At 39.2% G+C, this 110,777-nt stretch overlaps 4 protein-coding genes across 11 annotated transcripts; 1 reads left to right on the forward strand and 3 right to left on the reverse strand.

Moving 5' to 3' along the window:
* Nucleotides 1–12,960: 12,960 nt before the first annotated feature.
* Nucleotides 12,961–71,139, forward strand: frem2b (FRAS1 related extracellular matrix 2b). 3 transcript variants are annotated; one of them, XM_062419727.1, is made up of 24 exons: nucleotides 12,961–17,971; nucleotides 18,983–19,072; nucleotides 39,438–39,584; nucleotides 43,361–43,591; nucleotides 47,295–47,420; nucleotides 48,122–48,373; nucleotides 60,601–60,750; nucleotides 61,636–61,845; nucleotides 61,946–62,143; nucleotides 62,247–62,411; nucleotides 62,750–62,932; nucleotides 63,024–63,154; nucleotides 63,288–63,443; nucleotides 63,683–63,986; nucleotides 64,179–64,310; nucleotides 64,538–64,869; nucleotides 67,250–67,446; nucleotides 67,565–67,674; nucleotides 68,023–68,150; nucleotides 68,248–68,382; nucleotides 68,653–68,779; nucleotides 69,256–69,443; nucleotides 69,539–69,685; nucleotides 70,453–71,139. In XM_062419727.1, exons 1-24 carry the CDS (start codon nucleotides 12,961–12,963, stop codon nucleotides 70,957–70,959), a joined length of 9,357 nt encoding a protein of 3,118 aa, XP_062275711.1. In that variant the 3' UTR covers nucleotides 70,960–71,139. The 3 variants fall into 3 exon arrangements, with proteins under 3 accessions (XP_062275711.1, XP_062275710.1, XP_062275712.1); XM_062419726.1 differs by having other exon boundaries at nucleotides 67,250–67,442; nucleotides 67,570–67,689; nucleotides 68,020–68,150; XM_062419728.1 differs by having other exon boundaries at nucleotides 67,250–67,442; nucleotides 67,570–67,674.
* A 2,074-nt stretch (nucleotides 71,140–73,213) lies between these two features.
* Nucleotides 73,214–89,989, reverse strand: LOC133980887 (tripartite motif-containing protein 3-like). Of its 2 annotated transcripts, none has more exons than XM_062419743.1 (13): nucleotides 89,854–89,989; nucleotides 80,409–80,590; nucleotides 79,400–79,640; nucleotides 79,056–79,207; nucleotides 78,761–78,941; nucleotides 77,911–78,640; nucleotides 77,496–77,599; nucleotides 77,226–77,393; nucleotides 76,964–77,132; nucleotides 76,330–76,389; nucleotides 75,998–76,068; nucleotides 75,423–75,563; nucleotides 73,214–75,321 (listed from the first exon to the last, which is right to left on the reverse strand). In XM_062419743.1, the coding sequence occupies exons 2-13, from the start codon at nucleotides 80,552–80,554 to the stop codon at nucleotides 75,169–75,171; spliced, it is 2,316 nt and encodes a 771-aa protein (XP_062275727.1). In that variant the 5' UTR covers nucleotides 80,555–80,590; nucleotides 89,854–89,989; the 3' UTR covers nucleotides 73,214–75,168. The 2 variants fall into 2 exon arrangements, with proteins under 2 accessions (XP_062275727.1, XP_062275728.1); XM_062419744.1 differs by lacking the exon at nucleotides 89,854–89,989 and adding an exon at nucleotides 82,644–82,729.
* Nucleotides 89,990–91,067: 1,078 nt separating this feature from the next.
* LOC133981003 (FH2 domain-containing protein 1-like) lies at nucleotides 91,068–98,231 on the reverse strand. Its single transcript, XM_062419888.1, has 12 exons — nucleotides 97,905–98,231; nucleotides 96,954–97,015; nucleotides 96,218–96,320; nucleotides 95,974–96,059; nucleotides 95,787–95,887; nucleotides 95,606–95,676; nucleotides 95,408–95,515; nucleotides 95,229–95,299; nucleotides 95,017–95,134; nucleotides 94,759–94,923; nucleotides 93,792–94,680; nucleotides 91,068–91,189 (listed from the first exon to the last, which is right to left on the reverse strand). Exons 1-12 carry the CDS (start codon nucleotides 98,229–98,231, stop codon nucleotides 91,068–91,070), a joined length of 2,223 nt encoding a protein of 740 aa, XP_062275872.1.
* A 2,627-nt stretch (nucleotides 98,232–100,858) lies between these two features.
* On the reverse strand, nucleotides 100,859–107,016 carry LOC133980896 (arfaptin-2-like). 5 transcript variants are annotated; one of them, XM_062419757.1, is made up of 10 exons: nucleotides 106,671–107,016; nucleotides 106,277–106,385; nucleotides 105,224–105,332; nucleotides 104,715–104,777; nucleotides 104,119–104,205; nucleotides 103,870–103,973; nucleotides 103,449–103,670; nucleotides 103,205–103,362; nucleotides 102,937–103,111; nucleotides 100,859–102,319 (listed from the first exon to the last, which is right to left on the reverse strand). In XM_062419757.1, the coding sequence occupies exons 2-10, from the start codon at nucleotides 106,373–106,375 to the stop codon at nucleotides 102,164–102,166; spliced, it is 1,173 nt and encodes a 390-aa protein (XP_062275741.1). In that variant the 5' UTR covers nucleotides 106,376–106,385; nucleotides 106,671–107,016; the 3' UTR covers nucleotides 100,859–102,163. The 5 variants fall into 5 exon arrangements, with proteins under 5 accessions (XP_062275741.1, XP_062275739.1, XP_062275740.1 ...); XM_062419755.1 differs by having other exon boundaries at nucleotides 104,050–104,205; XM_062419756.1 differs by lacking the exon at nucleotides 106,671–107,016 and adding an exon at nucleotides 106,619–106,649 and having other exon boundaries at nucleotides 104,050–104,205; nucleotides 106,277–106,405.
* Between the last annotated feature and the right edge of the window lie 3,761 nt (nucleotides 107,017–110,777).

Genomic DNA, 110,777 nt, shown 5'->3' on the forward strand with positions numbered 1-110,777 from the left:
ATTTTCCCATGAAAAACCCTGCCTGGAGCTTTGAAAATATGAAATAACTGTAACATGTTTTTCTATTGAACTCTGAGTGAAATTTGCTGCAGTAGGGAAATGTAAGATGTGAGATGTATGATGTTAACAGTCTTTAGCTGGCTAGTGTGAGCATGCAAAGTTGCTAAGAGACCTCTAACTCTCTCTAAATCTCTTTCTTCCAGATCCATAAGAAATGGCAATACACAACTGTACTGTATGTTAATGTTTTCCCCCTTGAGATATGAGGAGAGAAAAGTTTATCCATCATGCTGAACACATTTTTCATCTTTTTATTTTTGCTGTCTTGTTGTGAACTTATTGGAAGAGAACTTTTGCAAGGGTAAAATAAACATCTTAACTCAAGTATTTGAGGTTTTAGTTTTAGTCCTAGGCATAGTCAAGTATATATATACATACATTTAGTATTTAGTATATATATATACTAAATAAGATAAGACTATTTCGAAAATGATAGTGTTTAAAATTCTGATTGTAATTGCTCAATTTCAACAGTTGCCTTCATTGTAAGAATAATGTTTTCAAGCCTACTGAATGTCAACAAGTTCAACACCAATGAATCATGAATTCACATCCAGTATTTCCTTATTTCTTTGTTATCATTGTAACTGAAATGTGTGTGCTTTTGGCAGATTCTGTACTTAGGTGTAAGGACATAGTATATGATACAATTCATTATATTGTCCGTGAATCAACAGAATCAGCAAATACAGGTCATTGTTATCATCACTGTAGCTATCTTATCGTATCTCACTCATTGCAAGACATCTGCAAGACAATCTGGTGTTTTATATAATCATACCAGCAATTTATTGTCCAGCAGTACAGTGAGAAAAAATATTATGACCAAATAATATTTTATTGTATTTATGTATGTATTGTGAAAAATTTTACATTAAAAGCTGGTCATGGGTTATGATGGTTTAATAGTTGGGGTGGTTGTTTTAATACATCATGCTTTGCACAACAAAACTACTTTAATCCTACCAAAAACAAAGTAAGAAACAACCATCATAATAAAATCATAATAACATTAATGTTAATCTCAAAACATTATTAGTTATGGAATTATGCCAAAAAACAAATTATTATTTTAGGATTAGTGTTAACTCTTTCCCAGTACACCCGTGGGAAGAGCAGTATTTAGGGTTGTCAACAGAGCACATGAGGAAATCAGTGTCTGCTGTCTCCTTCAAAATGACTGACAGAGTGCCCCTACCCCTCCGATAGTGTGTGACAGTTTAAATTAGGACCCATGACAAACATGAACTCAATAAAGAGTTTCATCTATTAAAACTGTAGAGGTGCCTCGGGGTTCTTTTGACCGGGGTCCCCCGGGACCGCAATACATTGGTATTCTTAAAAAGCACTATTTAAAACAGAAATGTAGAACAACACTATGAAGTCATTAGGAACACACTGATTGATTACATGAATCATTGTTAATAAGATGAGCAGGGCTTGACAGGGGAGAAGCTCCACATCTCTGGTCCAAAGCCACAAAGAAAAAAAGGAAATCAATGGATGGTGGAAGAGGTGACAAGGGCAGAACAGGAGCTCTATAAAGTCAAGGCAGTGGCAAAGGGACGTCAGGGATGTTGGACCACATGAGAGATCACTTTAAATAGATCAGTAAGCTGGGCTGAACTGTGAAAGATCCCACAAGCCAGACTCAGTTTCCTGCATAGGGCAACGTATGACACTCCCATACCCAAGAGACCCCCATCAGTGGTTTGGCAGGGAGGAGAGCTGCCCCCTTTGCAACACCACTAATGCAAGCCTACAACATATGCTGTCTGGCACAAGGGCACTATCGATGGTGGCACGATCAGATCCCAAGGAAGCTGTCTTAAGTTCTGGAAATCTCCAGGCAAGCTGCAAGAAACAACCAGTTCAACACCAAGAAAAACCCTAATCCAGTTTGTCAAGCCTGGAGAGAGCAGAGAAGACTCCAGCTCAAAGAGCCATCCTAGATGCCTGTATCCAGGACAAGATTGGCAAATGATGGTCGATATCGGTAAGCAGCTGCACTTCCCCCCTGAGATCACCAACACACCTCTCTGTCCGGACATAGTGTTCTTGTCTGCTGCTGTATAGACTGCTCTACTCATTGAGCTAACTATCCCATGGGAGGAGAGAATTCAGGCTGCCCATAAGCGCAAGAGGGCAAAATACTCTGAACTGGCTGCTGAGTGCAGGGAGGCAGGCTGGGCTACGACCATCTATCCCATGGAAGTAGGCTGTCTGGGCTTCGTCAGCGCGTCAATACTATAGCTGCTTTGGGATGTAGGTGTAGCGGGGCAAAGCTCCGGAGAGCCACAAAAGCACTCGCGTAGGAAGCAGAGAAGGGCAGCCTTTGGCTATGGCTGAGGTGTAAGACACTGCTCCACCGCCAGGAGATGTTCTGGAGTTAAAGGAGCAAAACATCAACGAAAAGGTGGTCTCCAGCTGATGACCCTGCAGCTGACCCCATGGTACCATTGGAGGCATGTCAGGCAGAAATGTCTAGCAGGTAACAACATCCACCTGTCCAATCTAAAATATTGAAAAATTGACAACTCATTCATTCCATTTTGTGAACTAAAATTTCACTTTTTGTGCAACCTGGCATAAGAGGGGTGTATTCTGCCGAACTGAAAGACAAAATGAAAAACAAGAGTGGAAATCAAACCAAAATCCACGGATTAGAGAAGGGAACTGGTTGACTGCTGCAAAGGCTAAATGAAATCACATTTAATCATCTGTTTTTGTAGCCTAAAATAATGTTTAGTTAGATGAAAAGGTGTTTTTGGCAGGAAAAGTAACGTGGTTAGCAATCAGACTCAGTGTGACCTTCTACTCGCCATGTAATGGGTTTATGCAAGACTTTATTTGCTGTATTGAAATGACATCTCCAGCTACATAGGTGGATAATATGATGGTATTTCATAAAATGAATGCATTTAAATATAAAAACCTTGAGTGTCAGGCAGACAGATCAGGTGAGCTCAATCTCCATATAATGATCTAACTCTATCCTTTAGGCCATTGCAAGGACAGGCTATGGAGAGAAGCCTGCCCCAAAGAGTTGACACAACTATCCAAGGTTGAACTGTATGATGCAGATGTCTTTCAGGGACATATGCAAAGTATTTCACTGCCACAAGATACCATGCAACTGACTGAACACTCCTGTGTAAATCCTTCGTAAATGTTCATGAGAGCTAAGCTATGACAGTCCCTCTTAATTTTTAACTTTACTAAAGACTCAGTTTGTCTTTCTTTATAAGCTACAGGCCTCCTGTCATGGAAGTATTTTATTTTTTTTGTAGCAGATTGTTAAATAAATGTCACAGTTCTTTCAAGATTGATTTAAATGTGACTTAAAACAAAATAAAGGAAAAATCAGGGAAACCTTTACAGCCACAATGAATATGACCATTGACTAAAGGTTGGACTCCACAATAATGGACTTCTGAAGAGGATAGATCAGGTTGCAGTTGCACCACAAACATGAAAAAAACATCTTGACATTAATAATACATAAAAGCTTCCTGCTTCAAATGGGTGAAGCATTTGTTTTTTATGTCAATTACAGCCAGTTTTAGAAAGCTAAACTGGCTGCATGGAAAATTATCTTTTGTCTTCCGAGTTTTTTTTTTCCTTCAAATGATTTATTCAATTTGTCTACTAATTTTGTACAGTTTTGTTGTATTTAACTGATAAAGATCATGGACAACAGAGGAATGCATATCTATAGCACATTGAACCTATCTGTTTTTTGGGAGCAACAGAAGTAGCTAATAAGAATATAGACAACATGGATTACCTCATTCATTGATGGCAGTGATTTGAGAGTAAATGATCTCTGTGTTTCATGTGTGTTTGTCATACCAAATTGTAGATTTTCTTTCAAAGACTATGAAGCCATAACCTAAAAACACAATATTCTACATGAAATCACACTAAAGCAATACATGAATCATCTAAATTGGCAAAAGAAGAAGAAGAAGAAGAAGAAGAAGAAGAAGAAGAAGAAGAAGAAGAAGAAGAAGAAGAAGAAGAAGAAGAAGAAGAAGAAGAAGAAGAAAAAGAAGAAGAAGAAAAAGAAAAAGAAGAAGGAGGAGGCTCATTTGGCAGCTTCTGATTCAGGCCTATTAAAGACTGAAATGATCAATAGGTTCACAGTGTTTTATGGGATCTGTTAAAATGTGAGCAAATGCTATATTTTTCCTTTTTGTACCTTGATGCTTTTCAATAGTAGAGAGCACAGCACAGCAGAGCAGCTGCTGTACAGTACTGTGCCCCGAGAAGCATTCAATAGAGAGTGTCTTTTCTATTTATTCCAACTGAATATGAATGCCCCGATGGCCACCTCTCAAATATTACCTGTTATTTTTTTTTAGAGGAAAAAGGTTGAAATTCCTCTCATAGCATTGGCCAGTCAATTTAACTGAAGGTCACACTGTATGATCTGCTGTATTACTGTATTTCTGTGCTGGTTGTTGATAGACAGGATTTACACCAGACAGTATGTGACCTGCTCTAATGCATTTCTTTTTCCCAATCCACTCTGCTGTAATACAACTGTAATACAGGTTTATCCATTATTTCTGCACCCTGTGTAGGCTACCTTTGTGTCAAAGCACAATTTGTTTTTGGCTGGTGATGAAGCTCCCGCCACCCAGAGACCTGGCTGGAAAGTCCACACTGGAAACCATCTTAGAGGCACAGACCATGAATCAGATGCTATGCTCATCAAAATAGACAACTCAGGAATGGAGCCATATTATCACGTCAAAAGTGACTGACAGTTTTATCAGACAGACCTACTCTAGACAGCCACTAAACCTAAACTAATCATATTTTCTTAGTCTTAAATCTGTTATAATATAGCAGTAAAACAGGCCTATAGATTTAGGCAATACTGATTTCCTATCCATAGGTAACAAGTTAATTTACTGTACCTGAAATTTACAGGCTCAAAACAATCTGATTGACTAACTGAATAATGACTGATTGAATAATATCACTGTATTTGACTCAGTGTATTACCACTAGAGGGCAGAGAGAGCTCTACCTCTCTGCCAAAATCTTGATGAGTCTCTCGCCTACAGCCTTTTTTTGGACTCTCTGTCTGTCTTGCAGCAGCTCCATATTTGGAACTTGGAAAAGTTTGGAAAAACATTCCTTGAGAAAGTCCCTGATCTGTGAATTAAAGGGAGGTTGTTTGATCGGAAGATAAACTTCCTACAAAGATGTTGTGGGGGGTTAGAAAATCTGGGCCAAATATTTGTTAATGATGTGTGCTATTGCCATAAAAGTCCTCTGACCCAGTTTCTGGCATGTTGATTACTGCTTTCACTTTTCTTAAGTATGCAATGACTCTCACTTTCTTATGCCAGCACATGGGGTATATGTCTTTAATCTGGGAATAATAAATGATATAAACTACAAAATATACTTACAGTAAAAAATATCTGGTAAATTTTAGATCAGGCTTCTAGTTTACCAACTACCAGCAGTAGAGGTTTGCAGCATCACAATTTATTTTGTTATATGTTGTATTACTAAGCGGTTCTGACATGATGATAAATAATAATTCTGTCAAGTGAGATAAAATTTGTTTTCCTTAATAAGAATCATTATAGTTTCAAATCCTTCATCTTTGCATTTATACATGTACACATTTACATTCCAACATTAGGTTGCAAAATGCTTCATGCTTCTTCAGCTTTCTTCAATTAAATTCATTTACGTGGGGTCATAACAAATACGGTACCTTGCATACATTTAAGAGATACATGAATTTTAATTGTAAAATCATTGCATTTTCAAAACTTACCATCATGCATTATATATGGCTGATTTGGTTTGACTTCACAGGAGGTTGTCAGTCTTTGCTGTGGATGTCAGTGAAGAACTCATTTGGCATTGCAGTCCAGTTCTCCGTCAATTAGATGTAGTATGTGTCGGCCAGGTTTCGACCCCGCTTCTAAAAATGAACACTGATGCAATAGTCAGGCTTGCAGCAGAAATTCAAAGTCATTAGATAAGGTCTTGAACTAATTAGGCCTGCCAGTCTTTCAGTAGTGATACAACTCAGCTACAATATAGCTAGACTGACAAGTTGAACCAAACTGAAGAGACCTGAAAATTATATCTGACATTACTTTTCCCACTGCAAGCAGGGCATTAATAACTTTTCACTGCAAATGTGATACACTAATTCCAAGAGGACTCAAGATATCAGTTTTGCATTAGCTTAATAAAGCATATTAATAAAGTTGAACAGACATTAGATTAAAAACACCTAATTTTACACAGTAATTGCCTTCATGTATTGTTTATACACCATTAATCAGTTTCTAAACGTTCATTAGCTCTTGTTGTTCTAATGTAATAAATGTATAATGAAAAACACTGGTGTATACAACTCACTTATTGAATAATGTGATCCACATGTAATCCATCCAATGTGAGCCATCTCCTGGCAGTGGCTGTAAAGTATATGGTACATGAAATGCATAGCTGTTACAATTTATAGGGCACTGTACATAAAAAACATGTTTGAATAACTCTAATAATAATACCTCTGCTTTTTAAAAAATTTTTTTTTATCTATGTTTGCTACCTGTAGGGGGGTGATGAAGCATGGAGGTTATAGACTTTGTTTATGTCTGTCTATGGGGGTATTTAGTGAACTCAATAATTTCAGCAACACCCCATCACCTGACAAAAATGAGCAAGTGTTTGTCAGTTTGTGTGCTGGTGCTTATTAGAGCTGTCAGTGGGGAAGATGTGTGTGTTGTACTGGTTGTGTATGTCTGTTTTGTGTAGAGTGCTGTAGGGGTTAGGGGGTTAAACATCATCCTTAAGTCTCATAGCTAAAACTCACATCTATCATGAAGCATGAAAAAGCACCTTGTTACAACAGTTAACTCTACCAAATGACAGCTGACTTTGGCGACTTAGGGCTAATGGAAAGATTAAGTCAATTAAAGCTTGGCAGGGGAACTTGGAAATATTTGAGACATTCCCCAGAATATTGGAACAATAGGCACCCATACAGATGCTGTCACTCTGTGGTAGTAAATGTCATTATGTCAGGATAAATCCAACAAAATAGGTTTGGTGTTTTTTTTAATAAGAAATAAATCTTGAGAATAAAATAACAGTGATAACACAGATATACAGTCAAAGAGAAAGCATTATTGTCCCCACATGTGCAGTGTGTGCAACTTTTTCATGAGCATCTAGTAAATGCATTCTCTTTCATCTACAGTAGACTGTATTGTTGCTGACATAGTCTGCAACTTTAGATCAAACAGAGTAGAAAGATATAGAGAATACATCCAGTACAGTACAAAGTGGTAACTCAAAAGGGTTGAGGAGGCCAAAATGCAGTAAACTAAGAGAGGAATGGCAAAAATGTACAGCCACAACATACAAGACAACAATCCTTTACTTTAATGGAATAATTTGAGTATCAAATAACTCAATGATTATTATTGAACAATTTGTGTTTGCTATTGCAGCTACTTCAATCAAAAAAATCTAATAAAATCAAAAAACAAAATAATTTTCATCATGTGCAGAGTATCACATGCTTCAAACATTGTACTTTTGTTTTCTAATAATAACATCTGAGATCTCATAGTCAAATTGTTCTGCTGCTGATGTGACAACATCCAGATATCACACAGTGACTCCCACCAGGTGAATTCTCATTTCTCTTTCTTTTTGCACAGTATAAATGAGTTCATCCCGCAGGGTGGGCATACATGTTAAGTGCCTCTCAGCTTTAAAACTCATCAGGAGAAGGAAGGCCTGCGGGGTATCTCACAGCAATCCGATTAAATGATGTAACCTTTGGCCTGCGGGCGACCACAAGTCCACAGGAAGCCAAAGAATTTGAGTCGTAATAACATATAAAAGCCTAAAGTCAAAGACACAGTTTTCAGTTATGGATGAATGTTTAAATGTCTTCTGGTTGGCATTTATTTGTGTTCTTTAGTGCCACCACATCATTCAGGTTAGTTAGAATGTGATGAAAGCAGTTTTGACAATGCCCGTTTGCACATACAATTGCTTTAATGCTGTTAGAGGCTTTTGGGCACAGCATTACATTTCATGCTTCATTAGAATCTCTCTGTAACATGGTGTACTTACAAGGGTGAAACAACATCAAGTAATTAATTGCTGGCACAGACAGAAACTTTGATTTGGTACCAGCACAGTGTGATTGCAGTACTCGATGAACTGAAAACAATACATTTACTGGCATTAATTTAAATAGTTTCTTAGCTTTTTGTAATTTTTAAACACTTAGGAAACGATCATCTGTTCTGGACAACACACCAACATTTTTACTAATATCAAAACTAACAAAACATACTGAACTAAGCATTTTAAATAATTTTAAAATAACATGTCGACCTTAGATTCCAGATTTCACGCCAGTTCATGTGTACTATGTATTGTTATTTTACCAAAGATTATCAAATGTGCCAAAGAAACATGAAAGTAACATGATGAAATGTGAAGGAAGGAATCAATTCTCAGTTTGAATATATTGGACTTAATTTAGACAGAAAAGGTTTGCAAGGTGATCTGATTTAATCACGTTACAGCTATCTTTGTAAAAGGAAGGTAAACAATGAATCAGCAACTCAGATATACTGTATTATATTATAGTGTATTTTGTATGTTTACTATTATCATCCCGATTTGCCTCAATGACATATACCTCCCATATTTTAAGGTTTAAGTCTTGTGAAAATTCGTTAACCTCCCGTCCCAGATAATCTACCAGTACTGTTATTAAATTAATAACATACACTTATATCTAAAGCCTCTTGAAACAATACTTTCCTCATGCAGTATTTTCACTGTTAGGAAGTCAGTAAAAATCGACATTTATCACTAGATTATCACTATACTATGAGTGCATGTGTAGTATAAATTATAGTCCCACTTTGGACGAAGACACACATTATGAAAGCTGTTTCTATTATTTTGTCTTTCTGAATTTTTGATTCTGGTTCACTCCTGAACAAGCTTCATACTCTGCGAAGGAAACAGTTTTTGAGGGTATAAAAAACAGAATTATATTCACCAGTCCCCGATGAATATAATACTGCTTAAATGTCAGTTCATGTGCGCCCATGTCTCCTCACTCTTCTTCTCTTGTATAAATTATCTTTGGATTTCATCTATTTTTGTCTCCTCTGTTTTCCTCAAAACACTTTGCCTTGAATCTATTTGTTAAAAGCAAGCCGTAAATAAACCTAACTTTTTTTGTTTGCAAAGCAGTACATTTGCTCTGGTGATATGTTATAGTCTTATGAACACCTGGGGAATTTGAGAAATAAAGAATATGATTAAATTTGACTGGTTTTCGCTGCCTTTTTTGGTCTGTAGTTTCCCCAGAGTAACATAAGCTGGGGAAGATGGATTTGGCTGCCGGTTGGCTGAGCATTGTTTCTATAGGTTACACAATTTGCTTTTATAGGGGAAGACTTCAGAGTAGCTGCTGCCACCATTCCAGTTTCAACCATCAAAAGAATTGTCAGTGACAGAGACCTAATGAACTAAAATAGCCTTAATGAGATCAGTGAGCCTAGGGTTGTATTGTCTCCAGGGAATAACCACCAACAAAAATAGCCCTGATAAGTCCAAGCAATTGTTAGATTGGAGTCACTTTAGCAACAGCAAGATAAACACTTGGGTGACACCAAAGGAGGCAATTATCAAGAGTGTTTCTGGTGACAGACAGACAATGCTGTCGCAGTGTTTAGATAGAAATAGGAATTGTATAAATTATGACAAGATTGCTATTGAGTAGCTTTGCAGTATGGAGGAAATTAATTGGAAATTATATCAGATACTGTACAATACATTACACAGTACATTTTGTTTAGATGAAGCACATAATTTCATTCACACTAGTTTTTTTTTTAAACTAACATGGGTCTTGAATCAAAATTATTTGTAATACTAATATTCTTATTCTATTTTTAGCTATTATTTTTTGTTTTGACCAGGGTAGTGCACATTAAGGCTATTTTCCATACTGCAAAAAAATGAGAAACAGGGTATTAGCATGTACAGCAACACTAATTTACACATGTTACATGCATATTAATAAAGACCTTGTACAGACATACAAACAAAGTAATGATAGTATGGGTTTGGTCTTGGTCTCAGACTGAACACGCAGATGGTCCATCCTGCAGCACCTCATTTTCCCTGTATCAGATTGACTTGATGATGTCACTTCTCAGAGCTCAAGGCGCCTTCCATGATGTATATCTCTGTTAACACAGTTATAATAACAATGCTGTCACTGATAGAAGGGAATACAAGCCTTCCAGTGTTTGTCCTGTCGGTGTGTGTACAGTGATGTCAAGGCAGGGCGTTAAGATGAGAGCAAATTGAAAGTTAGCCCCAGTATAAACAACAAGAAAAACAAGATATTTTTAGATTATGGTTGCATCTAATATAAATAAGCATTTATGGTTTTCTTCTAGGCAGTAGTTGTCTTGTCTAGTTGCCTACAGCTGTCACCAGAGTCACCACAAAGCAAAACAAACTGAATACTAATAGAAGTAATTAGGTGAGCTCCAGGAAAAAACACAGCTTTGAATGTTTTGGCTTTCGACTGTGAGAAAACCTTAAATGGATGAGCAACCTAAAGTCATCTGTTGTTATTTTGGTAAACATTTATAAGTGGTACCCAAAAGTGAGGTGAATTGCAATATTTCAGCCTACCCCCCCCCCTGCTTAGCTTGTGTATCTTTACACCCACAATAAATCACCTTGCACACCAGAGGTGCGATTGGTATCTTCACTTCCTCTATATACCGACAGTTCTACCTTCTATAAGGAGGACCGGTCATTTACAATAAATTTGATATAAATGTGACACGACAGAATATCATCAAACTTCCCTTCGTCTCAAAAATAGAAATGAAGGTTTGGATATGATCCAATTCCCTGTCTGCCATCGCCGCTGTCAGAAAGTTCTGTTCATCCACTTTTTCATTTTCTCTTATAACTAGAAGCTGTCAAGGCCTGGGGGCTTTGCCTTGCAGTTTGCTTGGCTATATTTATAATTGGACCCTGTCAACAGTGTCCACTGCAACTCAACGGCACAGTTTGTTATGGCAGCTACTGTGTACTGATTTCAACACATGCCAGCTGCGAGATGGTTTGTATGTTGGCTTGTTAATGCTGAAATATAGGTAGGTGCAGACACAATGGTTGCACCCAGGAGTTTGTGGATGGAATGAAAATAATCTAAAAGGGATCAGAGGGGACTCAGCACAGTTGAAGTCAAATTATTCCAGGCAATATAATGTTCTATGCTACACATTGACAGGGGTGTGTAGGTGTGTGTGTACATCCAATATCTATAAAGGCTAGTGTAAATCAAACATGCAGGGCAGCTGTGTCTGTAGCAATGTACAGTAGAATAAATACCATAGTTGTGTTAGAGAAATAATTTTCCCCCAGTTTACTGACATTTTTTATGACTGTGGATGTTGCACGGACTATATAAAAGCCTACTTTTGGTAATGAGAGAATATTAGATTTTGCATGACTCTCTCTCTCTGTTCAACACAGTCAGACTCCCCCATGGACACTGTTTGTTCTAAAAGATCTGTGATTCTTGTCTGGATGTGCAGCCGTGCTTGTCATGCCAAAATCAAGCCAACTTTTAATATAATTGAGTCAATTTGACCTGCCCTGCTGTGCTGCATAAAGTATGTGGGTGTCCTCTTAATCAACACTGCTTCTCCAGATGAGTGGCGCAGAGAGGCACAGGATCATGACTGGGCTTGTCAGGAGTCGGAGGAGTGCTCTCCTGGGGGAAGTGTCTGCTACCTGGAAGACCTGTGTGATGAGAGAGCAGCATCACAGGAAATGGGACAATGCCCCTGCACGACTCAACTATATAGACCTTTTGACTCATGATTGAAGAGTGGTTTGTGGGTTATTTTGCAGGGTGACATCTGTTGAGAGGAGTAGAGTGTATTGTGGCCACATAGATTTCATTGCATGATTGTCAGATCCCTGCAGTGTTTACTTGCCATCAGCTCTGGTGGTTATGAACTGCCTCAAACATTAAAAAACAGCTGCAGTGATTTTACTCCATTATGAGCCCATTGCCAGACAATACACAGTGTTGTATGATGGTTCTGCAGATGCAATGCAGAACCTGTTGACATAAGAATCTCATGATAAAACTGATTTTCATTTGGAAAAAGATGCCTGGTTGAAAATGTGCATAACATCATCATCAGCGGAAACCACCAGAGGGAGACAAAGCTTTTTTCCTGTCATAGCCTACTATCATTCAAGACTGTCTTGTACAGTTATACTTCCCGTTGCTTTTCCTCGTTATTAACAACAGTCTGCATGAAGGAATACGTCTGATGTGAGAATAAATGTATATATTTAAAACAACATAGGTAGATTCGGTGTGCTTTATTCATCTTAAATGTTTCGACCATAAATTGAATGTATGGTTATAGGCTACTGCAGGCTTTTAGTCATACATTATGCCCAAACATCACCATATTTACCTTTTTTCTTACCTTTATCCAAACTGATGTGCCCACGCGGCATCGTTTTGTCTCCCCTGAATGACACAAGCCACGTCCATTCAAATCCTGACAAACGCATTCCAGCGGAGGTCTCAACCAATCCGCAGAGAGGAGGGTGTAACTCTCTTTACTTCATCAAAGCAGGAGTATGAAGTTCAGGTTATCAGTGTACAGCTGCTGTGAGAGAATGGTGCACCTTAGTGCCAATAGATGCGTGATATTGTCCAACTCTGATTTATATTCTTGCAACTTTAACCGCTGTACTTAGTTTATAAAGGGTGTAGCCTATGCGCAAAGTTCAACGCGTTTACTTTGCAGGTCTACACTACAAATGGCTTGGATTATTCCCTCGCATCTGCACGGGACTGGCGCTGCTTTGATTCTGCTTGCGGTGATTCTGACAGGTGATGCAGTTGCGCAGGTTTTTGACAGCTATGGATTATCATACGCCTTGAGGTCCGAGCTGTCAGAGGACACGATATTGGTTGCCAATAATGGGATCCGCGTGCCTTTTGGGAGATCAGTCTTCATTGATCCCATTAACGATTTGGTTATCCAAGTTCAGCCCGGTGATAGATGCAGTATAACAGTCCTGGAAAATGATCCCCTGTCTCAAAAGCCTGGACACCTGTCTCCGAAAAAGTTTCCGTGTGAATTCGGCCCCAACGACGTGAAGTACTCTCACTTTGGCTCCAGGAGTCCACCGAGGGACAGAGTGAAATTACAACTCAGGTATGATACCCAAACGGATACCATTATAATACCTTTTATGATGGAGGTGGAAGTCATTTTCACACAGCTGGAAGTGCTAACCAAAAACATGCCACTCACCGTTGAGAAAGTGTTCGGCACAAGTAACCCCATCGATAGAAGAATATTAGAATTTACCTATGACAGAAGTGCACAGCAATGCAAAATCGCCTCTCTATCCAGTGGCAGCATGGTGCCCAGGTACGGAAAACTTGTGGATGAGGGCAGTCTTGGAACAATGGTGGATTGTGATGATTTCATTAATCTGAACATCCGTTATCAGCACACTTTTGCCTTGAAGTCACCAAACAGAGATTACATTCCAATGCTTGTGGAGTTGCATGATAAAGAGGGCAATTTGCTCAAGCAGGAATTTTTCCAAATTTTAGTGAGGATTAAAGAGGGAGAGGAGAACACAGTACCTAAACCAAGCTTTGTGGCAATGATGATGATGGAAGTGGACCAGTTTGTAATGACAGCTGTAACCACGGACATGCTGGCTGCAGAGGATGTTGAGTCTAATCCTGACGAATTAATTTTCAACATCACATCCCCCCTGTCCTATGAGGAGGGCTACATAGTGAGCACAGATGATAGGAATTTACCAATAACCTCATTTTACCAAGGAGACCTCAAAGACTTGAAAATTGCATACAAACCCCCTGCTGTGGATTCAGACACTGAGCGGATTTTCCAGATTGAGTTTGAGGTTGTCGACACAGAGGGGGCTGTGTCAGACCCTTTTGCTTTCATGATTGTTGTTAAGCCTATGAACACATTGGCTCCTGTGGTGACTAAAAACACTGGCCAGTTACTGTATGAGGGACAGTCTAGACCCCTGTCTAGTTCACAAAATCTGGAAATCAGTGATGAGGACAATTTAGACAAAGTCAAAATAGCTGTAATTGATGGGCTGAGGCATGGAGACTTAACTGTTCTGGGCTCCAGGAGGACATTTTTCACCCCCGCTGACCTTAATGCTGGAGTTGTCATTTATCAACATGATGGCAGTGACACATACAGTGACAATATTATTTTCAGGATGACAGATGATTCAAATGAGGTGGAGTTTCTGTTTCCAATCACTGTTGTTCCAACTGATGATGAGCCTCCTATAATCAATGCCAACACTGGTTTGAATTTATTCAAAAACCAAATGATGCCAATCTCCTCACTCATGCTCAGTGCAGCAGACATCGATTCAGAGGATTCTACCATAAAATTCACAATAGAGCCTCCGTTTTCCACAATCGGACAGGTGTTGCTGCGTCAGTCCGAGGCCCCAGAGGACCCATCAACCTGGAAGTTTAATACACAGGATGAAATGTATGAGAAAGTAGTGACTGAATGGCTGCAGCAGGACATAACTGATGATAAGCTGTTTTACAAACACACTGGCCCCCACAGTACCAGCACAGTCATGGATCAGTTTGTGTTTAGAGTTCAAGATGACAATGACCCACCAAATCAATCAAGTGAGAGCTCGTTCATCGTCAAAATTCTCCCAGTTGACGACCTCCCGCCTGAAATGTATCCAGGTACAACTCTGCAAATGACTGTGCACGAGTATCACCTTACTCACTTCCGAAAGAAATTCCTCCGTTACACTGACCTTGACTCAGAGGATCGGGATCTCAAATATACAATCATCCAGCCACCGACGGATACAGATGAGAATAGCCCTGTTGTATTGGGAGCTCTGGTATTAACTGAAAAGCCAAACACTGTAGTCACTACTTTCACTCAGGCACAAATTAACCACCATAAAATAGCTTACAGACCGCCTGATCTTGAGCTTGGAATAACCACACATGTTTTGCAGTTTAGATATATTGTGGAAGATGTTTCCGGAAATAGTGTTGATGGGGTTTTCACTATATTTTTAAAGCCTGTGGACAACATGCCACCTCAAATAACTAACTCTGGGTTTACTGTGTTTGAACGTGGCACACATATCATCACAAGTGCTGAGCTGGACACCTCAGACACAGACACAGACAGCAAAGTGATATCTTTTACTATTACTCAGCCTCCGCTGCATGGCCAGATGCAGTTTACATTCACTGACATGAAAAAAGGAGACACTTTCCGCTTAGAGGACATTGGAAATGGTAGAATTTCCTACATCCACAATGGAGATGAATCAACAGTTGATTCAATACAAATTGATGTCAGTGATGGAGTTCACGTTGTCCCAATTATTATAAAGATTAGTGTGAAGCCTATTGATGATGAGACTCCAACTATCAGTCTTCCGGCTGGCACAATTGGCTCCTATATAGATGTACTGGAAAATGGGGCAACAGAAATTACAAGTAATGTCATTCAGGGGAGAGATGAGGACACAGATGACCTTCGTTTGACCTTCATTGTTGAGGACCCGCCATCATTAGGTGAAATCCTGGTGAGAGGGGTCCCATCTGGTACATTCACCCAAGCTGATATCATCAACGGCCTTGTGGTCTATGCTCATACCAGTGGGGAGATAGGCTTGACAACAAAGGAAGACTTTTTCAATCTCACACTGACGGACATGTCTGATGAGTGGACTGTTGGAGGCAATAAGATCACAGGTGTCAGAGTACATGTAACTATTCTTCCCTTGGACAGCCAGGCTCCAGAGGTCTTTGTGGGGCCACAGTTCACTGTAGTGGAAGGAGGGAAAAATGTAATTCAAATCCTTTATATAAGCGCTGATGATGTCGACACCCCCAGTGATGACCTCCTTTGTACAATCATTGTACAGCCGACTTCAGGCTATGTAGAAAATATCTCCCCAGCCCCAGGCTCAGAGAAATCCAGGTCCGGGACAGCTATTAGTGCTTTCACCATCAAGGACATAAGACAGAATCACATTTACTATGTTCAAAGCATTCACAAAGGAGTGGAGCCTGTGGAGGACAGGTTTACATTCAGATGCTCTGATGGCATCAATTTCTCTGAAAGGCATTTTTTCCCTATCTCCATAATCCCCTCTAATGATGAAAAGCCTGAAATTTACATGAGAGAATTTGTAGTTATGGAGGGCATGAACATAGTCATTGACACCCCCATTCTGAATGGTGCTGATGCAGATCTCCCCTCTGATCGGCTCACATTCATTATCACCAAACCTCCAAAGCATGGATTTATTTTGAATCAGCTCACTACCGGCACTGTGCCTGTCTCTAACTTCACCTTGGATCAGATCAGGGAGGCCTCAAGCATTGTGTATGAGCATGATGACTCAGAGACCACAGAGGACAGCTTTGATATTGTTCTCACAGATGGAAAGTTCAGTGTGGAGAAAACAGTAATAGTTATGATTATCCCCGTAGACGACGAAACCCCGAGGATGGTTATCAATGATGGCCTTGAAATTGAGATAGGTGACATGAAAGTCATAAACAGCAACATTTTAAAAGCTACTGATCTGGACTCTGAGGATAGCACGCTAACTTACATCATTCGCTATGGGCCTGGTCAGGGGTATTTACAGAAAGCGATGCCTTCTGGGATGATGCAAAATATCACTGTTGGCATGAACTTCACACAGAATGAAGTGGACCAGGGTTTGATTGTGTACATACATAATGGGCAAGAGGGCATTCGCGACCTCATCAAGTTTGATGTGACAGATGGTATTAACCCTTTGATTGACAGATACTTTTATGTCACAGTGGGTGGCATTGACATGGTTTTCCCAGATGTAATCAGTAAAGGTGTATCACTCAAAGAGGGTGGCAGGGTTTCTCTGACAACAGACCTGCTCAGTACCAGCGACCTAAACAGCCCAGATGAACACTTGGTTTTTACAATCACCCGGGCTCCGATGAGAGGACATCTGGAGTGCACAGACACACCTGGGATGCCAATTTCATCCTTTACACAGCTCCAGCTGGCCGGTAACAAAGTCTACTACATCCACACTGCTGACGATGAGGTGAAAATGGACAGCTTTGAATTTGAAGTGACTGATGGCTACAACCCTGTGTTTCGCACTTTCCGCATTTCCATCACTGATGTAGACAACAAAAAGCCTGTGGTGACAGTACATGGCCTGGTGGTGACAGAGGGAGAGAACAAACTCATCACGCCTTTTGAGCTAACAGTGGAGGACAGAGACACTGTTGACCGCCTCTTGAAATTCACAGTCACTCAAATCCCAGTTCATGGTCGCCTGCTCTTCAACAACACCCGGCCTGTCACCTCCTTCACAAAACAGGATCTGAATGAGAACATGATCAGCTACAAACATGATGGCACAGAGAGTGCTGAGGACAGTTTCTCCTTCACTGTCACTGATGGCACTCACACAGACTTCTATGTCTTCCCTGATACAGCATTTGGGACTCGAAAGCCCCAAATGATGAAGATATCTGTCCTCCCAGTGGATAATGGAGTACCGCAGATTGTGGTTAACAAGGGTGCTCCAACCTTGCGGGTTCTAGAGACTGGTCACTTGGGGTTTGTGTTCACCAGTAAGACTCTTAAAGCAGAAGACAGAGACAGCATTCAGAATTCGGTGACCTTTAGGATTAGTGTTGCTCCAGAGCATGGCTACCTGATCAACCTCGGCGAAGGAAATGCCACTATCACCGCCTTCACACAAGGTAAGAGAGCAGCATTTCAATCAACTCTGCAATCTTTTGACATTCTGTTAGATTTGTAATGTACTGCAGAGGTATTTGAGCCCACTCTTTCATTCACTCTGCTAAGTGTACTCTCCTCTGCTGCCAGAAAAATGTTGAGTTCCCACATAAAGGTTTTTGTTTCAACTCAAGAGACTGCCTGTTTACAGAGATGAAGTATGCCAGTGCCTCAGGCTGACCAGATCTTACTAGAGGAGTGCATTTTTCAAACAGTGCCTAATGTATGCCACTGTGAGAGAAAACCAGTGGTAATTTGTACACTACCAGGGTAATATTTTGTGACAAAAGACAAGGGGATTACAGACTCAATGATATATAATGTGAACATGCAAACATGTGAAAGGGAGGGGGCCATGGTAATCTCACAGTGGACCACTGGCTATGCAAACATCAGTCCAGAAGTTACAGTGCACAGTCAGTATCAATGCATTCCCTGCTTTTATTTACTGAGTCAGTGTGAGATGCTTTCCCCAAGCGGCCTGTTCAATATTTCAAGAATTCTCAGAAGAGTAAACAGACACTAAATAAAGACACTATCTCCTAGGCATTTGGAAGTTGTGGGTATTTATTTTATGCATTGGTCCCTTTGAAGGGAAATGTTTTGACATCAAATATTGAGGACAGCAAGGGCTGTAATCTTCACAATCTTCCAGATCCAGCGATATAAAGAACCCTGCCTATGAACATGTGAGATGACAAACAGACCACAGTGATGTAGCCCCGAGAATCAAGCTATTCTTTATATTTAGTGTCATTCAGGAGTCTAACAGATGTACAGCTCTTGTTACCAGGCAGTTTCTCTTTTCAGATTTCCCCGACACTATACAGCGTGAGCATTTCATCACATAACCTCAGCATTTTTATCTTAAAGCAGGTCTCAGGAGTAGTTACTGACATTTAAATCAAATAAAGTTTTGTGAATTTTTATCAGTAAATTATCATGAATATTTATGCTAATTTATCTATTTTCAGCTGAAATTGATGACATGAACATATGCTATGTTCTGAGGGACGGTGAAAACGCTACAAATGACATCTTCTACTTCTCAATTGAAGACAATGGTAAGTTACTATATTTAAATATGCCCTCTTTAAGTTGTCCTCTGTGGAAAGCACACGGTTAAGGTTGAAATTATTCCTGGTTATGCCAACTTTTGAGGCTGAAATATTGAATTTATGCACAGTCTCAAGTTTAACTTTAACAAACTCAGCTTTCTCCAAAAAGGGAAAGGAACAGCTTGCATGTGCTTTATAATATGTTAAATTTAGCAGAATATCTAAGTAAAAGTTGTGTGGTGAGATTTCTAGGAGCATTCGCACAGTTTCTTATTTCAGCATGGGCAAATGGGAAAATAGGCATGCAGTGAACAAAAGCCAGGAAAAGGAAAAATAAAGCTTTTTGTAGATAACTCTTAGATCTATCATGCTCTGTTGATTTTGCACTCAACCAATAGCAAAACATTTGAATGTCATAGTTTCCATGCTTATTAACCTTGTAGCTGAACATTCATTGTAGTCCTACTGTGCAGTACAGACTACACAGCTCATTCCCCATCCATTATTTTTTCATGCAAGGGCCTCCTGATTTAGAAAGTAATGATTGATTTAGCAAGTAGGTAATTAGTAGAACAATTAGTCAAGACTTATTTCTATATGTAATCATGCACAGGCTCTGTGAATGGTTTGAGGCAATCATGCTGGTGTTGTCGATTAACAGAAGCAGCGTGCCTGACAGCGTCTCCTTTCTGCTACTCTTCAGTGGTGATAAGTGAGCACAAAGGACCTCTCTAATAGGGGCCCTTTTTTCCCACAAGCACCTCAGTGGGCCCCTGTACACATTTTCTCATCTCTAGGCTAGAAACTAATCTGCAGCTTCAGTTGAATAATAGACAGGTTAACATGAATGCTAACAGGTGGATGCGGTGCTAATGAGTGATGACTAAAATGCAGGGGGCAACTCCTTATCAGGAAGTGATACTGAATAACAGTTCTTTACCTGAGCTGTTGGCAAGTGTTGAGCCTTTGCAGAGCTCCTTTGTTATGTTGAGAAGTTCACTTAGTCCCTTTACTATTGGCTCACAGGGCTTCTAACTCTCTCACTTTCGCACTCTTTCTAGCTTGCTTGATGCTTGATGACATATTTGTATTCAACACTGCTAGTTTATCTTCCAGAACTGACTATTAGATTTGCTTTTTGCATTCCATACAATCTTTTACATTGCTTTTAGACTTAAGTTGATTCAAAACAACATATGTCTTATTTTGTTATCTGTCACAGTTATGCACTCAAACTAAAACATTAAATTGCAACTGTCAAACACATCATATATCTCTAAAATGTCTTTGATGTGGGAATCGTGCCTCATAGCGGCACCTTAATGGCTTGACAAATTGATGAAGAGTCATGTTGGATGACCCATCCATAAGGACTCAACACGTACTGCACTGCAGCTTGTGAGGCAGTCAGTGAACATTTTTTAAAAATAAGATTTAAGCTGTGCTGGTGGCTGCCCTAAATCCCCAGACAGAGCCTCCAGCTCTTTGAACAGTCATGTCGGGGAGGAGCTTTATGGTGTACACTGGCACACAGCTGCACTCTGTCATGTTCAGCAGTGGAAAACATTCTCCTCCTCGCTTCAAGTTCATTGGGAAATTTACCAACTGCGATTGCCAGTTTTTTAGGGTGAAAAGTTACCTTTTATGTCACAGCTGTTCAGTGTGATTCCAGGAGTTTGTACTAACAGCTGTGATGAACCATGAATCTGTGCACAAGTTTGGGTATATTGCTGTTGTCTGCTAATTTGTATGTGCACCTAAATTTTGTGGGCAAATACCGGTATATGTATTTTAGGATGGCGATTGTGTTTACAGTACATACAATATACTGGAGAATTGAAGCCAGGGCTGCAGCTAATGATTGTTTTCACTGTTCTATTTTTGTCAATGAATTGATTATAATTTCATCTATAAAACCTTAGAAAAATAGTGAAAATCCTCCTGACACTTTATTATAAAGTGAGTTCTTCAAATAGCTTATTTCATCCAACTAAACACAAAGATATTCAATTTAATTTATTTTTACAGCAATATTGAACAGATAATCCTCTTATATGAGCGACTTGAACAGCAAATTAAGATTTTGCCTTATTAATTACTTATTACTTATTAATTACTACTTAACTACTTACTACTTAACAATTAATTATCTTTTTTGCTGATTATTTTTTTGTCAATTGACTAATCAATTTTATCGACTACTTGTTTCAGAACTAGTTGAACCCACCGATAGTATCTATTGTCACTTTCCTTCTGCTCAAAAGTGTGTTTACTTCATTGTGATCAGTGCCCCACAAAACTGATTGTTATAGGATTTCTACTGGCTCCATAGTCAATCCAAAAATTAAATGACTCACAGTCTGCACTAATTACAGGGCAGGGCACTAATTTACTTTTGGCATATTTTTTCACAGAGGGTATATGAATGGAAAGTGGCAAGCCATTCATTACACTCTATCCAAATACTTATGGAAGCAAGACATCTGACCACAACATTGTCTTAGCTGTGAAAGCTGAGATCATAGTTTCTCTGAGAGATTGATTGTCTTGGTACAGGGCATAGTTTTGGCTCTCTTATACTTAGCTGCTAGGGACTGAGTTCTTATCGGCAACAATTGATGTGTCATTTTAAATATAAATGGAGAGTTCACACCAAAATTTGTCAAACTTGAATCCATGTTAGCTCTTGTCTAATATTTGCCACAGTTCTATATTGGTTGCAATAATTAACTTTGGTTTGAATGGGCAAATATTTATTATTCAACATTTTTAAGAACTGCTATGAAGGATGGTTAAATATGAGTAGGTGATTTTACTTAGCTGGATCAATCATGCTTATGTAATTTATACTTGAAGAGAAGTTGCTTGTTTCACTCAATTAACTTGGCTACATAAAGACAACAGATGGGCTTTTTGCCACAAGTAACAACAGAGCAGTTGGGCCACATACCAAAGTGCTTATCATTTTTAATTAGTTTGTGGCACAATTAAAAAAATCATACTGTGTGACTAAAACGTTGCTACTTTGGCAACTCTTTCTGTGATGTCTATGTTTGTTACATATTATAAACATATGATTGTGTTATGATTTCTGATAGCACTGTATAATTATAGCTATGAACACTAAAAAATATTCATAATGTTTCATAACAATAATCATATAACATAAATGATGTCATAATGACTTATAAGGTCAAATATAATACTTCATAATTGCTGCTAACTCAGACTTTTTTCTGCAAGGGTCATAGTGTTTCATAATTGTAATTGTTGGTTGTAATGCATGGTTGTAATTTCTTAATAATGCATTACCACATTTTTTTAAGGAGTCAATTTTGGTCAAATGTTTACTAAAAGTGAAATCTACAGCTACAGGCAAAGTACAAATTATTCAGTTATTATCTATAATTTGAGCCGACTGAGTCTTTAGAGTGAATTGATTTTAACGTTTTGAGTTGTCTTTGCATAGTGCACATTTTCTTTATGATAGTCAACCACTTTTTAATAATCTGTATACCTAATTTGTGGACTTCATGTGTTATTTTCTACTCCAGTTTCTCTTTCAACACTGAAAGCTGCCACCGTGTGCCTTTACAGCTGTATTTAAGGTGCTTTTGCCAAAATGACAGGGCTTATTTTTTCATAGCTGCTTGTGTGTCTAGCTATTTATCAAGCTTGTCAAAGCTTTGAATGAATAATCACTGAGGACTGAAGTTACACATATTCATTTTTCGGGTGTCTGTTTACTGTTTTTGAAAAAATCACACCTGGACAGAGAAGTCACAAACAAAAGTATGGGCCAGAAAGCTCTTTAATTACTTAAACTAGAAAGTTTCTTGTTTAGAACAAGATTGCTATCTGGGTGTTTGTGTTTCCACGCATGTATGCATGTGGTCGGGAGGGGGCTGCTCCTGTCATTCTAAGTCAGTTAATTGCTGTGTTTCGGTGGACTTCAGCCCTCCCCTTTTCTCCTGAGGATTTGGGTGCATTCAGGTGAGCTTACCTGAACACACACAAGCCCTGGCATTCCCAGGCAGTTGTTTGTGGAGCTGAATCCTTGTCTGCCTCCAGTCAGTCAGCATCAGGGATGTTCCTACTGACAGACACACTGCTGTGGCCTTTTGTTTTTCATTCCTTGCACTCATAGCCACCACTTTTTTTTCTTTCATGGAGTTAAAGAAAAGGCAGGAAAAGATTATTGGTTGTTCAGTTAAATACAAATGTGCTACTTCTGAAGGTCAAACTCCACCGCTACTGTATGTCCAGTGTTCCTGCCTATTTCCCACTTGTTTAGTATTTAAAGTGCATAGACTATGTAAATCAATAATTCATATTTTTAGTGAAATTGGTCTGCAGTCTACAACACAAAGCAAATCCCTGACTGGAACATTTAGTATACATGGAAGCCCTGACACAGTAGAGGAATGTTTCTCCTCCAGTTTCCAATACAAGTTTGCAGCACCTACCTCAACAAGTGTGTTTTGTTTGTTATTTCTGCTTCATTTAAGATAAATTCAGGTCACTGTTGGTACCCTGACCTAATAAATCCTCTGGACCATTTCAGTCTGCAGTAACATCTGCTGTAAATCAACTACATCTCCCATGTTATCGGTGTGTAATCACTTGTGACACCCAGTGCATACTTGAATCCATCTCCCTTGTTTCCCCTCCCGTCTAATCCCAGGTTAGGAGGGATTATCTTTCTCCCCGTAGCGTGCTTGAGCACAACAAAAGTAAAGGAGGACATGCACTCACATGCAGTTGTGAGGTTAGTATAGACTTTGTGTACGGTATAATATCCCCATCACAGCGCACGTGATGACTCTGCAGTTTTCTTTGTGTTTCTATCCTGTTATTAATGAAATTGTCTTCCTCTACACTTTTCTTGGGGGGTATAACATTCCTCTGTCCTTGGGACCTATGAATCATATACATAAAATATGCTGTAAACTTCAGCAAATTACATGGTTGGTCCAGTTGCAATTCAAAGAGATTTTAGGGTGTTAGGCTTTCCTCACAGTCCATCTGTGTTGCAGTCAATAAAATATTAGGTAGTAATTTTATTGTTATGGAAAAATGTTTTCTAAAACATCCAGGGGTTGATTACAGAGTGATTCCTGGGTAACAGCTGCTTCACTTTGGGGATAAAAACAATCTGAATTACAGAGAGGATTTAGGCTAATTGTTTTAGATGAAGAGTGATTTGTGTGGCTAACTCATCCCTTATGTCCTCAGTGGTTAACTTTCAGTTAAGACTTTTTTCACTGGTCTGCATTGCAGTATTATATATTTGCAATGCTTATTTCCAAGCACCAGTTATTTCTATTCAACACAAGAAAACTCGGTGTATCTGCAAGTTTATCTTCCTTTTTATGTGCGTGTGATGTGCAGAGATGCCTAAAGTAAAAGAATATGTTGATAGCGCTGCGCTGGTTAACCAAACTAGTGAAGAACCTGTGCTCATCGGCGAGGAGATGATGAAACATTTATAATAATGCAACAGACTTCAGCCAATGTAATTCCTGTGAAAAAAGATTAAAAAAAGCCTTTATTAATGATTGGCTCATTCTACACGGCGAGTAAGCCAAAACATATTGGTTAAATCTGTATTGCTCTATTATGAATTATCTGTTTAATTAATGCTTTTCATTTTTTCCTTGGGTTTCCGTCTGTTGAATTACTATTACCAGATGTCTATTTCATTCTTCTTTTTCTCCATTGTAATTATTTCTGTTGAGCGCAGATTACATTTAAACACCCCCTGTTTAGACAGAAAATCATCTGCTGCCTCTGCATTTATGATAGATAATGTTTTAGAAAAGTGAGAGCAATATTTTATAAATATTTCATTCTTGTAGTAATTGTATATCACATATCAAAGTTGGTGAAACATGCTGCAACCTCTTGCATTGATGTGCCCTCATTTTCCCTTTTGGAAAACACAAGGGAAACCCAGCTTGATGATTCCTTTCCTCTGTCTTTATGTGTATGCTGCCAAAATAAGTGTGTGGAGCCAGGGTTAACAAAGCAAAGGCAGATTCCCAACAACATAGAAAATCCAGGCCCAGGCTTGTTCCCTCGATGATGATGTGTCGTCATACCTGCCTTAGGATATCGGTCTAGAAGAACTGAGGTTGTTCAAGCACTGACTTTGTAGAAAATCCCTCTTTTTTGAAAAAAGCTCACATACTGAAGTCTGTGATGTAGGTCAGGAGTCACATCAACTCGAGGAAACGTGATAAATATATGTATAAAAACATTACAAGTTTTCGTGTAATGGTAACAGGAAAGGATTAGGATTGTGTAAATCAGAAACTGCACAATGGCACAGTTTGGGAATCTTTTACATCTAAGATAAAAGTGAAACTAAAAGCTCTCATATGGGAGCATCAATTTGTGTCTTGTTTGATATTTGGCCATAAAACATCAAACGATTCGATGAGACTGTTTTTAGAAATGTGATATTTCTCGAAAACAGCAGGAACTCTGCGAATCAGTGGTGCTGCAGTTGCTGCTGTGTCTCTCTTCACAGAAGCAGAGCTTTTGTTCAATTTTGCAAAATCACTCTGGATAATGTGTTTTTGGCCCCTGAATCCCAGCAGTGTGCCTGAGCTGCTCCTCTCAGCCCTGCTGCATGATAAGCCTCTGACAGCTGGGCTAAGGCTGTAAGTGTCACAACTCTCTCCAGCTGAGCCAGGGTTTCAGGATTGGAGTCTGATGCAGGCTACACCTCCTTTGTATACGCATTTTATGTACACACGCACGCACACATGCACACACGCACACATGCACACACGCACACAAAGCATCCACCATCTATCCATCTTGGGGCCAGCTGCCTGATCCCATAATCAGAGATGAAGCTGGCACTGCTAAAATGATGCATCAAGATGCTGGGCATCAACTACAGTTTAATTGATAACTGCTTTGTCTTTGATTTCAAGCTGTTGTGTCGTTTGATTAAAGTGCTATGATGTAGACTAAGAAAAACACCAGTTCCTTTCATTTTGATATCATTAACATTTCAGTATGCCAAGAAAGTATATGCTGTAGAGGGAAATTGAAAATGTTCCATAGTTTGAATTGAACTCTCTTGAGAAGCTTTCATGACAGGAGTGTGTCTTGAGTAACATGGTTCTCATCTCATAAAAGGTATTGATGAAACCCTTTGGGAATTTGTGTGTGGATAAAGCTCCCTCTCACCACCACCTCCACCACCTGCTTTCCCCAAGTGGAGCCTGATAGGCAGGATATGAGAAGCTATCTACTTGAGAAATGGGAGGGAAATGCAGTCAGACGAGATGAAAGATAGAAGTGCTCTGTCGGTCCAAGTATTGGTGGGGGCAAGGCGTCAAGCTGCTTCCTGTCGCCTGTAGCGATGGCATGAATGTGCTGATGTGCAGTTCGTCTCTCTAAACACCACCTGTGTTGACATGTTGTGAGGGATCAAATGTGGAAGGTGAGCCCTGCGGGTATGCAGCCTCATCTGCATATGAATGGAAATTATTTCGATATTTGCCACATACTTGATTAGCTGTAAACAAATAATGTGAAGTATGAATCGCACTTCCATTTCTAAAAATAAGCGACAGTCTCAAACTGTGTCGTTTTTTAAGGCAGAGAACATTCTCATATTTTACTTCATGTTCCCCTCAAGCGCCTATAGTACATATCTGAAAAGTCGACTTTTAACAAGGGGCTAAAAAAAAGCAGGTTTCCAGTTGCAGTCTTAAAAAGAGCTATCATCAGGTGACAAGTAATGCAAGTGAAAGCCAGTCATGTTTTGTGTTAAAATGTAGACGGCGCCCTGTTAATCAATCATACTTATCTGGTCTCCCTTTACTGTGCTGTAGGCAGTATATATTGTATCTAACTAAAACAGGCTGTGGTTTTTAGCTGTTCCAATTTAAGCCTGCACACCAAAGTTGTTTTCTAATTACCTATTTCAAGTATTTTTTATTAGAGTATGTATGCATCCAAAATTGTATTTGATGCATGGTTGAGTTCTTACAGCAATTTGTTTTCTTATCAAGTTTTCTTATTTTTGTTTGCTGCCCCGTGAAGCTTTGAGGAACATTAATATAACTAAAAAAGCATATATGGAACAACTCTGGAAATGTCCATAGCTCAGATGAACCCCTCCCCCATGAAGAATACTAAGGAATGTCTTACTGGTTGAAATTAACTAGAGCGCCTGGGCTTATCTTGGTTTTCCAGGACATGGGCTTGGAGTGAAGAGTTACATATTAGCAAGCAATTGTGACTAGAAAAACAAAGACAGGCCACATGGTGCAAGTCTAGACATCAACTCAATCTGACTGATACAGTAGTTACATTTAGCTCCTTAAATCCCCAATATATTGGCTGAAGCTGTCACAATTACCACAAAATTGTACTGTAATACTTTAAAGGTTGCACCGGTCAATAAGCCATGTGCAAGAACACATTTTTTTTTGAGAGCATTGTGTTTCATTGCAGTGAGGGAACATTTAGTGCTATTGGGGTACTGTGAAACCTTTTGTGATAGTCAGCTATTTTGCACTTAACTTACCTTCTAAAGACAGTTGATAATTCTTTAAAGGGCATTCCGTGTCTGAGAGGTAAAATGTCAAAGATAGAGCTGTAGGCTATAATGCAACTTTTGCCCACCTCTCATGTTTTTTCCCCTTTGACATTTAGCTTTTGTCCTTCAGATCTAATAGTTTTCAGTGTCTGAGAGATAGAACTTGTCTAATCTAATTACTTTATTCTATTCCTCAGAGGTCCATGTGTCTTTCTCCTCACAATAGGTTGTGTATCTTTGGATTCCCTTAATACATCAGACTGACTCATCCAGGAACTTTGGCTGGCAACTACTTCCCGCCCCTTTTTTGGGTACACTAAGTGACATTCGCCATAGACTTCAATGTAAAATATCAGCACAAAACTAAACCAATAGAAAACAGAATCAAATTAGTTGTATATGACTCAAAGCTAGCAATAGCACTGTGCCACAACCAGTTACTGTTCATAGCCTACAAAGAGCCCAGGCCCCAATGCAACATAGTCTTCATATAATGTAGGTTACAGGAGGCTATGAATTTTTATACAATTATTAGCTACCTTGATTCTGCATAGTGGATGAGAGCACACAGTCTCGCTGCCACTGATCTGCCTTTGCAGTTTGTGCTGTGGCTGATAAGCATCTGTGCTACTAATAGCCTACAGCTGTTAATATTTAATTAATAGAAGTAAAAATGGTTTGTTTTTTCACCACTAAAATAAGCTAAGTTAAGCTTACAGGATCAAGTAACACAGGTGACTCATTTCACACACTGACAAGTGAGCAGCGGCCAACACATAAGCCAATAGGACAGGATGGCATGTCCTACGTTACTGGACAGAAGACCTCTCATTAGTGTGCTCTTCTCTGCCTTTTATCAATAACTCCATCCCAAATGTTTTCAAAGGCATTAGAGCATCCCTATTATTTCTATCAAGACCCGCTTTCTTTCTCTCTGATTTATATAGCTCGGAGCCATAAAGACCTTCTCTCAGGGTCTTTTTTAGGACATGACAGGGGAACAATTTGGAGATCAGCGTTTTTGGATTTATTGTTGGTGCAACCAACTACAGAGCAAGTCTTGGGCACATTATTTATTTTAACCAGATTGTTTAAAGTAAAAGTTTGGGGATATGTTTCAACTTGCTCTGTTTACGCTGTTGCTGTCTACAGGGGGATTCAGGAGGGTGTATGACAACCTGGACACAGAAAGCAGGTTTTGGAAGTTCATGAAGTTTATGTTTTGTTGAGTTTCTAGCACATTTGATTCAGATAAGAAGAAAAAAACCTCCAGATAGGTTTGTTTGCATCCTCCTTGTTGTTATCTGTCTCTATCAGTGAGCTTCAACTTATGAACATTGCTGCTCTTCAATTCAGTCATCATCTTCAACACTGTAACCCCTAACCATATTAAATCATTTGCCACCGCCATGACTGACAACCTGTATTTGAAAATAATACTCTTTACATATTTACCATTTTGCCCAGGAGTTATAAACCAGTAAATGAAGGACATCTTTTAAGCGAATACTCATGTGACATAAAGTCTCCATCACTACTTCTTTATAGTGAATCTGATAGAGCACCTTAATGTTGTAAGATTATAGAGTAGATGAGACTGATACCCTTCATACTTCACTGTGTTAATGTAGCTTATATCACAGCTCATATTTCCCTGTTCAGCACTAGAAGTCTGAAAGACCTGATTGCAGACTTCACACAGCATAATCCCGCAAAGGACACTTCTAATGTCTACTGTCTACTATTTCTCATATTATGCAGTTTGGTATACTGTGTTTTGCAATCCCTAAACACTAATATGTTTGTTTTATTTAAAATACCAGCCTTGTATCAATAGGGTTGTAGAATGATAATATAATAATAATAATAATAATAATAATAATAATAATACAATCTATCTACAGTATATAGCGCTCAAATAAGGATGAAATGTTGAGAGCTGTCACCATTTCATCCTTATTTGAATTTGAATTTTTAATAATTCATCAATGCAACTACCAGAGTGTCTCTGACATCATCAGAAGATCTTTGAGCTTTTTTATCATACAATTTGTATCATCCTATAGAAGTTGTTTTTTTTTAAGAATGATGCAGAATTTTTTTTTGCTGTTTTAGTGTTTAAATATAATTTTGCAAGCATCCTTAGAAGTAATCTGCTGTACATAATTTTGAACATTGAGTTTGTTCTGCTATGAAAACTAATCTAGTCCAATATTACAAAGAATACAATAACAACACTAAATTCTCCAGTCTTTTCATGAATGCCCATGCTTATCTTTAACATGCAGGTTTGCATAGTTTTACTTGGAGGCTCCTTTTCACCACAGTCATAAGCAAAGAACCAAGAGTCATTTAACACTTCTTTAGAAATTACCATTTCGTTCTTTGAAGGGAGCATTTTCCTCTAAGATGAAAGCCTTTTTTACATTTGAGGATTTGCAAGTCACAACTGTTAAATGCAGCTGAAACATGTCGTTATAAATGAAACCAATGGAGGCTGGCCCTGAGAACAGCCACGACAAACACTCAGCTCTATTAGTATGTAGCTCATGAGTCTGTGGGACTGGGATGCGGTTTTATATTCTATGGCCTCACACTGCTGCTTTCAGCAAACAGTCCACCATTATTCGCTCTGACAAGAGAGCAAACACTGTGCATTCAGGGGTCAAGAAAAAGAACGTCCCCCTCTCTTTATCAAGTCCCTTCATCCTGCATCCTTATGTTGCTTTGTCTCTCACATTTTCACACTCCCGCTTGTATCTCCTTGTTATTTCACTACCTCTGTTCTTCTGTATTCAGTCACCAGTAGCATTAGAGAGTGGAGTTATAAAACATCCATGTGTAACAATGCAATCATTTCAGTCCCTAAGATATAAGACAGATTTTTCTCTTAATGAGCTCATTTCTTTAGGCAGGGAGTGTCTGACATTTTCTTTTATTATTTAAAGACAAGCTTAAAAGGGGTGACACGTAATTATTTTTCAACTTACTGTGAAGGCAGGTATTAATGAGTTCATATATAATGTTTAAATGGTTATAGATGTATTTTACAGGTTTCCTCTTTTATTTATAAGGAAGATTTTTCAAAGCTACTCTAGTAACTTTGGCCTTGTGGCTGTGGTTCTGTATATAATTGACTGTTAATGAGCGAGAAACTCTTGATTTTAAACCCACAATGACCTTTACATGTGAATTCTAGAGAAAAGCCTGCAGCTGCTAATTCAGCCTTTTGCTGTTATTTCCCGTGCTATTGAGAGTTGAGGCTTTTGCTCTTTAAACCGTGTGGCTGGCTGTTAATTAAGACACTTGAGGCTGCATCCTCTTTGACAGACAGGAATGCCATTCAAGGGCAATCAAGGAATACTTTGTTTGACTTCACCTAAACAATCGAAACAAGCAAAGCCCTCAGCAACAACTTTTATACCTTCTTTGGATGGGTTCTGAAACTCGAGGTGAGTTAATTGATTTTTTTGAGCCCTTATGCAGTAATGTTTCTTATAGTCTATATGTCAGTGGAATATAAACTATTCAGATGTACTTTATGTATTTAATAGTGGGTTGAGAACTGTTCTGAATCTTTCACTTTGTATGCCTTCAAAGCAGTATTTTGTTTGGGTTGTCTGTCCGTTCGTCTGTTTGTCCCATTTTTGTGAACGTAATATCTCAGGAAGGAGTCAAGGATGAACTGATTAGAATTTGGTGATCAAAAGTCAAGGACACTGACCTCACAAAACATGTTTTTGGTCATACCTCAAGAATTCATACACTAATTATAACAAAGTTTCACACAAATGTCATATAAAACAAAATGATGAAATGATGACATTTTATATCCAAAAGGTCAAAGGTCAGCATCGCTGTGATATCATGATTTTCTGCAAAAAAAACACTTTTTTGGCCATTATTCAACGCCATAACCCAGGAACAGAATGGGAGATTTTGACTATATTTCACATTTGGTCTGACACTGAATTGGTGACACTAACCTTGGGTGCCCACCTTGAAAATGTAGTGATTGTATAGATCTTCTGTGCTGCTGAATTGAACATGTAGGTTATGCGTCCACACTTTAGAATTTCCTATCAGAACCAGCTTTATTGGCCACGCAAATAAAGTCTTCTCTACAAATATTATGAGTCTGGACAGACATGGATTTAAACTGCAACTTCACTTGTTGGCAGAGGCCACAACCCCGAGTTGGTATTTTTAGTTATTTAGTTAATGATTGTAATTAAACCATAAAGAAGGAAATACTTTTCATAACTTGTGCCCACCCAAGTCTGAACTTGATTTTCCAGCCTTAGTGATGAAGCCATGATCAGGGATAAGTCCTGATCTTGGCTGCTTGGCAGGACACCCTGTGCCCTTGGTTGGAAATCAGCAACCCGCAACAGAGTAGATCTTCTGCAAGGTTGTGCATCCAGAGTTGGCTGCTTGCTAATCCTTAACGTGTTTGGAAAGATTCTGTTTCAACTAATGTTTCCAGGCGAGGCTAATAGGATTATACTTAAAAACCCAGGTTTCTTGCATGTACATGATGTCAGTAATGTCTAGGCACAGAGAAATAATGGCCCTACCAACATTTCAAAGGACCTAGTGTCCCTTGAATATTTTTGATCTGTTTTACTGTCTACTGACATTTTTCTTCATACATGCACTTTGATTCATATGCTTTTTTTAAATTGTTTTTTTTTTTAATCAATTTAGTGTTTCATGTTCCTCAATGACTTAAGAAACACAGAAGCCAAAGAACTTCCAGCCAAAGTGCTCCCATGTGTTTTTTGTGTGAAGTGTTTTCTGTAGTAGATGACACATGACGTCATCTATGGCAGTGTGTGAAGACACTGGAGCGTGGAGCAGACTCCCAGGACAGAATGACCGTACTTACAATCACACTTTACAGTATTTCTCAGCCACATTTCTCTCCTGGGCTACATATAAAGGAGAACCATCTGAAATAAGAGTTCTGGGAATTCCTCACTGCCTTTCCACACAAAAGTGGGGCTCCTACTTTGTGATTCAGGAAGAAAGTTGCGAAGCTGTTTCCACAACAACCTTTTGCTGCAATTTGATATCAAAAGATGGGGACAGGATGAAGGTTGTCGCTTTACTTAAAAGGTTTCTTACTGTCATTCCTACTGTGGAGGACAGCATTTATAAGAGCACTGAAGCACATTTTTAATTTACAGAATGCACATTGATATCCTAAACTATAAATTTAAGTGCTGTACTTTGAATGACTTTTGGTTCATAGTGCACACTAACAAACATCTGCAGCATTTTTAAAGTATGCCCTTGTTCCCATGAGTGATTGAGTTTTCTCTGTTCATCCAACCATCACTGTTATCTGTTGACTCTGAGCAGTGGAATTAATAGTTTGTCAGTCTCCCATGCCAGCACTGGCTAAAGATGAATACATATGTGTTAACTGGTAGGAAAATGTATTGTGCTTAGTAGACAATGAACAATGATCCACAAAGTATAAAAAGTCTGTGTTGAAAACTCCAGAACAACTAGTTCTGAGTGTATAGAGTAGGTGTAATACGTATTCATCTGATTCTGTATTTATTATGCTATAGATGTAAAACACCCACTTAAGAGTTTTAGCAAATGTTCATTCTAGATATTTTACTGAAAATTTGACAGAAAGTAATTCCATCTGTTAATTTACAAATGTGGAAAAAAGTACTTAGGGTTAAACCACTTTATAGTTGTGGTTCAGATGTTAATCTCAAAGGACTTTCCCTGCTGAGAGCAAAGCCTTGCTCGCTTTAAGCCTTGCATGGCTCTCTGACCCAGCACTTTTGTTCAGAAGCGCCTTTGGCCTTTCTTTCAGGCGCCTCAAATGTCGCCTCAGAGTGACCACTATGTCAAAGTGGACACAGAGGCGGCAGCAGTCAGGATGGACCCTGCGGAGCAGCCAAATTTACGGCAGACTAGTTCCCTGAAAGGCTGTTCTGGCAGAAAAGGGTTTAGGGCCTGTGAAATCATAACAGTTCTAAATCTTTCAAGCCATGGCCAACTCCCCACTCGTTACTGCTGATACAAGGCTTAGGGTGATTAGACCATATAGCTCTCTCTCTGCTCTGCCATGTGCTTTCTTTCCTTCAACAGGATTATCATATCCCTTTTCCCTTAATTGGAGAGGTGAAAAATATGTTGGTATGGTTTGGTACATCATGGAACTGAAAGAAAACTCATTTTAGAGTTAGTACTATCTATGATGAAATATGTTTGTATTAGTCATAGATTTTTCCAAGATCAGTAGTTGGAAAAATCTTTTTGAGGTCATCTTACATTTGTGTCTCACATTTTTGTTTAAGAAGCAGCATCAAGCTATTTAAAAATCATTGAAAAACTTGAAATTATTATATTATAGAAATCTTTGAGGGAACAATGTATTTACATTTTAAAATGTTTTGAGTAATTTGTGACTACAAAGTTAAAGTTTTTAATTTTTTACACGCAGCTGTTTTCAGCAAAAAACGTCTACAAACCAATTGTCACAAAATGCTCAGTATCAAACAACCAGACACAGTTAATGATTATAGCGAAGTGTGAACATATATGGCTGCAGTAGTCAAGCAATTAGCAGCTAAAAAGTCGGTAGAGACCAAATACAGAGCTAAAAGTCACATAGACATGAGAATAATGGACATTCATTGGTGACCGGATCCTTGAATCCAAATGAATGGTAATGTAAATCAGTTATTGCTGGTTTAAATTCAGTATTTACAGTACATGCATTTAAACTAATTAAGAGTGGAGCTGGAATTTGTCCAGAAATTTTAATATTCCCCTTTTAAAAAAGTGTAAAATTTAGTTTATTGGAAACAGGAACTAATTATTGGTCCTAATCCTTCTTTAATTGCAGCATGAAAGAGTAAAAAGTAAAATCTATGGCTAGGGATGTCCCGATCCAGCTTTTTGCACTTCCGATCCGATACCGATATTGTAGCTTTTAGCATAGGCCGATACCGATACCGGCCGATCCAAGCATGTATTAAAGATTAAAGATATTTACTTATTTTGTTGTTATACTCATGTTGAAAAGGGTTTTTCTCTTAAGAACAACTAGCCAACTTAATTAGGTTAGTTTGAATAATCCACAATGGTTGGTAATGAGAAGCTGACCTGTTTATTCTTAACAGGGTTAAATAAACACAAAATAGACAAAATAATAAATAGTCAATTAACCACACAAACTGAATTGGCATCAGTGCTCTGCTCTTGAACAACAAGAGTGTAAACCAAGGCTTAAAAAGCCATCAGTGCAAACAATATTGTAAACTGTATTAAAAAAGCAAAACACACAAAAAAGCTGAGTAGAAAATAAATAGTGGGATGCTGGACAGGTCGCTAGGTGTGCTGAAAAACGCGGACCGGATTTAGGGGGGAAAGCTGAAAAAAACTGGAATGGATTACCTACAGCGGTGCGCTGGAAAACACGGACCGGAGTTTTGAAAACAAACTGGATCGGGAGTCCGGATCGGGATTTTCCCGTGCAGGCCGATCCGATATTGATATGCATTTTTTGCTAATATCGGCGGCCGATCCGATCCAAATATCGGATCGGGACATCCCTATCTATGGCCACACAAGCCTGTGAGCATGTTACTGTCCTGCGCACAATTGTTTATCTATTTCTGTAATATGTTACTGGGCATTCTAATGCTACAATAGACTACAGACACAAAGTCCATTTGCAGTATATGATCATTAAGTATTTTTAGATGTATTGTGTCTATTGAACAGGATTCACTGGCTGGTCCCAATTTATCCGCCCTAATCAGTGTGATGCTGGCTGTGTGGGCAAAGGGCCGCCTGTCTGTCTGCCTGGCTGAATGAACAGACAAGGGTCCACAGGGCATCGTGGCCCCACGATACTTGACAGTGACCAAATAAGGCCGCCTGCAACATGTGTGCAGGGAGGAGACAGGGGCACTAAGTTGGCACGGCCGAGCCTCCCACATTCTTTGGCTTCGCTCAAAAGGCTTCTGTCCCTCACCACCCATTCACCATGTTAGTGGGCAACGCTTGTGTTTAGAAATGCAGCTACATGTACTTGACAAGGGCTTTTGTGAAAAGCTGATTTCAATTTTAGGCACCTTGCTGACACTATTATTTAGAGGGATTTTGGAGTGCAAAAAAGTGTTATTTTAATCACAAACGTTACAAGAAAGCAACAAGACAAGTGAGGCAGGTGGTCGATTAATCCAGTGAATTAATTAAAATTACAAGTACTGCTTTTGTAGGACTCCTGTTATTGCCTTATGATTTGAATTATAGTATGGATATTACTAGAAATAGAGTCTCATGGTTAATGTTCCTGCTATGAGCAGCTTATGCTTGCAGTGACTGCAGGTGATGTATGCTTCTGCAATGAACTGCAGTGCAGTGCATGGACCTGAACATAAGAGATACTGATATTGTCCACTAAATTCTGTCTCAGTGCTGTGAGTGCTAGTGAAAGATTAACTCTGGTGTTTTCCTAGGGGCCTCTTTGAAGTGGACTTACTCCAACCCCTGCTTATCTTAATTAGAAAGAAATCTGGAGGAGTGAAGTGGTCCTCTGGAAACGAGCACCTTCACTCCCCAGCCCCCCCGAAGGCCATTGCAGCTTTAGCAGGACTTTAAGGCCTTCTTAACTCAATATTTGCTCATGTCATGATAGGATTGTATGTAGTATAAACTATGAACATAAATTATTTCCTGTGAGATTTGAAAGCATTGCTTTGGGAGCTATCCTCTTTGGACCTAGCCGGATATGAAAAATGAATAATTGATAAATCCACTTTATGTTTGTGAATACTGTCACACTGTTCTCTCTATAAAGTCAAACAGGTGTTTAATGTGATTCATCTTGAAAGGGACAGCTGGCTCTTTGAGGCTTAGTTTGATGTGTGGGCTGTTTCTTCAGTGTCATGTAAATAATGAAGCAAAGCACATCACTATTTAAAGTTGTTATCAAAATGTGTGCGGTATTTGGGATGAATCCTACCGTTAAATAGTCCTGCAATGTCCCTGCCTGAGTGTTTGATTATAGAGGGATGAAGCATAAATCATTTATTTTCTCCATTTTCTAGAATTATACTTCAGATCAAGTGTATAAACAGTGTCATTACTATTACAAAGTGTGTGTGTGTGTGTGTGTGTGTGTGTGTGTGTGTGTGTGTGTGTGTGTGTGTGTGTGTGTGTGTGTGTGTGTGTGTGTGTGTGTGTGTGTGTGTGTGTGTTATTCAGATAAATAGCCAACCTTCTCTGTTTCCATTACCTCAGCGGAGGACAGGCTCCTTCACGACTCAGAGATCACACATGTAGTGTTTACCAGTGGCATGCGTGCCATACTGCTGGCTATAATCCAAATGGAGTAGGGAGGTCCTGTCATACACAGGTCGCCTGTCTCCACAAGACTGATGTGGAACACACAGGAAGCAAAAATCCTCCACTGTGGTAGACCTCAACAATGCATGAGTTATTAAATGTGTCACTTGAGACATTTTTATTAAAAAAAATACACATATTGGTTGTGTGGCACTATTGCCAGCTGAAACAATACAATGGCAAATCAACCTTTATATTTGCAATTTGCAGTATTGTGCCAAAAATTGTGTACTCTAAAAAACTGTGAACACATTATTTTAGGTCTTACATTGAATTCTTACCGCTAGCTTTCCAAACAGTGCAACAAAGATCATGTTTGTGATTTTGTGTTTGTCAAACTTAATCTGCTACCATCTGCTATGGTTTACTTGTCTTTTATTCCCTCCTGATAATCTTGCTGTAAGAGATGCACATTTTGGCACAACAGTCATGGACCACATCACATTACTATCAATAGTAATAGCAGCTTATTTGGAATAAACAGAGGGACTGAGTTATTCACATGGGCCGCATGCTTGAGTGGACCCACAAAAGAGCACCAACAATAGAAACTCAAAAAAGTCTTCCATCTACACAATGTGATTATTTTTAGATCAACAATGTTTCACCTCTTAAAATATTGAGACCAGCTGTGAAGGAAACAACATCTATTTTGAAACAGAGAAAGAAATTCTGTATTCATGAAAATTTCATGAAATGTGTACAACGTTTGTTAAATTTGCCAGAGAGAGAAAAGCAGATTCTCGTCTTGTTTCTTCAGACGTTCTGAAGCCTTTTGTCCCGATTTCAGCTCAGTGTTGACATAACAGTCTGTCTGAAGTTCTGAACTGCATCTATTCATTCATGAAACATCAGCATCTGTCTTCTGTATTTTTTTCCCCCCTCCAAGATTTTTGATAAAGGCCATGCGTGTGGGTTATCAGAACTGCACAGATCAATTAGAGAAAGGTGTGTTTCTTTAGTATCTCACTAGATTCTTTATATTTGCTGGGTTTTTTTTCATTTCCTATCTGGTAGAAAAACATCAGAGAACATCCATGTGGAGCGCGCAGGTGGTCGAGTGGTTAGAGCGCATGCCATATCCGCAGCCGACCCCCGTTCGAATCCCAGCCGGAGGTCCTTTGTTGCATGTCACACCCCCTTCTCTCTCCCATGTTTCTTGTCTGTCTACTGCGAAAATAAAGGTGTCTATGCCAGAAAAAAACTTCCATGTGTTCATTATAGATTAATGGAATATATTCAAATAAATGATTAACGAGTTGTTGATTTATAAAGAGATGGAGACACTCTGTTGTCCTTGTGCATCACACTGACTTTATCGTTTTGTCCCAGATAATGGTCTATATTATCAAAAAGCGTCTCTTTAAGTGGCAGTAAGATAAATATGGGACATATGTAGACAGTTAGACTAAAGGAAAGAGATATGAACAGGTGCAAGGAGATTTCCCATTTGCACACACTCACACACGCAACTCGTAAATGCACACACCCTCACACATAATAAAACTCCCTGGGTGAATGTGTATAGGTCTCACCGTGCCCATTAAGAAAGGGAATGGAAACAGTGGAGCAGTCATCTGGACGTGACAGTTTTACTGACCGTAACACCGAGGGTGAGGTGGGGGGGGGACCCTCAGTCGTGCCTAACACAAACAAAAGCAACACTCTGAAATCACTGAACCACTGTCCCTGTATCCTCCTGGCAGTTTCACTTTTATTCTACCACTTTCAGAACTGCCAGATGTTTAGTGGCTCAGTCATCTGGATCTCACCATCTTCATCCGCTATGCCAGCAGGCAGCAGCTCTGTGCGGGCTGGTGACTGCATGGGGGTTTTTAGGAACCAATGAATAATTATATAGACTGCTAGTCAGAGCTCTAGAAATGACCACATTGAAGTCTGCTGTGGTTTCTGTATGAGCTGGTGTGTGTACGTCTTTGCACTTTTTTTCTTTTTATCAGTGTTTGTGTATCCGCCTGTATTTGATGCCTGTGTGTGTGCGATGCTTTGACTCTTTATGGTCAAACGGTAGCAGCGATGCCCTCCAGGACTGTAGCCTCAGCCTTTGAATCCAACTTCAAAAGGCAAGGATAAAATAACCTAGTTCAGACAGGAAACAGACACCTTTTATCTTAATTAGAAATGAAGCAATTAGACGGCACAAACCCTATTCCTTTTGCATAAGGGCTGTGCACCCTTCACACCTCCCACTGAGTGCTGGCTAGGAGTCTCAAAGTCAAGTCCTGAAGGTATCCAAAAAATACTTCTAATAAGGGGTATTCAAAATTGCTGCACCATCCGAGTGACAAATATATATTAATATTCAAAACATTGTGGTTTATTAAGTCTCAGTCAGCCTATTTCACTGTATGCTTTCCCATGCCTTATGGTGAGTTCTAACTGTATGAACTGTTTTTACTGCAGGAGGCAACAAACTGAAGAACCAGCAGTTTCGTCTGAACTGGGCTTGGATCTCTTTAGAGAAGGAACACTATGTGGTGGATGAAGAGGTCAAGTTCCTGGAGGTGGTGCTAAGACGTCGGGGCTACCTGGGGGAGACCACGTTTGTTAGTAAGCAGATACTTTTTAATTCCATCAAGTCACTCATGTTGACGAAGAATATTTATTATTATTTTTTATGTTTGTATTTTAAGAGAGAAAGGTTTAATCTTTATCTGTATCCAGATCGAAATATGCAGAATCAAAATAAATATATTGTAATACATTATCATTTTAAAACATCAAAATAGGCAAATATAGCATATGTAATTTTATTTGGTTTGTATTACATATGTTACCATTTGGCTATTTGGTCTGCATTCAGGTAAGTGCAGTACATCTTAAGGAAATATACAAATGTGTGAAATCTTATCTTATTAAAAAAAATCCTTGTTTCATACCACAAACTCACTCATTCATGGCCTAATTTGCTGAATCTGTTGATTCTTTTTAGTTATCTTATTAAGTGACAATCAGATAGACACAAATGAAAAACGTAACCCCTTGTCAAAAGACCATTTTTATCTTAACTTTTTACTTTTGAGAACACATAGTGTGTTTTTGCTTAAAGCAGAGTGCCAGAGGCCTGCATGTTGATAGACAACTAGAAACACACACACACACACACACACACACACACACACACACACACACACACACACACACACACACACACACACACACACACACACACACACACACACTCTGTCTGATATAAGACCCTATAAGTCCCTAAGGCTGGCCCTGACACCCTTTAGGGTCACACAGGTCATGACCTCTCACCCCTCTCCTCTGCCCAGTATTTACATTCCAATCACACAATAGCACATGACAATCCCCCAGAGACTGCATGGGCACATGAGAAAGGTCACCCGAAGTTGGTGGCCTCGGAAAAGCGCCACTCCAAATGTTAGTCGAGGCAATTTACTGGCCGGAACTAAACGAACAATAACTGTTAACACTGTTAAAAAAAAACGAGCTGCTGTATTTGAGTTTATGAGTGGCAGGAATTCTTATAACTGGCACCAATGGCTTTCTTTAGTGCTTCCATTTATTATGTCTATAAAAATGAGGTGTAATTAAAATGACTTGATGTTAAAGGTCAAATCCTGCAGGATCATTTTTTGTTCTGGCGTCTGTATCTTTGTATGCCCCAGGGCCTCCAGCTAATGAAACATCTCTGAGGTGATATGCAAATTTTGCTGACCTTTATAATACCTCAGACTGCACAGTAGTTCTACCCTAAGTGAGTCAGTGAAATAAAACATTATAAATCCTTTGACAGATCATCATATTCTGCAGGCAGATAAAGAGGACAAAAAAATAACTTTGCACTTATAATACACTTGTTTTATTGTTCACACTGATAAAGTGTAAGAACAAAAGGAAAAAATAAATAATAAATCAACTCAAATGCCTGTGTGATGACCCCTAAGTGATCTTTTTGTAAATTAATATCAAACAACAAAATAATGTCTTTCATATAAGGAGCTCAGGCAAATAATCAAATAATTGTCCCTTGTTTTGATTTTCCAAAGCATCACTACTGTTTTATTAATGGTCGCATTATAAATTAAAGAGGCTCTACTTTGAACTTTGGATGCACTCTGGGTTCAGTTCCCGGAAGAAAAAAAAACGTGCCTTGCATTTTTAGAAATTGTGGTTGTGTGCTTTCAAATCAAAACCATAGCTTTTCAAAGAACAGCTTTTTCTTCTGATTGAGGCAGAATGTAGAGGAATGATAATGAATGAGGGAGGATGATGTACCTCTCCCTGCTGCTTATAGAACACATGTGAAGGAATGTGTAATTCAGACCAACCAGAACCATTTTGTTTTGACAATGCCCTTAAAGTACTGTTGGCAATATAGTCTCTCTTTCCAAATACACAAGTGTTGAAACCTTTTATGTTAACCATTTTTCATTACAGTATGTGAACACATGTTTACATCCTCAGGCAATGATTCTTTGATCAGACACCACACTGCTCTCTTTTTGTGAGTCTTATCAAAAGACCATGGAAATATTTCTTTTTTTTTTCTCCCAGCCAGGAAAACATTTGCAGACCTAATGAAATGATTCCATTTTTACATACCATTACATACCATTCCAATCTTTACATATCATTACATGAATGTCTATTTGTAGTATGCCTCCCAAACCTGTTGCCCTTTTTCTGCCATGTTTCAGCAATAGCACAACCGTATTCAGAGGTCCTGAAAGCAACACAATTGTATGGCAGCCTTTAATAATTAACTATGGCAGTGTTTCCCCCTAGGTTGACTGCTTTGGGGAGGGCAGCACACATGTTATTTTTTTTAAATATAAATCAAATATTTTCTTTCTTTCAGAGGGTCCCATTAGTGGGCTGGCTGCACCACCAAGGCAATTGTAGAGGAAACTATATGGTTTTATTTAGAAACATGCTACCTAAATTTTACTATACATGCTTCAAAAACACATCTGCAGCCTTTCCACTGCAGGTGCACTAACAACCAATATCCTGTCCCAGTAAGGTGGTATCATCATTTGTAGTTTCCCCCTTTCTTTGCTGCAGTGAGGGTAGGGGAGCAAAAACAACAAAAATGGTTTTGATTAGGAGGCATAAACAGGCTGCCAGATCAGCCTCACAATCCAAGCCGCCCATCTGCCTCAGTGTTGCAATGAGCGACTGAGCCCAGGCCAGTGCCTTCTCATGAAGACTGGAGATATTTCCCCTTGCCCAGCCCTGCCTGTGTGAACACTGATCAGAGGAGCCCACTGGTGGTCTGCTGCTTCACTGGTCAATGTGCACAGTGCAGGTGGCACTCAGCCTCAGAGTGACTGCTGTGATGAGGGCCATCCACTCTAGGCATTGTGCAGGAGATAGAGTTAGGAGCAAATCATAGTCTCTCCTCTCCTAGCTTTGAAGACTGCTGATTTTTCAAGCTCCATTGAGCTTGACCATTTCATCTCAGCACATATGGGCAAGAGCCTTTTCCTTCTGTCTGTACTTGCATATCAAAGCCCACTTTTTATTTTCATCAAAGAACAGAATGGTAATTTTCTCAAAAACCCAAACTCATGCATTTGTCAATCTGTGGTCCATTGAAGATCTTGTGTGTAGTACCGATGTGATATTCCAGTTTTTCTTTCTTTTTCTCTTCCTCCTTCAGTTGTGAACACTTTCTTTAAAAAAATTTAAAGAGCTCCTTTTCCAGAGTTTTATTTTATTACTCAGTAATTTATGTTTTCCTACATTTGTGGCAGCATGTAGGATTGACTTATGGTGTGCAGCCATTTCTTTCTATGTACTGCCACACTCCTGCTGTGTATTGTGTGGCCAGTTTACAAAGACAGTGGAGAGGCTGTGTGACATTTCACCGGCTCTAGTGCTCATGCTCAACAGGAATCCTTCCAGTGTCACAACAATAGTAACTGTGGGCCCCATCAAACAGCTCACATGCTGAAGGTCATACAACGCAAGTCAGCCTCCAACCACTGCTGCTGAGACCAGACTGACATGAGGGATAATTGGCTTTATTCCCATCATGGCCATTCAGAACACTTTAGGGTGGGCAACTGCAACCAGTGGATTGGAATATATTGAGGGGTTAAAGCTACGGGGGTGTGATATTTTTCTGGTTTTATAACAGATGCAAAAAAACAACAACAGTAGAGCAGTAAATCTATCTTTAAGATAATTTATAAAACCCTACAGTTATAGAGATATTCACAGAATGCAAGGACACACAATCTGCTTATTCAAAGATAATTACCAGTTCATTATCCTTTGTTGCTGATGTATGTAATTTTCACAGGTTTTGCAGATTTCTATGATAATAACCTGTTTTTTCTGTCCTTCATAAGGTATTGGCACCAAGGATGGCACTGCAGAAAAGGACAAAGATTTCCGGGGGAAATCTCAGAAACAGGTGCAGTTCAATCCGGGCCAGACCACAGCCACCTGGAAGGTCCGGATCCTGTCAGATAGCGAGTATGAGGTGTCAGAGACCTTCCAGATCATTCTGTCTGAGCCTGTGATGGCAGCCCTTGAATACCCAGAGGTCGCTACTGTGGAGATCCTCGACCCTGATGACGGTCAGTGATGATTTCACTTGTCAGTAGCACTCATAAAACTCTCTCATATATTTATTATTCTTGTCTAAATTGAGAAGCCTGCCAAGGAGCAACCTTACCATAGTCATGTTTAGTTACAGCCAATGCAAACCCAACATTTCCTGCTTCATTATTTCATATTAAAAACTTTTAAATGACTAAATAACAGGAGACTTATTGTGAAGAACTTGTAGGAAATGTGTTCTTCACTGCATTAGTGGAGCTTTGTTAGTGGTGCTAATCCTCTATAAAAACAGGTCGACGCAAAAAGAAATGGAAAATATTTGGAGCTCTTTCTCCAGTAAATGAGTTATAAATAATGCAGAGAGGAATAGTACAAGCAGAAACGTCCACAGTGATGATGAGGATTGATAAGCAGGTAAACTGTTTGACTCGACTAACCCAAAACAATGGAAAAATACCATAATGTTAGCAGAGTGGGCGCGCTGTGCACGGAGCAGATGATGATATAAATAAATCTTTCATGAGATGACATCAGCTCATTTTGAAAGTAGAAAAAAATCATTGGAAACCTAGTTTTCAAACCAGTCGGAAGCCAGTGCTTTTTACCTCACCCTAACCCTAACCTCATTATCTGACACTTTGGCCATGTTTAATATGAATATCTGACATTGTATCATTATATATATGACAGAAGATAAGGAGAAGCATTATAGGTTCCTTTTAAATTAAGTCCACCCTAAATAAACTATAACCTAAAATGGTAGAACACCTAGGTATTACAAGTAAAGCTTCAATGGAGTTCGAGAGCAACATTTTTCAGCCATTTGAAATATCAGTTTGAGTGTCTGTCTGAGCGCTGGACCTGTGCAAAGCTAGACGGCAAGTTAACATCCCATGAGTCCTCCAATAACGACACAAGGCTGGACTTTTCTTGTATTTTACTGAAGTTTCCTCATTTGGTATCTCTTTTGTTTGTAAAACTGAAATATTACAGAGATAAGAACATAAATCAGTATACAAACATAACATATCCATAGAGATGGCACGTATCATACTCATAATTACATAAATGCACAATTCTCACCAAAAAATAAAGCAGGACTCTACTCTATAAAAACCCAGGTCAACTAACTGTTCCACAACAGTTATAAGTCAGTCCATTTATGAACAGAGCTAAAGTCTACTGCTGTAACTACTAGCTAGCAGCGCATGTATTACAAAACAGAAAAGAAACATGACATTCCTAAAAAATGCCAAACATGTCAGATAATTATTTATTAGGCTACTTACAGACAAATAGTCTCCAAGGCAGAAGCGTATCATAAACACGTTCAGCAACATGTGCTCACTAGTCTGTCTTTCCTGTCTGTGTTCCACTGAAGAAGCAGCTAAACTAGCAGGAGGAGAGCTGCAGAGCTGCCATTAAAAAACATGGAACAGAGCGCTAACTCTGTCACTGTTTCTGAGACCTGACGAACAGAGCGCTCACTCTGATGCTGTTTCCAATAAGAGACAAAGCACTCCCTTTTTAACTTATTTAACTAATAACTTAATTAACTTATTAACTAATTGAACTTAACTTTAAAGGCAGCACATTGAGTTTGATGTCACCTGTCTTGAATCAAAGAGTAACCCACTTTTTTAAACATATGTTCAACACTTACTTACTTACAGACATCAATTGTAGATGACAAAGATATCAGTTATATTTTGAATAAGAGGTGCAATTTTGATGATCGACACACCATTGACAAACTACGTTGCCACTTTGATTGCAACAAACACAGCACAGTTACATATCCCTTCTCTGGGGCTAAGAACTAACTGCTAAAGAGAATACAATAAAAAGTAGGTACACTAAAATGATGGACAAGTCCTCAAAGTAAGTTACATTTCAAGGAAGGAACATCATTTTACAAATCACTGTAAGAGTATCTGAAGGTGGGTCTTTTTTCTAGCAGTAGAGAGTTCATTTGGGAATACTTCAGTCATCACGTCTGCTGTTTCATGTTCTGGGGATTGATCGTGGAACTGCTCCTGTCTAACTGCCTGAGGACATCAGAGTAGTACAAGATTAATTCACATGAAGACTGAAAAGTGAAAGGAACTAATGTCTTGAGTCCAGCTTAAACGTGAAAATACATAATGACAAAAAGCAAACCAATTTTAATGGCAGTATTTTCAGCAGATAAACAAGGTCAAAAAGACATGGAGATAGCCATGCTGACTTCCCTTGCATGTGAAATAATCATAATGTAAATATGGGAGAAGTGCTACTGGAACAGATGACAGTGTTTCTGAAAACAGCTTTATAGAGTTCAGATAGAGAACTGTGGTATATAAATATGGATAACATTTCTCCTCATCCCATAGGGCTTCATTGAAGGAATAGGAAGAATTTGCTGCCAAAGATTTATGCTAATTAACATGCTCAGCTAGAACTTTGTCTGACAAAACATCAGTCTCTGGAGGGAAATCATCAAAACTGTTAACTATCTCTCTGCAAGATGTCAAATTCTATTTTTGTTTACTTACGCCTTAAGCAGACTTATCCCTTCTGCAGCCATATGTCTATTATCCTATCATTAAACAGTTTATGGTTTCTAAAGTTTTAATGTATTTTAAGGTCAGATACACTCTGAGGACTCTATGTAGTTTTCATTTATTTCACTGTAAGCACAGAAATGTCATTGCCCAGGGCCTGCCACCATGCAATGTTGAAAAATCTATTTTTTTCAGACCAGAGTGAGTAAAGTGGCTCAGACTGGAAACAGCTACAAGAAGCCAAGAGTAGCCGTATCATCCTATTCAATTGTTTGCATGGTCCTCAGGATGGGAATGGACGGGTCAAGTACTGTTGACTTACCAAGGCCTTGTTAATATGTGCAACAATGATGCTCACAGAGAAAGGTACAAAGCTTCTCTCTGAGCTCTGTAGATTTCAGGGTTGAAATGGTGCAAGCTCATTATCTTTTTGATTGCCATACACAGCTTAAAGAGGGAAGGAGATAAAGAGATGGAGAGCTGCCAGTAAAACTGTCAATTAAAAAAGAAGAAGAATGCTTTAACGTGCTTCTGCTTGAAAACCGAATTAACACACCTTTTTATTCTTGCCAGTTTATACAGACAGTTAACAATAGACTTCTTAAAATATATGAAATGAAACATTTTCCATATCTATCTGTATCATTTGCTGGGTCAGTAACCAGTGCTGTCTCTTTCTTTGTTATGTTGTGTATCAGTGTTAGCTGACCATTGGTTGGAATATTTGCTGTTGATGAACAAACAGTAGATAGTGGTTTTTGATAAAACATGATGAAAGCACCAGCCACAGAGAAGTAATAAGGACAGTCACTGGTCCCAGAGCACAAGTCTGCAAGTCTGCAAGCCTTGTTCTACTTATCATATAATATATATAATGATATATATATATATATTAATTATAATATATATATATATTATAATTAATATTGTTGTTATTATTATGCTTTTTATGCAAATACTACCAAATATGATTTGATGTCCTGAGGCTTCCTCCTTTTTTTTCATCTCTGATCATTCAGATGAGATCAGTTCACATTTAATTGCAAGAGAACTGATCAAACACAAAAACTGGATGTCAGATAATATTTAACACTATGGTATTCAACTCATATAACATTAATGTGATTCGTCAAAGTGATGATCTGATATACTGATGTTTGACTTTCCTCTGATACAGAGTCAACAGTGTACATTCCCTCAGCTGTGTACAACATAGAAGAGGACATTGGTGAGCTGCTTATCCCTGTGCACAGGAGTGGCGATGTCAGTCAGGAGCTCATGGTCATCTGCTACACCCAGCAAGGTAAAGCAAGTGTTGAATGTCGAAGTGTTGAAGTTTAAACTCTAAATTATGTGTATCTTTAGGCACAGATATGATGATTCAAGTGACAAAGAGTAATGGGGAGCGACATGATAGTTATTCCTAGTGCTCCTCTCAATTCAATACTCATCATTCATTCTCATCAGCTTTCTTCTTTGAAATTGGTCCTTGACTGTGCAGATAGCAGCAGTAGCAGATGGTGAATGAAGTGAAGAAATTCACCTGCTCACTGTTTGAACAAGTTTTATTCATACGCATCAAAAGCAGGTGCAAGGTGACACATATGCATATATGGTCTTTCATTATGGACTCAGTGACAGCTGTTCAGTTGTCACATGATGTAACCTTTAAAACTAGAGAAAAATTGAAGGCAAAAGAAGTTCAACGTTGGATTAAAGTGTTTCTCCAAATGACAAAATGCAAGTCCAGATTGAAGGTTTTTCTTGATTTAGGATAAGCTGTTTTGCTATGATGTGTACACAGAGTAAACAATTGTTATTGAGTAACCAGATAAATATTTCCTGGCATCATCTCAGTCTTTCAGTGATGCATTCAACTTTCTTCATGAAAAGCCAATTTATGGGTAATAGATATTTATATTTATATACAACTTTTTAATTTGAGAAAAAAAAGTATAATGTATATTAACTTGCTTTCTTCTCTTCTGTTTTATGTCCACATAGTTTCAGCCACAGGCACAGTCCCCACCACAGTGTTGTCCTACTCTGATTACATCTCCAGGCCTGAGGACCATCACAGCATCCTCCGATTCGACAAGGGAGAGGTGGAGAAATCCTGCCGAGTTGTGATCATCGATGACTCGCTGTATGAAGACGAGGAAAGCTTCAATGTCACCCTCAGCATGCCCATGGGGGGCCGTCTGGGCTCAGAGTTCCCTACAGCCAGAATCACTGTCATACCCGATATGGATGATGGTAAGATCACATTTCACCAAGCATCAATTGTGAAATGGAATGCAATTGGTGTCAAGGAGTCTGTGAAGGTACACATAATTAAAGAGCTTTGAATATGATAGTTCCTTGAGATATAGCATCTCATTTGGGGTCAATGGGGTCCTAGAGACAAAGATAAGAAGAAAAAGAATTGGATACAATAACCTAGATAATAAATCAATTACATCAGCATAAAGAGCTATTGAAGCAGTTGGTCTGTGCTATAAGTAGTGTAAATACACACTACTTTAAATTAGAAGCATAAACAGGTTGTTTTAAGACAAGAAGAAAGAGGTAATAGAGCTCAGAAGAAGAGGAAGAATATTCCAAATGGATGGAGTTTTGCATTGGAATGACCTGCGTCTCACTTCTTTGAAAACTTTGGGGAAAAACAAAAGGGCTATTGCATGATGAACCAGTAAAATTGCCTTCTAGATTTAGGCTGCAACCAATTAAGTGATTCATACATGATACAATGGTGAGTTGTGTATAGACAACTTAAAACAAACGTAGATAGAAGGAAGGAGGTAAAGAGAATTATACTCAAGATTAATGGGTTTTGATTACTGAATCACATGTGGTGTAAATAGAAACAACTTTTCTGTTCTGTTCCAGACCTCACGAAAAGGCAGCATGAATTTGTTTCATGGTTAGAGGGGCCTTTATCTGAGCTTGTTGGAGGTATTACTGTATTTGTGCAATAACTTGTTTTATACATGTACTTGATGGAAATTAGTCTTAAAAAGTGGAAACTGTAAGTTGCAATATTGCAAACATATATCATTTTTGCTCTCTCAGGGGCCTGTTTTCTGCCGGTGCAAGGCCAGCACCAGGCTAAACACAGCCTTCATTCAGAGGTGCTAGTCTTTGTTTTTGCGTCTGTGCCAATCTGGTTCTTTCCTGGCACTTGCGCCAACAAGGAAGGAGAGGCACAGCTGAGGCTGGTTTATGCAGATTAGGCGCCGCAGTGTAATTTTGGTGCTCATTTTGGCATGAAATTGAGTTTGCAATAATACCTTCTCACACCACCTCTTATCACAAATGCAGACGTAGGGCAATTTTTGTGGCTTCATTTGGCAGAGGCACAAGTTCACAGACATCTCCAAAATCATAAAGCACCTTTCATTCATATTAAGTTTTTGCCCCTTTCAGTTTGCTACACATTTTTCATCTACTGCAGATTGACATGAGAATCAAAACACAATTTTTAACTACCAATAACATAATCCAGGTGAGCTGAATCCAATGACCTAAAATTCAGTTGATTCTGTTGAGTGAGTTTCCCACAAATTGCAGAATGTCGGATCTTTTCCATATTTATTAAACAGCTGTAGTCATCACACAGCAGCTGGAATGATACATGTGTTTAGTCTATTGTCTCTTATTTGAGAGGGGGGCTGCGCATCATTTTATGCACGGATGGCACAGCAGAGGTAACTTTGTTGATTATTTAAATCTTCTGACAGGACGACAGGATTGGTCAGGATCTACGGTGATTAAAGATCTGTATTTTCTAAACATTGGACTAGAATGCTGTTACTTATGAAGTGACAGCCGTGGCCTGAGGCATTATGTTCATGAGTTGTCAGTCCATCCCATTCTCTCAAAAATGCGATATCTCAGTAACACCTTGAGGGAATTTCTTCGAATTTAGCCCAAACGTCCAATTGGACTCAAAATAGACTGAAAAGGTTTTGGTGTGCCAAGGTCAAAGGTCAAGGTCAGTGTGACCTCACGTGTGTCTCATTCTCATGAGTATTACATTGCTGTAACACTTATATAATGAGTGAATTTCATTACATGTAGCACAAACATCCACTTGGACTCAAACATTTGTGAGCTAAGTCATTTCATCAGGATTATTTTTTGTTTCGCCATCTCTAGTCAAGTCTCAAAATATTGGCAGTAGTCAGTTCTACGGAGCTGCCAAAGGTTCACAGAGATTTTTTTTTTGCGTTCTCTCCCAAAAAAGATACATTTGTGTTACCTGGCAAAACATTTCTTCTTCCCTTCCTTCTGAGCCATATGTCTATTTCTGCTCAGCTGCCTGCGGCACAACACCCCAGTATGGGCCGGTTCATTGAATTTTTCTTTGAACTGGGAATTAAGTATGCTGACATAGTAGTACTGTTCAATAGGCATGGCTATGTTATTATTAAGAGTAAACTTAAGCAAATTCTTATATCAAGAGGTCTCTTAGAAAAAGCAGTATCTTAATCTGCAGGATGTCGTCAGTCTCATTTATGACCACCTGCACAGATGGAGATGGATATATTCTAAATGTAAAGAGTATGGCATCTGTGTAAGAAAAGAGCATGTCCACTTGATTATGAAAGAGCTGGATCCCAGATGGGTTTCTCTGAGGAAAAGGACACATCTCCAGAGGCCTAAAGCCCTGAGTTCATCATAGGAGTCTATATGCCAGATGAATTTTGCTCCCTTTGAGTTGTAATTCCACCTCTGGAGATATCTCCTTTTCCTTAGTAAAACCCCTCTGGGATCCAGCTCTTTCATAATCAAGCGGACATCCCTTTTCCTTACTTGTGTGTCCTGGGTTGCGCCAACACTTATGGTGAGGAAATTAAGACCAGGATCTACACTTATGCCAGATTCCATTCAGAAAAAATAGGGCCCATATTCAGACAGGTAGGCAAGCAGGTAGGCAGACAGAAAGCATGTGAAATGTGTGTTTGGGTTTTTTCTCCTGTGTATGCTTGTGCTTGTGTGGCAGTGTCTCCGGGGGAAAGCGTTTGAGTGTGTGAGCCTCCTTTCTGGGGGCAGAACCTTTATCTCATATCTGCAGGCTCAGACTGGAGGGCTGATAGTCTCCCATATCTCCCTGACGCCTCTTTGTTCCCCAACACCTGACGTCCATTCCTGAGTTCCCTATCGGTCTGACAATCTTCCGAAAGCACTGCTGTGAAGTCAGACTCTGTGATAGCAGGCAGGCTGTGGAGCTGAGAAACGGCATGATTGTGAAACTATTTTTTTCCCCCGCTTGAATCAAAACCTATTTGAAGGTAGATAATTGGGGTGATGACACACTAACCAATTCAGCATTTCCATTACCTAATTGCTTGGGTTAAATAGTGAGAAAATTATGGCCAGTAGAGTTTTGAATATAAATTAGTGTCATGGAGATTTAATTTAATCTTCTTTAACTGCTCAAATTACTTTAAAATAGTCTTCCTATTGTAGGAGACCACTCCATTTCCTGGTACGGTACATGCTGCTGAAGACTTCATAAAGATTTTTAAAATAGCAGTATTCATTTGCAACTTTTTTGAGCTGTTTCTATATTGTGTTGTGCTCATAGCAAGCTGACTAGCTAATAGCCCAGCCACAGAAAAAATGTGTTGATTTTGGTTGGTGATGGTTTACCTGGTGTTTGCACCTTTTCCTTCAGCATGCTGCTAAAATAAGCACATGAAGTAATAATAACCTCTATTGATTTAACGTCTTATTTCTCCTCCCAAGAAATGTATTTACAGGACAAAAATCATGAGTCTGGGAACCTGTGGTTAAGAGGTGTTGTCTTAGAGGCTGCAGCAGCAGCGGTTTTCAGACTGTGTAACAGGTTATTTTCACCTTCTATTCCCGTGGGACTTGAGGCAGACACACTTCAAGTGGATTTGTTTGACCTGCTTAAGGAAGGAGGGTACATGGTTGGAATGTTTTCTTACTGTAGCAGCATCCGGTGTAACTTGAGTGTGAGCACAGGGCCTTTTGACCTCTGCTGCTCCTGGGTATTGGCTCTAGACATCCAAGACAGCTGCTGAGACACACACAGTATAGGATGTACAACAGTCGGTCTTGATGGCATTCAAAAAGGAATGCTTCATCACACTTCATTTCCAAACAGCATTGAAGTCTTTATAAATGGCTCTCACTCGAACTGTGCAAGTCATGTGTAGAAATTGTCTGAGAGCTCATTGGTTTGAAACATTATTGATTCATGTCTATGACTATCTGACTCAGTCATATACAGTGCTATCGCTTGTCATTTACATTTAGGATGAGGGTCAAGGATGTTTGAAAAACAGGGAGGATGACAAATAAAGTGTATAGATGTCAGGAAGTGCTACATAAGATAAGATATGCCAACTTGTTTGCTTTGGATGTGGGCTCAGAAGACCAAAGGAAAAGAGTCAATGGTTTATGAAAATACTCCTTTGGTGGGACACAGTTTCTGGTCAGCATGTCCACATTCATGTGCATTACTGCTTTTACTACTACTTATCTTATCTTACAGCTATTAAGTAATCTATATTCAACTATATTTGTAGCCTAAAAAGTACATTCATTATAAAATATACCAAGAAATGTTTTCGCTCTACAGAGTTGAAACTTGCTTCTGCCCTGAATTAGAGGTCCTCAGTGTATTATCACACAGAAACAGGAGAATAGAGGAGTCAGTGCATCATAGGATTAACTCAAACTGACAACCAGCGTTAACAGTCTGTTTATTCCTGCTTTATCTGTAATCATGTTATAGCCTCGGGCTTTGCCATTATGGCTGAGTGACAATCATAATCTTCTTATGCATATCAGTTGTCAGAAAGCACCAAACTCACAAGGGTACCCCTGTACAGTATGTTTTTAAGCGAAAAAACTGCAGCATTCTTTTGTAGAAAGATCCTTTGTTCACCTTTTATTGTTCCTCTCAAAACCTGATTATTACTGTTTTCAAGACTTTCTTTTAAATTATGGAGGTACAAACAATGCCTGGAACTGTTGTCCGGCATAGTGGTTCTTTATTTTAATGTCACAATTACCTGAAATCAGATCAACTGCCTGAAAACACACAAAGGCATGCACATACACACTCACCCACACAATATGTGTGAAGATGGTGCAGCAACACCTCCAAAGTGTAATTTGGATTTGGTGCTGGAGGTGTTTAGGGTGCCTGCATCCACTGAATAAATGGAATGTGAAGAGTGGGGACAAAGAAGGTGGTGTCAAGTCTTCATATCTCCCTAAAAGAGGCGATAATGAAATGACTTGAGCACTGATGGAGGGGTAAATTGTAAATAGTTCTGAGGAAAGAAGAACAAGACCAATCTCCTGTCTGAGTAGAAAACAAGTAGAAAGGCTACAGGATATTAATTCCTACTTTCAGTTCAACTATCCTTCCAAGGTATTCAATTTCAGTTTGTAATCCAGGTTCCTTTTCTGAATTTCACTCCAGTATATGGGAGGGAGGCGAATGGGGGCATCACATCCTTCTTTGTCTTCTCTTTTGTGGAAGTAGCTGTTCAGTGTGTGTACATGGGATGGGGGAATTGGTGCCTGGCTGAGCACCTGTCCATGCCTGTGAGAGGTCTATGCTGGAGCTCCCCAGGAGGGCTTTCAGCAAATAGAAGCTTGTGCACTACTGATATCAGCAAAAAAAAAAAAAATCCTGTTAGCAAGCCAGCAAACCAGAGTACCACAATATAATGAAATTAGAAGCCACAGGGCATCGATGTTTGCACTCTCTACTCCCTGCAAGCACACAGTCCTGGCCACCTAGGTACAAGCCTGTGCAAGAAACTACACAACTGCAGCAGGAGGTGGAACTTGTATTGTCTGCCAAGGATCTGATGTTTAATTGACAGTTTATGGGAATCTAAATTGAGAATGTGTATATATATTTTACACTCAAGTTTGCTTCACCAATAACCAGTTTTGCAGACCTGTGCAATGGAAGAGAAGATATATTTTCTGTTTAACCAAAACATTAAGTTGACTAATTAACCTTCACCACCACACCTTCACCCCCAGAGGGTGTAATTAAAACCAGTTTTGTTTTAAATGAAAACCAGCAGACTCTCACATGACATATGAACTGATATCTGGAGCTCTAAAAGAGCTTTGCTAGCAACTGATCCCAGGTAGAAATATATTCAGAAAAAAGACTTAGTAGATGGGTTAAGTCTTGTACATTTACTGAAATGTGAATAATAATTGAGTACTGGAAATGTTTTGCAACTTATTTTGACTTAAGATGCATGTTTTAGTCTGCAAGCCCTGTGTTCATTTATAGAAGTGCACTCATGTTTTGTCTATTTATGATTCAGACAAAATTCGTTGTCAGTGTAATTTTATATTTTATATTATCACTGTGGGTTGCAGAGAGCTACTCATCAATTGTCTACTCATGCTAGCATAACTTTAGTAACACAATCAACCAAATTAGACCAAACAAACAAAAACAAACAAAGACACAACAAAACTTAATAAACTAAAAAATACTAAATATTCACAATATGGAGTGTGGATAACAGAGTCAGTGGTGTGTAATGTGCATGATTAGAAGATATGTGTATGGGTTTTGTTGGGTGCAAAACAAAACATAAGGGTAAACTAAAACAGCATAACTAAACCAAACCCAGGAGTGGCAAGAAGTCAGAGACAGAGTGATCTGTGCTGCAGCCAGGACTGAAATACCTGAGGGTGTTCCCAATCATGTTAACAATCACCTACAAAAGTAGAACAGGCAGGTGAAACACACAGCAAACAAAGGGTCATCACAAACCTAACCCAGGAGGTCAGTTGGATATGGATGTGTGGCCTCAGGTTGCTCTAAAGCTCCATCATGTTATTGGTGAGCACCAATATTAAAGGGATAGTTACCTTGGTGTTAACAGTCACAATTGCTGACGGATAAGACATTTCTACGTGCTCATGGTATATATTTTGATATCACCTAATGAGAGAAAGTTATTTAAAAAAAATGAGAGATGGAAATATCTGCATCATGAATACTAATGAAAAAAAGGTAGCTCAAAGTTACTTTATTTAGGTCCAATTTTCAACTGCTGAACTTCAAGTTTGTTCAGATGCAAAAAAAACAAACAAATAAACAAACAAACAAACAAAAACACAGTTGATATTCTGCACAAGAGTGGTGAGGAATCATTGTCTGTTTGCTGCACTTTCTACTCTGCTGATTGTTCATTTTGTCTGTTCAGCAACAGCAAGAGGAGTAGCTCCGTTGTATCCAGTCTACAATGACAGAGAAAGAGCTTAACAGCCTGCTTTTCCTGCATATCCACTAAGATCTTACTGATGACTTGGACATAAACAAATAGGTTTTGCTTTGGGAGTGAAAGGCACACTAAATACTTTGGAAATAAGCCTAGCACACCAAGCCTCACTCTGCTGCGGTGCTGTCTATTTGTATGTTAGTAGGCATATTGGATGTAGAGACTCTGTAATAGGGCATGAATTGATTCTCTTTTAAACCTTTAAAAAAAAAATTCACTGCCTGGTTGGTTGATTGGTTACAGTGAAAAAAATAAGGTCTGTGTCAACAGGAGCCAGAACGCTCCTTTTGAGTCGAACCTTTTTAGCAGCTTGTTGGCTGACCACTCCGCTAAAAAAAAAGACTATCACTAAGATCTGAAAGTACCCTGATGAGAAGAGGGAATGTATTTCTTACCATATTTTAGTTGCACAAAAACAGTGTAGGCTAAGGTGAGATTGAACATAGGTTGATATGAAAAAGTTCACTAGACTATTACGTAATCCAAAGCAAAACTCATTCCAGCGCTGCTGTCTCAGAGGGATAGTGTGAAGCCTGGCATGTTAATAGTCACCTAACATAACTCGCCCCAGACAGGTTTGTAATCATTTTATTATTTGGACTTTTTTTGAGAATATCAACTGACCATCTCAACAGATATGGCCCTTAGGGTGGTTCCTACTCTGTTTTCTAATCTTGAGATCCTGTCTTGGAGCGTCCCTGTGCAGTTTAGACCTTGATTGATTTTTAAATTGTTTTAGAACTGTGCTCACATGTTGTGTTTTCCTAAAATGATAAATTACCATGCAACAAACCACGCACATTAAAAAGAGATCGGGAGGAATAGAGAGCACAGCTCATTTTGCCCCCTGGTACCCTTACCCAGGATAATCCAACCATGCTATCTGAGGAAGCACATGAAACTGTACACACAGTGTATGAGTGTGCAATGGCAAAAACAACTAAATTGGAGAGGGCAAAGAGTTGGAAAGAAATCTAACTGACAAACAAATAATAGCATGGAATGATCAATTAAAATCAAAATAACAAGTAAGGGCACAACAGGAATGACACACAGAATATAAATGATAGCAAAACACAGCTTCGAAGGATAAAATAAACAACAAGAGGAGGTTATAATTTACAAGGTCAATAAAACATGAAAAGGGAGTGTGGTAATTAGCAGGAAAGTATATGTGCATGTGTGCAAAAGGTTATCTGATCTGTTTGTTGTTTATATATTATAGGGGAACTCTCCACACTGCCTAATGTACTATCATACCCTTGTTGTGTGTCACATACACACATACACACACAAACACACACACACACACACACACACACACACACACACACACATACACACTCTGAAGCCTTCCAAGGCACAAGATGCTGCTAACGCTGACAGTTTACCACTTTCTTTTACAGCAGGAACATAAATTATGAATACCCTTTTCTCTGCATTAAGATAAATCTCATGGCAACTTGGCATGTTAAGTTTACAAGCAGTCCATGCATGCTACAGTAGCAAGCATGGACAGCTGTCCTCAGAATACCTGCTATTTTCCCAACGGCAGACCATCTGTACATAAATGGCCACATCCGAACAATTTCCATTGTGGCTTTCGCCTGAGACGGGTTTAGAGAAACGTGTCCTTTCTTGCAGCGGTAATAGCTGTTTGATACTGACTCTGCATCCGGGAAAATGTTTTGGTGGTTGGGGGCGTAAGACATGAGAATACTTGTACAGCAGGACTCTCCTTGTGTATTTATAGTCTTGTGTCAGTTGCCTGTAAATTTTGCTCTGGTTCTAAAGGTATGATTATGAGCTGTTTTAAAGATGGGCGGGTCCTGTGCATGTGCTGTATATCCTGGATGGGGATGAATCCAGGGGGAACCAACGCACCCTGTCATTATGTCTCACCTGGATTCTCATTCATTCTGATATAAACAGATGTCCAACGTACTTAAGCAGAGAGGTGCTGACTTTCATCAACAGTCTTAAGACACTCAATCCAGAGCCTGCTTTGAAAATGTCTCTGTTTCTCACAATGGTTGATGATTATTATTGTAGATGATTTCTGTACTGAATATGGAGCTACTGTTGAATGCTTTTTGCTGCTTGAGAAAGATTCGTTGAGCAGGCGTTGGGTAAATGAGAATTTACCAGGGCTTAGTTGAATCTCACCATTAGAGAAGCCACTTAGCGCTGTGGGAATGTCATGCGAAGTTCAAGTGAAATCAAACAGTCAGTTGGAGTGTAGCAGTCTCCTCAGGGATGACTGTGTCTCTCCTTGTGCCTCTTTCTTTATTTTATGTTCAAAGGTACAGTATGCAACAGTAAAGATAACGTTCGCTTTTTGATTCTTGCATATTGCACAGTAAATTGACAGGCATAATTAATATATTAGGTTGTTCTTATTTCTAACTTGTGGTTATGTATTTATTATTTCTAAGAAGGAAAAATAACAGTAGTTTCTTTTTTTATCAGTATTTCCATTGTTATGTAACTTCAAAGACCTATCAAACCATGTGCCAACACAAATAAAAAATGTTATAAGTATGCTATAAATAATCTTATAAATTCAGAAACTTTGTTGTTTTTTATATGAATTAGAGTCATTATATTTTACATAATTTTACATTATATGTAGGTCTACATCTGGATCATCTCCACTTATATCCAGGTAACCTTACATGTGCTGTTTGGAGGTGTAGTCTGCTGCTGGCTCGGCTGATGAAATCCAGGAGCCAACGGTTTACCTTTCAGTTAATGGGCCGTAGCTCTTTGAAGCTCACTGTTTGCCTGCTTCACAAACCTTATCTGATTACTGGACTAGTACAACAGGGCCTGAGTCCCTGGCTGCCAACCTCAGGCTACTAGATCTGATTACTCCTCATGTTGGGGACCCAGTGCAGGCAGCCAAAACCATCTTTGTTTGGTTTCTCTGTGGGGAGAAATTCTGGCAGCTGCAAGCCTCTTGATGCCACACTCATTGTTCTGGCTGTGCTTTCAGGACAGATTAAAGCATAAAGGTTTGTGTCCTTTGCTTGCACTTATGGGTAATATTATTTCAGCCACACATATTGCAGCTCTCAGAACCACAAATCCAAAGGGTTTGCCTAAAAAGTCTATTTCCCTTTTAAAACTTGTCTTATCTTGTGGATAGAGAGATGTTACTGCCAAGGCAGACTATATCAAAATACAGTATGACATATCATTGAGACTGTATTACTTGGAACTATAATTATATAGTGCAAAATGATAAACAGAGGGTTTTTTTCCTGATCAGTAATTGTGCCTGGCAGCACTGCTGACTGACAGTTTTAAACAGTTAATCTGTTTCTTCCTTGGCTCCTTTACTTTGGTTTCATTTTGTAGCATATTCGGTCAATCAGTCAAGTTTATTTGCCACTTGTCATTATATAAAGTACAATCCCAGTGAAATGTAAGTTTATCAGTTTTTTTTTTAATTTGGGCATTAAAATAATTTAAATAGAACCAGAATAGTAACTGATAAATATAATGTATGATTTTTGGGGTCTTAGGCAGTGACCTCATTTAGGATTTTAGTGGCCTGATTATAGAAGCTCTTCAGCCTCTCAGTGCTGGCCTGGTGTATCCGGTAACTTCTTCCTGACCGCAGCAGGGAGAAAAGACTGTTATACAGGTGGTTGGGATCCTTAATGAGTCTCCTTGCCTTATTCTTGCAGCACCTGGTGTAAATATCCTTTGTGCCGAGTTAAGCACCACCTATTGTATGTTGAGCCAAACAAAGCACTCCTTGCAGGGCCTTGTGGTGCTGTTTCTGTACCAGGCAGTGATGTTTCTCGTCTCTTGGTGGTGCACAGGTAGAAATTCCTCAGTTTTTGAGGAAGTGTTTGGATTGGAACAGTCTCTGCCTTGCCTTTCTCACCACTGAGCCAGTATGCAGCACTCAGGTCAGGCCCTTGATGATGTAGACACCAAGATACACCTTCTGATATTAAAGGGGGTGTTTCTTCTTCCCAAAGTCCACTACCAGCTCTTCAGTCTTGATAAAGGTCTTTTCATGATTATCTGTGATCAGGCACACCGCAGCTGTGTTGTCAGCAAACTTGACAAAAGTGTTGGAGTCAAAAGTAGCTACATAGTTGTGTGTGTTTAGGGAGTTACAACAGTATGGATTTGTTTTTGTTCAGTTGATTTATCACTCAGGTCCAAATCCCGGCTCTCCTTTTTGCCTCACACTGTGTGATGAGAAACAGCTAAGTACTGCTTTGTAGGTGCTGAGCTCCATTGTCATGGAAACCACAACTCTTCCCATGGACCATCACCATTCACTTAATTTATTCATTATTTGGTCACAGTTTCTCTCAAAAGAATACGTTTTATACTGTTCAGTAGTTACTTCATAACAATGATGCATTTGATCAATTATAAGGATTTCTGAGCTAAAAATTGCTTCTTTGGATTGGTTTCAACACTTGGTTTCTCGGGTTATTTCTGTATTGCTATAATGGACTGTGAATGACCCCCTGCAGTTTAAGTCCATAAATAGTCTCTTTGGCAGTTCATACAGTGCTTCAGTAGCTTACTGCACCTCCCAAAGGGAACATTCACAGAGGTCCAAGCCCTTAAGCAACCATTTTACAAACAGCATGACATGCATTGTTGAGAGGAAACAGGGTCTGAAGGGGTTAAATAGAGTAACAGTGGGTGAGTTTGGCTGCAGTGGAATCTCAGCTCATAGAACCACTAATTGCAGTCAGACAGGCCTGGGCTGGCACATCAAGCTCTACATCCCCCAGACCTCCTGTCAGGCCTCCTGTCTGCCTCTCAGACCCATCACTATTAAAGTCAACTACACCAACAAGCTCATCCAGACCAAACTAGGAAATCAATATTAGCTCTGCCTTCAGGTTGCTTTTTGTTTTTTTAGTACTTGTAGATGGAGAAATCCCCCCCAAAACACCATTCCAGGAAGTTAGAAAGTGTTTAAAGGGTACAATTACAGCGTTGGCTACCTGTTGGTTTTTCAATTTCTCCTGTAATCAATGGTAATCTTCCAGAGTATGCTAGCTATTACAGATTCAACTCGGCAATTACACCAGACATTCAAATATCCTGTTTTGAAACAAGTAAAAGATGATTATGGATTACATCCTCCTGTGTGCTTTTCTTCATAATCTTCATTTCTTCCCCTGTTGTTCTTTCCAGCTCCCGTCTTCTACTTTGGCAACACAGACTACCATGTGGATGAGAGCGATGGCTTTGTGGAAGTGCAGGTGTGGAGGACAGGAACTGATCTTTCCAAAGGAGGAACTGTTACAGTGCGCTCCAGAAAGACAGATCCTGTCTCAGCTGAGGGTATGTGTCTGTGCAAGGCACCTTTCTTGGCCAGCACTAGTTAGTGCTTGGAGAAATGTAAACCATAGAAAACAATAGTCTTATGTCTTCACCCTGTCACTCTGTTTTCCTGAGCTCAAGAGTCCAAGGAGATGTTAACAATGGATATGTGGGGTGGATGACCTGGGGAATGTAAACATTGTTTTAGGTTGGAAAAGACAGGGCTTCACTGTTGGGCCGTTGCCTTGTAGGTATTGGATATGCACAGTGACGTGAGGATAATAGTGGTTTGAGTGAGGACAGAGCTTTAGGAATGCATTCTGATTGTTATGCATGTCGGTAAGTGCTCTGGACTTAAAGTCTGGTTACGATCTCCTCAAGGTTTCCCTACAGCCTCTATTATCTCCTGTCCCCAGGCAGTCCTCTCCCCGTTGCATAGATTCTTAGCATCTTTGCTCTTGCCTGCGTTACAGCCATTAAAATAACTAGCATCTAATCATATGCAGCATGATAGAAATGCAAGCCCACACTTACTCACATAACTGGGTCATAAGTACATGAGAAAGGCCTATGGGTAAAGGGTGAGCTCTCAATACCCAATCTCTTCAAAGAATGGCAAATGAATAACCTGTTTGCGCTCTGGGAGCTATCCAGTTTCTAGTAGCACTCCTTTTATCATGTAACAAATTCCAACTGTTCATGGCCATTGACCATGAGATAGAAAGCGTCATTTTGTCAGCACATGGGGTATATCCTTTCATCTTGCTCCCTGCCTGACATTCACAAATGAATTATCAAGTAACATGAGACCTGCTGTTGAAATAAGAGAAAATACTGTCCATTTATGTTATGTCCACTATATTCCATAAGCACTCTGTGCTTGACCTATATTGTGTTGTCGAGCAGCTGGTGTGGATTACGTGGGGATCAGCCGGAATCTGGACTTCGCACCGGGGGTCACCATGCAGACGTTTCGTGTCACCATCTTGGATGACCTGGGCCAGCCGGTGCTGGAGGGACCAGAGAAGTTTGAGCTGGTACTCCGGATGCCCATGAATGGCATCCTTGGAGAGCCGAACAAGGCTACTATCTTCATCAACGACTCTGTTTCAGACTGTGAGTGATTATCTTCATTGAATTTATTCAAGTGTTTACATTTAGTGATTTATAGTGATCGGGATCATGCTGATTTATGTGTTGAATTGTGTTGTTTTAGTGCCAAAGGTGCAGTTCCGTGATGCTGTGTATGTCGGCAATGAGAACTCAGGGCAGATCTCGGCTACTGTATACCGTAGTGGTGATATCAGTTACAAGTCCACAGTACGATGCTACAGCAGACAGGGGACAGCCCAGGTCATGATGGATTTCAATGAGAGACCTAACACCGACACCTCTATCATCACCTTCTTACCAGGTGTTAATAACATATCTGTTTGCTTACTTTTGTTGTCTTTACTTATAATAATAAATTAAAAGGACATTTTGCTTAATATATTTTCCCTTTACTTTTTTCTCAGGAGAGATTGAAAAGCCTTGTGTTCTGGTGCTAGTTGATGACACAGAACATGAAGAAGAGGAGGAGCTGCGTCTTGTGTTGGGAAGGCCCAAAAGTGAATCTCCATTTGGAGCATCTATTGGGGGGCAGAATGAAATACTTATCAAGATAAAAGATGATGCAGACAGTAAGTATATGTGTTGTTTACAATAGTTCTGTTTCAAGCTACTGTTAGCATACTTTTTATGGTTATTAAAATGGTAAAATGATGGAGTAAATGTATGGTTTTAATTTACTCTAATGACATACATTTTGTTTATGAATAAAGTCAAATAATATTGGTGTGGTCTGTGTGTTGGTTTTAGCTTGTTCATCTGCATGTATCCAAATCTAATACATTGCCTTTATATGAATGACCACTGCAGGGCTTCATATTTGAAAAGTTACACACACAGATGCTTTAATCCATGGTATGCCACAGTTACAGTTTACTAGCATGATTTTTCTTATGTCATGCTTTCTCAGAGGCTATAATTAAATTTGGGGAGACCAAATTCAGTGTGAATGAACCAAAGGAAAGCGGCCAAATATCTGTGGTGAAGATTCCAGTGCTGCGTGTTGGAGACACCTCCAAGGTTTCTGTTGTTCGAATTCACACCAAGGATGGATCTGCTACCTCTGGGGAAGACTACCATCCTATATCTGAGGGTGAGTGCTGCTAGACTGTGCTTTTATCAGAACCGGAAAGTTCTGAAGTGTGCTGAAGAAATGTTTGTGAAATGTATGTCTTTCTCTGCAGAAATCGTGTTCAAAGAAGGTGACACAGAGCACTATGTGGAGGTGGAGATTTTATATGATGGTGTTAGAGAAATGAGGGAGGCACTCACTGTGCACCTGAAGCCTGATGAGAACATGGTAGCTGAGACAAAGGTGAAAATTAAGCCAAATTTGCATATAATTTAACTGTCAAATGTGTAACTACCTGGCTGGCTATCACATTACAAGAGCAGCAATTTGCTCTACATTAACATCTTCTTATTTGCCCTTTCTTGTCAATCAACAGATGAGCAAAGCCATAATCTATATAGAGGAGACCAGCAGCATGGCAGATGTCACCTTCCCTTCAGTGCCCAGACTGGTTTCTCTCCTGCATTATGATGACATCGACAGGACCAGGGACTCTCTCCCTGTGGCTGGATACCCTGTTATTTGTGTCACTGTATGTCCCAACTGATAATAATCTGACCAATGAATACTTAGCAACTTATTTTTTAGTCATTAACTCTGCTAATGATTCATTTTGTGAAGCTTTTTGTCTCACAAGTGCAGTTTGAAAACAAGTCAATGCTATCAGTTAGATAGTATTTGACAGATGTGCTGCCTTGAGGGCTCATCAGCACTGGAGAATGATTTTAGCATGGATTTCACTGACAAGCATTTTATTTCTTTTTTTTTCAGGCCTGTAACCCTAAGCATCCAGACTATGACAAAACAGGTTCTATCTGTGTGAGTGAGAACATCAACAACACCCTGACCCATTACCGTTGGCTTGTCAGCGCCCCAACAGGCTCAGATGGCGTCACCAGTCCAATGAGGGAAGTTGACTTTGATACCTTCTTCACCTCATCCAAGCTCATCACTTTGGATTCAGTCTACTTCCAGCATGGTTCTAGGGTCCAGTGTGCCGCAAGGGCTGTGAATTCTAATGGAGATGAAGGTCTGGAGCTCAGTAGCCCCATCGTGTCCATCAGCATGGATGAGGGTGAGTGCAGCTTCTTTCCTCTTATGGAAATGGCTCAACACGATAAGCAGCTGCTGGCAGCGTTTTCCTCTCCCACTGCAGTACTTGCTGTTTTTGCTCTGACAGAAAACTAAAAGATAAAATAATTTTCTGTGGTGGATTTGTTGGGGGAAAAAAATGTTTGATGTTTTGTTTGTCATGGTGTGTATGCAGGAATGTGTCAGCCTGGTGTTGTAGGCACTGTGGGGGCTGAGCCCTTCTCTGCCAAGCTACGGTACACTGGAGCAGAAGACACAGACCACCCCAACCTCATCAAGCTAACGATCACCATGCCTCACATTGATGGTACATAAGAAAGCAAAATTTAGTGAAAATATTGCTTCTCTAATAAACTATCTCAAAACCAACAGGTTGTCATTTTGACACCCCTCCTGAGCGGGGCAATCTTGTCCAGTGTAACTAATCAACCAAATTATTTTAATAAGAAGCTACATCAGTTAGTTTTTCCTTTATTGATAATTTACAGTCTTTCACTTCCACTTTCTAACTGCTCTGTGTATATATTCCCTCAGGTATGTTGCCTGTAGTATCCACCAGATCCTTGTCTAACTTTGAGCTCACACTGAGCCCTGATGGTACTCGTGTTGGCAACCATCGCTGCTCCAATTTGTTGGACTATGCTGAAGTCAAGACTCGCTATGGCTTCCTCAATGAGGCCACCAAAAATCCAGAAGTGATTGGCGAGACGTCACCTTACCAATACAGCACTTCCCTCAGGGGATCCAGTACACTACGATTCTACAGAAATCTCAATTTGGAGGCTTGTTTGTGGGAATTTAGCAGCTACTATGACATGTCTGAGCTGCTCAGTGATTGTGGAGGCAACATCGGGACTGATGGACAGGTAAGGAACCCCACCTTTGAACTTCAGTTCACCTCTGACCCTATTTGTCATCACTAGACATGAGGTGCGAGGAGTCAGTTAATAAAGCTGAAGACCCCCTTGAGAGCAGGAATGTGAACTCAGCAGTTACTGATCTGCTTTGTCCTATAAAGTATTGCCCATTTTTATTCTAAAATCCTCTGGGATTTTCTATTCTAATCAATAATTTACAGGCATATGAAAACCTTGCTTTCTGACTTTGTTTTCCTTCAAAAATCCTAAAGTAAATACTAACCTGTAGAGGAGTTATCCATTATTGTCTGGAGACCCATGTCAACATCCGTAGTAATGACTAACCCGACACCCTGTTTCCTTTAACTCCCAGTAGGAGCAGTTATTTGTCTTGTCAAAGTGGCAAGTCAATGACCAGCAGCCTCATAAAAATCTCTGTTAGTCTGTTTTTCCATGTGCACAATGTGTTCTCTCTTAGCAGCAGCAGCTATTATATGTGGAACTGGAAGAGGGAGACGTTAAAGCCCTCTTAGTCCTCCTAACGCTCATGCCTTACAGCCTCTAACATTTGCATTCACCTTGGAAACCTACTGTTAGTTGACTTGCAGTTAATTAATGTAGAGTGTTGATAAAGGAGAGCTGAAAGAGTGCACGGGGCACATCGCATTGAAAACCTCCTCTACGCGCCCTACTGAGGATTATTAATTAAAGCCCTACAGCACTAGTAAATATATTTATGCTCTGAAGGTATATAAGAATGTAGTGTGTACTGGTTTGTTATTATAAAAAGGAGTTTCTCATTTTACATGTTTTCAGGTTTATATAATAGATAGATAGTCTCTTTTTTAGCACGACAAACCAACTGAGAACAAAGCCCTACAAATACACAACCATATAACAAAAAGTGTAAAAAGGGTAAAACCAACAATCACATACAAACTATAAATAAAACACAAGACTGATGACATACAAAACACAGAAAAAAAACCCAAAGAAAAAGGGTGGACAATTTGTACAATACACAAGGGCAAAGCAGTCACAATCAAGAAAAACAAGAGCATTCATTATACATTATATAAATAGCAAAGACATCACCCAGATGATGCCTTCACTCTCAACAAGTGTTGCCTGTAGCCACATGATGTAAATGTCAATACAGCAGTAATAAACGTGTCTTGACAAGAAAGCAGGCTGTTGCCGCTAATATTAATTCACCTCAGTCAGCAGTAATACCCTGAGGTCAGAGATTGTTCATATACATGCTCTGCAATAATTGGTCCGGACAGACTGCACTTCTTTATTGATTAGGAGCCATATTGATCAGAGATAATCCAATAATTAAAAAAAAAAAAGGAAAAAAAGAAGAATGATTTTGACCGTATATCTATTGAGACCTGATCAATAAATATCTTGCAATAAAGACTCTCTTCTTGTCTCTAGTGTCTTTTCATCATACGGTGTACATTCAGCTCTTATCTGTATGTAGATTTTGTTGCTATGGTTACTCTTGAACAGAGCAAAAGACGGTATGTAGATGTGTAGACTGAGGCGTCACAGGTTCAGTTTCAGGATCTGTAAGGCAGGATCAATGGAAAGAGAAACAGTCTTTGTTTGTAGGCACCCTGTGACCTGAGTGTACATCTAAGTGGACAGACAGGCTGAGAGGAGACAACTCTGTTCAGGTCGAGACCAGTGTCGTGTCAGTGTGGGGCTTTGTGCCCAGCTTAACAGCACCACAGGAATCTATTAAAGCCCAGCAGGTTGTGTCAGAGGGCCATTCTGCAAATCATTTCCCTGAGCTCTCAGCACCCAGAGGCATAGGCACGTCTCCACATGTACATAGAGCCGGTGCAGGCAGGTACCTCTCACAGGTCAGAGGAAAGTGCAGATACCACAGAGTGCTCCCTCTGAGGACTTTCACCACTTGGAATCCTTTGTGCATCTCTTTTTAGAGAAGAAAAGTTTGGAGGAATGTCCTTAACACATGTAAATAAGCATGTTTTGCCAAGTAAAAACAGCAATACATCATGATTTTGACACATTTGATTATCAATTGAAGTTCAGTACCTAATCTGTAATAAGAGCCCATAAACACATTAAATCTAATAGCTGTAAACCATCAAGCAAACATAATGATACCCCCTTGAAGTTATACAGTATGCTAATATTAAATTCCCTAATATATGTGTTACCATGTCCATTCAGTGTGTGGACATAATGAAGCACTACAGTATTCAGTACTGAACTTGCTTATATCATCTTTATTGACAGAATATTGTTCTTCTCAGAGGTGCTGTACATTCATATTTAAAGCTTGCTATTACTATATCAAGGCTGTTAAACTGTGAAGTACATATACTCTGACACAGTATGTTGGTTTTCACTGCAGGTGTTGAATTTGGTCCAGTCCTATGTGACCCTACGAGTTCCACTTTATGTGTCCTATGTCTTCCACTCTCCTGTGGGAGCAGGGGGATGGCAGCACTTTGACCTGCAGTCAGAGCTGAGGCTCACATTTGTGTACGACACTGCCATCTTATGGAGGGATGGTATCGGTAGCCCACCAGAGGCAGAATTACAAGGTAAGATTTAACATTAGTCTCCAACACAAAATTGAGGACTACTTTAAACTATATTTACACTCAATGAATGACGTATTGTAAATTAATTAAGTAGCCAAATTAAATCTATCTGTGGCTGTCTTTGCAGGTGCCCTGTACCCAACTAGCATGCGTATAAATGACCAGGGACGACTAGTAGTCAACTTCCGCACTGAGGCTCGATTCAGAGGCCTGTTTGTCTTTGGGCATCCAGGTATGTTACAGTATACTGTAGAGGTGTAGCAGTTTCTGAATTTTATGTGGTATATAATGCTGCTTTATGGAACGTCATAATATTTTGCATTCAAGTTTAAATAACCCACAGCTCTGAAAAAAAGAAGAAATTGAGAGAGGAGAAACAAGCTTTGCATGCAGTGCACTGTTATAGACCATGTTTAATGTAGAAGAGAATTCACTCAGCTTTTAGATGATGATTAATAATTTCACAAATGCTGTATATGATATTATTTGTCATATTGCATATTTAAAGCACTTACAGTATTTTAGTATTCTGATTATACTGGTACATATCATGTAATGTAATCAATGAAATTCTTATCAGCTTCAGCCCTCACCTCCATGGTCATGTGTCCGGACCACCCTGGTTTGACCTTTAACCTCAGTCTTGTGAGGAATGAGCCAACCTACAACCAGCCCATCCAGCAGTGGACATTTGTTTCTGATTTTGCTGTGAGGAAACATTTTGTTCTCAAAAGAGCAGTTTAACTGTTTTTTTTTCTTCTGTTTTCTAAACCTAATTCTTACTGGACATAATTTTTCCTATCAGGTGCGTGACTACTCTGGTACGTACACAGTGAAGCTGATCGCCTGTACATCTCCTCCCAGCCTGGAGTACACCATCCCTCCTGTCTGCAATCCTAGAGAGCCTCTTACCTTTGACTTGGACATCCGATTTCAGCAGGTAATATCAACTCATTTAAAATAATACAAATAAGCTTCTTTTTTTTTTTTTCCCCTTTGGAGCAATTCAGTCAGCAAAACTAGGATAAGCAACCAAATATGGGCTAAAATAAGGGAAGAAATATAAAATGTATACAAAATATAATAACTTCAACACTTAGTGGTTGTGTTGACTGGTCTCAATAAAGATTGTTCACCTTGCGTCACCTTGTATTTTTAACCTTGCTTGAATTTGTCTGTTTGTGTTTGTATTTCCGTCATGTGTTTCCAGGTTAGCGACCCTGTGGCTGCTGAGTTCAGCCTGAACACACAAATGATTTTACTTGCTAAAAGGACACTCTGGCTCTCAGATGGCTCCATGGGCTTTGGACAAGAGAGTGACACTGCCTTCTCACAGGGTAAAGCAGTAACATGCAGTTATAAAATGCCAAACGCTCTTGGATGTTTGTGGATTTGAAATAACACAAATCAAGGTTGGCTGTAAATGTGCTATATATAGCAGACATGTTCCCCCATTATTTTGTGACTCTCCATGATAACAATAAAATATAAAATAGGCCTCCATGAAGTGTCATTTTGACCGCATTCATGTCTTATCCCAAAAACAAGCTACTAATGAGAGCCTAAATTCTTGAAAGTCTTAGAAAAATCCTTGAAATTGTTGTCAAAGTGAATTTAGAAAGGTTTTTTGTGAAGACTGACAAAACAGATTTAGCTGAGGTTGTTGTTGTAGTCTAAGCTAAATAAGTTATTTGAGAGAACTACATTAGTGGATATCAGTGGAGTTCCTCGGTACGACTTCCAACTAAACCATGAAGTTAATACACATGCAATGTGTTTTGCCATGATGAAAACTGTATTTCTCTTCCTTTAGGGGATTTAATCTACGGCCGAGTGATGGTGGATCCAGTGCAGAATTTGGGCGACTCTTTTATTTGTAATATAGAGAAAGTCTTCCTCTGTACTGGAGCTGATGGATACGTCCCAAAATACAACCCCAGCAACTTTGAATTTGGCTGTCTGGCTGATGCTCCATCTCTACTCTACAGATTCAAAATAATTGTAAGTGTAACAACAATATATTTCTCATCATGTCACATATGATTTATGTCTATCAAAACCTAAATATTCCTTTCTATTTGATCTATCCACACAAGGACAAGGCCCAGCCTGAAACCCAAGCTAAGTCATTTGGAAATGTAGCTTTCAACGCCTTCCTGGCAGTGGACGACCCCAGCGCTTTAGCTCTAGTGAGACAACCTGGGTCAGATGGTTTCAGAATGGATTCGTCAGCTCTCTTCCAGGTCAGTTTTTAGGCTTGGTACAAGAAACACCTTCAATACAAACTTTCAAATGCTACACATTCTCATATGTCAACAATCTGGGTTATTTTCTAGTTATTTTGTGCTGGAATTTACATTTTTTCCTACTGAGTTAAGAGCAAGTGGAAACGCAGGATAAAAACACACTGTACTGTACATGATTTTTTTCTTTTGATATTTTACTTTAACTTCTTAACAAGCTGAGAAAAAATCTATGACATGACACTTTCTGCATCCTTGCACATGGAAGTCTTATTGAGAGCTAACAATCTTGTCACTGTGGCCGCTGTCCTTTATATGGCCTCCGATGACAGGATCATATATATATACTGCATGACTCAGACTACTGATTGCTTCTTCTGGTCAGTGAGTCTGACTTTTCTTGCCCTGCTAAAATGTCAGTATGAGGATGTCTACAAGCCTAATGAGTATTTTCCAACAGCAGAAAACTATTCATATTTCAAAATACATATAAATGCACTGGAGTTATACATTTGAGGTTACCTGATATTGTTTATATTTCAGCAATTTTACAGGAATGCAGAAAAATAACAATCATTAAAATGGGTCCAAGAAGGGAATTCACATTGATAGTGTTTTTTATTTCTAACAGTGTTTTAGGGTGGATTTCTTCTTTTATTGCTGAACTCTTATTGTTCAACAAAGGAAATTGGTGCTCTACAAAAAGCTGCACCATAAAAATGAGCTACAGGTATCATTTTGAAAACAATAACTGTTGCTCTTTCCAGGTGTCAACAGGGAAAGAGTGGTACATTCACACTATCTACACAGTCCGCTCTCGGGACAACGCTAACCGGGGCATAGGGAAGCGAAGCCTGGAGTACCATTCATTAAGCCAGCAAACAAATGTGCAACTTAAGGGTCAAAATCGCTCCAGAAGATCTACCAATGATGTGCCAGACATCATAGAGGATATTGGCGTGAGCAACAATCGTGGCACCAACATCTTGCACATCGCGCTGGATCAGAGCAGCCAGCGGAGGACCAGCCCAGAGAGGGAGATCTTCACCAAAGGGATCATTCCCCATGAGCTCAACCAGAAGGACGACAGTGACGACAGACTAGTGTTGATCATTGGTATCTTTGTCGGGCTGCTGCTCACGGTGCTCATCATCATTGTGGTGGTGTTGCTGGTTCGGTCCAAGCGGGAGAAAAAGGATGTACCCACGAGCTCCAGCAGCACAGAGCCTATGATGATACAAGGCCTCAGTAACAGTGACAGCTCAGAGGTCTAACAAACAGACTGATGATTGAGATTTTTAGTTAACATTTTTATTTTGCAAGTGCCTCACATTTAGATAAAAATTGAAGATTGTGTGTGAAGCGACACAAACTACAAGAGCTTTGATTCCATTCAGAAATCTACCTGAAATACTGCATCACTTCCATGGCCAGGGAGACATCTGGACACTAAGTAGGACACTGACTGTGTTAGTAGCTGTTTAAAGGCACTTGTTGTGTTATCAGCACTCACTTATTGATTTGCTTTTGATGCCACTTAATCCAAAAAAGGTGTGATTTTGTTTCCAAAGGTGCTACAGGAAATGCCTCTTAACTTGAATGGTATCTGGTGTTTTACTGAGAAAGTCAAGAGAAGCTGGATATTTTACATACTGTAGTAGTTGTCAATAACAGGCTTTGTTTGTTTGATTTGCTGCATTACGACACTGTCCATAGTTTGCTCACACTGGCAAACCTGTCTGTTCTGATAGAGAATGATTTGTCCTTAGATTCAGTCTGTGCCTAAGAAATTACAGGATTTTGAGGTTTTATAATGTATGTTATGATTGTCCTGTGTGATCAATAAGACATCCACTGAAATGAAAATAATATTTTACTCATTGTTTTCTTGTGCTTATGTTTTTGCATGCATTCATTTTTGTATTTTAAGATTGTTTGTAAAATAAAAAAAAATTTGAATGGAATCACGACAAGTGCACCTAATCTACTGTATTTCCACCAGTTTGACTATGTATTTTACAGTATATTCCTTGAGAAACAGTATTTATCAGTACAGTAGGTCATTGTTATTGTCAAATGCCCCCTAATATTTGTTTTTTTAATGATTTCAAGAACTTAATATTGACGTATGGCACTGAATCAAAAATAAAAAGTAACACTGTTACAGTCTGTAGTATTGAAGCCACTTTCAAGACAGCTGGTCTGCAATGTACAGTGTAGTATAATAATGGTTACAGCTCCAATATTTCCACAATCTTTTCCACTATTGACAGAACTGTTACACTGGATTTCTAAATGTTGACTACTGTAGCTTAGTAGAAATAGTTGGGACTCACAACAGGGCTACTGTATGTGCTGACTGTACTGTTTAATTTTATAAGACCCTGTTATATCTACCAATATGTTTATCAGATTTCATTTAAAGGGAATGAAATGGTTTACCCAAACTTGTCGTCTTTATCTCCAGAGCTATTCTACTTGATTCATTAGCTTTAAGTGCATTTATTTATTTGTCAATACTTGTTATTTAGTGTCGACACAAATCACGTCATTTAATCTCCCTTTCTAAATTTTGATTTGAGCCTATATGTAACATTTGTTTACTTTAATATATGTTACACCTACACTGTTTATGTATCATGTTTTCATTAAAACAATGTGCATAAGATGAAACACCATCCAAGCTTTTCATATGAGTTTTTTTTTGTGGTTTTTGTTTTCTCAAATCAAGGCAGCGGACTGCTATAACATCTGATTACCTCATACTACTGTATATCAGTAACACTAACTTAATAGTCACTACTTACTGTCATCGATGTTAGGTTTATTTGCAATTCTGTATTGAGGGGAAAAAAATCTATGCAACCTGTGATACAATACCTTCATAAAATGTTTACCCCAAGTATGATTGTTTTTTTTGTGTGCACAATTTGCTTGCTAATCTTGGTTTGGCACTGCATCACTGTACTGTGGTTATTTTACTCCACTCTAATGCTTTGAGTGCATTCTGAGCTTTTTTATGCACATGTATGTATGTATATACATATGTATTACCTATAAATATACCATTTGGATGTTTTGGGAATGGTTATTGTTCAAAAATGCATACTGTATGTGCTGTAATTATTTGTAACATAGACCAGAAGCACAGCGTGGTCTGCAAATAAATAATTTTTCAAGAAAATATTACGAAATTTTATGGGTTTTTTTGTTTTACAAAAATAGTTTGACTAATGATCCTCAAAATAATAATAATTGTAATACAAAATGCAAATACTACCATTAAAAAATCATAAATATACCTGTTGCTCCAAATGAGCATCAGTCCAAGAGAGAACCATCAAGATGTGTACACTTGCAGTACTCCACATTAAATTACTCAACTCATCATCTCTTCATTACCACCATTCAGTGATTAAGCTTGATGCGATAAATCTGCAAGGAAAACAGATCCAGTTCCCTTCAGTGTAAATCAAGCATAATGAGTAATCACATACTGTGAAACAACTCAGTAAACCATGTGCTTTTATTACCAGTGCATATTCATAGAGAAAACCAAATGTTTGAATTTTTGTGAGACAAACAGCGTAGGGTAAAATTGCTTCGGACACATCTCTAAAAGGTGAGCCCTGTCTGGGCACCTTGTTTGGCAACAAGTCAAACAGCAGATCAAGTGCATGAAAAACAGCAGCTTCCTGGTTGATTGAACTGGTGAAATCAGGTCATATCTTTTATCCCAGACAATCTCCAAACTAGGGAAGGCTAATATTGATGTTTTGTTGTTTAGTACAATGCTGATGTCAGACCAGGAAGCTGCCTTCTCCCTACACCTGGTCTCTCTTCTGCTGTGGCACCAGTTTTTCTTATGACCTTACACCGAATGAACACCAGAGGGAGCAAGAGCAGCAACGGCTCTACTGGTACAGGAGTATTTTTCTGTGGTAGTCATGGCTTGATGCAGTGCAGGCAGAAACTCAGAAAGCTTACAACAGTATCGTAGGCAAGTGTATTCTAAAGCATGTGCTTGCTGGAAAATGTAATAAATTATCATTTAATACCTTAGCGACTGTTTCCTATGTGAAAGCCCAAAAAGAAACACATTAAAACAGAATTCATATTCCACCACATTAATTCCTATGATCTTGGATCAAAACTGCATTTGCACAAATTCACAATGTTCTCACAATGCTCCAAAAGTCTCTGTCAAAGAAAGAAGAAAAAAAGAAGCAATATTTGAAGTAGTCCTATTGATATGGTGATCTAATTTGGATGTATTTCCTGAGATATGTGTGTACTTTCTGTTTTATACCTGTCAGCACTTCAATGAAGCAAAGCTCTTTAATTGTAAAAGGCCAAACATGCATTGACTCCATATCTTAGCCTAACACTAATTCTGAACAGAAAGGCTTCAAAAACATAACTGTTGAGGGTATTTCACTAAAATCAGAGATGGGTTTGTAGCTTTGGAAAAGAGCTGCTCATGTGCACAATCACTGGTCATTATCCTCATGATGTTGGGGTGGATACTGAATTCTGTTTTAAGGTGAAACATCCCTTTAAGAAAACAGATGAAGTGTGAAAGAAAAAAAGCACATCAATTTAGAAAAATAATTTGTAAATGCTGAGCTAGTGTATAAAATAAAATAAATTAGCTTTTTTTTCAATAGTTTTTTTCCCTTTAAAACCACATATATAAACAAAAATGAGTATGTGCTGCTTACATTAGCAATAAATATGACACTTTTCTTCTTTTAAGCGTGTGCTGGGTAAGTTTCAAAAGCACACTTTTTAACAGCTGCCATACACGTTTGAAATCCTGGAATCTTTGACTGCTGCTCTCTGAATAGCCGAAAGGCTGAGTGTTTCAAAATCATAGCACATACGTACGGAGTGATCTAATATACACAATATACATTTATGTATATACAGTACATACAGCAAATCAATGCACAGATGGTGGTGACATTTTTATGTAGTTAATAAGAAATTTTACATTTAATTGCTGGAGAAGTGTAGCGCTGTTCATTTCACTGTAAGCATTAACTAGTTAATGAGAAAAGCAACCAATGGGTACACTGTGTTGTTGCCTAGGCATCAAGATAAAATAAAACTTCATGCAGTCGGACAAGTTATGGCTCATTAAATACTTCAATCTACCTACTACCCTGTCCAGTCTCACAGATGTAGTTTAATAATACCATCAATAGTGTACTATTGTGTAACTCACAAAAATGCTTTTGCACGTTCTGTCCGTAGTTTTAAGTCCATTACTTGTCCCAAGGACGCTACATCACTCAACTTTAAAAACATCCTTCAATACACATCATAGGAAGGGTAAACTCAGGTTCAGACACTTTAATTATATCTGGGAAATCAGCTGATGTGCACATCAAAAGGCTGTATTGGAAATGTCATTGCACCCTGTGGAATACATTGGTTGTGTCGTTGTCAGTGCTTGCAGTGGTAAAGATGGCGTTGCAGCTTTACTGCAGGTAGCGGTAGACCTTGAAACAGTGGTTCCCAGAGTCTGCCACTGCCACATGACCATCAGAAGTGAGGGCCAGGCCCTGGGGGCCATAAAGGGGGTCCGCTGATGTATTGATGTAGGACAGGAAGGACCCTGAGCTGTCGAACACCTGGTTGGTAAAACAGCACAGTGAGACAAGTTGTATAAGTGAACAATATACAAACAACTGTGTTTTCTGCTTTTAATGGGATGTAGTTTTCTCGGGCTAACCTGGATCCGACTGTTACCCCAATCAGCAACAATGATATTTCCATTGGCATCCACAGCCACGCCTGTTGGAGCATTGAACTGTCCATTCCCCTCCCCATGGGAGCCAAATTTAAACAGGAACTCCCCATCTGCATTGTACACCTGCATAAACAGGAGAACAGTTAGGAGAATGAAATTCTGATTTGACAATACATACAAGTAAATGGGAAAAATGGGAAACAAAAATACTATCAAAACGTTGTTAAACAACATAGTCAGATAGGCACAGTGGGTTCATACCCAAATCACTTAATTTTGATGTGTGGACTTGTTCAAAACATAATCCACTAATGACCAGTCTCAGTGCCAACCTACTGTAAATGAACTAAGCAAACAAGTATGTGAAGGCATCTGCTGTAGCTTCATCATCTATATTAATTGAAATTTAGATGTTATAGATATGCATTTATTCACAATACTTACAATGAATGTTGTCAAATCAGATTGTTAAAATTATAGAAAGCTATTTGCTATTCTACTATACATACTGGTATACCTACTATATACACACTACACATAGTAGCACCAAGCCATACCTTGACTGAATGATTATGGAAGTCTGTTACCACAATTTCATTTTTGTTATTTACAGCCACAAAGTGAGGACCTGGATGTAGCAGAAGGGACAGAGAGGGAAAGAGAGGAAAGATGAGTCATCCACTGCTTTACAACATACAAGAGGAAGTTCCATACTATTTTTGGACTTTGAAAACAAGACACACAAGACACACAAGTGGTCACAAAGAGACTCAGAGAGTTGAAGTGAGAGAGTACTTGACAGAGACGTGACAGAGCTTATGTTCCAACATGTAAAAAGAACAGACATTTATTTGTTTTAGTTCACACTCACAGTGAATCCATTACTTACTGAAAACAGGGCCAGATTTACTAAGCTTTTGTTCCAGTGCAATGTTTGCACCACTTTTTTCTAAAAGAAAAGAAATGGTCCATGTGAGAAATGAAATTGAAAGAACAGGTGAGTTTCAACTGAAATACTGTATGCGATAAGCTGTCTGTGCAACAAACGAAACCATATCAATGAGGGAATCCAGTAATGCAGGCAAATGGTATTAATTATTACTGGATACAAATATCACTTCTTTTGCATGTATTGGTGCACATTTTGAATTTTATTTCTGTCTTTTATTACGTGAAAAGCAGGTCTGTGTTCACAGCATTAGTCCTTAGATGCAAAATTAAAGAAACATTATTTGTACATTGATGTCTACAATATAACAATCTTCTAACAATCTGCATGCACCGTTTGGTTAGACTTTAAAATAAAAGGTGTATAGAAACAGGCTGGTCACTAAATAAATGAGATTTGTACAAGTGAACATTCCTGCAAAGTATGAAACATAAATAAAGTCTGTAAATCTGGCCCAACCACATGCCCTGACATATGAAGCATTGTTCGTTGTGCATCTCAGTCTGTTCCTGTGAGAGACATTATAAATAAAAAATAATCACGTACTTGGGATGAGAATCACATTGTAGGCTACCTGCAAAGTGTCTGTCTGACGTTCCTCTGGCCCCAAACTTTGTCACCAGCTTCCCATTAGATTGGAAGATGAAGACACAACAGGCCTTGTTATCAACAGTGATGATGTGTCCATTCTTATCCACAGCAACACCTTTGGGTCCCATCAGTCGTCCAGCACCGATTTTGCTCTGTGACAGCCAGAAGGAGAGTTTGATCAGTGAGTGGCACATTTTAAATTTGTGCAGGAAAACTATATATTTTTTCCAGCTCAGACCATTTACCTTGAACTTTCCATCCGAGGAGAAGATGCTAATCCATCTATTGTCATAGTCTGCCACAATGATGTCACCGTTCATGTCCACTGTGACCCCTGTGGGGCGCTGCAGCTGCCCTGGTGAACGACCTCTAACCCCAAACCTCATCTTGAACTGGCCATCATTTGTAAACACCTAAAAAGAAGAAAAAAAAACATATTAGTCCAAAACCTAAACATATACACATATATTTTTTTTTAACATTGTTATTGCAGCTCAAGAGAGTGATAGACTGACCTGTATACACTGGTTGTTACTGTCTGCCACCACAATGCGGCCATTACTGGAGGTTGAAATGCCTTGTAGGTTTGTGAATTCTCCTTTATCTCGCCCTCTTGTTCCTGTCATATCAACAATACATCAGGCTAGTTAAGAGCTATACATGTATAAAAATAACTTACAGATCAGTTCTTCTACTCTGCTTGAAATATTGAACATTTCTGCTTTTTACTTTTTGTGTTTTGACAGTTTGAACAGAGGAAAGAGAGAAAAACATTTTGTGCCATAAAGTAGGTCTAAAATTGAATACTCTGCGTTATTAAGTACTCAGACTATTCAGAGACATGAGTGCATGTGTTCTCTAGTGAAACATCTTACACCACAAGCGGCAGTGACCATGAGTTACAGCAGGACTAGACAGTTATTCACCCACCCACTCTGTAGATCAGCTCATCCTCTATTGGGTTCTCCTTTTTCTTGGTAGTGCTGTACATACTGGAGGGCCTCCGTACAGCCTTCTGTCGAACATGACCTCCTCCTCCACTCGGGGACTTCACTCTTCTCTTCACATCGTCTGGTGACTGCAGGACATCTGAGGGTTTGACAGCACGCAAGCGGAACGGACTCCCCCTCACAGGCTGTTCATATAGCAGCAAAGAGAAGCTGAATTCTCCCTCTGAGCGAATGGTATATCCAACCTCATAGGTGCCGTTCTTGTTGTCCGCCACCTCAGCCTCAGTGCACGCTCCATCTGCAGAGATAATCTCTGCCCTCAGAGCAGCATTACCAGTCTTCACCAGTTCTCCTTCCTTATCTTTAGTAGTGACTGTGACAGTGGTGTGCTGGCCAACCAGTGTATGTCTCAGGCCTTCACCAGTGGCTACGCTCGTGTGGCCCACAGCTCCTGTTGTGATCAGGACTCCCAGGTTTTGGATAGAGCGTCGTAGGCCATCCGTTTCTACCTGGCATTCCAGATGTCCATTCTCATGGGGATACTCAGGAAAGTGGTGACGGGCCAGGGCACTGACCCGCTCACCCATCTGTTTCTGGACCAACAGGACCTCAGTGGCGCTGCCATGGTTCAAGGCCTGCTCTGTGAAGTTGCAGCTGCTTTGAATGTTCTCTTTACCTTGAAGCAGAGAGGTCAGCTGGGCTTGCAGCACCTAGAAAACACCCACAGATGAGAAGGCCTTTAGTCAGTGGAGTTTGTACTAAAATGTGGAACATTACGGTGCATTCCTAATCCCTGCTATTAAAAGAAATATATCACTGGGAACTCTGACCTTCTGCTTGGTGCTGCAGATGTTTTCCACCTCAGTAATAAGAGCATTCTTGCGTTGATGTAAGGCCTTCTCCAGCTCATCAAAAGTGTTACTGATCTCAGTTACTGCCCCATTTTTCCTCTCTGTAAGCTGCTTGGAGATCTCATTTACAAGCTCAATGGCAGCTGTCAGCTGAGGTAGTCTGCCACAGGAAGGAAAGATGAAGAATTAAACTTTCAAACTAACATCCTTTACTTGTAATACTTCCAAGATCTTCTAAATGCAATTATATCATTCATTATGGATTAAAGCCTACCTGTTGCGCACAGCATCCAGCTGATTTTTCAGGGCTGTCTTATGCTGTTCCAGCACATCCCTCAGAGGAACTGTCACATGCTCCCTATGTTCTCCCTCTGTACACTCCAGACACATGGCTGTTTCACATGACTCGCAGTAGAACTCCATCACCTGCAGATGGTGCAGTGGAGCGACAACTGAACATCTTATTTCTGTGGTTAAATTTGCTTATAAATTCAAAAACATATACGAAAATAATATGAAATTTGAAAATTAAGTTTTGTAGCAGTACACAGCTTGTGGGTGATTTCTCATAAATCTGTCCCACTATAAAAAACCCTCAGCCCTGCTGTTTTAACGTACCTTTCCCTCATGGTTGGGGCATGAGAGGGGCTGGCAAGCTGTGGCAGCACTGGCTGACTCAAGAACATTGCCGGCCTCAGGTCGGCTGCACTCTGGGTCCCGCTGTAAAACTTCCATTAGGTTTGTGATGAAGAAGTTGTTCTGCAGGGCAGCCACACCCTTCTCTGGCAAGATAGAAGTCTGTCTGCATACTGGGCATGACAGTGTCAGAGACTGAGGAGGGATATAATTCTGTAGGCATCTACAAAGAAACAAAATTCATCAGAGATAGGTTAGATAGGGGGTTGATGGATGCCATTTCACACATCTTCTATGGTCACTATGCTGTAAAATGTATATATTTATTTCATAATTGCTTAGAGCAAAAAAAAGATTCTGGCACTAACATTTTGTACTGGGTACAACAGACAGCACCAAAATATTTAAATTACTGTACTATCTGTCTCATGAGCGACCAAGCTGTGGAAAGCAGTGTTTGTCCTGTGACATTAAGAATGCAGTCTGCTTTATTGTGGCCAAGCTTTTGGTGTTTGGTGACTTTTACTATTAGTGTCTTGTATCACACAGAAATATTGGGCTACTACACATGATATAGTTCAATATTAAAAATATATAATATAATACAAAAATATATATATGTTATGTATAACATCCCTTTATTGCAACCCAGTTAAAGAACTTAGTAGAGACAGAAGGAATACGTGACAAATATAATGCACTAAAACATGTACTTTGGGATCTCACCTGTGTCTAAAAAAACATTGTATTAAAAGTATAATCATTTTAAATTCAAGTAAATCTTGGTCTGAAATAGCATTAAATTGTTAAAAGCTGTCTAATCTTTGAAGTTTGTATAAAAATGTTTTATGCTTTTTCATTTGTCTTCCATTGTTATACTGTTTACCTTTTATATTAATCTTATTAGTTCTTCAGTCGCCTGTGAAGCACTTGGAAGTGCACCTAAATGAAAGGTACTGTACAAATAAAGGTTAATTGATACAGAACTTACTTCTCACAGAAGGTGTGCAGGCAGGGCAGCACCTTGGGATTATGATAATGGTCAAGACAGATGCTGCAGACCAGGAACTGCTTGTCTATCTGCCTGACCACAGGGCTGGTGCTGCCGGTCTCACGCTTAGCCATAGTGACAGACATTCACAGGGGGCACAGGGGGCACAGGGGGCGCTTAACCTGCACGCACAGTGTGGGAGAAAAGGGAGGAAGGTCAAAAAAGGCTTGAGGAAGCATTCAAACAGGGTAAAGAGGGCGTTTTCGTTTACTCTCAGCATGAGCACGAGGAAGAAATGAGTCATAATGATGTTGGCATTATAAACCCTCATCCACTGTGAAGTCCTGTATCTGCTGGCATTCTATGTTTCTCCCTCCTTTATTAAAACTATTTCAGTAGGATGAGACTATTCTTTTTTCACAAACACCCACATAGCCAGAGGTTTTTGATTTTATAAGTTAAAATCCTAATCAAGCCAATGTTGTGGGAAAAAAATGAATACACGTGATTAACACCGCAGGGCCGAACTTTCAGCCGAGGCAACATTGCAGTGTAGGAGCCAACATGCCAGTGTTTAAAGGGGTGTTAGAATGTATAGAAATAGTCTGTAGACAAAAAAATGCTTAAATGCATCTTGTGTAATACCCAGAAATGTTTTATGATACAGAATGTCCTCTGCTTTAATATTTAATAGTAGTTGAATCCCAAAAGAGTGGATGCCGTCTGGCTGTCTGCTCAGATGCCAGAATTGCAGTAACATGAAATTGTATCACTGGGTCAAGCGCAGATTATCTCAGTGTGTGCCAATGACATTATGTACATCTGTCATTATTGTACATAAGCTCATGTAAAGGATTACATGAACTCCTAAAACACAAACATACTGCTTTGATGTGGTCACAGAACACTGCTCGAAAAAACAGCATCAATCTATATGTCATATAACATCAGGAACATTTCAGCCATTGATGTGCTTATGTGTCAAGCTTGTTTATAAAATTACAAGATAAATATTGTTTATGACAAGAAAAAGATATATCCAGTCAGATAAATATTGTTTAATTCAGCTGTAGAAAGTCTGACTACTAACTAATAGTAGTAACTATTAAGCCTTTTGTTCTTTTAGTTTTTGCCCCTAGATATCTTCTGTCTTTTAAGATACCTTTTGTCAGGAACCCGGGATATTGCAGAGTACACATCAGTAGCCATTATAGTTTTTACTTTGTTTCAGATACTGTTCTTTGCTTTCACCAACCATGTCTGCTCTGCACCATCGTCTAATAACCTTAAAACTGAACTGTATGTCTCCATCCATTTCAAACAGGTATCATTAAATAAATTACTCATATGAAAATTCAAGGAGTGATGTCTGACTGCCATTGGTGGCATGAAGGGCACTGGTACGTTGAATTAAAAATGAAAGCAAAGTCAAATAATTGTTTCAAACAAAATGAAAAATGAATCTAATAATAAATCCCAAACCCAGAAAACTGGAACATTATTGTCTCTAACTGCTCTCCAGTTACTGTGGATGTAATGTTGTTATGATATGGGCAAGGCTTTCTTCATGTATTGTTGTGGATGCTAGTTTACTTCATAAACACACTAAAAACACATGAGAAGTTTAAGTTGATTTAATACATAGCACTAATGCCACTGGAAGCTCTCCTGTACTGTAGTACACACTTGTCAGGAAAATAATATCTGAAATAGACTTCCTGAACAGATAATATAATAATAATAATCTATATATAAAAATAATCAGAAAATATATTTAAATGAAAAGGTGAGCTCTGCTTAATTTATATTCATAGCTTCCAACAGACCACAAAGGAAAGACATGCATGAATATAACATCACAGCAATCCTGACAGAAGTAAATATAACAACTTGAAATATATATTTTAACTATAAGTAACTTATGATGTGATATATTTCAGGGTTTCATGTACCTAAGAAATTATTTCATCAAAGTAAAGCTTGATGACACAGATAAGGATGATTACATGTAAAGAAAAGTAAAGCTTGATGACACAGATAAGGATGATTACATGTAAAGAAAACTATGTTGTTTTCCATTTAAGACTGCATAAGGGCAATTGAAATCCACAAGATTAATGTGCACTTAAAAAAGTGATTCACCCAACTGAAAAAACATCACTTTTAGTTTTAATGTTTCATAAATCCAGAGAAAACACACACAGATCTTTTCCTTAGAAAGCCATTTCAACTCACCCATCCCCTTTCCATGCGTCACAGCCCCATATCTGTATAATTCTTCAGCCTTGCCTCATCTGTCATCCACTGTTCCAACAACAGGGTTTATCATCTCTACATCTAGGCTGCATCAACACAAGTGCTCTCTCAGTCTGACCTATCATGGGGCTAACTATCAGGACAGCACATCACCCAGCGCCAAGAACTAAAGCTAACCGCTCTGTCTTTCAGCTCTGAGTAGCGCCTTGAAAATATATCTAGGCTATTTTTCTTTAAGACTAAGGAGAGGAAAGAGGAAGCTTAGAAATGCCACTCCCCAAATTCCTCTTAGTTCCTTCCCTTGACTCCCAGCTGGCCGAGTTCAGGCACCGCCACCTGTCTGTCTGTCTGTCTGTCTGTCTGTCTGTCTGTCTGTCTGTCTGTCTGTCTGTCTGTCTGTCTGTAGGGAGATAGGGGGGGGGGGGGGGGAATTCGCAGTGAGCTGGGTTGCCTGTCTCACATGAGCAAACCGGCCTTAGAAGCAGCTGTCCCTCTGCAACACAGAGCAGCGAGCTCTAACAATGGCATTCCATCTCTGCTCACAACTCACCACCCCACATCTATTGTCCTCTCCTTTCTCCCTTCTCTTTCTCTATCTCTCTCTCTCTATACCACATAAATGCACTCATAGCATCAGCAGCCCTGATCTCAGCCATAGACGTCTTGCAGATGGGGATTTTCTCAGGCACGAGAGCCCCATTGTTGGTCCTTGCCAAGTGATTATAAGGCCTACTGACTAAGGAGCTCTGCTGAGCCCTTTCGCTGTCTGCCCAGGCAGCCCGACCCTCTCTGCACCCCCCTCCCCTTGTTTCCCCTCAAAAGCCCTCCCTTCCTCAGGCTGTCTTCCCTTCACATGGACTCTGAATTACAGCAGCTGAACAGTGACATCAGGAGGAAGCTTGAGGAGCCAAAGCCATCAGGCTCCTCCCCTCTCGGCCGGCTGGCTGCTGTCTTTAGGGCTGCAACAGTTCCCCCCCGCCTTCTCCTCCCTTCCTTTCCTCCCTGCCTGCCCGTTCCCTTAGTAGCCCTTCTTGTCTCAGTTCCTCCCACTCACCTCACCACAGAAAGAGGATCTTTCTTTAAAAACAGTCTCTCCTTGACAGCAGTTCAGTTGCGCATGTACAAAGACAACATCAAGGAAATCATTGCAGATGGTTCAAAAAAACGCAACATTGCAAAACTTTGTTGAAAAGCTATAAAGGTGTCACTCATACCAAGATATATTAAAACCATTCTTAGACTGACAAATCTAAAAATAACAGAGGTAATCCATGAGTTGAAATATTAAAAATAGCCCTGACAGAAATATTAGACACTGACGCTGACAGAAGAGTACAGACTAGAGACCTAAATCTGCAGGATACTGTAATGTTTGAGGGAGCATGTGACTGGATATCCTCTCCAAGGCTTCATCACAGGAACTGCATGATCAGCACTTCATACAGATGAGGTCAATTATCCCACTCAGTATTGCAACTGTGTTTTTTTCTCTTTGTACTGTGTCTGTCACACTGGAACATGACGCCTGCAAAAAACCACAGAACTTCAATGCTGTTTGTAAATTCAGTTTCATTTTAAAGCATCTCTTGCCACTCTCACCCTACATTACAGTTAAGTGGCTTACTGTCCTCCCGCAGGGGCAAGCCCTGTCTGCCATCTGGATTACTGCGCCTCCCACACTCTGATGACACCATCATGCTCAGTTACCTCGAATCTGACTTAAAGCAAATGCCTCTCGTGCACGTAATCTTGACCGGTCACACTACACATATGCTATTAACACTAATGTAGCAGTGGCCGTTCTTGTTTGTGCATACAGATCACAAACAGGTATTATTACACGCTTGAGGTGAGTTTTTTATGTGCTAAACATTTCTCAACATTTCTCCTGAAGCCAAGGATTAGACAGGCCTAATGTGAACAGTTATTTCAGTGAGGTCACATTTAGAGAAAACATAACTCTGCTATACAAGGCCATGCCCTTTTCACCTCTCCAAAAAAGTGCTACTTGTTTTTGTACCTGTGAGTTGTGTACTTCTAGTAGAGAGCTGCCATACTTTCTGCAAATCAGCACTTTAAGGCCTCTCTTTCCTGCATATAACAGAAAATAATGACTCACCAGCTAGTCCAATACATTTCATTATTTCATATATGAAATGAATTTGCCTTGTGACTAATGGATGGAATTAATGATGTTATCTTTGGTGGGTGATGAAACACTCAACTTAGAATAACCCCCCGAAATTGTCAGACTGAATAAATTATTTATTCTTTCACCCACTGTTATTTTTATTATGTATGAGAGCTATTATATAAAATTTTTGTGGGACCCTGCACAATATAACCTTTTAAATAAAGTCTTTAGGGCTTAGGCTTTTTTTTTTTTTTTTACTTTTTACATTTGGTAGTTTCTGATAAAAAATATATTGATTGTATTCACTAACTGAGATAATGTTTCTAAATAAATCTTTCTATTAAGTTTTGTTTATTTAAGTGTATTTGTATTTTTCAATGCTTTGAGGAAAACATATTAAATTCAATTAACCCGTGTTGTATTGGGTAGGTGGCAGAAGTGTCAGTGTTGAATATCTTAAAAACTTGGCAAATAAAAACAAAATGATTAGCATGGCCAGTGGGGCTGAATATGGTATTACTAGAATTGCTATTGTGGTGTTAATAAGGACATTTTTAATATGCCAATACCTTGGAGTATGGAAAATGTGTGCATCACATCAAACATAATTATGTCCAAAGCAATCAACTGTTCCACTATTCATATGTCCTCATTGAATGTGTTGAAAAGAAAACCATTTTTAGTGATTCTTGCTAAGAATCATCAATTTGAACAACATGAATGTGTAACACAACTAACAGTGATCCACTGTAAGCTGATAAATTAAAAATTGTAAGTGGGAAACTGAACACAACATAATGTGTTAATATCATTCCCCAGCTATGACTATTCAGGGTTCCAGGATGTTTGCACTTCAAGAGCCATAAAAAGTATGTTCCCTTCCCTTCCTCTTCCCCTGTTAGAGTAAGAGGGAAGCACCATATTCTTCTAATTGCATTATATTAAATCTGCCTTTACTATGTGTTATACCTGTATTGAATTAGATGCGCCAATATTTGGAATTCCTTTGTTAGTCAGTTACTTCCCAATGATATCTGCAGTATGTCACCACAACAGGGACGAAGTAAAACTAAAAGACTTCAGACTAAATAACTTTCCAACAGTTTATTTCAGCCATCAGCTGTGTGCTGGACTGGTAAACATGGGCGAAAGTATCAGTGACCTGAAGTAGGAAGTATTGGCCCTTGATGATGTGCTGTTGAGATTGTGCCTAAATTAGCTCTAGTTTATGTTTCCTTCCACATCTGTTGTGTGCTTACACGTGTGTTGCCATTCAGTAATGGTTCCTATGTTTAAGGGAAGAGTGTAGCATGTTATTATTATTAAACACTGTTATAGAGATAAATAGAAGAAGGAGAAGAGAAAACATTCAAACTACTTTATGCATTACTGTGAATACTGCTGTAAAGATTTTTTTTTGAATTTCCTCTATTTTCTGTTTAATAAATCAATTCTGATAATAAATCAATAAACAAATTGGAAACTTGTGATTATTAAGACAAATTTGCAGCAACATCTAATGGAATCTAACTCAGACATGGCCCCATGACTGACTGATTGCATTGTCTCATTGCAGTCTCTCTTTGGATTGTTACTCCACTGCAATAACAATCCAAAGAGGCATTGCACTGTTTAGAGCATCAAGGCTGATGCAAACCAGAGAATGAGACATCCAGATAATCAAATCTCTAAAAGTACATTTTAGTGTTTTGGAGAATGCAAAAGGGCTGTTGTGGGGCCATTGAGGGGTGCCTCGCTCTATGCTGACTCATCAATCATTATTCACACAACACAGAAACCTCTGCTCCTCAAACTAACAAGCTCCCCTTACATTTCACTGCATCAAATGAAGGAATCTGTCTCAATGCATCAGTCTTTGTCAGACCGTGGACATGGGGATTCACATAATGAATGAAAAAGAATCTGCGGACATACTAGGTCATATAGAAAACTTTTTAGAACATTAAACTCAACATAAGATCTTTATTTTCTCTTTTTATTGTATGCTGTATTTTTATAGAACTAATTTCATCCATAACTAGGCTCAATGTGAGTATTTTTATTACAAACCTGCCTGACTTTCTGAGTAAAATCTGTACAATAAAAAGATTGACACACTTACAGAAATTGAGTCTCACTGTACAATGTAATTGTTACTGTGCTTCGGAGATTTGTGCTGTAGCTGTTTTTCATCCTCCTTTGTGTGCAGACATTAGATTGATAAGATCTGACAACTAATGAGAGAAGATAAGAGAAAGTGACCACATCATGTCAAGTACAGCAGTCAGCAGAGTTTTAATCAACACTGACACAAAAAGGCAGTCAGGAGTTATCTGTGTCTCTTCCTGTCAGCTCCCTATCACAAAGGCTGGCAGAAGACAATGCGCCATGCAGGCAGTGTGTCCGCAGGCATAACATGTACTGCAGATTTTATAAAAGGTCAATCAGTGCACGAGCACAGGCCCCTGCCTGCGACCCTTTTACACCAGCAACAAGAGCCACAGAGTAACTGGTGTCTCATAGGATGACTCAGTCACAAACTGCCTTGTACACGTTGTCCTCTGTAAATGTACTAGTAATGTTTTTCTTGATAATTTGGTTACCAGTGGTCACTATCAAGAATTATTGTTGTTGCAACTTGTGAACAAAAATGTAATCTCATTACAGCAGTATCTATAATGAACTGGATGTGATTTTGTCATGATGGTTTGATGGGCAACAAAAATGTTGAATTATTAAACTTAAATGTACTACTACTACTAAATGTACAGTATTAATATTAATGCCAAACAGTTTTCTACTTATGTCTTTATAAACCAAGTCTACTTTAATAGAGAAAAAAATATGTTGTGATCAGTCATCTTTAGTCTGTGGTTGATTTTTCTTCTTTTTTTTTCTTCCCTGTGTCATTTGGGTTTAGTTGATCTTTATATATTTACTTTGCTGAATAATAAAATCATCTTCATGGGGTTATGAGTCACTTATGGTGCCTTATGTGATGCCTTGATGGGGCAGCTGTGGCTCAGGAAGTAGAGTGGGTTCAATCAGAAGATCGGCTGTTTGATCACCAGCTTCTCCAGTCCACATGATGAAGTGCCCAAGTACTAAACCCCAAATTGCTCCAGATAGCTGTGCCATCATTGTATGAATGTGTGTGTGAATGGGTGAATGTGGCTTGTAGTGTAAGAAGCACGTTGAGTGGTCTAAAGACTATAAAGGCACTATATAAATGCAGTCCATTTATGTACATAACCTAAAGTAAAATGCCACCAACCCATGAAAGTGTTGACTTTAATGAAAATGGCTGTGCCTGAAGTGGTTCAAGAAAATCCATCTTAAAATGAGGCAATGTACTGAGTTTAATAATTGGATAAGAGCAATCTTTAGTGTAGACCTACAGTACATGCAGTATAATTACTTAGTATAATTACTTTACATTGCCCATCATTGTCCTTGTTCTGGTATATTAACCAGGAGTAAAGTAATGTAAGTCTAAATTAACTGTGGGGTGTTCTAAGACATTATTCTGTACTTTCTCACAGGTCAATGCTAATGTTATTACACTGCAACATGGTAAAAATAAGGTCCTATAATTCAACTCGGTTTTTATTTCCTAGCATGGGAAGTTTGGTTTTGACTTGACTACAAACAGGTAGGAGGAAGGTCAAAAGATCCAAACACATGTGCTGTATTAAATAAGTTTAATGAGACCAAATAAAATTAATTTAAAAGAGGAGCTAAACAAATTATTTCAACAGATATGTAAAACTCAAAAATATTTGGTGTGTACCATTTGATTTCCTCCCACAGGTTAATAAAATCTATTTAACAATCAGTGTATCTTTCCTTTGCAACAGAATTGATTTTGTCATCAAAAAGGGTCCAGCTTGATCTTCATTACTGTCATATGTCTGCCTTTGATCAAATTAGTATTCAAAGGTTGTATCTAGTCACTTGTAAGCTACACCCCCCTTCCCATCAGTCCACACTTTGTCATCAGTTCAAGCTTAACCAAGATGTATGGAAACATTAGAGTGTAATGGTACAGCCAACACAGCATCCTGTCTATACCACAGTTCTTTCACACAACCTGCTGGCCTTGTCTACCTAAACAACATGCAACATAATATTCAAGACTCCAAACCCATGTAGAAGATGATGCAATCATGTAGCACAGACTCACACATGTAACCCCAGCTAAGTATCTGCCCTCAGGCACAGCATCCAGGATGTCTGCAAACTTGCTGTGAACCATAGCAGGCAGGCAGCAGAGCATAACCAGCCAAACATTTCCATCAGCTTCCCTCATTAAACATGTGACTGCTAAGATAGTTTAACAGAGAGAGAGCCATGCTTCAGAACAAAAGACTAATCAATAAAAAAAACACTGAACCATCTGCTCTTAGTCCAGGCCAGAGGTGTGAAAATGATGCATTGGCTGTTGCTGTTGCTGCAGTACAATGCCACACAAGGAGTCACTGAGTGACATAGCAAACATCACGATGATTCACATGTGGCTCTTCCCGGCAGTATACCCCATACAAATTCAGATCAGAAAACCAATGAAAGATCTCTAATCCCCTAAACAAAAGAGCATGTATGCTTGATTACAGAGCCCAGCCCTCAGACTGCAGCAGAGACGCATGCCCACCTGCTACAGAGCTGGCAGCCAGGGCCGCCTAAAAGCTAAAATGGAGAAGTGTGTGGGCTGGTTGAGGAAGCAATACAGAATCAGAGCAGTAGAGTATTGTTTTAGTGCAACAGTTGCTCTTAAATGTCCATAAAATAAAATGCGTTTACCTTGTGTTTTTCATGGCAGATGAATAGAAACAATAAAAATACATCACAACAGAGATGACATCATGGTTAACTATACATCCCCTCTGTTATTTAGCAGTGCACAGATGCTGGATGGGACGTAGCAATCAATTATTCATCTGCTCTCATCCCAGTCATTGTATTACTGAGGATTCAAGATAATGGCACAAACGAGAGCAGAGAGCAGAAATACGATACCGAAAGGAATGAAGGGGCGAATAGCCAGATTGTACTCACATGAATTCCCAGCAGGAGGGAGTGGAGTGTCAGCATTGCAGGCCGTAGAGAAAGCTTCCCATTGTAAGTGTCCCAATCCTCTACAACAGAATCCACAGACTGGGCGACAGAAAGGAAAGGGCAGGGTCTGTCTGGGAGAAGAAGGGGACAGTAAGAGGAGAGTAAGGAAGAGGCGAAGGGAAAGGAGGAGATTAGAGGAGTGGCTTACATGCAGCATTGGCCAGACGGCTAATGGGAGGAGCTGAAGAACCCAATAGCACATGGAGGGGGCAGGGAATATGCAAAATAGACAAAATCTCAGGAACTGACTGAGGGATACAGTCTGTCTGGTGCAAAGGGGTTTGGCTTCCATAGAAACTGCCCAGTTCCCTTAAAAGGACAAAGGATGGAGTTTTATTACCGCTGGGGTTTGAATTATTAGGGTGTTAAGAATTATTGGGGTGTAAAAACAAAAGGAATACACCCATGAATTAAACAAATAAGGTAAAATCTGCAGTATTGTAATCCACAAATTCACTGCATGTTTCATGTCACTGCTTCTTCAAATGTTCTTCATGAGGCCTTAGTGTCATTACAATGTTACTGTAAACAGGGAAATAACTGATTACTATGTAGAGTCTATGATGACAGGGAAATGAGAGGGTGTGGGGGAAGACAGAGTAATGGGTGTGTGCAAAATGCCGGGGTGTCCTGCTTCTTATGGAGTGGTTGATACAGTTACTTGGGTGGATTCAGGTGGGGATGGGGGTTGGGCTGGGGCACTTGATGAGTCTGCCATAACATTGAATAATACAAGCTGTCTGCAGTAGGCATCTTTATTTTTTTTTAGATTTGGAGGTTTGTGGGAAATGTGGGGATTGGACAATATAATTCAATCCAAGGTTCACCCTTATTGTCATTATATAATACAGGATTGCACCCTTCATACCACACATACAGAAAAATACATAAACAGGTAAAATGTTTTGTATTACTATGTGCTAGTGTACTATGTGATTTGCTAGGGAAAAACTAATGAGAGGGAAGAAGACAGAAAGGGATGAATGGAAATGTGGCTCTTTATTGTAACGTGGATGCGCTGTGTGAGGCTTGTGTGGTGGTGCAGGTGGTGGGGAGTTTGTTGGGGGTGGGGCTTTGGGTGAGGGGCAAACACAGTCATCTCTGGGTTTTACTCTGCAATGTGGAGTTGCCATGGAGACTGCTTCCACTGGAGTTTAGTCAAGATGGCTGCTGCAATCTGGCAGCAGCAGCAGCAGCAGCAGCAGCAGCAGCAGCCATGAGGAGGCCACACAATAGTGAGAGTTACTGAAGGTAACTGATGGACTGTCACTGATGACTGAAGAATACAAATTCATTAATCACATATTCATACATTATAACAAATAAAACATCATTACAATATGTCAAAGAATGTGTGATTTTTTTCATTTATTAAGCTATCCTTCTATTTATTGAAATATACTCTTCACGGCTTGCTGTATTAACTAATAACTGAATAACAGCCAGGGCATGCAGTTACTAGGAAATACATACATTACCTAGATAAAATAATACACACAGCATATATTATAGCATGTGTGTACAGATGAAAGATAAAAAGGTAGAAAAATATTCAGTCTAGTAAAAAGGTACAATCTCTTACATAGAAATGCCATATTATTCTACTGATAAAACAGGTCCCACACTTAATAAAGTAAAACTCTCAGCAGATATAATTATATAATTATGTTGCAGCCTTTCATCATATTGATGATTGCATTTTAATGATTGTATATGCTGTGTTTATAGGCCTTAGACAATTAATTTTGAGATGTCTGACTGATTTTATGCTTATGTTCAAACACAGATAAAAACCACATCTTGCATCCTAAGCTGAACTGAGAGGTGTTATGTGGCTTTGCGCTGCAATCGTGAATTTAGAAAAAGGGCATGAAAAAGCACTATATTTCTATTGAGTAGTTAAGAATTCATGTACCTCAACACAAACCCATCATGAGTGTATAGGCAAAGATGAGTCTAATAATGACTCCAAAATAGTATTTTAACTGTAAGACCTCTGGTTTAGGACCCTTAAATCTTAAAGAATGCAGTGTCATCACACAACACAAGCATGGTAGTATAGTTATGTGATTTATTTTCTAATTGTGAATATGTTATAGTACAATGTACTAGGACCTGGACACTTCTGCGATTCTCACTGAAACTCATGGTATTCATTTATTTTTTTCACTGCTCTAACTGATAAGAGATCAAATTACAAAGAAAAATCTTGACAACTCACCATTTGCTGACAATATTATTTCTTTATCTAGAATTGAATTGGCTATCCATTTTAAGCCTCATAATAATTTATCATGAAGAAATAAAAATATTACTCCAATGGTGTTTCTTAAAAACAACTAAAGCAAAGGTCACTCTCATTGGATTACATCATAGTTGCACTTCAGTCATACAGCAGGGCGTAGTCCTAAAAAGATCATTCTAATAACTCCTACCAACTACTCAGCCCTGCTTGTTTGAATTTATATTCTTAATTTCTATTTATTGGACCAAACTGTGGTCTGACTGACACCCCAAGTCCACTCCTAGCTTGTAGAAACACTGGAGTTGTACAGTCTGGCATTTCTACCACGTACAATGTAGTAAAAAGGGAGGCTGGTACTTTCCATCATAATAGACCAGAAGGTGTTGGATCTCCAACAATATTTTCCTCTTCTGAAGTTAATTTAAGATCAGCACTCTTCACTTTGTCACTGGCTGTCCATAGTTCAGCTCTGCTCAGATACAGGCTGCCTTTGTAACACTGACCCATTTGAGCCCAAAACAATGGCTGAATTGAGTAAGACCCTGAAAGCATCCACAGCCATCTGCATTTTTGATGCACTTCTGTGACAACAGAGGAGGATAACAAAGAGGCAGAAAACAAAGATATTCATCACCATGGAACTGAAAAATAACAATATTGTATTTAAGCAGACAGTACATGCAGTCATATTTCAATGTATCAAAAATAAAATCAAAACAATATTTTAATACAGTTTGATTTTTCTATACTCACTTATACTCAACATTGTTTGTATTGTCTCAATACTATTTTTAGGCTAATGCATTTTAATCCAAACAAAAAGCACTCACTGTGGCACTCCAGTGTTAACCAAATGTTCCACTTGATGAGGACAATATCATATTGTCAAAGGAACATTATGATGCATGGGTAAAAATTAAGAAAACAATGGTTTACATTGAGAGTGCCTATCCTTCTTTTGTTGACTAGACAATATACACATGGCATGGACATAAGCATCACCCCTACTTTCTGAGCAACAGTTTACCACATTACTGTTATATACTGCCATCTAGTGGTACAACATACATAATGACCTTTCCTCACCAAAAACATTCCCAAACACATTCCTAGAACCTTCTCTGTCTCTTTATAACCTCCGAATCCACGTATACATAACTTACAAAACTTACACATACAATAACACTAAGTTTGCACGTTCATTTCCCTGACTTAAAAACTTTCAACAACTATACACCAGAACCACTGCCCTTATGGACCGTTTCCTTACTGTTCTGTTTGCTCATATCTCCAAGCCGTTTAAAAAAGCTAAAAAATAGTCCAGAGGTTTCAGTCTTAATCCATGCCATCTTAGGGGGAGTATTTTCACTATTTATCTGCGGGCTGTTGTGGGTGCTTGTGGGCTCTGCTGATTTGCCCTCTTGGTTTTGTTCCCCAGGCCCTTCATCTGCTGCTGGAGTATGGGTTAGAGAAACATTTGGCTTGCTTTTTCTTTCTGCTGATGGAGGACTCTGGTTTGAGGCACCCAATTTGTCAGAGGGGTCAGTAAAATCAAATACTTGATTTGAGTTGTGACCAGCGCTCTCTACTTGCTGTATCCCTGTATTTCTTTCTGCAGGATTAGCAGTTCTACCTGAAGGCTGAACCCACAGATTGTCTTCATCTTCCTCCTCCCTTTTAGGGACCTTAGTAGGTAGAGTATGGCGGCGGCCAAGGTTACGTTTTGAGGGGGACTGTGGATTGAGCAAAAATTTAACCAAGTCCTCATTGGTTGGGTCTCCAGGATACCTCTGTGTCTCCTCATCGAAGGTGTACTGACGAGGTAAGGCACTATTTGCACCAGGAGATTTCTGATTTTCCAGCGAATGTTCTCCAGATGAGACACTGCCTGTTCTGCCTGAACTGACATTGTTCTGAAACTGCAAAACTTTCTTTGATGCTTCACGCAACTTTTGGGCCTCTGCCTCATTATTGTCCTGTATATCTTCCTCACCATCCTCAGTGGGGGCTGAGAAAGATTTGTCTGGGAAGGAAGTGCTGGGGATCTTACTGGCTGGGTTTGTAATACCAGCAGAGTCCTCTTTTCCAGGAGTTTTCATCTCCTTATGTGGGATGCCATCTTTTGCCTTATTGTCCTTGCTATTAGACTCTGTGTTGTTTTGTGAAGAGTTCCCTGTGAGTTCACCTGCTGAATTCCACTCTTTTCTGCTCATCTCCTTAATCCTAAAAAGGCCTCCTTTATTTTGATTACCAGTTGGTAGGTTTGCCTGAGAGGTAATTTCTGACAGGCTCCTATTGTTGGGACTGCCACTTGTTGGGCTTCCATAAGTGGATGAGGGCCGTCCTGATCTTCTCCTGGAGACACGATTGGTAAGGAAGTTCTGTAACATGGACTCTAATGCAATACCATCCATTTCTTTGTCTCTACTGGAGCATGTAGCTGTGGACCTGCGCTTGGCAGCATTATGCAATCTGTCTTTGTGTCTTCGCTTCAACTCTGCCATCTCTCGGGCCTTGTTTTCCTGCAGGAAATCTCACAGTTAATGGAAGAAGGAGATTTATTTTTACCTAATTGAAGGAAAACCAGTACATATTCTTACCTGCATTGCTCGCATAAACCTCTCACAGAAAGACTTGAAAATGGAGCAACACTCCTCCATTTTGAACTTGCTGGGATCTTCACAGAAATACTCTGCCACTGAGTCACTCACTGACTGCAGTTCCTTAAGATCTGCCTCTGTTTCTGCCACGCAGACCTCAGCCTCCTAAATAGAGCCCAATCAAAACAGAAGGACATGTAATTACCATTTATAACCACATAAACCTGGCTGAGTCACACCAACAAAAGGCTTCCATACCTTTAGAAAATCCTCCATCTGAGCTTTTAGGTCTTCCTGCTTCAATGTGTTTGCTTTGGCATCTTTCACTTTCTTTATCTGTCTTTGAAACTCTGCTTCAATGTCACATTTATTTATTCTAAAAGTATGAGGGAAAAAGATAGATTATGATGGTAAATCAAATAAAAACAAGGTTGAAATAAACTGAGTGCCTTAAAAATGAAAATGTTTACCTTGCTGCAGCTTCAATGTGTTTGAGTTGTTCTGGAAATCTAAGCAGGGCCATATCAGCTTTCTGAGCTTCCTGTGTAGAACATGACAGTTTGTATAACATTTTTACAAACATATCTTTAGAAACAGAAAAACTAACTAAATACATTGCAGTTAGATCAATGTAATTAAAGCTACTTGCCATCACAACATAATGCATGAGATTCATTCCGGGTTTGTTTGCTTTGGTATCAACTAACTTCAGCAGAGAAGCCATTCGGAAGCCAATTGCACTGCCAGCATAGCCACCCTGTGATCAAATGAATAGAATGAGAGTGAGCAACACACAAACACGGTGCAAAGTCATCCAAGGATCCACTATCGCGTATCATGTACTTACAGCATTCATGTAATTTCCAGTCTTTAGTACCAGCCGAATGACAGAATGAAGATGATCAGAATCCAACAGTTCTAAAAGAAGATACAAATGTGATGAATTCCCAGTCAAAATGAGTTTAAAACTTTAATTTAAGTCAAAATATGTTATGGGTATTATCTTGTTCAAATCAGCCAAAAAATACCCTTTGCAGCAGTTGTCAAAGTGCAAATGAATTCTTTCATTTCATCCATCAAGGGGAAAAATTCCTCTTTCAGGACCAAACTGCTGACACGCACTTCATAACTAACAGACACAAAGTTTGTATCATTAGTAAACCACCACTGACATTAAACATGTGCAATATATGCAATAACATTCAGATATCTCACCTGGGAATCTTGACCAGCATTAACATAAACAAATCTGCATCAGGGAGTGCGGATTGGTCACCTTTGAAACTCAGCAGCTGTTTCATCTGAATCCATTGAAAGAGCCAAAAAAAAGCCCACATATTTTAAAATCAGATTGTATTTTTTATGAGGTAAATTTAAAAGAAAAATGATTGTGATATTAACATAACACATAAGCATATTCTTTTTTTTTTTTTTTTTAATGAGCAGCTGTCACAAGTACCTCCCCGTCATCTGGCAGCATCTTGCACAGCTCCCTCAGTTTTCCGGAACCAAAACTGAGAGCATTTCCTGATTTCACTTCTTCAATCATGTCCGTTACAGGCCTGTGGATAGAGGTGGAGAGATAGGTAGTGTTCAGATCTTGATGTTTTTCTTTAGGGTTGGGACTTATTACTTTTTACATCTTAGGAAGGCTTGGGCTGCCCACACACACAAGCCTCTACCAGTTCAAATAGTTTTGTGAAAACAGGAACACTTTCAATCCACAGGAAAACATATGCTGTACAAGAAATGACAAGAAACGTGTTTGGAGCAGAGAAAACACGTTTTCACACGTTTGCACATGTTTGGAGAAAAATACAGTAGACAGAAGCCATTAATAGCTGAAAAAAATGATAGATCACTTTGTAGATATTCTATTTTGCTGTTGGATACATTTCCATGTACAAATGCTTTTGGCCATCAATTGCTTCCTGTTAGATCTGTTGCATATGCTAAATAGCCTGAAGCAATATATTTATTTCCTCTGCGGGCTACGTCAGGGAGTTAACCTGTTAGGGCTGTAGAGCAGTGTGGATTAGACGTGCCAGGACATGCTGGCTTTCAAATATCTATGAGTATGAGGCATCGTGTTCTGCACTAATCTGTCTGCTTCATCATCTGTTATTTTACAGTGCAACTTGTAAAGACAATTGAGCAAAAGCATTAATATCTTAAGAATACTACCACTGACTCACCGCTTGAACTGCTTAAGGAAAATTCCAATGTTCATGCTCTGCTTGGAGCTGAGGATGGAAACCTAAGAGTGGGAACAGAACAGAAACAGACCTGGATATAATCAGTTTGTCAGTTGCCAAGATAATCTCACTATTGGCTTGAGCAGTGACTTTTGTATTGCAGATACTTCAGCTTTGCAAATAGACAGCTGACTCCAAAGGTTAAGAATCCCAATTGTTTGAATTGAACACTCAGGAAAAATATATCATTTTGCATCAGTGATACATTTTCTAGTACATAGGTCAAAATAAAAGTTAAGTAACATATTTTAATCCACTTTTGAGACTTTTAGACATATGTTGACCTCGATTTATCTACAAAAGTAATTAAGCTGTCGGATAAAAACATATGAGACAAAAGTCTTTCTTTCTGGTTGTTTTGACTACTTAACTGAAGCTTGAATATGGAGAGCTACTATGTAGAATAATGCTGTATAAGAACATAATTATACCTTCCTTTAGCAAACATAAGACAAATAGTGAGACTCCACCCCTGTATTGTAAATCAAAACACAAAGTCCCTGAAATATTACATCATAGTGTTTATAACTATCCTGGAAATGCCATGTTCAAATAAACCAATTACTTTGCTGCCCTTACAATGAGTTTGAAAATAATCTGTCACGTCTTGCAAAATTATGTCTAGTATAACAGCAATGTTTTAATACTTTAGGCTAATCCCTGTAAATTACATGGATTATTTAGTTATGGTATGTGCAGAATGACTGTAAACAGATCATTATTCATATTTTGGGTTTTATCTGAGGTAAACACTGTAAGAATAATTCCTGTTTATCTCAACTGCCTGCCCTGTAAAATATTTTTTTAAACTTATTACTACAAACTCTCGGGGTTAAAGTGTCACTCAGATTCAGCAAAGTGTGACACTACTCTCTGGCTGGTTGTACTTACCATTTCCCCTCCTGAGGCAGCAGTTGGCACGCCCCTAAAGCTTTGGCGTTTCAGGGCCTTAAGTTGTTGCTGGCCCTGCTTGTGGCTGAATAGTTCCTCCATGCGATCAGTGTCCAGCTCATATTCCCCATCAGGTTTATCTACTGTCCAGATGTTGTGCTTTCCTATCACGGTGTGTTTGGGAATGGTTTCCCAGTTGAAATTGCGCATCCTGGAGCGACGGTGCTCACCCTTGGCAATGAGGCCTGGGCCATTTAGGGCTGGAGGTGGTGGGGGTAAAGGTGGAGGTGGTGGTGGTGGTGGAGCGGGAGGACCTCCTGGTTGCATCTTTTGACAGGAACCTCTCAAAAGGCTTGGGATGCATTCATGGTTTCAGTAACACATAATGGCAGGATTAAAGTCTTACAATGAAATATAAGCGGATGTTTTTATGCGAATGCGGTGCAGCCGTTTTCCTGGTGTAACTAGTTCGAAATGTCATCAGAGTTAGGGTGATGTATTCAGACTGAAAGAAATAAAACAGGGTGGGGACGGAGTTACTACAAATGTCACCCACAGTGGATAAAACACAAAGGATAAAACTTTCTCTACAGTACCTCAAATTTAACCGTAATCTTCCTAAAGGGTTGTCAAAATGTCAGAAAATCATTATTAACCTATGATAGAATAACAACACATGAATCTAATATCTAATGTCAAATCTATCCTAACAGCCACAACTTGTTACAGGATTATCATAGTAGTTACAGGGACTTTGGGGAGATACTATAATTAAATAGTTACTGAATAGCCTATATTAAATTCATTGCAGTTGACTATTCATAGTCCAGTTATAGCCTACTAGTAGGCTATCTTATTATTTGACACAACATTAAGCCCTGCTGTATTCGAATGGAAAATGGCGTTTTAAGTACATTTGACTGACCTTAAGTACACTTCTAAAACCACCATTTGTTAATATAGGCTACTAACAGTAGGTCTATTGTCACTTATCAGGTAAAGATCAGGAAGTAAAAGGACAATTTACCTTTGTTTTTATTCAGCTGCTACACTTGTATCCTCATTTAATTCCTCATTTCAGTCTTATTCCTTTATCCTGAAACTTCCCATCACGAGTAGACACAACCAGGATAGCGTAAGAACTACAGTGTCGAAACTTTTACCTGCATGTTAAAGACACGCCCAGGCTAGTCATTTATGTCCATGACAGCCCACACCTTCCTGTCAGCAGGAACTCAGGGATTTAAGGGCTTGTTGGCTGGAGTTTGTGGCCTCGCTGTGTTTTCTGTCCTGCTGTCATGAACTGGTCATGTTAACAGTCCAGAGGATTTATAGACTGGTCCAGCGTGATTGACTGATAGAGAGAGAAAATGGATTTCTTTAAAGCCTTTGTAGTCGGTTACCACTTCAGCCTACAACAAACTACACGCTGTTAATCATTCTGGCTAGTCACAGCTCGTGTTTATAATTGCCTTGATTTCTTTTTCTTTTTTTTTAAAATCAGTTGTGTGGGCAAAAACAAATAAGCAAATCCGTGAATTAATGAATGAATGGGTGTGTGGTTAAAAACGTTAAACAATAGGTAACATTCTGCTATGGTTAAACATTAAGCTAACTTCGATTGGCTTTAGCTCAGCCTGACTTTTAGCTGCAGGGTAGTTATTTAACAGCAAGAACTTCAACTCTGTCCCAAAATGATAAGGAGGATAGCAATGCCCAAATACATTTGAATGCAACTCATTGGGTTATCTATGCAATGGCAAGTGAGGCAGAAGGACTCTAAATGCCCGATTAGTGCTCACTCATTTTGCTGAGTAACTTATTCAAATTTACTAATGTTTATATTTTGTAGATTTAAGAGTCAATTTCTTGCAAGTTCTAACAGCAGTGAAGAACTACAGTAGATGTTCCTTTAAAAAAACCAAAACAATTTGTAGTCTCATTTTTCATTTCGAAATAAAAATTAGGCCTACGTTAAATTGTACCTTTTATCTTGACTTTGTACCAGTCATGTACCTTGAAAGCATTATAACAGAATGTCTGCATACAGATATCCACAGAAGTCTAAAGGGATTGACTCTATGCAATCAATGATTTAAGACGGTCAGAAAAATATGTGACCACTCTGTGCTGTATATCATCTCAAGATAAGGACTCAGACACTTCAATAGTTTAACAATAGAGGAGATTAGATGTGTTTACAGGATCAATTCGGTGTTTTAATCTGATATACTGTATTTGATCTAAGAACATGTGTACGCTCTTCTCAGACAGGCTTATGTTTACTGTTAGAGAGAAGTGGATAAATGGCATCATCATAACACGTCTTTGGTTTTAGTGTTTCATCTGTTATGTTGGTATGTTTTACCTGCTGTGCACACCTACAAAAAGAAACATCTAACTTGTTTAAGCTACTTTGCTGCCCTGTGAACATACCACAAACCAGTCTAGCCTTATTGAAAAATGTTCCTTTAAGAGGAACTGAGACTTGTAGGGTGGCTAAAGGTGCATGTGGTTTCATGTTTCCCATTCCATGTGCTGCAATACACATAAATAGTGGTATACATATTATTTGCATACAATACCTGAAACTAAATCAGTGAGGTAAACTTGAGATACACAAGAGTTAAAAATAGTAAATGCATACAGTAGGTCAACCACCTCATCTTTTTCCAGTTGGCCACTTACTTTTAATATAAAGACTAACTGTATGGGAAAAACTGGAACAAAGTGCAATGTTTGCAATGTTCTCTGATGCTGTGAAAGGTCAATATGGTGTAAACACTGGTGGGAGTAAATGAAGCAATAAAGAAACACAAAAGCATGTTAACATATGCCTTAAAACCTGAATAAGACTTTTAAATAATGAAAGTACGCCTCAGTCAAATGAATGAATACTACATGGAAAACACGTTAGAGATATATCATTCTGTATTGTCATGTACATAATTAATTGTGCCATACATGTTACATACCAGCTGGGAGTTTTCTCTACATACTCTGTGAAAGCTTTCCATATCAAACTGACACATTCGTGTCAACGGCACAGTTAAGTGGAACAAAACATCCAGCAGACTTTATTGGAAATGCAGAACAAGACAAAGACAATCAGCTGACTAGGACTTAAAAGACAACTTACGTAACATACAGTGTTATGTTACAGATTGGTAAATAAATAACACAAAATAAGATACATGAATATGCATACATATTCATACATTCTGTCCTTGAAGAGATACTGGAACTTGTATCCTAAGCTAGTATTCCCATTCACTGTTTGTGTTGTAAAAAATTGAGACAACAAAAACAGAACTGCAGTGTCGCAAAGGTCCTTTTTTTATAGTTGTACAATGGCACCTCCCACTAAAATTGTCAACGCTTGGTTGTTGTGCATTTTGATTTTATTATGAGATCTGAAATGTTTGGATTTATCATTTGAGGTGTTACTGTTAAACATATTACATCTGATTATGAAGTGTGTTTGCATTTTTAATGTCTGTAAACTCTTGAGTTGTAACTGTGCTGGATTCATAAAGAACCCAAAATTTAGATGTTCAAACTAATTACTGATTGTATATTAAGTAAGAGAAAAGCACTATATTACAGTATATATTTTCCCTTCTATACATGTAAACTGACCATTGAGGCAGGTATTACACAAAGCAAGATTAGAAACATAGTGAGATAACTTTGAGAATAATGCTATATCCTGGTGACGCCGATTTAAACACGAATATTAAGTTTAAGAATCTGATTCAGTCATGCATACCCAAGAAACATACATACAATTTCAGGGGATATTTCATAACATTTCTGACATTATCCCGCTAATTTGCTAATCCACTTTGTGAAAATCCTCCCATATGATATTCCATGAAATATTAAAAATAATTCAACATAAATAAACAAGAAAACAATGCATGTGCAAAACTGCCAACTGATATTCCCACAATAGTAGACTATACTGTACATACATAAGAAGATATATACATGTAAATGATTGTTCTACCCAAAGAAAAATAAAGTAAGAAGAGGTCATTTTGTGACTTAACAAAAAACCCTAAATACAAATGAAACCCTTGTACCATCTATGTAAAACAAGTGATATTGAAAAACAATACAAACTTGATCTCTCATGTTTTTCCTTACTGTTCTGTACTGATCCTACAATATCTTCTTGTCCATCTAACAGCGATCTCAAGTTCTTCACTGACCAGTGTGTCATTGTACATCTTCACCAGCTGGACCCTGAGCGCTCCTTACTGCTCCTCCAGCCAGGATGGCTTGTCTGATCCTGGGGGCTTTAGCTTCACATTGAATTGTATAAGAGTTTGTTCCAGCTGTTGCTGGTTGCCAGCAAAATAAGCTGAAATAGCATTGTGGAAGAGGAGCAGCTGCTTGTGCATCACCTTCACCTAGAAGTAAAACGAAGAGGGAAAAGTCTGCCATTACAAACACAGTTTTCAAGTGTTTACAGGAACGCACAGCCACTGGTTGTTTATTAAGACAACATTTACTCACTGCTCAGATTAGATTCAAGAGGATCAGTCTATAAACAATTTTCACATTCCTCTGGAATGTATTCCCAAGTGTCAAGCAGGCTTTTAAGATATTTTAAGGCATGGAAAGTCTTACAGCCTACAACTTATGTTGATCATTATCTTTGTTTTACAGTAATTCTTGCAAAAATTGAACTAAATCTATAAAACAGGTATGAATTTACTTTGACAAAATTGACACATTGATTTTCTCTCACGCTTTCTGCAATAACTATGGTTAACACTCAATCTATTTAACAATACAGTGTAACCTATTCAATCAATCAGTGTGATGTGAGAAAGAGATGATTGATTGGAATGCACCAAACAGTGCTCCACCTATTCTTGATATGATCCCCCAACTTGTTTAGATTGTTTAGCCAAATACAATCTTAAATGGGGGGTTTTATGAATATTGAAGTCATTTAGGTAGTATGTGAAAGTCTGAGGAAAGTCTGAACACAGGAATGCAACTCTGACTACAACATACAAACCTTGTTTTCCTCTAGGAATTTGAGTTTGATGGTGACATCACTACGCAACCGTTCATATTTGTCTCTGTGGATTTGGTAATCATGCTGGGCCATATCCATGCGGACTATGGCAGCGGCATCCCTTGGGCCCAAACTCAGCTCTTCCAGATCAGAACGGTAGGCGTCAAACTCAAGTCTGCATGTAAAAACAGAAAGCAGCTGTCAGCCAAAGGCTTTCACATTCCAGGCAAACATTCAACGGAGTTTTTGTTTAAAGGACCTTTCTTACCTTGCATTTTCATAATGCTTAATGGTCATCAGCGTATCGTCCATTGTTTTGTTAACCAGGGTGTTGACACTGGCTACAAAAAAGTTGATGGCACCGAGCAGGGCCTCGCCATTCTTGCACAAAAGCTTTTGAGTTTCTGCATTATACCCAAACTCGTCCTGCAAAAAAACACATATGTTTTACATGCCTATTTAATTAAAGGGGGTGGGGGGTGGGGGTGTGTGTGGGGTGGACAACACTGTACCTGTAACTCTGGGGACTTCTGGCTGAGGTCAGTGAAGGTGTCTCCAAGAGCCTGTTGTGTCTGCACCATGCACTGAAAATGATTAATGAGCGCAGTTGCCAGACTAAGGATGTTTTCATACTTGCTCTTGGTATCTCTTAAGACGTCAATCTGAGCCTCCAGTTCAAGATCTACTGTCCGTGAACCTCGACCAAACCGCTCTGAAAACATCTGTTTGGTACACTGTGTTGGGTAGTAAATACAGACAAAGAAATTACATTAAACTCAACATGAAGAAGATCTCATGAAGTTACGGCACAGCAAAAACAGTTAGATGGTCACAGATGTTTTTTGACATAAGTGTAAGATAAGAAAAAAAAACCTATTCATCAATCTATCTTTATCAGCTTTTGAAAGACTAAAAAAAAGAAAAGTACAATACCTTATATGTGTTAATGCCCCATTTCTTTACACTATCCAACTTCTCCACTGCTACACCACGAGAAAGTTCTTCAGTTGAATTACAAGCGTTATGGTTTGAGGACCCTAAAAACGAAGAGAAAAAAAAGAAGCAGTTTACTTAACCACTCAAACGCATATTATCCTATCAAAGTTGACCAACCTGAGTTTGACAGAAATTGTATGGGTCTTATGACAGCGAGCATGGACATGGTGATGAGCCTGGTGATACCTGGATGCTGGTCTCTGTGTTGGGCAAGTCGACTTGCTGCAGATTGGCTTTTAGGCAAGTTAACACCCCTCGATTTCATGCGAATGTCTGAAATGAGCATGGTGATGAAAAGGAGTGAGGGTGAGAGGAAGACATGGCAGTGAAATATGTGTCAAAAAAGATTGGCAGTGAAATATGCAGCTGAACGACAAGAGTGTGAAGACTGAAAGGAAAATGTTAGGCTGCATGGTGGGGGAAACATAGTAAGTTGTGGTTTTGAAATAATCCATCATGCAGGCTTCTCATGCAGAATACTAAAAAAAGAAAGGTTAAAATGGACTTAATGGAATGAAAGGTAAGTAGCAAGCAATGACAAAACAGTCATCCAAAGTGCATTTCACAGTATGTAAGAAGAAGACATCCTCATCAGACATCAATACATTTCAAGGTACAGCCCTGTAACGTCAGGTTAGTGCATCCCTTATTTTAAAAGCTGCCGAAACATTTCTTGTAGCTGAAGCTGTGAGTTAAAGAGGTACAAGCAAGGTCGCATACAACTCCTTTTGTCAAGCAATACCAAAACCTAAAGAAAAAAGGTCTTCAGAATACACAGCCACCTGGTCCAGGCGCAGGGGCTCGTCTTCTGTCCAGATACTCAGGGTTGAGGCGAATTGCAGGCCCTATGGGATATGGATGTTTGTAGTATAAACCAGGAGCCTAGAGGTCAGCAGCTCTCTAGTGACACATTTCAATGCAAGGAAGATGAGCGCTCAGTATCGTTTCTTAAAGGGGCATTAAGTATCGACCTCTTTCAGTGACTGAAGGATTTCAACAACATAGACAGATCTCTGGCACAGCTCAGAGCAGCCTGCAAAACAGAAATTGGACCACAAAGTGGGCTGTTTGAAGCCAGGAATAAAGCCATAAAAAGCCAGGAACTTGCAATGTAATTGCAGGGCCAACTGTATTGATTGACAATCCTATGAACCTACAGTAACATCTCTTACTTAATACACCCTTTAAATTTGTGGTATCTTTGAAGCGTAAGCTGTGTCTGTCTGTGCTGTAAAAAATAAAAGCCAAAGCAAAACCTGTAGAGGATTGCAGTCACGGTTGCTAGCAGTACCTTTGATGGTGCTGGTTGGAATGATGCCCCCTGCAGGTCCTCCATAACCTCCTGAGACAATGCTGGTTTCATTCAGGTTGGGTCCAGACACCATCACCTGCTGCAAGTCCTGATAGATTTACAACAAAATACTGGCAATAAATATAGAATCTTTCACAGTTTACATCAACTGCATAGTTAAGCACAATCAATAATAATAATGTTATCATAGTATCTTTTTTGAGCCAATAAGCTACACCTGAGCGACTTTCAGTTCAATTTTTATAGAATTGGCTACATCTAGGGGCAGCTGTGGTTCAGGAGGTAGAGCGATCGTCCACCAATTGAAAGACTGGCAGTTCGATTCCCAGCTCCCAGTCCATATGTCGATGTGTACTTGAGCAGGACACTTAACCCCAAAATATCCTGTTGCTGTGCCAACTGTGTATGAATGACTAGTTTTCCTCTGATGAGCAGGTTGGCACCCTGCGTGGTAGCCCTTGCCATGAGTGTGTGTGAATGAGACGTAATGTAAAAGCGCTATATAAGTACAGTTCATTTACCATCTCAAAGTTAAAATATGAAATAATAAAGGTTTCAAGAGATGAAACAGGGTTATCTAAGTCAGCCTGCATGTGGTAACCATCCAAATCACTATCCCCACACAGACAGACATATGATTCATGTAAGTCCACCGATACTATAACTTTCAAGCCTGTCTAATGACCTTTTCTGTGGGTGCTCTGAATGCAGGTAGAGAAAAGGTTAGAAATGCACCACTGAATTTATGCAGGCTTTACTGGAATGAGTCATAAGATGATGATGCAAAGGCTCCTATGACTATCCCAATTAATGCCATAGTCACTCCCTCTTGAGCAAATAATGCAGCCATTCCCAGTTCCAGGTTATTATAATAGTGGTGTGTAGCTACTGTACACAAGCTGCAGGCCTGTGCATGGTTAGGTAACTGCTGGCCTACCCAGCCTTAGTCCTGGACTGTGCTGTCAAGTGAAAAGGCTCCTCAGAATTAAAAAAGGAGGATACTGTCACCGAGATGAGAGAAAAAAAACTGACCTGCTCCAAGCTGTCATCCTCTGCCAGTGCCCCTGTGTCTCCATTGCTGTTAATGGGGATCTCCATAGTAGCAGCCTTGCTCATAATACTGTCTGCCATAAGGAAATCTCTGCAAGAAAGCACCAGACACTGACACATAAGGATGGCATCACGTCAAATTGATGCTAGTATGCTTCAGCTTTCTAATCCACACTGACACACACACAGTGGAAAACACACACACACACACACACACACACACACACACACACACACACACACACACACACACACACACACACACACACACACACACACACACACACACACACACACACACACACACACACACAGCTTGCTTACATTGATGTTAAGGCTAGCTAGTGAGCTACTACTTGACATATAGCTTCCTCACCACTGAAGCAGCTTGATATCGCGGCTCAGGTCCAGTTTTTGCGAAAGGTGAAACAAGCCGTCGTTTTTTCACACAGACAGCAGTGTTAAAATGTAAAATAATGAGGACGGAAAGGCTTTAAATATTATAATCCAATGCTACATCCATGGTTGTTTATCCTTCACGTTCATCTGCTTGCTCCCCATGCAACTCATCCAGAAAATCCCTGCATCCAGCCAGCCAGCAGCTTTAGCAATATCACTTCCAAATTAAAGCTGTGTGCTATTTTTATCGCTTTGTGAGGCGCACAACTGGGCTTTAAAAGCAAAAGACCTTAATTTAAATGTGTTTTAAATGCAGCTGTGTGTGTGTTATTGGATTAACGACAGGCTGGAAGCGAGTACTGGGATTGCATGCTCATATTTTGAAGGATAATACTCGCAACCCCCCACCCCTCCCCCCTCCATCGTCCACGTCGTGCAGTGCTGACGTAGCTTTATCCCTAAATTGTAGCAGCGCCTTTTACCGCAAGATGTCACTGCCAGCTCATTATTATCAGAGCCGTATTATTACATATACAATCTGACACGTCACACATCCAGCTGTCCCCCATTAGTAACTTCATTAAAGATAATTAAGCATCTACAGGCAGGTGACAAATTAAATGAAGAGCCAGCACAGGTCTGAATACTTCACCCCTGTTATAATACTGTATAGTAAGGGGATCCGGTGGCTCTGACATGCTGTGGGGGATATTTTGCTGGAATGAGTAGCAGGGCCAGAGGTTTTTTATTGGATGGTTCACTTGTGCAGAATTTCATTTTACAGCATTGTATGACCACGGCAAACATTAGTGGTAGTAGTGATTTGTTTTGGTTCTATTTCCAAATAGAATGCACAATGAGATAAAATAAAAAAATAGGCATTACATTAAAGAGAAACACAACATTTATTTTTAATTAGCCTTACATTTCACTCAGCAACACTAAGTTTCACTCTTAATCATTATTGTTGTAAATTGACTCACATTCAGCCAGCAGTTGGTTGAAGTCATTTTTATAAAAAGTGACTTCAACAGATTTAAAAAATCTCCGCCCCTACTAAGGGTTACTGAAAATCAATGCAAAGTTGTTCTGAGTGATCCTATACGATGAAACATTTCTGGATAGGACTGTCCCCATCCATAGGGCACGAGGGGTCAATGAATGGTTTAAAGAGTGTGAAAATGATGTGAGTCATATGCTATATGGCCTTTGCAGTCACCACATCTCAACCCAACTGAGCACCTATGAGAGATTTCCGACCAGCGTGTTAGCATTCTCCACCATCATCATCAAAGTACCAAATGATAATATCTTCTGAAAGACTGGTGTTGAATCCTTCGAGTAGAGTTCAGATACTTGTAAAATCAATACCAAAGAGCATTGAAGCTGTTATGGCAGCATATGAAGTGTCAGCCCACTTCAGGATTGTGGAAAAAGTGTTTAACCCCTTAAATGTTGTGAGTGTGAATTATCCAAACAAGGATTGTTGCATCCTGTGTTTCTCGCTGATTGCTGTATCTCTTAAAAATCAAACTGTATAAATATAGTCGTTTGTTTTGAGATGTGAAAGGCCCTGTGATGGACCTCACCCTAGTAAACTGACTACATTTCCAATCATTTGCCTCATTTGTTTCAATCAGGGATGCAAGGGAAAGAGCACATGGCTTCCAAATAGAAGTCTCTCTGTAATTACTCCAGCTCTGAATAGAGAGCCAACTCTCCACACCTTCTACCCACAATGTTTTCCTATGTTGCAAAAAGGTTAGTTCTCCCTGATGTATATGTGACATATTTTCCAAACATCTGAAAAAACATGTTGAGAAATGCTCTACTTGCTTCCTCATCATCCTCTTCTTCCTTCTTTTTGGAAGCAGATTATAACATGCCGGAATTTGATTGCTGCACCACTATGGTCAAAGACAAGAAAATAGCAAATGGTAAGGCTGGATGTTATGTTCTCATGGTTGCAAACCGAATGTTAAAATGTGTCTGTATTGAATTGAAAGTATTTTACTGATTTAAATCCCTCTGCTACCAGTGGGTTCACACATTGTTATTCCCCTTTTAGCAAGTCAACATGTCAAGTGCTGTTTGAGTTGCAAGATATGTATATGATCGTGCCAAAATCCATAGATTTTACAATGGGCATGGTAAAATGTGCCACCCCCTTACATAATGTGAGTATAAATCCAGATATTAAAGGTGCTCTATAATCCAAAGGCTGGCAGTACACATATGATTAAGAATGTAAAAATGTACTAAACAGTTGAAAGATATCTAGAGGTATGTAGAAGTACTAAAAGTAGAATCTATTAATTACAGGGAAGCAGACAAATTAAGTGTTTAGACTTTAGACGTTTCCCCACTTATTTAAAAGGTCCTATCAGCTCTACAGTCAGGCAGGGAATCCCAGGAATTAAAAAGGCATTAGTATGCTTAAAATTAAGTGTTTTGTCAGATTGTCAAACTGTGCCTGAAAGGTTAGTGCATGCTTAATCAGAACTGCTCATTCAAATAGCTTCAGATCCCCCCCCAGTCCAGTCCCTTACGACAATGGAATTTGGAGGCTGTGTACGAACATATCTGCAACTTTCTGAAATAAATAATCAGACATTCACACTGTCCAGTCACACTTCACATTGTGATTGGACTGAAATTTTCTCTCCAACTCTCCAACAACTATTTCTCACTTTTGTGTAACACTATAAATACCTTCCAGGAGAGGCTGTCTGAAAATACGCACCTTTATCCCCATATTTAATGATTATCGTGCCCCACCCCCATGACAATCAACTGTTAATTCCACTTTTGAGTGTGACTGTTCTGGACTGTGATAGTAGGCTATACTTTTGATTTCAAATTGAAACTAGCTCTTTTTAGCTGGCCCTCCATACTTCCTTCTTCTGCTGCAATTAGGTGAGCAGCTGGTAACTTCTGAAACCGACAATCATCTGCCAAGCATGACTACTATACCTACGGATGTGCGGAGCAAGAGAATATACAGGATATACAGGATTTTAACTTTTTCTCAAGCTCTCTTCTTTCATTCTTCATACATCTTCCTTCATACAGTTTACACCTTTTGGTGTAAACGAGTTTCACATCATGAATGTCTCTGAAAATATGTGCCTTTATCCCTACTTGCGCTTTGATTGTAAAGTGTGGTCAAACTACAGTAATATGCCTTGGATCATAATAAATATACAAGTCAATCAGTGACAACATTAACATGTACTTTTACAAAGGGCAGGAAGTGAGGTCCCAGAAATGTAATGTTAATGAGGCTGTTGCTCTTAACATAATCTCAAAGCTGAATGTCCAATGGTTGTCCAGCTTCTTCAGTTCCAGTTTTGTGAGTGAATAATTGAAAGGGTATGTTTTGACTTACCATTTGACGAGAGTGACTGACTCAACATCCTTTAGCTCCGGTACCTTTGACCTCCACATTATTCATGGGCCACAAACAGCCTGCTGTTGCTGAGACTTGAATTCTAAAACCAGTTGTTTTGTTTTTTGGAGTGGAGGTAAAGGAAATTATGTGCAGCAGTTAGTTACCAGCAATGCACAAGATTGCAATCTGCAATCAGGTACTTAAGGCTTATTAAACCAGAGTTTAATCAAAAAGGTTCCCATGTTTCAGCATGTCAATGTAATAAACATCTCAGATGCAGCTACATAACAGTCAACAGTTGTGCCTTTTAACAAGGGAGCAGTGGAGGGTTTATACTTAACTCTCTCTACTCTCACCCTTGGAAAGAAATTTTAAGACACCAAATTCTCACACAGGAGAATGTAAATTTAGTGTCGCCCATAAATTTAGAACAAGGCCAAATTAAATTTTAAAGGTCTCAGGCGGGGTCTCCTCTGAGACTGCACTGCATGTCACAAAGTGAATGTATGCATTTGAGCTGAGCGTGAGACCTAAACCACAGAATGCCCCTCCCCCTGTCATTTTAGAGAGTAGTTCATCTTGTGTTTTAATGATCATTAAGCACGCTTCCAGATGTTGGGAGGGAAATTCGTCCTCACTCAGTCCCCTGTGCTCTGTAGCAGCAAACAAGAATATTGGACTGAGACAGAGGAA

The sequence above is a fragment of the Scomber scombrus genome, chromosome 5 (genome assembly GCF_963691925.1).
Source record: "Scomber scombrus chromosome 5, fScoSco1.1, whole genome shotgun sequence".
NCBI classification, from domain to species: Eukaryota; Metazoa; Chordata; class Actinopteri; order Scombriformes; family Scombridae; genus Scomber; species Scomber scombrus.

Coding starts and splice junctions, on each gene's coding strand:
- frem2b (XM_062419726.1), top strand. CDS start 12,961: ATGGCTTGGATTATTCCCTCGCATCTGCACGGGACTGGCGCTGCTTTG. Junction 39,585..43,360: donor GGGGGAGACCACGTTTGTTA/GTAAGCAGATAC, acceptor GTCCTTCATAAG/GTATTGGCACCAAGGATGGC. Junction 61,846..61,945: donor CAACGACTCTGTTTCAGACT/GTGAGTGATTAT, acceptor GTGTTGTTTTAG/TGCCAAAGGTGCAGTTCCGT.
- LOC133980887 (XM_062419743.1), bottom strand. CDS start 80,554: ATGTCTGTCACTATGGCTAAGCGTGAGACCGGCAGCACCAGCCCTGTG. Junction 78,942..79,055: donor CTGGATGCTGTGCGCAACAG/GTAGGCTTTAAT, acceptor TTCCTGTGGCAG/ACTACCTCAGCTGACAGCTG. Junction 78,641..78,760: donor TCTGCAGCACCAAGCAGAAG/GTCAGAGTTCCC, acceptor GGTGTTTTCTAG/GTGCTGCAAGCCCAGCTGAC.
- LOC133981003 (XM_062419888.1), bottom strand. CDS start 98,231: ATGCAACCAGGAGGTCCTCCCGCTCCACCACCACCACCACCTCCACCT. Junction 95,300..95,407: donor TCATGCATTATGTTGTGATG/GCAAGTAGCTTT, acceptor TGTTCTACACAG/GAAGCTCAGAAAGCTGATAT. Junction 94,681..94,758: donor GGTTTATGCGAGCAATGCAG/GTAAGAATATGT, acceptor GATTTCCTGCAG/GAAAACAAGGCCCGAGAGAT.
- LOC133980896 (XM_062419755.1), bottom strand. CDS start 106,375: ATGGCAGACAGTATTATGAGCAAGGCTGCTACTATGGAGATCCCCATT. Junction 104,778..105,223: donor TCCAACCAGCACCATCAAAG/GTACTGCTAGCA, acceptor CATATCCCATAG/GGCCTGCAATTCGCCTCAAC. Junction 103,363..103,448: donor AGAAGTCCCCAGAGTTACAG/GTACAGTGTTGT, acceptor GTTTTTTTGCAG/GACGAGTTTGGGTATAATGC.